The sequence below is a fragment of the Leptonotus elevatus genome, chromosome 17 (genome assembly GCF_054856555.1).
Source record: "Leptonotus elevatus isolate MCC_2025b chromosome 17, RoL_Lele_1.0, whole genome shotgun sequence".
Taxonomy (NCBI): domain Eukaryota; kingdom Metazoa; phylum Chordata; class Actinopteri; order Syngnathiformes; family Syngnathidae; genus Leptonotus; species Leptonotus elevatus.
In genome coordinates this window covers 15818117-15939722 of record NC_141255.1, presented here as the reverse complement: position 1 = coordinate 15939722, position 121606 = coordinate 15818117, and the positions used below count along the sequence as shown (strand labels likewise).

Below are 121606 nucleotides of genomic sequence, written 5' to 3'. Positions count from 1 at the left end.
TATTTCAATAAAAAAGACCCCCTCCCCCCTATTACTGGCGTCAATAAACCATTCAGCCCTTGATGCATTTATGCCATTTGTATTGTACGTGGGTATAAAATATATAAAATAAAAAATATTTGTATCCAGACTGCCCACCACCAGTAATCCAGAACACTTGTTTTAAAAGTAACGTATGCCCAGATTTCAATGACATTCAAATGACTGAACCAAACGTAATCTGTCAAATCTCAATGCCTTTATTCCGTTGTTGCGTCAGTGGTACAATGCTTTGAAAACATGCATCCACTTGGAAGCGTGCATGACATTGGGAATGTTCTTCACAGAGACTAACAATATGACAATGTGTGTTGTGTTGCATCGCTTACACAAAGTTTCTGGTTAAACATGGAAATAATAAAGAAACATGAACAAAAGGTAAAAAACAAAACAAAAAATGCATTGAAACACATTCATAAAATAGAAAATGTTTTGGTCGAGCCTCTCCTGCTCTTTTCAGAGGCCGTGGAATGTGATTGTCTGACGTTGAAGCAGGAACAGAAATCAATTTTAAGACTGAGAAATCCTCATTAAAAAATCTTCACGTAAACTCTTCCTTCTTTCCTGTGAGGCGTTCGTGTACGCTGCCTCAGCGCTCGTTTAGCTTCTCATTGCAATCATAAGGCCTGATCAAAGTACACAGCGGCTCGTCCTAAGCCTGGCGGAGGCACCCTGATTTCTACTTGAGCGTGCGTGCATAAAAGCAATAACATTTGTAGTTTTAAAATCAAAGGTAAAATGGCGGCTTTGCCTTTTTCCTACCATTTATATATATATAAAAATTTGAAGGCATCACGTGCACCTGCTTTAAAGAGGAATGTCTGAAGCTATAAAAACAAACATAAATAAGAGAATAAAAAGTCATAATGGCCTTTTGTATAGTCGACACTGCCTGTTGGCGGAATGTTCATGAATCCAACAAACACAAAAAAAGCAAAAAAAATCGTTTTTGTGGTGAGTATAAGGACGTTAGATAAGATACTGTATGATGACCATATATGTGTTAACATACATTTACCCAGACCATTGCTGTGCTATTGTAAGACATAATAAATGTGACTTGAGCTAAATTCTACAAGTGCTTATATTTCTATCTGGAAGTGGTTGGAATAAAAATAATTATATGTGAAGCTTTTGCTTTAAATATAAATTAGAAAAGAGATGGATGGAATTTCATGAAGGGTTGAAGGATGTCACCCCGGCAAAACTTGTCATTAATCTACTCTTTCAACTCCACTGCAATTACTTTTGGAGATTTCAGTCATAATATCCAATTTTCACAGCATTTGGTTTCTTTTAGAAAGCAAATAGAAACGTGCAAAGGCACCAATTGGCCACCGTCAAAACAAAGCAAAACAAAAAAACAGTGATGTTTGTGTACTAAGCTTTTTTGTTTTTGCCTCTTCTTGTGTCAAAATCAAAATCATTTTTTTTTTTTTTTGGTCTTCAAGCCAAAGTCTTGGATTGTCGTGGCCCTGGCTTTAAAAGGCTCCTTGTGGACATTAGTAGCCCATACCTGAAGGACAGAACAAAGACCTGGTTATGATGAAAAAGAAAAGCATTTTGAAAAATAGCATGCATGGCATTTAAGAAAATGTTAATGCTACTCACCGTTGGTGACTGATTTGGTCTCGCCTCTTCCTGCCGCCTGTCACACACAAACACAAGCAATTATCATATGGGCAGGCGTCCCCTCCAAAATATCGGCAAGTGAACCAAGGAAGGAAGGAAATGTAACTCAAACGTGTACGCGGGGTGGGAGGGGCATTCATTTTGAAACAGTACAAGCACAGTGTGAGCGTGCGGACATTAGACCCATGTCAGCTGACATGTTTGCAAACACGAGGTGATGAAAGTGCAGGAGTGCAAATTGCCCCCATTGGAAGCAGATGTCGTAAAGAATGGCTCCATTAAGGCAATAAAAAAAGCGAAAGCGGAGTGCAAGTGGAGCAGATTTGTGCTTCCTGGAAGCGAAAAGGCCAACGTGTGAAACAGCCAATCGGTGGGTGGGTGGAAAAAAGCTCACAGTCGACAATCTAAATGATATAGACTGTACTTTATAATTTAATTTTTTATGAGATACAATTTACATTCAGCTGGCATCTTGTTGGTTTTGTGGGGCGTAAACGAGTTATGCTAATGGGTTAACATCTTAAGAAAATCTTCATGAGGGTCATTCATTATAGATTAGCTGTCGCAATGTTATATTGGATTACACATATTTAATTGTAATTTTGCCAACACACTTTAAAGTACGATAACAACAATATGGTGATATGAAAACTGCCACAATATCGTCGCCGTCATGTCACAATATTAAAAGCAGCAAATCCGGTTGATTTCCATTTGTGCAGTTTTAGCACCCTCTGGTGGCTAGGTTTTTTAGTGCATTTTAATTTTTCATAAGACATGTTTTGGCCCTTTTATGTTTAAAATTCACGGTAATAGTCAGATGAAAGGGAAGGACGTAATATCCTTGTAAAGCGAGTCAATATGTCGAGGAACTCAATGTGCATGCATTAGCAAGTGCCTCAATATTAACTCATTCAGTGGCAGCCATTTTCACTGAAGCAACCCCCTTTTCTCCCAGCCGTTTTACTGGATTTTGACTGATTTTGCAAGGCCCACAGAATATTGCTCTAAAACCATGGAACCTACCAAAAGAAAGATTAGTCTCTTCTTTCGTCAGGAAAAAAAGTACATTTGTATTTGTTTTTTTTTTTTAGAATATAGCTAAGCTTCATTATTATTCACAAACCTGTTAAAAACACTGGGGAACAAAGCTTTTTGCAACATGGCCCTGGCTGATCTCTTATACTCTGCTGATACCTTCTTGTCTTTTTTTGTAATAACTACCGATGCTTTAAGCGAACTCTTCAGGTCAGAGGCTGCATCAAAGCCTTCTGTATGCTCTAGCACAAAAAAAACCCACACATTAAAAATGTATGCATGTTCTTTTGGGAGTGAATGGTATTAAAAACATATTTATACGTTTTTGGGTTTGAATGAGTTTTAATTTGGGTTTGAATGAGTTTTAAGTGTTTAATTAGAGATTGTAGGTGGTTTATGCTGTTATGTACAAAAGCACAGTATTGTGTGTGTTTTTTAGTATGAGCTCTTTAAAAAAAAATTACAAAAACACAATATTTTATATTTTTATATACCACAATATCGTGATAATATCCTGTTGTGATGTTTGGATATGGTTACATCCCTACTTTAAAGTCAACCAATAAGAAGTAACTCTGCCCAACTGGTGAAGATAAAAAAATAAATAAAAGAGCAAACAGGTGATAGCGTGGCAGTAAAGTGCAAGACATTTTTTGTTAATTAAAAAAAAAAGAAGTTTAGTTTTAGTTTTTACCTCTGCAGGCTTTCTCCAGATTGTAATGAACGTATCAACTAGCTATGAGAGTTCTTTTAGGAGAAAAACAAACAAAATTCACTTAAGGAAGAGAAAACGAAAGGATGGATATGACTGCGCATGAAAAGGAGCTGTTGCGGTTGGGACATTTCTCGTACCTTGGCTGGAGAGGAACCTTTGTTTTCCCATAAACTCCTCTTGTTGGTGACATCCACGGGCTTCAGGTCCTGGAAAAGAAGCACATGTCAAAGCTGCACAGCACTCCGTCAATTGCTCACTACTCATCGCTTGGCTTTGGGAAGACAAGAGGAGGGAAGGTTTTGCTTCATAACTCCTATTCCAATAATACAACATCAACCAGAATACCACATTTAGACTAGTTGGGCAACACAGTACATTTCATTGTCAAAATTTTTTGGGGGGGTTGACTTCCCCTTTAACTCATTCACTGCCATCGACGGCTATAGACGTCAAAAATTAATTTAAACTATTTCGATTAGTTTAACATTTTTCCCACTTATGAATACCGAGAATTTTTTTGTATTGTATAACAGATATAAAATTTGTGATTAATCGTGAGTTAACTAGTGCAGTCATGCGATTAATTACAATAAAAAAAATTAACCGCCTGACACCCCTAATTTTTAATAATCTTTTAATTTTTTTTTTTAAATAAATAAAATATTACAAATTAGGGGCATCAGCTGATTAAAATTTGTAATCGTAATTAATCGCATGACTTTACTAGTTAACTCACGATTAATCACAAATTTTATATCTGTTCTAAATGTACCCCAAAAAATTCTAGGCTTTCATATTCTTGTTAATGTCACGGTGGGTAAAGTTTGGTGGAGAACCCAAACGCAGGGAAGCAGGGCAAGGACGCATAGGTAATGTAAAAAAAAAAAAAAAAGGAATTTAATTATACAAAACAAAAGCGAACTCCAAATGGCAAGTGAAAACAAAACGCGGGGAGGACAACAAGACAAAAACTGGCAAACGACAATGAATCGACGCAGACAGAGGGGAGACAGGAGACTAAATACACACACTAACGACACAACAAGACACACTTGGGGCAAGACACAAATGGCTGAGGGCACTGATTGGTTGACACGAGGAAGGGCAGGATTACACTTAACAAGACCAACGGACACACACAAGGAAACACAGAACCCAAACATGACAGTTAACAAAAATGGAAAACATTTTTACTAATAGAAATAGTTCAAATACATTTTTGACGTCTATTGCTGTCAATGGCAGTGAATGAGTTAAAGGGATACTGGACTCATTGAGCCATTTCCAGCAGTAAAAAGTAAATATTTTGTCTCTAATGAATTTGGTATAATTATTTTTAATTTACTATGAATATCTTTAAAAACTCATTTTTACACATAAAATATTTTTTTTTCCACTTGCTGTTGATTGAAGATGACATCACCTGTGCTGAGGAAGTAGGCAACGACCAGAGGTGGGTAGAGTAGCTAAAAATTGTACTCAAGTAAGAGTAGCGTTACTTCAAAATAATATTACTCAAGTAAAAGTAAAAAGTAATCATCAAAAAAATCACTCAAGTACAAGTAAAAAAGTATTCGGTGAAAAGAATACTCAAGTACTGAGTAACTGCTTGAACATAAAGTCTGATTTAATTTTAAAAACAATGTCATCAGACAGACAAAAACATGCAATTATGTGCAAATGTTGGCTTCTTCAAATTATCAAATGAAAAAAACAACAACAGTGCAAGCAGACACGTTAGCCCAAGTGTTTGAACATTTTTATTTTAGCCCTCCGGAAAGGCTCAGCAGGACACACACATTGTTATGGCTCGTGTTTGTCTTTGTTTATTAAACATAAGACACAGGTCATAAAAATAATATCACAACGATATGCTAATATTACATGTATTATTATACAATTACATGCACTGTATACATTTTGTTATTTATTGTTGAAATGTATGGTCTATGTTGTTTCATTTGATTTCAAATAACATCTATTTTTTATTACAACAAATTTGATGCACAATATTCGCTATTGAATTAATCAACTACATAACCCACAATGCTTTGCAAAGTTGGCTCATGCGCACAACTGCTCTCTTCTGCCCGAGTCAAACAAACGCGTGACTGTTTGTTTACTCAAACTTCACATAGAACTCTTTTTAGTGCCACTTCACGCGATAGTCACAGTCTCAGTAGCGATTCATTCACAAATTGTGACGCAACTTAGGTGGCACTTTCTTAAAGCGAAAGCACCAATACGTCATCTTTTAGTTGATTCTTTCGGTTTCTCGTCATGCCTGCCAGTCTTCAACTGGGGCCACATTTCCTGTATATAAGCGATGACACAGAGCACAGAAATGCTCCCACACAGTCTGTCAAGCGGAGCACTTAGTAAAAAGTATTGTGTGGTAAAACTACTCTTAGAAGTAATTTTTTTTCAAAAAGTTACTCAAGTAAATGTAACGGAGTAAATGTAGCTCGTTACTACCCACCTCTGGCAACGACCAATCATGGCTCACCTGTTTTCTGGGTTTGGTCAGCAAACTGAGCCATAATTGGTCGTTACCTACTTCCTCAGCACAGGTGACGTCATCTTCAGTCGACAGCAAGTGGAAAAATTATTATTTTAAGATATTAATTGCACATGAAAAATAATGAAGTTATCAAATTCATTCTGGAAAAATAATTAAAATGAAAATTAAAGAATTCACCTTTTACTGCTGAAAATGGCTCAGTGAGTCAAGTATCCATTTAACAATGTTCTGTGCAGGTGTGTTTCTGAGTGGGCTTTATTTACTAATGACTTGTGAAGGCAATTTGAATCTGCTGCATGCTATTTTCACAGCAGCCAGCAGATGTCACCAAAAGAACACGCAAGTTTTTATTGGCAAGGCGTGCCTAATAATTTGACCTTCACATGCAGCTCTATAAGCATGAACACATAATGGATGTCATTAAACTCAGCAAAATAATAATACGGCATTTTACAAAAGTGTATACTTAAATAAAAGGATGATCTGATTTCTTATTTTTCAATTTTTTTTTTAAAACCAAAAACAATGAGTTTTGTGGCACCTGCAGGTTGACAGATTGAATTGCTGCGCTATGAAGAAAAACGCCCATTTAGGGTTCTGACAGGCGTTACCATGGAAACGACATACCGTTGGCCTCGCTCCCGACGACGCCCTGCCACTCTCGGGGGCTTTATTCAGCCAGTCGTTGATGCGGCCCGCCACGCCCGGCTTGATCACAGTGGCTTCCTGTTTGGACAGAGGCGGAAAGGTGATGACACGGCGCCGAAAACGCCAATCCGCCTCCGTTACCTTGAAGGTGCTGCCGCTGCTTCCCGGCGAGCTGAACACGCTGCCTTTCTCCCACATGCTCTTGATGTTCCGTATGCTGTCGGTCACCGGCGGGATATCCACGGCTCCCGAGCGAGGGATTCGCGATTCCTTGTTCTCCCGCTGCAGGGACAAAGTCGGCGGGGATTAATACGGTGTGCCGGCAGCCGTGACAAATTCCCGCCTTCAAAGTGCACCGCTTCGCAAAGCAACGGCAAAATATGTTAAGCGGGGCCAAAAATGAATGTCAATTGAGGGAGTCGCTGAATCGCGGGCTGGGGTGGAGGACAGGTGGGATATGTCAGGTCAGGTCATGGAATGCACCGTCAACACTAGGATGGAATCAAAAAGTGGAACCAAGCTACACATTTTTGGAGGGATAAAACACAAAATCATAATCCTGGCAGCATATATAGGAGAGATAGACCGATATGTTTTTTTCAGGGCTGATACTGATATTTTGAAGCAGATTTTTTTGGGGGGATATACAAATGCCAATCTTGACTTTACGGAAGAAATTAGGGCCAGTGAAGAGAAAAAAAATAAGGTTGGCAAGATTCTGACTTTATTCTCAGAATTCTGACTAAATCTGAATTATGACTTGAATCTATTCTGACTTTATTCTATTCTGAGAATAAAGTGAGAATCCTGGCAAACTTTTTTTTCTCTCTTCACTGGCCCTAATGCTCTTCCCGATTTTTATGTCTTAAAGCATTCATGCTTATTTAACAATTTTCCCGACTTTTCAAAAAATGTATAAGTTTTTTTTAGTTTTTATCTTAGACAATATACTTCATTTAAAATTTCTGGAAAAAAAATTCAGGGAGCTCCGATGGTTATCAGTACATCTTAATAAATTAAATGGAAACTGGAAACACATTTCGGTTTGAATGTCGAACACAAACAAAATGTTCAGAAGGTTCCCAAGGTCAGCAGCATCTCTTATGAAGTTAACTGAAAATTTAAATAAATAGTTCCCTGAAATTAAAATGGTTTGACGTTCACCTTTTATCGGCTGTCAGATTTTGAAAAAAGGCCAATACCGATATTCGTTAAATTGCCCGATATCGGCGCCAATAATCGGCCTGGTCTATCCCTAATATATAGAAAAAAACTCACAAAATCTTGACAACCTTAGATTGGATTCTTCTAAAAAGTTTCAACAAATTTGAAAAATTATCTGTGCAATCTCTACATGTTCATTCAAATTCAAAGACATAACGTCATTATCGAGTATTTGATGTATTTGGTATGAGGGAAAAAATCTTACCTGAACGGCTGAGGTGTACTGCTCCAGCCTGTTGTCGATCTTGGACACCATAGGAGATGGGGACGCCTTCACTGTGCTGTTGTAGTGGAAAATAATAACTTATTTGAACATTTGACACCTTGCCACCAGCGAGCATTTACATTCCTCTCTGGCCAAATAGCAGCGCTGGGTTTACAAGCTCAAATAAAAGCTTGTTGATTGATCGGAGGTGTGTTATTCGCTTTACCTTTTCTGTGCTGACTTGTTGAGAAACTCGGCGCGCTCTCCGATCTGTGAAAAAACACAGAAAAAACGCCACCAATGAATATTTGAGTAATGTTTTACACAATAACAACGCATTTTGTGTGAGAGATTCCCATTCTCAAAACTTTTTTTATGGAGAAGACATCAGGAATCAGTCACGTGTTTGCCCATAAATATCTTTACATATCGAACTAATGACCTTTCAACACACATCCTCCTTTTTCTAAGTGCAGTCTGCTGACCTGCAGTGCACAACGCAACTGATTGTTCCCACAGAGTACGCCAATGCCATGACACACCAGACAAACATACACACAGAGAAAAAACACTGCAAGCATTTCTCGATTGCTGCCTGTGGGAATCTTACTGTTTGTCATCTATCATTCAAATAACACAAATTTGTTCTCTTCTTTGGCTCACAATGGGCGACCAACGAATGTGGGAGTTCCCAAAATACTCCCCGACAGGAAATTCCCCATTCTCCGGCGCATTTTCAACAGCTGCGGCCATGCGAATGACGTTGGAGTAATCCCGTTAACCCTAATCGCGTTCCTGCATCCTCGCAGTCGGGCGCTCCTCGTGGCCCCACAATGCGCGGCTGCGCGTTATCTGCCGCACATGGAGCACGTCAGCCAGCCAGCCTTGTGCTGTTTAAAGGCTGATAATGTGGACTAACGCTCCCGGGACTGTGTTTTACTCCTCTGGGAGCTGACGGCAGATAGCGATACATATTCTTTATAGTGGCCACACAGAAACAATGTACAGGATGAAATTGTACTTAAAAACAACACTTTTAAAATCAGTTCGATTCAGGATGTTTGATACCTTCGCCCATCCCTAAATTTGATGGTTTATTGGCTTATGAAACGGCTGGCATTGATGTTATGGAAGCACGAGATTAGTGCCTTCAAACATCGGTCAATTGGGTCAAATGGCCGATTATTTCCCCCTAAAACGTTATCGAAGAAAACCAAAATTTCCGACACTGTGAAAGTACCCTGAATGCACCATTTTGCTTGCGTAGCATTAGCAGCTAGCAAGTGTGTAGCGTATGTTATTCTGGTTATTCTGTTGTCCCTAAAATAAGATAAGATACACCTTTATTTATCCCACAGTGAAGAAATTCACAGCGTTACCAGCAGCACATATATGAATAATATGTATCACAAAAAATAATTATGTAGCCTATAGTTAAATAAAAACAGTCCTATAAGCTGTTTAACGACACCGTAGTAGGAGTTAACTGTAAAACTGAGCACACTACTTTAAGAATTACATCCACTGTATATTGAAATACAAAACATGCTTCGTTTTTAAAACATCGCTAGCCTAGCACTAATACTAAAAGCGAAGGAAGGATCCCATTCAAATGCTGACAGGAAGTTAGCATCGACTTTGGGTGTTTTTTTTCCTTCAAATAACGAATATCCACACACAAATGTTGTGGGAATACATACCCACGGGTGAGATAAGACTACGCAAAGGCACACATTCTTCCCAACGTGTGAAAAACTAGTTATTTTAATAGAATTCAATTGCAACTTTCTTCTGTACTCACTTCAAGTGTGTACACCATGGATACATGGCACCACACTGCCCCCAAGTGGCCACAACGCACAGGAACAGTCAGTCAGTATTTGTTCTTAATGTTTTTTCAGTTGCTATTATTTTTGATAATTCTATTCTTGTTACATTTTCTTATTGTTTTATTTTATTTCATTTAAAGTTGATATTTCAAGGATTCAAAGATGTTCTTTTCTCAAAATTGCTTCAAGATTTATTTGTCACTCCCAGATGAAGAATACTGTAAAACTGACAGAATTAAACATGATATATATTTTTAAAAAAAGGTTCCATCAAATCGGAGACGGAAGTCTGTTAGCTTAATGCTAATATGATGTAAAACGCCATAGATGGGCTCTCGGAAATTAGCATAGACGCGACAGCAACAGCTGGATATTTCTTTCTAATGACAGCTAGTGGAAGAGCTTATGATTTTTCTTTCTCATATTAGATGTTGATGGTATGATAACCGTGAGCAAAAGTATCACGGTACTAATATTTCAGCTCAAAAGGTTTTAGGTATTTGACAGCATTTTTTTCTTTGAACACCATCTTATTTTTTTAACTAAATATATATTTGTAGCATGCTGAGATTAAATCAATGTTAGTTATAGTGTCCCATCACAAGTTAGCTATTTTTAGTTAACTTCTACCAACACTCCGAATAAACTCAAACATGAAATTATATATGCAATATGGTATATTCTGCTCTCAGAAAATGTATCTTATTGAGCCATGTACGGACATTTTAAGTGTTTTGACACACCAAACACACTCCGCTGTACGTACAGTGAACATGATGACAAAGTAAAGCTGCGTCTGGGGCGTCCAATAAGAAAAAAATAAAACAAAACATGAGTGATGTGGCGTGTGCATACGGATTGACACAGGCGGGAACCCAACTGACCTTGAGAGAGGAGCCGCGAGGGCTGACGCACTTGAAGGGTTTTTCTTCGCCGTCCATCGGGTCCTCCACCTTTTGCCTCTTGTCGGCCGCCTCGGCCCTCCTCCTCTCAATATCCTCCTTCATCTTCCTCTTCTCCTCCTGAACAACACACACAAGCAAAAGTGTACTGTACAGTCCTAATTTCATAATAATGTCTCAGACTGTAATGTTATATTGTGTGTCTCCATGTTTTGTTTTCCCAATCTGTTGCTTAACTCATTCACTGCCATTGACGGCTATAGACGTCAAAAATTCATTTGAACTATTTCTATTAGTTTAACATTTATTTCCACTTTTTGTTAACAAGAGTATGAAAACCTAAAAAAAAACAATTTTATTGTACATTTAGAACAGATCTAAAATGTGTGATTAATCGTGAGTTAACTATTGAAGTATGCGATTAATTACAATTAAAAATTTTAATTGCCTGACGAGACTTAAAAATAATAAAAAATTCGGGGCGTCAGGCGATTAAAAATTTTCATCGTAATTAATCCCATGACTTTACTAGTAATCTCACAAATTTTATATCTGTTCTAAATGTACAATAAAAAATATTCTTGTTAACAAAAGTAGAAAAAAATGTTAAACTAATAGAAATAGTTCAAATGAATTTTTGACGTCTATAGCCATCAATGGAAGTGAATGAGTTAAAAGGTTAAATGCATAGCAACATAGATGCTAATTTGCGTTAGCATTAAGCTAGCAGGGCTTTTTTCGACAGCTCTTTGGCTGTTTGAAATAAACTAGGTGTACTATAGTTCTGTGTTTTTTGTTTAGCTTGATGGCTTTTAGCTGGGAGTTGCTTGAAGTCTCTTTTCTGTTGTTTACTGTTAAGTGTGTAGAGTTGAGTTTACTGCCACCATGAGACAAAATTATTTGGTTTGGTTTGGTTCAACATTTTGATTTGGAAGTGTATCGTCTTTACCTGTCTTTTGTGTGTGTCAGTTTTACAGTAAACTTCAACGGGTCAAATAAACAGCAAGCTTGACAAAGTACTTTCTAAAGTGCGTTGTAGTAACTTGGAATGTGTTGAAGGGAGCAGAGTCTGGAACACTGCGATGAACGGCGGTTGACTGTAAAGCGACTGAACTGCCCTTTCAAACTATTAACGTATGGACCATTTTGTATAGAAATATAGAAAGGATGGCGCTTGGTGGCACGTCGCCCGTCTCAAAAGCCGCCTCGTCTTGCTTAATTAGACTCCCTCTATCCTCGGGCCCTCTTTTAATTACAAATCAAAAAGCCTCATTAACACGACACAAGACTAAGAGGATAGGGGGTTGGAGGAAGAAGGGAAAAAATAGCCAGCATATATGCAGCCAAGACCGACAGTCGAGTTGTGTGAGTGGGAGACTGATGGTGGAAGTGAACAACAACATTGCATTAAAAGGCCAGCAAAAAGAAATGTTAATTGATGGCAAACATCCCAAAAAATAAATAAATCATTAACTGCAGTTCAAGTTCACATTAAGTGCACCTGCATAGTAAAGTGACAACACGTTATTGTAACGCTGTAACTTGACTTGGTCACCATATTTGGCTACAAGCGGATGAGGTGGTGAATGAGCAAAGTGGCTAGCGTTACTTTGTTAAATTTGCCGAATCCAATCACTGCTTCTCATAAAACATTCACTAGTACTAGTAGTAAATTTTCCATAATGACCTTAATTGTTCAGTAAATAACGCATGGGCTGTAAAAGAATGGAAAAACAATCAAGGATGTTAACAAATTGGGATTTTGTTTTTAAAAGTTACTGTAGTGAGTGAGTTAGAGAGCAAATGCATGAATGGATGGCCGGCATTCCTGATTATGGAAGTGGCAAATACCAGTTAATGTCAAATATGAACTCATTTGCTCCCAAACACGTATAAAAACGTTCTGTTTTAAACATGGCTATGGTCCCAAAAACGCATTTATATGTTTTTATGCTAGAGCATACAGAAGGCTTTGATGCAGCCTCTGAACTGAAGAGAATGCTTAAATCAACGGTAGTTATTAGAAAAAACGGCCAGCAGGTGGCAGCAGAGTATACGAGATCAACCAGGGTCCTTTTGCAAAAAGCTCTTTTTGCCAGTGTTTTAAACAGACTCGTGAATAATGATGAAACTTATTTATATTCTAATGCAAATTGCTGTAAAATGGAAGCAGATAGAAATATCATTTTTTCCCTGATGAAATAAAAACTCTAACCTTTCTTTTGGTAGGTTCCATGTTTTTAATAGCAATAGAACACAATATTCTGTGGGCCGTGCAAAATCAGTTAAAATCCAGTAAAACTTGAGTAAAAATGGCTGCGAGTGAATGAGTTAATATTGAGGCACTCCATAAAAGTGGAGCAAAAAAAGCACTTGTCCAAATAAGGGCAGCGCTCTTCTGTCACCATGGTAACTGACCAGCTTGTCTACAAATGTCCACGTAACGTGACAAATGTGTGCTGTGCATGTCTTACATCCTCTTTGGCTTTCCTCTCCGCCTCCTCCTGCTTCCTCTGCATCTCCTCCTCCTCCAGCACCTTCCTCCTCTCCTCCCGCTTCCTCTTCAACTCCTCCAGCTGGGCCTCGGCCTCCTGCTGCTTCTGCCGCATGCGCTCAAACTCCTCGCTCTCGGCGTCTTCGCGGCGGCGCTTCAGCTCCTCCAGCTTGCGCTCGGCCTCCAGACGGATGGCGGCGGCGTCGTCGTCGTCGTCCCGCCCCTCGTCGGCCAACGTCTCGGGGGAGCGCACGCTGCCTCGACTGCGGAGGTGGGACGGCGGATACAATCTGAATATTTCAACGCGGGTTTGACAATTCAACAGCAGGTGCGCACAAAACAAGGGCAGCAAACACCTTTCGAGATAACGTGACTGCACATCTCAGCTTTCACGCTCGAGGCTCGGTGACCAAAAGCAGCTTTTCTCAACAACTTCTTTGCTTAGAAACGGATTATTTTGTTGATGCCCGAAGCAACACTTGCATTCTTGAAAAGCAAAAAAAATAATCTGATTAAAGAGCTTTTGTAGCATGCAAGCATCTTGTTTTTGTTTTATTTTGGAAGGTAACAGTGGTTTTAGCCATCAGGTGGTCTGACCTTTCTCACAACTGATATGAGGCGCATTAATCATAGACTGAATCTAATTTTCACCATCCCAATTTCTCACTGCATTTAAGATCACCGTTGTTTTTCCGTGCACTGGGGCCACTTACATGTTCTGCATATTTAATCGGGAGCCGTATTTGGTTGCGTGCCATGGTGGATTTCAAACAAAACAAGACGTATATTATGCTCTTAGAAATGCAGGGTTGAAAATAATCCCAAATGGTTTATTTATAATATCAATATGGGTTATTTTATTTGTATTTATTTTTTAACCCATATTGGGCTTTTGTTAGGGATGGGCGAGTATCGATGCCAGGCATAGATATTGGGCTTATTTCAAGGAATCGGTTCTCGCTAGTGATGGGAAAATTAAGCTTCATGAAGCACTTGTGATATTTTTTGACTCCCCTAGATGGTGCTCTTGGTTTTAATATAAAGGCTAGTGCAAAGGAAATTGATTACATTTCCACTGCAACTTTCAACCAAGAGTGGCATCTAGAGGAGTCAAAAAATATTACAAGTGCTTCATGAAGCTTCATTTTCCCATCACTAGTTCTCGCAACAGTGATCGATACCAGCATCAGTCTCTCTCTTATGGTCGTTTTACGATTAGGAACTAGGAATGTGAAATTAGAAGAATAGAAATTTGCCTTTAATTTCATGTTATTTTAAGAAGAAAAAATATACTTTGGGATATATTATTCATTTTTTTTGGAAGGAGTGGGTATATTATTCTTTTTTTTTGTATTAAAAGTACTAGTGGTCTCGGTACTTGGTATCGGTGACTACTCTAGAGTTGAGTATTTGTACTGGTATCAGTATGGAAAAAAGTGTTATCGAACATCTGTGTATATATATATATATATATATATATAATTTTATTTTACCAATTTATCTTAATTTTAGGGCGTAATACAGGTGCACCAAAAAGAGAATGTAAAAAATGCTCCCCCCCCAAAAAAAACCAGCAACAACAACAACTTGAAAATGTAAAATCAAATCAAATAATTTTGTAGTCTTATAACAAACTATATACATAAAAAATTATAAGCTGTGTAAAATATGTCCGTCTTTAATATTGAATTTAATTTAAGTTTAATGTTGAAGAATATTCATTAAATAAAAAGTTGTTTTGTGTGTATTGAAAAAAACAAAAAAAAACAGGCACGTGTTTGATAATAAGCTACCCAAACATTTTTTGCATTGCTTGTTTGTTGTTAGGGCCATTCGAATTTCTTAACATTGTAGTATTTTTCTTTTCTCCACGAACACTAAATTTACTCAATCACATACCTGAGCATCCTCTCGGGGCTCGAGTACTGTTTTGGAGTGGCCTCCTCCTCCTCCTGTTCCTCCTGCTCTTCATCCTCCTCCTCCTCATCATCATGCAGACCTCCATTCTGCTTCCTCTGCTCCTCCCTGCTCTGGCTTCTTTCACACAGCTGCACCCGCACACACAAACAGGCACCCAGTAGGTGAGGTCAAAGTATTAGAGGACACTTACAGGTAATAAAGTGAAACATAACATCATCACAATACATGCTGGAAGCTCCAGAGCACTTGCAGGTGTTGAGTGCAGATGTAATATTAGCAACATCATTTGGCTGTGTGCAGAAGGCCATTATCTAGGAAGGTGTTGGTGCTGAGCTAAATTAAGGTAGCTACGCCTTGCTGGTGGCTTGGGCTAGGACTGGCGCCATCAAATCTTTTTAAAATTGAAAACGTTTATCGATTATTCCATTAAAAAAATCCACCCCCCGCTTTCCCTGGCGATAATCATTCGTTCTTTTTTTTGTTAATTCACTAAGTAGGGCTGGGTGATATGACCAAAAAATAAAATCCTTAAGGATTTGAATCCATTTTAATCTAATAAACCCAACAAACATTTATTTAAAGGTTTCATTTATTCAAAAATGTTTCCTGTGCAAAATGTTCAGACAACAATAATGCAATGATTTTAAATCAGTTTTAACATAAACTTAAGATTTGTTTGTGTTTAAATGCCACATTTAAGTAGTTGGTAGCTATTGTAAACATAACACAATAACATCTGGATGTAACCGAACATAAGAACAACAGTTTTTAATAATCCAGAAGACAAAATTAAATTTCACAATTTAGCAAATTTTCAATGATTCGATTTTCAAAATTACTTCGATTTATTGTCCAGCCCTACTATTAAGGTAAAACATGAGTTGAATTGAGTGGAGAAACTACTCATTATTTATTATCTTCTGTGCATGAGCACCATTAAACACCAACAAAATTAGCCAATGCTAAACGGTTAGCAATTGCGATTAGCATTAGCGCGCTAGTGATTACCATTTAAGGCAAACACTAACCACCATTTAGTTTACACATACATGATCTACATAAATTGAATTTAGTTGATATAACTACTAATTATTTAATATTTTTTATGCCTCAGCATTATTAAACACCAACAAAATTAGCCAATGCTAAATGGTTAGCAATTGCGCTTAGTATTAGCGGGCTAGCGATTGCTATTTAAGGTAAACAAACACGAACTACCATTTAGTTCACACATACATCATGTGGCAAATGAGAGTATTTGGAGAAAAAGTCATTGTAATGTAATAGAGCTCGCTGGAGAGGAAGACATGCAAAAAAAAAAAAAAAAGTGTCCACTCTGTGAAGCAAAGCATTAACCTTAGACTGTGGCTGCATGGCCGCAGCCGCAATTCACAACACACAGGCTCACTTTTCAGTGTTGCAGACCACACGGTGACGACGCGAGGCATCTGGCTAATTTCGGCATGTGGTTCCAGCGTTCAACAAAAATACAGTGAACCCCCGTTTATCGCGGGGCTTACGTTCATATCATCTGGTGGAGCAAGAGGCCGCAGGATTATGTCATCTTCAAGTTGCTAGCAAGATTTGAACGTTGTCTCACTTCACATCACTGCCCACAAATAACACCCCCAGCTCACTAATGAGCATGCTAAGGCAGCTGCAATGCTAGCATGACTTATTCATGCTGGAGTATTGCCAAAAATGAAATGTAACCGGTTTGAGGTTGTATTTTTTTTTGTAATGTACAATCAATTAAAACAAGGAAGAAGTTAAAGAACCAGCCCAAAAACTTTAATAGTGAGCTTGACAACAACTTTTTCACTTCTGATATGATGACAATATTGCATCCGAGAGTACTGTCCGATACCAATCCGATATTGGTATGAATGATACATGCTTTTATTCAACTTGATCAAGTGATACTATTCATGCTGACTTTTGGTCAGCAACAGTAAGTAGTATGAGAAAATATGACCCCCTTATTCCAAATATTTGGGTAACTTAAATTCCACCTCAGACATGAGAATGTACTGCACTTGAATATATAAACATACAAAAAAAACAGTCAACAAATTATACTCATGTTAAATCCAGACACTAAGAACAGGAGTGGAGTATGGAATTGACTGCTTGTATATGAGTGCTAGTATCATAGATTTTGGATGTAGACCGATATAATCTGATACTGTTTTCTTTTTTTTTCCTTTTCTTTTTTTTTCTGATTTCTGATTGGTGATTTTGATGCTGGTGGTTGCAGCAACAGCATCTTTTGACATGAAGGAGAGCGCTTTCCAATTTCTTCTTTTCAACTTTTGATACTAAGTGCAGTTAAATAACCAGCCAAGGGAGAGATGATTTTCCACAAATAAACACTTTTGTCAGGTCACACAGTTTTAACATACAACCAACAATATCTTAAACATCGGCGCTACATCGGTGGATCATTTGCGGTATCGCGAGGGTTCACTGTATTTTTACGTGTGGAAATATCTGTTCACAGATGCCACTGAAATTTCCCAGAGTGAGCGCGTGCTTGCGTTGGACACGTCTAGTCAAACTGGTCTTACCACGTGTCAGATACCTGATCGTCCTGCGAGTGCAGCATTTGCCACAGCCCATTGTTGCGATTTTTCTCTTCTAAGTGCGTTCTGATGTCTATAAAAGCGCCCCAGGGTGCCTCTTCAGCCACTACGTCTGCTGACTCGGCCTGATTTGTACTGACTACTGAACGACTTCCTTCCTCTGCATGCTCCTATGAAAAAGGGGCATTACAAACTCAAGCTCGTACGGAACACACAGGAACTCGATTGCGTGTGCATACCTGCTTTTCTATGTTAGCTTGGTCAGTTGATTCCTAGCAGAACATCATCAAATGGCCTGTTATTGAGTCAAACCCTTACAAAAGAGCTAATAAACAGATGACGCACCTCTTCTCTTAAGTAAGATCTCCTTGGCTTCTCCTCCATCACTTTCTCCTCCTCCTCCTCCTCGGGAGCAGCGTCCTCTTCATCTCTGGCCACCTCCGGCTGCTTCTCCTCCACCCTCCAGCTGTACATCTTCTCCCGACGCCAGGAGGAAGATCTCTGCTCCTCCTCCTCCTCCTCCTCCTGCGCCGTTTTGATCTTGTCCACGCTGCCGCCGTCGTGGCCCTCCGACTCGTCCGGCTGCCTCTGTCGCTCCAGCGCCTCCTTCAGGCGACGCTGCCTGCGCTCCTCGCGCCTGGCCACTCGTTCCACCAGCGCTTGGTCCTCGTCCTCGCCACCGAAGGAGCTGCTCAATGGCATGCTTTCTGTCACACTGGCGGGGGACAAAATACAAACATTTGAGTCAAGAAGACAGCAGTTATTTTCAAAGTTAAGAATGACCGGAACATCTAGTACTAATTTACGTCAGCCCTCCTATGACAGTTCGCATTGTTTGTTAGCATTAAGCTAACATACCTTCTCGAGCTGGTTGATACCACTTTTTTTTTCAGTTCTGATACCAGTAGTACTTTTGATACATACAAGGAAATTAATGGAATTTTTCTATTCTGGTAATTTCTAGTTCCTGGTCAGAATACGATCACCAGTATCCGTCGCGAGTAAGACTGGGTATCGGGCCCAACCCTCATACCTCCTTGTTTGGGAACACTTCCGTGTTTGAATACACATGTTTACTAGGTTACAATTAGGTTTCTGGCCGATCTCCAATCTTTAAAAAAAGTCTGACCTGCCAATCCCGATGTTACTGATCTCGATTTTTTTTTATTGGAAAACATTGAACAATATCTGTGAAATAATACAAACGGGTTGTTTCAACTGCAATTTAAGTAGTTCTCTGAAATAAAAATGAAAAGCTTGTCCTCTGAGGAGGGAGATGAAATCTGTGGAAAAGATCGGTTTATATTTAAGGGATCGGCCAATCACATTCCCCAAAACTAAGATCAGCCGGCCGATCGATCAGCGCACCCCTAGTTACAATACTACGATATTATCACAATATGAACCTCATGATACGATAATTATCATATTGTGATGGTGTTGACAGTTAAAAAAAAAGAAGAAGCTCAAAATAGCTCTAAGTTTTCTGCTATATTCATGCCACAATGCCAGTATGGTCGCCGCCCTCCGCCATCTTGAATTACTTTGTAAACAATGCACAGTGTATGTTACTATTGGCTCAGCAGCGTAAAGTGTCATAGTCTATGTAGTTCATAATGCTGTGCTTGGCTGAAGCAGGAGAAAAGTACAGTTTTTAGATGGAGATGTGGTGCTTTAAATATCGTAGCATGACGACGATGATATTGTGGCAATTTTAGTATGGCAATATCACGATATTATGGTTATTGTTACATCCCTAATGTTTAGCAGGTATTGGTATCTGGAAGATACCAGGCCTGGGGACAACAGATGGAAACTAGCATAGTGCTGTATCTGGTGCAGCCTTTGTAATGTTGTTTTAATGTCACATTTCCCTTGAGATAAACTAAACTCAATTCAGCTCAACTCAACTCAACTACCAGTATTAAATTAACAAGTTAGAAATTGGAAGTTGTTAAAATGCTACATTGTGAAATAAAGGTCTTTCTTTAGAATAATCTGTCATTGTTTTCTTTTGAAAATTTCATGTATCAAACACACTAGTGGTATTGGTTCTTGTATCGGTATCAGTGACTACTAAATAATTGAGTACTTGTTAAAAGTACAGTGTAATAAAGTGACAGCCCTCATTTTTACATACATGAATTGACATATTTGATGTCTAAATAAATGTGTTTAATGTATGTGGGTGGGGTAAAACCATTTTAAAATATATTTTATATAGTCTCTTTATATTGCAACGTTTCATCTTTTGTAGGTCTGTCAGGTCAAATCCACCACGCTTCCTGGTATGAAACCCAACAAAAAAAAAGTTACACTTCCTCATGGTCTTTAACTCTTTGACCGCCATAAACGTTATAAAACGTTTAGCATAAACCTAGGGAAGGGCGCCGAGGACGTTAAAAGACGTCCCCTATGTTTGTTTTTTTTGTTTTTGAAAACGGGTGCAGGAAAGCCTTGGGCAGCTGTGCTGAAAGTATCAGGCAGATCTGATTAGTAAAAGACTCGTTTTGGCCCCTAGAGGGCAGCGAAGACTCTCTTTGCACAAGGTTGGATGGGCCGCCCACCGTGGGCGTCAGTAGAAGACGTCAGGCGGAGCTAGAGTGTTGAGGAGACAATGGCTGATGAAGCCCACAATGGCTGACCAATCAACCGGTTGCAAGCAGCTCACGCTTGAGCATTTTTTTCAAAGACGGAAAGCATCAATCAATACTAAAAAGCGCATTGATGTCGACGATGATGATGACTCCGAGCTTGACGCCAAAGTTGGAAGCCTTGACGCGACTGTTATGATCACGTAGTAAGCCTCACCGGCTAAGCACGGCTAGCGCGGCTAGCGCTGCTAAGGCCGGAAAACGCGCACAATAGCCGACCGGGTACTTCTACACAATCGGACATTCGATCGGGCGATGGAGAGTTGGCATCGACCAATGCAGATTGATGATGATGATGATGATGACTCCGAGCTTGACGCCAAAGTTGGAAGCCTTGACGCGACTGTTATGATCACGTAGTAAGCCTCACCGGCTAAGCGCGGCTAGCGCTGCTAAGGCCGGAAAACGCGCACAATAGCCGACCGGGTACTTCTACACAATCGGACATTCGATCGGGCGATGGAGAGTTGGCATCGACCAATGCAGATTGATGATGATGATGATGATGACTCCGAGCTTGACGCCAAAGTTGGAAGCCTTGACGCGACTGTTATGATCACGTAGTAAGCCTCACCGGCTAAGCGCGGCTACCGCTGCTAACGCCGGAGCTTTCACATGTGGACATTTTGTCGGACAATGAAGAGTACCCCGAGTCCAATGCATATTCATCGGAGGAGCGGGTACAGTCTGATCACGGAGAAGACACTGTTTCTGGACTACGATGCCACCATGAATGGAGTGGATAAAATGGATCAAAACATCTCTTACAACCCGGTGTAGCAACTGAAGGACACGAGGAAGCGAGACGTAACGAAACCGTAGCATGATCCTGATATTAGACTTGATGGCAACACACACTGCAGTATATACTTGCTATTCCCCGGAAAAAACGGCCTGCAAGAAAGTGGAGCACGCGAAGAGGCAATCTGTTGTGCAAATGCTGTTGCGTCTTCTTGCACGCAGGAGAGTGTTACAAAAAGAAAAACTGTCGTTGAAACATCCACATATTTGTAAATAGCACCACAGTTGCACACATTTGTAAATAGTTTGCCAAATTGTTGTCAAATTGTTACACTGTTGAATGTAAATAAACATATTTTGCTATCAAAAAACACTTTTTCATTCTTGGTGGTAGTGTTTTATAGAAGTAAAGCACTATTTAGGTGTTTGTGGCATCATTCATGGACAAAAAGAAGTGTAAAATTCACTAGAATGCATGAAATAATATCGTTTCACTAAAAGCTTGATTTCTCCGTATTTTGGTCCAAAACAGGCGAAATTGGGTCAAACTAACCATTTTCTATTGTTGATTACTAAAGAACGGAATAAGGTAGAAACAAACTTTTTTTTTCTGATGAAAGATGAAAGTCCAATCTTTCATTTGGTAGTACGTGTGTTTCCATAGTCCAAACAGAACATTTTCTGTGGACCTTGAAAGATCAGTCAAAATGCTTAAATCGGCTGGCACTGACGGCATCCCTTTTCTGAAAACGTCTGGCAGTCAAAGAGTTAAAGTCTTTTAACTCATTCACTGCCATTGACGGCTATAGACGTAAAAAATTCATGAATGAAAACCTAGAATTTTTGGGGGGGATATTTAGAACAGATATCAAATCGTGAGTTAACTAGTGAAGTCATGTGATTAATTACGATTATGAAAAATTGTAATCACCTCACACCCCTAATTTTTAATAATCTTTTCTTTTTTAATTTAATTTTTTTAAAGAAGAAAAGCTTATTAAAAATTAGAGGCGTCAGGTGATAATTTTTTTTAATTGTAATTTTTTTTTCTTTTTTTTTTTCTTTTTAAGAGCTCAGTATTGTTCATTCGGAAATGTCATCATCATTGCTCTTTTTTTTATTTTATTTTTTTTATAAATATATATATATATATATATTTATTTTTTTTTGTGTGTGTGTGTGTGCGTGCGTGCGTGCGTGCGTGCGTGTATTTGTTAGCTCACCAGAAAACCTATTAGAAAAAATCTCATACCGTTCACCTAAACCGAACACCAGGAGACCCGAGGGGACCAAAGAAAACCAAGGAAGGTGAAATCCAGCACCGACCAGACACCCCCCACCAGAACTCCTCCCCAGCCCAATTGTTAATTGTAATTAACCGCATGACTTTACTAGTTAACTCATGATTAACAAATTTTATATCTGTTCTAAATGTGCAATATTTTTTTTTCTAGGTTTTCATACTCTGTTAAATTAATTAGTTAAAATGAATTTTTGACGTCTATAGGCGTCAATGGCAGAGAATGAGTTAAGATGAAATAAGTAAATTGATCCTTCCTGAATTGCATAAAATGGACTTCTATTTCTTCAACTATTCGTTTTATATTTACAGGCTGTCTGGACCCTCTGTGGCACTATGCTGCCCCTCACAGGTTCATTTTGTTACTACACTCCATATTTGGGAGTTGGGGGGAGGACGATTGTCGCTAGAGATGTCTCTGTGTGTGTGTGTGTGTGTGTGTGTGTGTGTGTGTGTGTAGTGCCTTGTCAAGTACACTTGCCTCGTCATGTGTGGGGTCTCGGTAAAGACATTGAAAATGTGTGCACCTCGCTCTAGTGCCTCAAATAACAGCTTTTAAAAGAAATAACAATACTTGGTTGATATGAAAACAAGTGCTGCTAAAGAAATCAAAGTCCGGAGAGCCAGGAGCAGACATTTCTGTGGTGTGGACCAAACGCTGACAATTTGGCTCCATTGACAGGTCCTCGCCACAGAAATGTTTGAAAATAAAACTACGGGTCAGGCCGAAAATACTTTTAAAGTAGAAATGTTGGATTTAAGAAACGGCAGGATGAATAGCGCTTTTCTGGAAGATAGCAGTCGACTGGCCCAATAACTAGCCACCGTATCTTTTGAGAAAAAGGCCGCAACAGCTGGCCATGGCGAGGCTTTCGCTCTACGTCCTGCTCTCGTCCTCCTATGGCTGCGTCAGCACATGGCAACTTCAAATAAAAATAGGACTGTTCATCGTCAAATTGAGGTCAGAGATAGCCAGTCCTCCAAATAAACCACACATGAACAAAAAGGCAGTAAAACCATGTACAAATGTGATCTGTGTTCTTAATCTCACACATGAGGGACTCTCTTGCATTATTTAGAGGTGAGCTAAAACCTCAGTAGCTGCACAGGATGCCAAGAGTGACAGCTCCTATTTCTGCTGGAAAAAAAAAATCCACCAGGCCATCTGTTTCGACTGCTCACTGTCGTCTGAAGTCTTTTTTTTTTGGCAGTACTTGGTCACCTGTGGCAATTGGTCACGACCAGACTGTCGGGCTGCCCGCTGGACTCTTCCATTTCCCTGGCCCTCAGCCGATCCTGGCGGGCCCGGCGCCTTCTCTCGCGGGCCGCCTCCTCCTCGTCATCGTCGTTCCTAGACAACCTGGCAGAGGACAGGTGGAGGAATCAAGAGACCAGAAGCTGAAACGTCAAAATGGTTCAACTCCTCATTTGGACTGTAAATTTCACTTTTGGACTGTACACAGCAAATTGGTCAGTGTTAAATTTCCAGTCTTCGATCAAATATGCTGTCAGCAGTGTTATTTTAACACTGTTTTTGCCATTAATTTCATACAATCTTAGGAAAAATGCCATATTGGGATATACCGTATGTCCTTCTTTAAAAGTATCTGTCATTGTTTTTTGAGGGAAGTGTTATGCATCAAAAGTACTAATGGAATCGGTACTTGGTATCGGTCTGAAAAAAGTGGTATCGTACGTCTCTAGTTTTTAGGCTGCTGCACTTCCAAAGATGGTTAAGGACACCAAGAAAACCAAGTGCAGTGTGAATAGGTTGATTGCTTTGTTGCCAATTATAAACCTTTTAACTCATACGTTTTTTTTCAAATGTTTGTTTTATGCTAGAGCCTACAGAAGGCTTTGATGCAGCCTCTTAACTGAAGAGAATGGTTGATGCAATGGTATGTATCACAAAAACGGTAGCAGGTGGCAGCAGAGTATAGGAGATCAACCAGGGCCATGTTGCAAAAAAAGCTCTTTTCCCCACTGTTACAGATAAGTGAATCATGATGAAACAGATAGAAATATACTTTTCAATTCAATTACTCATCCCTTATAAATGTAACATTTTCTTCTGTAAAATCTGTTTTAAAAACCCTTACAGAAATGAGTACAGGGTTCAATGTTGACAATGTTCAATGTTACTTGATGTTAGATATCAGCCACCCTCAACATCCTAAAACATTCAACAGCCAAGTGTTGTTTTTCCGGCCACCTGACACGGGCCAAGTTGGCTCCATGCTTGATCTGCGTCGGCCCGCCTGACCTTTACACTCCCTCCGCTGAGCACACGGCTACCTAACATCACACGAGCGCCTTTGAGCTGGGGCGGCCGAGCGTGCCGTTACATGTTAATTGCAACATGTGTGGTGAGCCGCACCAAAGCCGCTTTTGGCTTGATGTGAGCTTTTGCAGCTCGTCAGCTAGCGCTTCCCCTCCATCTCTTTACCTCATGATGAGGAATGTTGTCAAAACAGAGCAGACCAGTCCGTTAACACAAGCGCGACAGTCACGTCAGCCGGCCAATGATTAACCTACAAGGAAATTGTAGCGGTATCCAAACATCACAATTGGATCATTTTCACGATATTGTGGGGAAGTTGGCAATATTAAAAAAAAGGTCACAATATTGTAAAAAAATAGCTCATACTAAAAAAAAAGCACAATATTATGCTTTTGTACATGGCAGCAATGCATATAAACAACCTACAATATCTAATAACACTTAATATTGATGGAATGAAAAACTAATGCATGCACACATTGAGTTCCTCCACATATTGACTTGGTTCCCAAGACAATGACAATTCCCTTCATCTGACCATTAGCGTGGATTTTAAACATAAAAGGGCCAAAACATCCCTTTTAAAAATTAAACTGCACAAAAAATTGCCACTAAAGGGTGCTAGAACTGCACAAATGGAAATCAACCTGGCTTTTTTTAAATTGTATTTTTATTTTTTATTTACAGATGTGCTGCTTTTAATATCGTGACATGACGACGACGATATTGTGGCAGTTTTAATATCGCGATATCATGATATTGTTATCGATCCCTACTATATTGTGGCTCAATGTTTGCTAAACTTTTTTTTTTTTTACAGGATACACACGTCAGAATTTTAAGTTGTGTGCCTTCGGTTCATTATTTTCGACCCAGCAGATTGAGTTGAAGATTGGATTTGGGTGGGCTGAACAACTAAAGCTGGTTGCCATTTGGACAGTTTTGTTGGGGAATAAGTTGAAGTAATTTTCATGGAACAATTCTTAGAAAATGGTGGTGGTGGTTGGACAACTTAGTGGGTAACACTAAAGACTTTGGGTTACTTTTTACCCAGCAGTTTTAAGCCCGAGTTGTTTAACCACCTTAGCATCAATGCTAGTTTCAGTTAGCTCGTCTATGGTTTTTCTCATTGCATGTTAGCATTAAGCTAGCATACATTCGTTAGACGGAAGTATAGGGTTTGGTGGAAAATGTTGGTGTTTAAGGGAAACTAAAGTCAACCAAAACATTTCCTTAGTAATATGTTCTATGCAGCCCCACTAGCCTACTGTGATGTCATGAAGATGAGTAGAGGAGTAAAATCATAAGAAGATTCACTATACAATAAAAGAAGCACAAAAAACTTCCAACTGTGCTTTGTGTACTGGGGCAAAAGCTGTAATCTCAAATCCACTTCAACTACCCCTCAATGTACAAATAACCTAATTAAAATGTGACTTGTGCATGTCATATCCACACGCGCACGCACGCACACACACAAAACATGGCAAACATGACTTTCTAAACTCCCGCAGGACTGTGCTGTCCCAGAAAACGGCAGCAAATGTCATGAGAAAGAGGAGGCAACAGCTAAAAATGGAATAAAAGAGTCCTTGGCGGCAGGCGGCGACAAACCCAGGGTTCAAGATTCCTCGGTAGGAGAACAAACTTCTAAAAGCTGAATTAGCATTCCTGTCAATCAGGGCGCTCACACAATGAGAGCCCCGCTTTAATATCCCATTTTCCTTACTTAGGCCCCAAACTCCATCAGCGTTCTGCTGCAGAGCCTCTTGGAAGGGGGAGGAGAGAAGAAAAAGACAGAATGGGAGAGAAATGAAAAATGAGAAAGGTTAAGAGGTGAGCATGATAATAACGGAAAAGGGAATATTCTGCTGATGTCATCACAGGCGGTCGACACCCTTTCCTGCACAGCGTCATTCGTTTAAGCCCAAACTGTTAATAAAACGACACGTCCTGTACAGGCAAAATATACGATTCCCCCCCCAAAAAGGGGGGGAGGGATGTGCTCCTTCTAATAGGCACAAGTATGTCTAAATATTTTCCTTGCGGCATAGCATCGCAGTTATGCGAGCAAAACCCATTTAGGGGGGAAAGCCCGGGAGAAAAGACTTTTTCACCCCTACTTGGTAGGAGAGGAAAAAGTAAAAATGCAAGCGGCTACAGAGCAGGAGGGAGGAACCATGAGGGGAAGGGAGGCGGGGCTTGGGCTGTCAGAAATGCTGACCCATTCCCACGCTGGACTCCCTGGACGATTTCCTATCCGAAGAACCGCAACCACGCTGCCGACTGGCTCGCTCATTCTGCTCTCTGGTAGAAATCCCCTAAATCCTCTTATTGAATTCATTACCTCCACCAGGGTTTGATTTTATCACCGCTTGTAATGACAATGACTTCCAATGACAAAATGGAGGCACATCCATGAAGGTGGTTTGGCCTTGGTGGAGGTCTGCAGTTATTACAACTCACATCCTGCCCTTCCCATGTCATTTTCACTTCCTGTCAGAACTAAACCAGACCATATTTGGAAGCGGCACACATAGTCAGGGTCATTCACGGAGGATGGGTGTTATTTCCTCAGCCCTTCCTGGATCGCACAGGTGGAAGGGCAGCAGCGGTGTGTTGCGAACAAAGAGGAAAAGGACGAGGAGAAGGGGTAGAGGAAGAGGAAAGGAGTGGTGTGACATGGGTGTGTGTGAGAGAGAATGAGAGAAAGGGAAGGGCTAGAGATTAAAATGGAAGCATGAGATCACAAACTAAAGGGGGAGTTGAGGTGATGCGCAAGGGGAGGGGCTATAAGACTGAGTGGGAAAAGGAGATGAAGCGGATGAGGACATGACAATGAGAGTGGGAGATGCACAAGTGGAACAGCTTGCAAAAAGAGCAGGACAGCGTCGTGGGATGGAGTGGAGATGAACGAAAGGAAACGCTTCCAGAAAGTTCCAAAAAAGGAAAGTGACAGACTCCATATCTCTATCTATAAGCAGTACGTCAATATTTAGATAAATCCAAGTGCTGCAGCTGCATTGCGTCCTTTCTTCCATAAGTCCGCAAGGCATTCTCCGCAGGCCTAAACACTTTCAGCACTGACCTACATTTACAACTTCATCCACAAAATTGTTTTCATTTATCCCCAACAGTCCATTCTCTTCATTTTGTAGCATTTCCCTTGACAGCACTGCTTCCACTACAAGGGGATGTTTTGTTTTTTTGGTCAAATTAAAAAAAAAATGGACCAATCAAATTTCAGCATCCAGCATTATGTCAATATAATCTGCCATAATAAGTAGTACCGGCCAATGTAATTGACTGCAAAACTATTACAGCAATGTGACTGTGACTGTAGCCAATCAGATTTCAGATTGGTCTCCACGCGTGTCAACATTTCAATGTCCTCTGATTGGTTAGTCAGTACAAGTTGAAGAGAACTTTGGCAAGCAAAACCCACATTTAACAATCAACATCTGTTCTGTGGCGAGTATAGTTAAAAAAAATTTAAGTGCAATTCATGTTTTCAGATTAATTACTAACTTAACTCATTCACTCCCAGTTGTTTTACTGGATTTTGACTAATTTTGCAAGCACAGAATATTGTGTTCTATTGCTATAAAAAAACATGGAACCTACCAAAAGAAAGATTAGTTTCTCCCTTTCATCAGGAAAAAAAAGTTTCCGTTTTGCAACAATTAGCATTAGAATATAGCTATGTTTAATCATTATTCACAAATCTGTTTAAAACAGTAGGGGAAAAGGCTTTTTGCAACATGGCCCTGGTTGATCTCTTATACTATGCTGCCATCTGCTGGCCGTTTTTGTAATAACTACCATTGCTTCAAGCATTCAGTTCAGTTCAGAAGCTGCATCAAAGCCTTGTATGCTCTAGCATAAAAAACAAACAAACATATGAATACATCTTTGGGAGCATGGTAATATTTAAAATAGAACGTATTTATATTTCATTTAGCATTGTTGCTCTGAATCAACAGGTGAAATCAAAATATGACAAAGTACATGAACGCAACACGCTGCCACAAACTGGACTAAGTGCTCCCTTCTACTTCCTGTAGCTTTGTTCAAGCAAGGGAGGGCAGGTGTGCCGTTTCCTGGTTTGACCTTGATAATTTCACCTCCTAAAAGACGCAGAAGTTCCACGAGACAAGGGAAAAGGCATTCGCCGCAACCGATGCTCGCATGCTTTTCGCGGCGACCCTGAGAACGACATCATAGGTATGACGCGCCTCCGCGGAGCTGGATTCCTCTTGGCCGTGATTGGTGGGCTGCTGCTTTTTTTGCACAGAAAGTCTCAACAGCAGACTGATGGCTCGTCTAAGGCGCTGTGAAGCATGATGGCTTTTCACTGAGGTTGAAAATGACTTGGATCAATTGACAGGCTGGGACTGGACTTTGGAGTTGAGTGACTAGCCATGGCTTTCTTACAACTGGGCCTTGATAGAAGACAGCAGAGCAAAAACTTGGCTGCATAAAAGGGAATGGGCTTCGTCAAAACTTCGGCATCGGTTCCAAACACACTCAACGGTTAATTGAATGGGTGGACTCAAATGTTGCATACAAAGCTTTCCAACACAACAACATGTGGTTTTGACTAGTCCAACCGAGGGAGGTTGTGTAAATACATGCTTCGATATCTTGGCAGAAATGGAAGAAATGTGGAGATGTAATCTTTTTTTTTTTTTATATATATATATTTTTTTATCAATAACAGGAACAGCTTGTCACCTGCCATTTCAGTTATTACTGAAGCATAGCCCGCCAAGTCAACATTTGATGTTTACTACTATCCAAGCCATCCAATTTTGGTCTCTGAAAATGTTCCCAACCTCAACTTCAATCATCTCAGCAAATACAGCTCTGATATATAATATCCATATGCTATAATAAATACACATGATAGCAATGCATGTTGCGTTACAAGGGAGAATGTTCCACTTTAAAGGGGAAGTTACCCCATTTTTTTTGTTTTTGTATGTTCTATGCAGCATAAATGTGGTATTCTGGTTAATATTGCGTTAGTAGAATATGAGTTAAGCAGCAAAATGCAGCCCTTTTTATCCATCTCAGGGGGCGGCCATTTTGTTACTTATTGTCGACTGAAGATGACATCACAGTTACTCAGGTTTCAGGTAATGACCAATCACAGTGCAGCTTCAGAAAACAGGTGAGCTGTGATTGGTCGTTGCCTGAGCCCTCAGCAACTGTGATGTCATCTTCAAGTGGCAAAATGGCCGCCCCCTGAAAGGGATAGAAACAGATGGATTTATTTATTTCCCAAATGTATTATTAATCAGAATGTTATGTTTAGACTAGTGAGGTCACATATAACATATTATTGTCCAGAAATGTTGAAGGTTGACTTCCACTTTAAAGGTGTTTTTATACTTTGGCCAATTCGACGGATGACCTTGGCTGTTATCTACATCCTTATCAAACTTTTCCCAAGTGGCCTAAGGCTGCGGAACTGATGAGGAAACTTTCGTTAAAAGAAAAAAAAAACTATAAAATACCTTTGCACATTGTTCTCACGATTTTAAGAAAAATTTAGAATCTTATGCCCGCGTTTGGCACATTACCGCTCAATCACTTGTTGGAATGGGCTTTAGTCTAATCAATTTTGCCCATTGAATCAAAGAGAGGGCCTCCATATCTGGGAGAGAAAACTGGAAGACGAGCGGGAGGGCATGATTGAGCGTTCCCACTTAAAGGTCATCACATTGCTTATCTGATTGCTTATCAACCTTTTTTTTTCTCCTTCTACAACCCAGGCTGCGGGGAGACAATGTTTGCCAAACTATGCTTTTAAAAAGACTTCAAGGAGGCCTTGAGCTTTTAAAACAACACTGGCGCCGTTCTTGTCCAAATTGGCACCAACATCAGAAGAGGTACTCTGACAAGCAGCTTCGCTCCGCAACACGGCCTGAGGAATTTTTCCCTAAGTAGGAAGATCCTAAATGACAGCGGCCTGTGAGCTGGCTCTCATCCAGCCAAGGACATCATCGGAACACATTTTGAGACAACATCAAAATCAGGAGTCTTACCGTTCAGCCTCCAGGCGCATCTCCTCCCGCTTCTGCCTCCTCAACTCCCGGCGCCGCTCAAAGTCCATTTCATCCATGGTTGTATCCTGGGAAGTGACCAAAAAAAGTGTTTTTATATTTGTGCGAGAGTTATTATCGGCAATTATCGACCAATTTGACGTCAAACAGATAAACCAGATAATAAAGAAATCCGCCAATAATTATCAACAATTATTGACCAATTTTATGTCTCCTCAAAGTGTTACCCTTAGTTTTTTGTTGCATTTTTTAAACATCTCTTTTTGGCAAACTCAAGATGAGTTACTGGTTGTCTTTGAAGCAGAGATATCAACAAAATTCAGCTTCATGTTCCTTCACACAATGTTTCAATGTATTTGTACATGTTAAAGATTTATAGAAAGACTCAAAACTATATTTGTATTCAAGTTAATTGTGCAATCAATTATCAGCTTACTACCGGTTATCGACATTATCGACATCGGCACTTTCTAAACTATCGGTTTATCGTATCCGTTGAAAATAGCATTATCGTGCATCCCTAATGGAAGGGAGAGAAAAGTGTCCAATCCACTCAAAACGCCCCATCTAAGAGAGCTGTTTAAGTCTGTTCTGGAATTGGCCGCAATTCATCATGGTGCCAGTAAACGGTGCTGTGGTGCCGTCAACAGACACAGACTGATCACGTTTTCCACTTTGCGCTGCTCTTGTCGTAAACAGTGGACTGGAGCAGGCTACAGCGTGTTATTGTGGCACTGGCAGCCATGTTGGGAGTGGAGATGCTCCCATCATAAGTAATTGACATGGATATTAGCTTAGCATTGTCGTATCTACCTGACCAATTCCCCCAATCAGTGTTAAACTGAGGTTCCACTGTACATCGTCTGGGCATCACAGTGAGAAGGAAAAGAATGGAGGACATTGGACAGAAATGGCGGAAGGTCGCCACAGGATGTTAAACGCATTCTCCCTAAAAAATACCCACAAGGGGTACATGTGCGGCTGGGCGGGGAGACCACCCAGGATCTGCCAGGCCGAGCGTCATCCGTCTATGATGTCTGCTCAACCACCATGCACATCCAGCGCACGGCTGAGCAGAATAAAACAAACTCGAATTAAGCACTTGAGGTGCATTTGGAGTAACAGTGGGGAGCGGAGTCACGTAAATACAAGATTTAGGTACAGCATGTTGATGCAGAACGAAAAGGATCCGACAGTACCTTCAAGAAATGAGCCAACGAGTTTTTTTTTTCCTCTCACACCAGTTGCATCTCATCAGCTATGTCTTCTCCAACAGTGCCGCCGACAAATTCCTGCCCCTTCCCCTTCTTGTCCCCCCTCCTATCCCTCAATGACCTCCTTCCGTCTCCCCCTCAAGCCTCTCGTTTGCCCAGCCTCAACCTCCCCCCACCCCCTCTATCGCCAAAGCTAACACTTCCTGTGTTGTTTACACAGAAAAACGCTCTCCTAGGACATGACTCGGCTCCTGAGCCTCACTTCCGGTCTTGTTGTCGTCTTCTTCTGTCTGCCTGTTCTCTACGCACTGCATACACGCATCCGTATTAAGGACAGGCAGGATTTATCAGTTGGCTCATTGTTATGGTATCAACAACGTCATGCTGCATTGCGGCTCAGTGTTGAAGCAATTCATTCACGACACGCCAGCTATTCATTTTGTGGGATATGAACTAAAAAGACAATCCGCTTGTTTTACAATTTGGTGGGTAAGCATGAAAGTGTCTCAGAGATATATACCTGACGTGACAATTTAAAATAAATATAAATAAATACGTTCTATTATAAATATTGTCATGCTCCCAAAGACATATTTATACGTTTTTAATGCTAGAGCATACAGAAGGCTTTGATGCAGCCTCTGACATGAAGAGAATGGTTGATGCAATGGTAGTTATTACAAAAACGGCCAGCAGGTAGCAGCAGAGTATAAGAGATCAACTAGGGCCATCTTGCAACAAGCTCTTTTCCCCACTGTTTTCAACAGGTTTGTGTATAATGATGACAATTAGCTATATTTTAATGCTAATTGCTGCAAAATGGAAACTGATACAAATATACTTTTTGCTTAATGTATTATCATCAGCTAGAAAGTATATTTACAATCAAAGACTGCTTTCTTTGATCCTCGGGTAGAATTAACTCCTGTAAAATACAGCTGTTAAAACAATCAAAATGGACTCAGCTTTACAGGCCATCTTTTTCTCATAGCAACAATTCTCAGAATTTCTCACTCTCAGGTAGTTGTGCCCACAAGCAGCACACTTCAGAAGGGTTGATTTGCAAATTTGAATAATCGATAGATTAATTTATTCTAAGAATATTCGATAGTGATGGCACTAATCAAATATATATATTTTTAATACCCTTATCCAGTATTGTTGTGACGAAAGCCTTTTTGGGCACACAACATAAGCATTTTCGAATGTCGCTGGTATATACGTAAGAAGTGAGACTTTTTTTTGTTATGTCTTCACGAGTTTTTCGAGCTAATCGATTCTAAAATAATTCGATAGTAACTAGGGGTGTTAGAGAAAAAAAAATCGATTCGCAATTCTCGAATCGATTCAATAAGCGGCCGAATCGATTTTTAAACATCAATTTTTTATGGGAATATTCAACAAAAGTTTTACTTAGGGTTAGGATTTACACATTAAGCATGGAAAAATTTTATATTAATGGAACATTAAGCCTTATTATTTTATTTCAGTGCTGTTCTAACATGAAACAGACTGCAACCTGAATTTTCAGATAAATACATTTTCATACAAATCTCACAGTGTACATGTACAAGTTTACTGATGAGTATTTTCTAAATTTGAGTAAAAAAACGCAATAATCAATTTAGAGATGTGTATCGGGATTAATCGGTATCGAATCGAATCGTGACCGACGAATCGTGATACGAATCGAATCGCCAGGTACTAGGCAATTCACACCCCTAGTGACAACACTACCGATGTGCTTTCGCCATGTTGAGATTCGAGTGCACATTTAAAGGGGAGTGAAAGGAAGTGCTTTGATTGGCTATGACTCAAGCCGGCTGCGACCATTCCCACAGCGGTGCAGTCCCCTCTACATTTTGACGGTAAATTAAAAAGATTCTTTTTACCGAAGCGCCTCACTACTCAGTACAGTAAGCACTCGCCTCCTCACTATTACACACAACAGCCGTGACTGAAAACAAGGAGATAGATTTCACAACGCTGCAGTAAATCACTCTATATTTGGATGTTAAGATAGCGTCGTCTGTGACTGTGGGCAAGGGCCAATTAGCGCTGGCCACGCATGCAACCGTAATTAAAACGAGAGCAGAACACTAAGTACAAGTGACAAGGCCTCCAGAACAGCACCGGTCTAATCACACCCTTCTACATATAGGGGACGCCAAGGGAGACACAGCACATTAGTTACTCCAGAATGTCTCCAAATGAAATACGGTTATGAATTGAATGACTCAAGATAAGGTTGATCAACACAAATGAATCGTATAGTAAGACTTAACACGAATATGAAATGTGTATTTCAGCTGCGACTGTAACTAATGATACGCTTAATACATTTATTGAATAAATGCAGTATCATAAGAATCTCAGGCTTTTAAATGGAAAGCACTAAGCAAAGGACCCAGGGGGAAGCCTCTGGCTTGCATCAAAAGGGCCTCAGCGAAACTGTGTATGCGTGTAAAATGGTGTATAGAACTGGAGGGACCACCCACACTTTTTACAAAAGCTAACAGAGGCAGAATGAGAGGACGAAAAGGGGAAGACGGCGTTCCACACAGTTGAGCAACCTGCAGTGCAGTGCTTGTGACATATTTTAATTTTCAACTTCAGACTGACCTCTCACTTCCTTTCTGCTCGCACTTTATCACAGCACTGACCTGAGATAACCGTCCGTCCGTCCGTCCATCCATCCATCTGTATTCTCCAAAAGTCACAGATTGACCACAGTATGACTAACTATGGAGAGCAGGTGTCCAGGTGGAGACAGGCATTCCAGTTATGTGAAATGGGAGTCAACACCATGGCACAAAAGCCGCCTTCTCCGTCCGTGAAGACATTTCAAAGTGGCAAGTAATGACAGCCGTCGTGACCTGCTCCCGGCCTTCAATAAGTAAGTACACAGTAAATTCTCTATTTAGAGTGGGACCAAATAGACTCAGTTTTAAAGTCATATTTATACTTGGAAGAGAGTAAAATAAAGAATTTAAAAAAAAGTCACTCAAGGGTTGAAGAACAAACTCACAACATTCAACTTGGGAGACTGCTACACTACCACCTGAGCTGTGCCCCTCCTACAAGAGGAGACCAAAAACATCGACCAAAAAAATACATTGTTTTTGGTCTTGGAGTTAAGAAGATTCCAGCTGACACGCGCGATATATGAACAAACAGCAGGAGCTGCGTGGCTCAGGGAGTAGATCGGCTGTCTCCCAAGCTGAAGGTCGTGAGTTCGAGTGACTTATTGTTTCCTCTCAATTCTTTATTTTACTCTCTTTCAAGTGTAAATATGACTCTAAAACGGAGTCTATTTGGTCCCACTCTAAATAGAGTCAAATTTACTTTACAGAATTTACTGCGCACAACAACCAAGTGTCGACAAGCTTCCATTGGGCTAAGATACAGTGGTAATTGCACAGTATTTTGTCATTGGGTCGTTCTAATAAGACGATGGCACAGCAGATAAGGCTAGTGGAGCCGGAGAGGGAGCAAGCGGAGGGAAGAAAGGCAGCGATCGGCCTATTGCATGCCTGTCGGCGCTTAGGATGAACAGCTGTTTTGGCAGAGGCTCCTGAGACAGTTTGAGTTGTGCAAACGTTTTCTGCAGGCATAGTCGTACTGTTGTCTCCTGACAGTGGAGCATAGAAAGCTAACAACATAACAAAACTGTACTTGAGGGTGTCTCTGCGCGTCACTTTCTAACAAATATTAGTCACAAATTCACTTTTTTTTTTAAACAGAGATAGCGTGATGAACTCTGACTTCAATTGATGATTGTTTAGTAAGTAATGTATAAGATAAAATGCAAAAAAAATGATAAGTTATGTAATATTTAATACAGACAGCTTCAACCTTAACTAGTTTGGCGTACTGCCAATAGCATAACATAAGCCAAAGAGCTGTCAAAATTAATCCATTAATCGACAAGTGAGCGATTGCGAAAATTAATCGACAACTATTTTTTTATAGAGTAATCGTTTGGAGCCTTGTTTTTTTTCCCTTCAAAATCCTCTGATTTCAGCATATCAACAGTAATTGTTGACTGATTTCTGTAGTCCATCATGAAAGAAGACTGATTACTGAAGACTGAAAACATTTGCAATCATCTCATTACATTAAAACGATGACCGAATGAATAGTACAACATCAATCCCCCCTTTATTTAATCACAATACAAAATGCGAAATAACCACCAATCGCTGGTTAACAGTCATCAGGGGAAAAAATGCGTTTGTAATACACTTTAAATAGATATTTCAATCATTGAGCTATTTTCAGCAGTAAAAAGTTGAAAATGGCTTAATGAGTCAAGCATCCTTTAATGCAAAATTCAAATGAATCTGATAAGCCTATTAATCGAATAATCAATAGATTAATCAATTCTAAAAATATTCGATAGTGACAGCACTAATTAGCCGTGACGGCCTCTAGCCAGAGGCTGAGCAGCACTGTATTTGTTAACACAGTAGTTGTCTATAACATACCTAGGAAGGTAGGTCAAGGCAAGCAAACGTCACATGACCAGGAGGGCCAGATCTGGTCTGCGTGCCTTGCATTTAACACCTGTGCTGTAGACTTGTGAGCTTCGTATGGAACAAGAACGTGCATACATGTGATTTCCATCAGTGCCCACAGTGGTGAGCTTGGAACGCGGGCCGAGTGGTTGCGGTCGTCTCTGCTATGCACCTTCACTCTCGCATGCAGCACTCGGCAAGCATGCGAGCGGAGCTGCCGCAGATGAGCATTCATGAACTCACTGGAGGTTTTGGGACGGCGCGGCCAGAATATTTCCTTCTTTCCATATCGGCCTGCGCCTCGAAGGCCTTCATTTGTCATCGGGCTCTCTCCGCCCTCCACTTAAAAGGATGACATACACATGGGCTGCATGATGTATTGGCTAATCTTGAGTGTGTCTTGTCAGATACATGGCCTATGTGCGTGTTGGCCAGTGCCTGAAGGAATAAATATTGATTTTGGCAGCGCGCCAGCTTGTCGCAATTTGCCGTTAAATTTTAATTGAGGTCAGAGAAATTTTCTATCTACTTGCGCATGTGTAACTAGTAACTTTAAAGGGATACTTCGCTCATTGAGCTCTTTTTAATAGGAAGATAATATTTTGTCTATAATTAACTCATTTGCTCCCAAAAACTTATAAATACATTGTAATTTAAATGTTTTAAATTTCCCAAAGACGTATTTATACGTTTATGTCTTTTCATGCTAGATCATACATTAGGCATTGATGCAGCCTCTGAACTGCAGAGAACGAGTGAAGCAATGATAGTAATTACAAAAACGGCGAGCAGGTGGCAGCAGAGTATAAGAGATCAACCAGGGCCATGTTGCAACAAGCTCTTTTTCCCAGTGTTTTTAACAGATTAGTGAATAATGATGAAATTTAGCTATATTCTAATGGTAATTGCCGCAAAACAGAAACAGATACAAATATAAAAAAAAATCCTGATGAAAGAAGAGACAATAATCTTTTTTGTGTTAGGTTCCATGTTTTTATAGCAATAGAACACAATATTCTGTGGGCCTTGCAAAATCAGTCAAAATCCAGTAAAACAGCCAGGAGTGAAGGGAGTTGCTTCTGGAAAAATGGCTGCGAGTGAATGAGTTCATGCGATAACTTCAGTATTGTAACTATTATTTCATTAATACCTTTAAAAAACAAAATTTCCACTTCTTGTCGACTGAAAATGACATCAACTGTGCTGAGGAAATAGGTAACGATTAATCATGGCTCAAACAAGTGAGCGTTCGTGGAATATGAATTAAGCAGGAAATTCTACCCATTTTTATCCATCTCATGGGGCGGCCATTTTGCCACTTGCTGTCGACTGAATATTAAATCACAGTTGCTCAGAACTCAGGGAACAACCAATCATGGCTCATCTTCAGGAAACAGTGAGCTGTGATTGGTCGTTAACGGAGATGATGCATTTATAGCCAATGAGGAAATGTCAATATTTGCTTTGTGGATTTACAGGACGTGGCCCTAAATGGGCCCCTAAAATTTCATGTTAAAGGGACACTGCTTTTACAGTCTGAGGCTTGAGCAATTTTGGGTGATTTAGACAAGAGGTGGCAAATCCAAGTCCAGAAAGTAAAAACCCTGCCACAGTTTGGCTTTAGCCCCTTGTGCTAGCTAGGAGCTCCCTCGCTAGCTCCCCAGTTGCTCATTTACCTGCTAGCTAGCTAGCACAAGGGGCTAAAGCCAAACTGTGGCAGGGTTTTTACTTTCTGGACCTTGCCACCTCTGGATTTAGAGAAGTGGGCCCTGCCAAATTGACATTCCTAAACGTTTCATTTTCATCCAAAAGTTTGTCATCTATTTACATAGTATGACAAAACAGTAAAACTAACACACTCATAAAAATCCAGACTATACGGTCAGGCCCATTTTTTTTCCACCCAATCTGTCTTGGCACTGACAACGGAGGCTTATCCAGTGACTGCATACTATTATGCAGATAAAATATGAAAAGACACTTGAATTTTTTTTATGATAGCCCGGATAATATTGCACGTATAAGGGAGTACGCACATTCTTTCTTCTTCAACCGTCTACATATGAACGCGGCGGCGTGAAAATCAACCACAATGTCTTCTGTTGTCAACGCCGCACGGAGGCAGCCAAACTCAACACGGCTCGGCTCGATCTCAATACCATCTGCTTCCTGCTCACGCTTTCTTCCAAGCGTCCCAAAAAGCGAGACTTCAACCCCAACGAGGACTCGTCTAGTCGCCGCTGGTGTCGCTAACATCACGTGAAATCAAATGCCAAGGGAAAGAAATGCTTGGAATGGGGTGTCATGTGGGATTTGCTGGGAGCTGACCACACACCCAAAACTACCCCGATTAATCCGACAGCGGAGAAAAAAGAGGAGGTGGAGAGATGTAAAGTTTCCATTCGCTGAGGAAAAATGAGGCTCCTGCATTCCCAGACTGTGTTTCATATTGTATAAGGTCTGGCTGTGTGAAAGTGAATCACAAACACACACACACTTAAGAGCATGAAAATCTCAATGGAATACCTTGGATGCATTGTACTTTGACGACTGCAGGCTGCATGATGCGCTGGGGGATTAACAGTGCGTGCACGTGTCATCGCTGAATCAGTCAGGCGAAAGATTACATTTCAAAAATCAAAGTGGCATCCAAACAGCAGCTCTTTACGCTCAACACTTCAATATTTTGTTGATAATTCATTGTCAAATGAATGTGACGTACAAATGATTTTAGATTTTAGAAGTTTCATGCATACGCTTCAATACAGTAACAGTATAAGCATTAGTGATGGGAAAATGAAGCTTCATGAAGCACTTGTGATATTTTTTGACTCCCCTAGATGGTGCTCTTGGTTTTAATATAAAGGCTAGTGCAAAGGAAATTGATTACATTTCCACTGCAACTTTCAACCAAGAGTGGCATCTAGAGGAGTCAAAAAATATTACAAGTGCTTCATGAAGCTTCATTTTCCCATCACTAGTGGTGGGCTTTCAGAATGTGATTTGATGACTTTGTTACTGTTTAACAAAGCAATTTCTGTTTCCGTCCTCTCTTTCCAAACCAGCTCCTTTGGATTACAGTACAATTCATTCAAACTGCAGGTGGTAGGCTATATTCAATTAGCAAGTGATGTTTACTTTACCGGAGATAATGTACTGGAAAAAAAAAGTCAATAAAAATAAGGCAACCTTGCTATAGTGAGGGCTAACTTTCTATAGACTATAAATGTCTCTTTGTGGTCTACTTTATTAAGATTGTCATAGCATTTGAACAGAAACTCCACCTGAGGACACATCATTGGCACTTTTGTAGTTTAGTTAACCAAACTGTTGGCTCAATTCAGTCACACAAATTTACTTAACAGCCTTTGAAACATTTAGATAAACTGCACACATAGGCCAATACTGAATTAAGTGTGAGAATTTAATGCACGCATTTAATTAGAAAATCTCTGGAAATAAACTAAACAAATGAAACTTGCTTTCCATAAATTTAATTAGGAAACAATTATATAGAAACCAGCTTGGGGGAAAAAAAACTATTCTGCAAGCTTATATTCTTCTACACTTGATGCACTGAATTTGTCAAAATTATTAACTAGCATGTTGGCTTGTTTGCAACCAAGTGATTGATGGCCAAAAGTTTGAAAAATAAAACTCAAAAGATTTTTTCATGTACTCTGTAACACAACTACAACTGCCTTCATTAGTACTAATTAACTTCCCAATGACAAATCCTTGTTTTTGGAACGCAAACTACAATTTGATTGATACCAAAAGAATGTTGAGACATCATTTTTGCAACGTTTGTTTGATTTTCCACTAATCTCACTGCACGCTGTCACTCGTCACTCAGTCCGACGTTTTTCTTGTCAAATCGTTCAGTGGGTGAGTGAGGAGCTGCTCTTGTTAATAAACACGTGAAGGCAGCTAAAAACACCTGCGCCGGCTTGGACCGACTGTTTATATGTTCTCCAACAGCAGGCTTGGAGCAAAGTCACACTTAAATTGCAGTAAAAACAGCGCGCCAACACACCATATCCATCATCCCCCATCAAGCAGCTCTCGAACAGAACATTTAAAATGCAAATATTTGGTCCCACCAAAAAAATAAAAAAATATAATTAATTCCAGCTGCAGCTTGTCTCACAATGAAGCGCTACAGTAAAGCAGCCAGGATGATAAATCCCAAAGGTCAACTGCTAATCCAATTCCCCAAAATAAAGAGCAGCCAAAAAGAGCCTTAATTTAAAATCCTATTTCATTTTAAGAGTGACATTTGCATTACAAGTTGAATCTCTGTTGCTGATATCCAGAGGTGGGTAGAGTAGCCAAAAATTGTACTCAAGTAAGAGTACCGCTACTTCAAAATAATATTACTCAAGTAAAAGGTAGTTATCAAAAAAGTCCCTCAAGTACTAGTAAAAAAGTATTTGCTGAAAAGAACTGAGTAACTGCTTGAACATAAAGTCTGATTTAAAAAAAATAAACAATGTCATCAGACAGACAAATATTGTATGTGCAAATTCTGGCATCTTCAAAAAAAAACGTTAGCCCAAGCATGCACAATCCATTCACAAAATGTGGCGTAACTCTTAAAGCAAAAGCACCAAGATATAATCTTTCAGTTGACTCTTTCTCACCCTGCCTGCCAGTCCTGAACCATGGCCACAATTCATGTATATAAGCAATGTGTCCCCGGTAATGCTCCCACACAACAAAATTTACAGATTTTAGAATTCGGTGCACACAAAAGGCGCATTTCATTATTAGGCCCGCCGTCGATTATTAAGAAAATTTCAGACTTTTAAGTACGCCTTATGGCCATAAAAATAGGGTAAATTTAATGTATGAAATGGGGGTAACGACTCTAGTGTAGTCCAATATAAATCTACATCTACTCAAGTAAAAGTAAAAATTATTGTATGGTAAAACTACTTAGAAGTATTTTTTTTCAAAAAGTTGCTCAAGTAAATGTAACTTGTACCCACCTCTGCTCATATCATAAATTGTCAACTTTTATAAGGATGCTGCATCCTGCTAAACTGGAAAGCTAAAAGGCATCCAAATCCCTCACAAACTCGGCATGTTTGTAGTGCATCAAAAGACGACTGCTCACTGCTGGTGCTGCTCCATATGACCAAATATGGAAGGAAAACATGCGGCCTTTCCCGTAACCAAACTTGGAAAAAGGAGGGGGGAAAAAAGAAAAGGTTTTCTTGCATGCTGTGTGCATAGCGCGATAGCAGCGCTCTCACACTAACGTCACAGTGGCTGGAGTTGGCGCCCACTCAATACTGCGTGACTGATGGCCACGCTGGACCCACTGACACACACACATGCATGTACACGCTACCACTAACACACCCATTATTTCACCGCGCAGACGTTTCACCCTTAGCCGCACTCTGGTAAGCTACATTCCACTCAGTCCAAAAAAAAAAAAAAGCCCTCCATTTAAATGAAACTGCGCTTCGTGCCCTCTACATGTTTTGACGTTCTCATGTCACTGCAAACATGTCTGTGGACGCTTCACAAGAAGCTTGGATGCAATGAGCTGCGATGCCAGTGGTGCAACCACATAACAAAGCGATCAAGTTAAATGTTTTCCACGTTCCGATATTGGTTCTCGTCTTGTGCCTCACAGCTTGCGTTAGCTTGACGGCTAGCGAAAAATGCCTGTCAACACTCTGAGAATCAATCTATTGTTCATATAATGGGCACATAAAGATGCACGTTGAAAAAGTACAAGTTGTTTATAGCAGTAGCCATCTGTTGGCCAGGAGGTTACAAAGCCTCATGCTGAGCTAAGATGCACTATGCTTGAAATAGGGACTCACAAAAATACATTGTTTGTGCTAACAGTAGTGAAACCGTATTTTCATCACCATTGTGATATCACTAAATGGAATCATTCATCAAGTTTAATCTAACAAACTAGCTATGATTTCATTAATTTGATCTCAACTTTTGAAAGTACATGTCAACCTGTTCACTGTTTCAGTACTTTTCGTACAACTTGCTGAACAGGCGCTAAATCCATGAAAATGTCCACTTCTATACCTTTATGTGGCTTGTCCAGGCTTGCTGTGTCTCTGTTGCAACCGCTTGTTGACACTTGAAGCTCAGCGGCCACCACCCTCTAAGAACATCATGTTTGAAGCATCACAATGGCGAGGTATGTACTGTTAATCAATTGTGGCGTCATCTTGGTCTCGTGATGTCACAAAGTCAACAGTATGATGAGGAGGACTGTTTGAAATACCAATTTAATCAGGACTATATATATATATATATATATATATATATATATATATATATATATATATATATATATATATATATATATATATATATATATATATATATATATATATATATGTATATATATATGTATATATATGTATGTATGTATGTATTTTTTTCCCATTTTATATTATGCAAGTAATTACCTGATTAGAAAAAGAGGATGAGAGTGTGAAGTTGATCAAATAAATGTTGAAGACGTCCTCATAACATTAAATGTTGAAAGAATTAACACATAACAAGTGCTCTTCATATTTGTATAAATTGGTAAAATTCTAACGTGATTAATCTGATTTAAAAATGTTTGTAGTTTGACACCTCTAATATATATATATATATGTATACATATATATATTAAGGGTGTGCCCAAAAATAGATTCTCATAAGAATCGCGATTCTCATTTAGTATGATTCAGAATCGATTTTAAATGTCCCAAAATCAATTTTATTTAAATTATTATTTTTTCTTGCCTTTATCTGTGTGTGCCTTTATTTGGAGCGCTGTTCATGTTGTACCCGATTTGGCCACTTAGGGGCAGTGTGGTTCCACGCGGCCTAATACACTGTTAAGTTGTAGCCACATTAGAGAGTAGAAGGAAAAAGTCACGATCAAGTTATTCCAATAAAAGTTGTTTTTTTGCAGTGTGGAGCCGTTCTTTTGAGTGATAAAAGTGCCGTGAGTAGCGCGGTAATAAACATTAGTGAGTCAGACTGGAGTAGATCATTACAATTCCTTGCACATCTATAGATTGAAGCAAAAATCATTGTCAATCAAATAATTTTGAATCAAAATCGAAAATCGATTCTGAATCCAATCGCAGACCCAAAAATGGGAATCGAATTGTGAGACATTCAAAGATTCCCACCCCTAAAATATATATATATATATATATAGCAAATTTCATGTTTTTCAAAAATCAGTACTTTTAGGCCAGTCTCAAGTATTGAAAACAGGCTTCCTCTCTTTGATGTTGCAACGTTAACGCATGACAAAACATGATATTTTGACGTGTGTGAAGTTGGCCCACCACCCCACGCAAAATTTGATGGAAATTGTCTTTCGTTTGTGCTGCGTTTGTGCTGGTTTGTGCCATAAAAAGTTTAGTTTGTGCTATTACTGTTTTGCAGTTATTATAAATTATTTTTTAGGTCATCCGGAGTTCACCCAGCCCCCCATCTATTGAGAAACGGACCCGAAATAGGTCCATTTGTTTGTGCTACGTTTGTGCTGGATTGTGCAGTTAAAATGTTCGTTTGTGCTGAAACGGTTTTATTGATATTAAACATTTTAGTTTCGTGTGATGACGTCATCCAGCCCCCACGTTTAGTTCAGATTGGAGCCGAAATGGTGCCAATCGTTTGTGCTGCGTTAGTGCTGGTTTGTGCAGTCAAAATTTTCGTTTGTGCTGCGACGGTTTTATAGATATGGCACATTTTAGCATTGGTGGTGACGCCGGCTGTCTTTATTTGTTTTGGATGCGGTCTATCAAGAAAGTTTGTCCCATGGTACCGCGCTCGGTGAATCGCTCGTTTATTAATTCCATGTAATAACGCATGTTTCTGCGTACTCTTCAAGATCCTGGAATGCCACCAGTTAGTTGCAGGACGAACTTCGGGTTAACATTTTACTCTTTTGTAGCTTTTTTGCTAGCTAGGCTACATAAAAACATATTTTCTCAACCGCTTATCTCGCAATTGTGTGCTGGAGCCAATCCCAGCTGTCTTCGGGCAGTAGTCTCCAATAACCGTATCATGTATGCATATTTTTGTAAAACTTTTTTCCTATGCTCATTCTTGATTAGCATGCATTAAGCCCATGTGATTATTTGATGAAAGATGCTCACAATAACATCTTGCGTGACCATATCGTCAGAGACAAAGCACCTAATTTATACAACAAATTGATACATGTATTAGAAGTTTGACATGACAGCCTGCAGAAGAAATTGATGTTGGAACAACGATTTAATGTGTCAAAACACACACACACACACACACACACACACAAAATATCAAACAATATGTGTTAATCATTGCTTTGTACAAAACACAGCATGTGGGTAGATCTTTGTGTTATCTGATGCTGCTTTCACTCCACTTCCCAGGTCATCATACATCTCCCAGGTGCATGCAGCCCTCCTGCAATATGCCACGTAATGACCAAGGGAATCCTGGCTCAAGCCTCTTTGAAATGCGATGACTGCTCTCAAAGTGAAGGTCTTCTCTTGCAGCACCAGACTGGATGGCAACTCAAGCAAGGCAACTTGTGCACAACTGCTCCCAAGGTCAGCGTCAATCCACACAACTTCTCCCAAACTGTAGCTGTGGGAAACCGTCCCTGAACATACAGCTTTTCCCGTACTGTCTTGCTGTTGAAATGCGTCAGGACACTGAGATGGATTTTGGATTGGTCTGAGGCAGGTAGAGTCAGGAAGGTTGAGTCCTTCTTCAGCTGCGACCTGAAGATGAGCCATGCCATAGGTCTGCAGTGTATCAATTTTGGTACACACAAGTGGAACTTCCCTCGTTACAAGTGTGCTTAAACTGCAGTACTGTGAGGAACATTGTTTCTTTAAATAAACACTTGGAAGGTTCCTCATGGCTCTCTCAATCACAGTCGAGATGTGGCAATGTGCATCAATTTGGAGAGCACCACAGGTCAGGTTGACAGGTGTGAATATTTCCCTCAGCAGTTCTGCCCTCTGTGAGTACACCTGTTGGTTCACTCCCCATGTAGTCATTGTTTTCACCAGGTGGAGGAACTGGTTCTCACGTTTGTTGCTACTGACAGCTTTTTCAAATGAAAAGCTGTCACAGAAAGAACAACACAAGCTCTGAAAAACAGCATCAAATGCACACGTGTTCAGCACGGAGACTTTCAATTTGCCAAGTTTGACAGGCTGCTGATGGTTTCCATTTTTTAATAACTGCACCTTGGCTTTTTTACGTCCCACAAATGGATCAACATGCAGCCATTCGGGACAAGGAGAGAGATTTGAAGTCATCTTCCTTTTTTTGGGCGGAACCACTAAGCTTCTCCAGTTTTCCACTTCATTGTTCCGACGTATTGCAGCGGCATCAGACTCCTCACCAGGTTGAGCATCATTTTTTATTTTGTGCTCATCAGTCCGAGTAGTAGTGAAGACATTGTCAGGCCCTGTGACAGTCGTAGCGTCAACATCATCTGCCTTATTACTTTTTTGTTTTGCATAACAAATCCGCATGTTTGCCTCAATGAAGAAAAGGTGACGAGCAACAAAGCGGTCAACGCGAATGGGTAGGCTGTCATGCTTGAAAAGTCCATTTTTGAGGATGTTGAACTCCGCTTCAACAGCAGCGGACCTTGCAGTGATGCTGGGGCTTCTGAAGAGAGGGACCATTATTCCTGTCCAGAGTGGTAAGTAACTTCCAAGTCCTATTATGTGGGGAATGATCTCAGGGAGGAAGTGGATGTTATTTCTATCCCCATTAGCCATGGCAAGTGACTTGCTCTCCTCACAGATTTCTGTCACCCACTGTCGGGCGTTAGTCTGGATCTGCTGATTGGACGCATCCGCTGGTTCTTGCGCCTCAACCTCTTCATCTGGAATGCTGACAATTTCTTCAGCAATTTTAGCATTCAGGTACTTCTTGCACTTTTCTGATGGGAGCGGTGCTCCAGAACTGTCATTACCTTCTGATTCACTAAGTGCCACAACAGTGATGGCCCGTAGAAGTTCTTTTGATTGTTCCACACATTGTGACTTCAGAAGCTGTGCTAATGACCTCACAAAGAAATGTTTAACGCAATATCTTTTGTTTTTCAGGCAGTCCCACTGGCAGATCATCTTGAGGCAGTGTGCAACATCTACCCTGACAAAACATGGGGGCAGGTTTGCATGTTCATCCCCAAGTAAGACTTTAAAACATTCATTGACGTAGCTCTTCAAGTCGGGATGAGGGGTAAAAGCTTTGACTAGAGCTCCAAGAATGGCCAGCGAAAAATCACTCACGGCTTCTTTTGGAACAGGTGCACCTGCATGAATCCATTCCTTCAGCCACTGCGTGATAGCACAAATATCATGTTTCTCTGACAGCATCTGCACCACGGGTATACTAGAGCTGTTATGCCCCGTCATAACACCCTGATAAAGGAAGATATGGCCTGATGAGCCATTCGGTCTCACTAGCTTTTTAACTACTGAGCCAGTTGCATCAAAACATACTGTTGGTTTACATTTTTGGGATAATGTCTTGTACACACGCATCTGCGTTTGGCTCCAGTAGTGACAGAAAAACTTGTCCAGTCCAATGTCTTTAATGCTACCTCTGTGAGGTGCACTGTACTTCAGCAGCTGCAATGACAAAATGGGGTTTTTGTCACCTAATGCCATGTTATTTTTCTCCTGTTTTGCCTTGCGCAGGGTGGCCAAATTTGGGAGATGGCTTGGCTCAGGATCTCCGAAGTCCATCAGTTTCTCTGCATGTGATGCCCGCCACACATGTGGTTCCATCCTGCCCTCAACGTGTTCTTGAGCTATCTGCGCACGCAAATGACCTGACATGAAGCGCTTTGAGCTGCCGGTGTGCAGGGAGTCATCACTGTTCTTAATGTAACAATTGAGCATCATTGGACTATTGATTTGGGGTTCTTTGTCACAATTAATGCTGAGAAGGCCGTGACACTCCTTGCAGTAGCCTCTGATTTCGATATAATTATTTGTGGCTAATGGAAAGACCTTGGCTCGTTTAAAAACAAATGTGCAAGGAACTTTAACTGCTTTCCAGATTTGCTCATTTATGATGTGGCTCCAGGTGCCAGGCTTCAAAATTTTATATTTTCTTTCTTGGGTTTGACAGTACTTATCTTTGTATATAGCCTTTTCTGGAATACATTTTCTCCACTTGTCAAAAGGCACTTGAATCTGAAAGGACCGTTCAGGGAAAAGGGGCTCTGATTCTGAGCCCGTGTGATCGCTAGTTTCAGGATCAGTTTCAGCTTCAAACCCCAAAGCTGACCAGACGTTATGTCTGTTTGTCTTAACAAAGCTGTATATAGCCTTTGCAGACATCTTTTTCCCCAACTTCTCACTCAGATCCATCCACACAGTGTCTTTTGGAGTGGCTATGTTGCCGTTTTGGTGTATGGCCTCTTTTGATGAGCAGAGAACAGCAAAAATTGAGTCCTTGTCTACTGCTGGTTGTTTGGGCATCTAGTTTAAGGATAAATAAATATAATTAGGATTCATTACTTGAATAATTTTGCCCTTGGCGGAAATAAAATCATAATACACTCCCAGGACTCCAGACTTCTCCTAAATGGTGGCATTTTGCCCCTAAAATTTGAGACAGTACAACTAAATAGATTATTTTTAATGGTTGAATATTAGATTATTTAAAATTCTTAAATATTTTTGTTGCTGACAAATGTATGCTCCACACTTCCACCTAATATCAGTAATATAGAAATGGATGGATGTGACAATGAGTAGAGAAGTGAAATGTCAATTTGTGGGGGGGGGGGGGGGGTACATCTGGAGCCCTGACTGTGTACTATACTTCAGGTGCTTGGCTTTCAATCAAGTGTTTTTGGAAATGGTCTAGAGTCTACACCAGCTGTTAGAAATCCAATGCAATGAGGTGCTCGTAGACAAAAATATAAATATAAAATAATATGCATCATAAAGCTGCATTATGAATTATTATTAAAAATTACGTTTTCCCTACGAGGTCAATGCAGTTGCTAAATTACAAGGGTCTACATGTGAATAATGTCATCTAACTAGCTAGTGGGTATAAACATTTTCAGTGGTTTTGCACTGTAGACATTACTCTGAGACTATCAGTGATGCCTTTCATTATTTACATGAACTCATTTTGTACACATTTTACTTACATTGGTGGATAGATGAAGTAAAGCTTGAAACTTGAAGTTAGCAGGCAGAGTTTCAAAAATGGACCAAAAAGACGAATACCAACCATCTGCGTGAATACACTGTTTATTATTTGTACACGTGCCCATGGTGGGGGTTGGGGGTACACTGAAAAAAGTGTGTTGGATTTGTTTTTGTTTTTTAAAGAAGAAAAAACGGACATTGGTTGCACACATTAAAGTTATGTTTTACCAACATGAATATTGTGCAAAATAAAATCATATTTATCTTGTTAGCATAACTTCTCAAGGTCGACTGTTGTGTCCATTTGGAGTTTTTTTTCTTCTTCTACGTGCTAACAGCATAGAAAATAAAGGAATGACTTTTTGTTTATTATGTACTCGTGATTAAATTAACATGGACAAAATTGTCGGTATGAAAGAAAAAGCATATGTAGTAAGTTAATGAGTAATCTGACTTCTGAATAGTGTTTCAACAGAATTATTTTAGTAAAACAAATTCACGAGAAAGGCATGGACAAAAATGAAGGTATTTGTTGCACAACGTTTTGAGGCAATCACGGCATACAAATGATATTTTGTATGCCGATATAACTTTAATTTAGACTTTGATCTGCACCTCTCAGCAGTTGGGCCGACTCTTGTTCCACAGATTTGAAGGTTGCTTTCTCCAGACGGCGTGTTGGTGGTGACGTCATCAGACTAAATGTACCATATCTATAAAACCGTCGCACCACAAACAAAAATTTTAACTGCACAGACCAGCACTAACGCAGCACAAACGATTGGCACCATTTTGGGTGCATTTCAAAGGAAATGGGGGGCTGGAAGACGTCATCATAAATTAAATATGCCATATCTATAAAACCGTCACAGCACAAACGCAAATTTTAACTGCACAAACAAACACTAACACAGCACAAACAATTGGACCCATTTCGTGTCCGTTTCTTAACTCTTTGACTGCCATAAATGTTATAAAACGTTTAGCATAAACCTAGGGAAGGGCGGCGAGGACGTTAAAAGACGTCCCCTATGTTTTTTGTTTTTTTTTCAAAAACGGGTGCAGGAAAGCCTTGGGCAGCTGTGCTGAAAGTATCAGGCAGATCTGATTAGTAAAAGACTCGTTTTGGCCCCTAGAGGGCAGCGATGACTCTCTTTGCACAAGGTTGGATGGGCCGCCCACCGTGGGCGTCAGTAGAAGACGTGAGGCGGAGCTAGAGTGTTGAGGAGACAATGGCTGGTTCAAGCCATTGTGGCTTGACCAAGCAACCGGTTGCAAGCAACTCACGCTTGAGCATTTTTTTCAAAGACGGAAAGCATCAATCAATACTAAAAAGCGCATTGATGTCGACGATGATGATGACTCCGAGCTTGACGCCAAAGTTGGAAGCCTTGACGCGACTGTTTATGATTACGTAGTAAGCCTCACCGGCTAAGCGCGGCTAGCGCGGCTAGCGCTGCTAAGGCCGGAAAACGCGCACAATAGCCGGCCGGGTACTTCTACACAATCGGACATTCGATCGGGCGATGGAGAGTTGGCATCGACCAATGCAGATTGATGATGATGATGATGATGATGATGATGATGACTCCGAGCTTGACGCCAAAGTTGGAAGCCTTGACGCGACTGTTTATGATTACGTAGTAAGCCTCACCGGCTAAGCGCGGCTAGCGCTGCTAAGGCCGGAAAACGCGCACAATAGCCGGCCGGGTACTTCTACACAATCGGACATTCGATGGGGCGATGGAGAGTTGGCATCGACTAATGCAGATTGATGATGATGATGATGATGATGATGACTCCGAGCTTGACGCCAAAGTTGGAAGCCTTGACGCGACTGTTTATGATTACGTAGTAAGCCTCACCGGCTAAGCGCGGCTACCGCTGCTAACGCCGGAGCTGCACAAGCGGACATTCGATCGGACAATGAAGAGTACCCCGAGTCCAATGCATATTCATCGGAGGAGCGGGTACAGTCTGATCACGGAGAAGACACTGTTTCTGGACTACGATGCCACCATGAATGGAGTGGATAAAATGGATCAAAACATCTCCTACCACCCGGTATAGCAACTGAAGGACACGAGGAAGCGAGACGTAACGTAACCGTAGCATGATCCTGATATTAGACTTGATGGCAACACACACTGCTGTGTATACTTGCTATTCCCCGGAAAAAACGGCCTGCAAGAAAGTGGAGCACGCGAAGAGGCAATCTTGTGCAAATGCTGTTGCGTCTCCTTGCACGCAGGAGAGTTACAAAAAGAAAAACTGTCGTTGAAACATCCACATATTTGTAAATAGCACCACAGTTGCACATATTTGTAAATAGTTTGCCAAATTGTTGTCAAATTGTTACACTGTTGAATGTAAATAAACGTATTTTGCTATCAAAAAACACTTTTTCATTCTTGGTGGTAGTGTTTTATAGAAGTAAAGCACTATTTAGGTGTTTGTGGCATCATTCATGGACAAAAAGAAGTGTCAAATTCACTAGAATGCATGAAATAATATCGTTTCACTAAAAGCTTGATTTCTCCGTATTTTGGTCCAAAACAGGCGAAATTGGGTCAAACTAACTATTTTCTATTGTTGATTACTAAAGAACGGAATAAGGTAGAAACAAACTTTTTTTTTCTGATGAAAGATGAAAGTCCAATCTTTCATTTGGTAGTACGTGTGTTTCCATAGTCCAAACAGAACATTTTCTGTGGACCTTGAAAGATCAGTCAAAATGCTTAAATCGGCTGGCACTGACGGCATCCCTTTTCTGAAAACGTCTGGCAGTCAAAGAGTTAATAGATGGGGGGCTGGGTGAACTCTGGATGACCTAAAAAATAATTTATATTAACTGCAAAACAGTAATAGCACAAACCAAACTTTTTACGGCACAAACCAGCACAAACGAAAGAGACTATTTCCAGCAAATTTTGCATGGTGACAATTTTGGAGGTACAAGGTTTTGGCCCAAAGCCAGTGATATATAGTTAAAAATGTCAAAATCTATATTTAGAAAAAACAAAACAGGAAGATCAACATTGGTGGGGTTGAAGACAAACATACAATGACATCAACAACCTCCTTGGGGCGTTAATGTGATGTCTTTAAGCGTCTTGCAAACAGCATCATAAATAAGTAACAAGGACAAACAGAGGCTTGTCTTAATACACTAACATTAAAACCAAATTCCAAACTGCTGCTAATACAGTGAGAAAATCATCAGTAAGAGTACAAAACTACACTTTAAAGCTATTGTGGCTTTTGTTGGCTTCCTTTCGACACCTGCCTTGTGTCAGAATAAATGGGACCCTGCCAGGAGTCTTCGTCTGCTCAATGGGACATTAATCTGCTACTAGTGAGTGGGCCGCGAATGCTGGAGTAACCAGGCACTGATATATGGTGGGTTTTAAACCAAGCACTGCTACTGCCAATGGACGATGGAGTTTATTCAGCTGACGACAGTATAAAACCGAGTCCAATGGAAAAAGATTCAAAGCGAATGGAACACAAACAAACTCCGCTAAGAACGAAAAATTTAACTCTGAGGGCTGTATGTTTTTGTCTCATAACCAGGCAACAAAAAGTATCCGAAGAATGCACAGAAGCCACCTAGATGGCAAAAAGGGCTCAAATGAATATGAGGTCATTCCAAGACATGTTGGAAAAGTGAAAATTCTGACAACATTCGCAACGTACTTCCTGTAAAAGCCACCTTTCAGACACAGTGGATGGGAAGAAAAAGAGACACAAGCGGCCGGATGATTTATGTCGCCGCAGAGTCAAACCACACAGGAAGAACATCTTCCCATCATACCTTACATGGAAACATGCATAAGACTGAAGCATGATGCAATGAGTCACACACACTGGAAGAAACCGTAAACATGACAGCTGAGTGCAAACCTGCAAAAGAAGAAAGTCATTTGCACGGAGGACATATTTGTTTAAATGTCCCCAAAATGTCATAAATCTTCATCTCTTCTTGTCTTGTTATAACACACGTCACTAAATCACATGGTGGAATGCCATTTTTTCCCCTTTTTTGTGCTGCGAGGCTGCTTTTCAAGGGTATTACGTGACAAGGTATTTTTCAAAATAAGGGGCTGCATTCCTTGAGAGAGATAGGAGGGGATTAAGGGGCGGTTTGGACCCAGGGTGGGGTGTTGGGGGAGAGCAAGATGACTGGACCGAGAGGCGCTATTGCTCACAGTGGGCGTAGCGAATGATCCCAAGACGCTGTTTGGAGTTTGCTTGGATTGACAATAGTGACATCATTCTATAGAATTACACACAAAAATCCAGTTTGTCACACTTTCTCCGTCAATGTATATTGCGCTGCTCATTCTGGTGTACACCTTGGCCACCTGGGGGCAGTATGGAGACACAGCTCCTCTCGATTCTCAGTCTCATGTCAGTAATATTTGTCATTATGCACAATGCATAGAGAATAAAGAATATATGCCTGTGAATATTATTATCAGGGGTGTCAATATTAGTGCGTTAAATTTAGTTAATTTAATGTTCCTTTAACAGCACTGATTTTTTTAACGTGCGATTAATAACCGGCCCTTACATGGAAAGCCTGTAATGTAATTCCAGTCGCAATGCAACACGTCCACGTCAAAATTTAGCAGTAATAAATGTAATAATAATGCATATATTTGTGGAGACTGGGGTTATGTTGTATTTTACAATTTTAAAAATGTGCAGAATTTCACAAATTACTTTATGTTAGAGATTAGATAGCTCTAGGGAAAGAAAAATGCACTGAGCTGTCATCAATGTCTTACAAATGCAATTATGCCATCTAGTGGTAGAAATATGACCTCAACACAAATCAATGTTTTTTTTACAGTACAGTACATCTTTTTAATTTGAACTATTAGTCTATCAATGACTAAAAGATGAAGCCATATTTCTATTAGTTCAATATTATTTTCCACTTTTATGTTAACAAGAATATGAAAACTTTAACTTTATTGTACATTTAGAACAGATAGAAAATTTGTGATTAATCGTGAGTTAAATATTGAAGTCATGTGATTGATTACGATTGAAAATGTCAATAGTCTGACACCCTTAAGTATTATATAATCTGCCAACATGTGTTCCTGCATTGTTTGTGGTCACACAATCATCTATACAGTACATTCATCTGTACATACATACGTGTATATATATACATATATAATGTATATAGATACAAAAAAATATGTATAATTACAGTGCAATCATTAGGAATCTTGCACGATAACGAATGAATACAAATACCACAACACTTCTCGGCCGCATCCCTCGTTTGTGTCCTGCCCCGTGATGCATGCCATTCCCATCTATTCCCGTCATAGCACAATAGACACTATCTAGTGAAAACAGAGTGCAGCCCAAAATGAATTGAATGGGCCGATAAGTTCTTTGAATGACATTGAACTGCATTGAACTACGTGACTTGTGTGCTGCATAAGAGCGAGCCAGTAAAACTGGCAGCGACACACTTGGGCCAGAAGGAATGTAATAGGAAAGTGACGCTTTTAATGGCAATACTGCACAAGTCAGCAGAAAATTCTGGGGTGTAAACCCATCAAATTCCAAGTAGAGCTCAGCCACCCCGCTTGACAGCGAGAAGCAAAAATGACACACCTTTGTTGAAACAGCTCATCCATTTTGTCTTAGTGAGAAGAGAGCTCACTTCTTCATCCAGAAAACACATTCCAGTCGTGTCATAGCTAAGGTTCCTTCCTGGGCGAATCTTTATTAGCTCCACAGAAAGCTTGAGTGCATGGCTGTGCCGCTTGTTATTAGAATGGCAGGTAGCCAACAAATGTCCTAACAGTGGTCAATGATAACGGTCCTTCTTTAATTGCAGAGTATTCAGATGTCACCCTATTCCCACAGGTGTTTTTTCTACTCATTGTTCCAGACAGTTTTGTGGACAAAGTGACCAGCAGTGCAAGGACTGGATACCCCCATATTCACATTTATGGGTGAAATTCCATTAGAAATAACAAAGCTCTCTTTCTCTGCCTTTTGTATCTTTCACAACGCTGTCTGCCCGAAAACTCAGAGGCCAGTGAGTTCATGTCATTCAACGGCCAACTGCGGCGCGTCACACAATTTCGCTGGTGCCATTTCATCACTAATATGTGTGTGCTAATTTTAGACTACAGCCTATTAAGACCATGGAATGCCCAATCATCTTTAAATTCCATTAGCATGATGTGGTATTTACCATTAAATTGAGGATAAAATTCAGCTTTAGAGGTTAATATATGTACGGTATTTAAGCCTACTAATTCCTAAATTTATTGGAATAACACGTATCTCAGACAGCCGTGAAATTGTAAATAATTGAGCGGCGCTCTTCGGAGGCTGCTCGCTCCGCCGAGGTTGTTGCTGGCACTTTTTTAGCTGATGGCATAACTGGAAATGAGATTTGGTTCACAAAGCAGCACAGCTAAATGGTAAGAAAACCAAAAGTGCAGTTCTGCCCTCCTCCGAGCTGAATCCACGGGGGGGTTAGTCCATCTCTTCTCACAACAAAGTGCCGTCTCCGTCTGGGTTAATTTGGCTCTCAAACGCACGCGGGTGCATGCCTGAACTGTCTTAAACACATACACAGGCACCTTGATGCATACATATTCCTCTCCAACCACCACCCACCTTGTGTTTATGTTGACTGACTGCTATTTCATTTCAGGCCAATTCGGATCCTCAGTGCCCAGTTTGGCTTGGCCGGTGTACCATTACTGGTCATTATTATGTCTAACCTGGACTAATAAGGCTCCATTTTCCAAGCTGCTCTCCCAGGTGGCTGTCAAAGGGCTGAGTGGCGATGTGGGAATCACAATCTAACTCAGGCACACTCAGAAAATAAATGGGATGCAAGCCAGATAGAGGAAACATTGTTGAGTTGTGGGTGCGAGTGCATTGGGGAATAAAAAAAAAAATCTAATTACTTTTAATGAGGCTACTAATTTCCCACCATTGCGCTCTATTGTATGTGTGCCCTCTTCAACATGCAATCCAATGAACCTTGAATAAAAAACTGAAAGCAACCTCCATTATCCAAGCTGAGTCCAAAAACAACAATATGCTAATGAGTATTTTTCAATCAAGCCAATAAAGAAGTAGAGTACCGATAAACTAGTCAAACTGCAGTGTCCGTATTTGCTTTGGGCTGATGCTGGGACCTTTTGAGCTGATACCAAATATTTTAGGTCGTTAAAAAAGACAGAGCAACTACATGGCGATTTGGATGGAGGTCATACACAACCTCTCTTGACTTCAACCCGTTTATATGTTTTAAATCTCCTTTGCGTGACATGTGCCATCTTTAATCTGAAGAGAAGAAGCCATTAGTCTAAATGCGGCGGCTAATTAATCCTTGCTGCTGTTCTGTTAAGACGTCATGCTCAATTTGTGTACAAGCGATGTGTACCGGGTAAACACACTCTGACCTCGTTATTCCTGAAGAGCACACTGTTGATGGGAGCCACAAATGAGGGACAAGGTCTGTATTGGATTTGTTAATTACAGAATTCATTTGTTTTTTTTGGGTGCTTCTGGCTTGTTGAAAATCTGAGTGGACAGAAGCCTTAAAGCCGAAGCGTGAGCCACCAAGAGGGTTAAACTACATTAGGGCACATCATATGAATCAGCCCTTCGTTTAATAAGTACCATTTGGCTGTCACCTCAGTGGCTATAGAGCCGCTCTATTACAGTAAAGCCCCTCCGGTCCAGGGCTTGGGTTATTCAATAAAACCTGACAGAGTGTTTCTTCCAATCACCACTGGCAGGCCTCTGATGAGGTAAAGAGATCTCCCACGTCAACCTCGGCCTTTGCACAGCACCGTCTGATTAAAATGGTTTTCTGAAACCATATTTTTGTTCTCCCTGCGCCCTTGCCAGACATGAGAATAGAATGCAGAGAGACCAAATACAAATGATCCAATAGACGGTGAAATTAATCCACAAAAGCCACAAGATCTTATCTGAACAGGACAGAATACATCCTGAATTTCTTAGAAGCTGAATCCTAAATTTAACAGTCCAATGCCCATCATCTGATACATGATGGGCAACCGTAGCTCATTCCATCTATTTTTCAACAGTGTGCCTACCTTCACCATATCATCTAGCATTTTTGATAGCAACTTTGACATATGTATGCAAAAATGCATGACCAGAACGGACTGTGCTGTAATGCAAGTCTTTATCACAGTCTGGTTTGGTGCTGCCACAAAAAGGACAAAACCCGACTGCAACAGACAATTGGTACCCCCAGACTCACTCTTTTGGGCTTGCACGCTGCAAGGACCGAGATAAGGGCAGGCACAATTCTCTCTGACCCTCCACATCCTGGTCACCACCTCTTTCAGCTCCTTCCGTCTCGTAGATGCTATCTAACTATACACACTAAAACCAGCAGAAGTTCAAATAGCTTCTTCCTCTCTTGCCATCAATTTCCTGAACAGCTGACTCGACATATAGAAGGATTTTCTGCATCATTGCACATTCAAAATTGAGCAACTGGTCACTTTCAATGGTGCAACAATTGTTATTAGAGCACCAATGGTCACTATCTTTGTTGATGACTCTCCGCATCATTTGCACAACTGTTATTGGTAGAAACTCTCTGTACATTCATGTCAGGTCTTTGCTTGTTACTGTTACTACGAGTGTCGCTCATATTGAGCGGAGACAAATTCTTTATGTGTTTTCACAATCACATACTTGGCCAATAAATATGATTCGGACTGCAACATTGAAATGCGGCGCTGGTATCCATGACTACATTTACATGCAGGCAATAACCTGAATATTGGTTTTAAAGGCCATGTAAACACGCACAATAACCCAAATATGCGATCCCTGGGTTACCCCTTCCAAAACTCGAATTCTTGCTCATATAAACGCATTCGGAATTCCTCAATTGAACGGCGCATTGTTTTTCGCTGTGCGCATGCTCTCTATCTTCTTTACTTTTTTTTTTGTTTATTTGAATTCGCAATGAATCTCGGTCTTTCTAGTAACGACTTGTATGCGCAGCTCTGTCCCACTCACTAAAGGAGCTTCACTTGAATACATTGATTTCTCTGCGGCGTTTTAACGTTATTTTGTGACTCTACGGCTTGTGCCTATTATACAAGTATATAAGTTCGTTCTTCTGGCGTGTAACCCGCCGGAAATACTCAAGGCGGTTGTAAACAAACACGACGCTCGCAGCAAAGAACCACACTTATGGAGCGAGGAGGAAAACGACTACTTTAATTAGCGTGGTGAGTGACATAAATATGTCTTTTATTGATCGTAGAATATTAAAAGCGCAAAAGACGTTGATTTACATAATTACGTTGTCCGTGCGTCACGATCTGAACGGGATATTCCAATCGAACACGAATGAGCATGTAAACGAGAGTCGCTCTCTCCGTCACGCATGTAAACAGGTTATCGCCAATGTTTCAGAAACCGGAATTCTGGCCTTAACCCGAATGTTGACTGCATGTAAACATAGTCCATGTCTGAAAATCTAAGGAAGGGCTCACTGGGGATTTGCCTGAACACACTCTCCATTTGTTTGGGGTGTTGATGGAAGAATGGCTCTGCTTTTGATCTTCACTCTTAATCACTTTCACCGACCCCCCCCGTCCTCGTCTCAACAGGGCAGTGACACGTGAAGTGGAAACTAATGGCAACAGCGGAGTGTCTCCGCCGCCAGCCCTGTCGGTAAAGCATTCCTGAGCGATCCTCGGAGGCTCATATGCAAATCTATGTGAGTATGCTTTTGATTAGGAGGTACAAAAGACTACACTCTATAAATGTGCTCTTAAAACAATTACCGCTACTCGGCATGGGCCCCAGCTGCTTTACGTATTGGAGACGTACAATACATGCATTGACACCACAAAGTCTGTCCATTCCTTGAATCCTTCTGGTCTAAGCCCTTACACCGTCAGGACTGACAATTTTACATTCAGACATTCACATTCCGGATTTGTGCTGAACTAATAATAGGAATGTCATCAATATGCCCAGCGGCTTGCCTCAAACTCTCTGGAATAACAACAACAACCTACAGTATATGCAAACTTGGGCTGAGTCAAACTTTGCACAGACTTCCCACTCAAGTCAGGTTTCTCTGTTGTTAGTACAGTTAAGCAGGAAATGAGGATGCCTTGGTTTGTACCAATGTTTTCCGGTAAACAAAGAATAGTATTTCTTGTGGCTGGGCAATGAACCGACAAAAGTAACACCAAAAGTCACCCAAGACCCTCTTACCATCCTAATTGCACTAATCGGCTCTTCCTGAGTGTTTAAGAAAATATGATAACGTTTGCAAATCCATCATGATAGCGTCATATTTGTTTCGGTTGGTTAAAGCGCAAAAGAGAATTCAAAATGCTCTCATTTTTGAAGTTCTTCCAAGGTACACACGCAGACGTAGAAGTCTGCTTCATGTGCATATCCATTTAAGGACAGGGTGATTGTTTTTATGTGTATGATGTCACTCCTCGCCGCCGTTGGACAAATCTCATGCGTTATGGCGGCCGTCCAACATGTAGTTCACACTAGCCAAGCAAACACACACACACATAACCTCCGTAAGCCACCAGCACAAATCCAGCAAGCCTATTAGTGACCCACACAGTGGCCTGTCTGTCCCTAACCCCTCCAGCGCTCTTTTTTTTCCTTGTGCGACTCAGAGCAGTTAACCTTGCTCGCTGTGTAAACACATGACCTCACTGATCATGTGTTTATACTCAAAGGTATTTTTCACACACACATCGCTGACATTTACCTCATCCTATTACAATCCACACTCTTTAAATTCCCCATCATTCCTAAAATATGGGGTTTAAAACATTAATGACAGTAATGTTACTTTCGTTAACAAAAAATAAACAAAAAATATTTTCGTCAACACACATTTTTCACCCGACGAAAACTAGACTAGACTAGGCTAGACCTAATTACTAAACAATAACTGGGACTAAATCAGTATGCAGTTTCATCAACTAATGAAGACGAGATGAAAATGTACTTCGTTCAATAAAAACGGGACTAAAATCTATGGACATATTAGTTCATAAACAAAGACGAGAGGAAAATATGATTTTGTAAAATCCTGTCCCTGCTAATCTGTCGCTGTGACACTGTCATGTGACACACACCCTTTCAAATTTGCAGCTAGCTAACACATGGGACAGACAAGGAAGTGGATTCACGTGAAGGGTTAAAAAAGGAAGTAAATTATAATTATGACGTAACATTAATCCAACGGCTTTAACGTCCCAACAATAATGTTAATCCGACCGCTAACTAATGCTGGCTAACTTACTAGCTCATAGCATGAAGCCATCGTAACCACTTGATGATATACTGCAATTGTGTCAAGTTTTTGATCAAAAAGATGTGAGAATTTTTTGTGTAAAATAGTTTTAGATCTGAAATGTTCACCACGTGCCTCTACCATTGAATGTGATTGAAACTGGACTAAAAAAGACTAAATTTGAAAACGGAGGACAAAATTAACACGAAATGACAGATTGGCCAAACTTGTTTGGTTATGGGAGGCTGGAGGGAGAATGATTGTAAAATACAAGGAAATATCCATGTACAGAATGAGTTATGTATAGCATTTGTTCTTAAGCGGAGTATGAGAGTTTCAAAAACAAAGGTTGTAATGGTGGGGAAGGAGAGGAATGGCGGGAGTAAGTTGCTTCCACAAAGTAGAGTCGTGCACGTCTGCGGTCCCGCTGGGAGGATGCAAAAGGAAAGCACAAGGCCAATCAGCTAACAGAGACATTTCCTGTGCTCGTTTTATCAGATGAGAAGAAGCCCAAAGGCTAACTGTTCCTGTCGAAAGCACTGTACATTTCTCCCAATAACCTGCTTTGGGGAATGAATATGCATCATTGCGGGATGACATCAGAAGCGGCGCTTTGGAGAACTGACCTCACTCTCAATCAATCATCCACAAAAATGCCATGAAATGTGAGGAAGAAAGTATTTTATCTTTAAAGATACAAAGCAACGCTGCCTTGCTAAGATTAAAAACCATCACCTAGTAAAAAAACTAAACAAAGAAAAGGATTACAAATGTCTTGTTTCACATCTTTGAAACTTGGCATCTGGCGGCGAATAGATGGTGGGCCAACCAATGCCGACATGCCATGCTGCTTATTAGGCAATCTGGCTCGGAGTGATAGCGCTTTAAAGGCAGAAAAACGACATGGATGAAAGGTCGCTGGCATTTTCAGTGTGGCTAAAGCCTACGGAAAGTCAAGCCTGTCAGGCCTACCTGATGGTTGGTTCAGGCCTAAGAACAAAAGTGTTAGTCTATTCCAAAATAATTGTCTTCAAAATGTAGTTCGATTAAATGATAAATGGTACTTCATTATAGTGCTTTTCCACCTTACAAGGCGCTTTATATTCGACTACTTATTCACCTACGGATGACGCAGCGTCAGGAGCAACTAGGGGCTCATTATTTTACTCATGTGGTCACAGTGGCATGAGATCGAATTTACACGACCACTCTACCACTGAGCCACGCCGCCTCCAAATGGTTAGTTGTGCACTAACAGGCCAGACTCAGCTTGACTAAACATGGGGACTGAAATGATTCAGCATTCTCCTTCACCCAAGAGACAGCACAAGTCCAATTGCAGAAACATATCAGATGATGCAACGGCGGCGTGGATGCTCACCAATGGAATTGCCCCACGTCAGCTTGGCTGCGTTATGACGAAAAACAAATACAACGCTAAATTACGCTAAAGGAAATGTCATGGCAAGGGAGGGGCGACAGCGGTCTCAAATCTCAAATTTCTATATCACAAACATCTGCAGAGCACTTACGGTGTATTTTCCACGACCTAACTAAACGCGGTCTAGTGTTTTATGCCCTCGTGTGATTTCACTAGCAATTAGGCAGTGCGGCCGCTTTCACTTGTTACCCAGCGAAGAGTTAAGATTTCTTTTTCCTATTCCAGATCTGTCTGTGGGTCCAAACAGTGTGGTTCTGGTTGCAGAGCATTCAAATGACATGCTATCCAATTTTGAGGGTGTGTGTATGTGTGTGAGGGGGGGGCCGCAGACCCCATAAGCTTCTTGTCAAATCTCAATCACACTCACAAACCTCGCCTAAAGTGCATCTGGCTGGATGATTTTGAAAATAATCTAATTCTGATCGTTTTTCCCCTCAATACAGTAATGTGATCTAATATCCAATTATTTTTTTAAAGGTCCTCTCCCTGTTTTTTTCTTCTTCTAACAAACAAGCAACAAATGAATCAGTATTGCAAAAAATAATAGGTTAGCCTGATGCTAAAATAAAGACAAATGAACCATCAATTAATATGAGAGACATTTTGTAAATTCCGTAACGTATTCAGCGATGGCTTTGTGTCCTTAATTGTATTTTTCGCGCTTATTACTTTTTTTAAATAATATATTTATTCATAATAATAACTATATTACTATATTACATATTATATTTGTGTTTATAATTATTATTATTATCATGAAAACCTAATGTGTTTGAGAAAAAAAGGTCAAATTTCAAATCAGCGCAAAAAAAAAGTATCTCGAAAACTTTAATTGCATCTCTGATGAAAGATTCAGTAAAAAAAAGTTAACAAGTGTAATTTAACTCATTCCCTCGCAGCCATTTTCACTGAAGCAACCCACTTTGCACCCAGCTGTTTAACTGGATTTTGACTACCAAAAGAAAGATTATAGTCTCTTCTTTCATCAGGAAAAAAAAGTATATTTGTATCTGTTTGCAGCAGTTAGCATTAGAATATAGCTAAGTTTAGTCATTATTCACAAACCTGTTCAAAACAGTGGGGAAAGGAGCTTGTTGCAACATGGCCCTGGTTGATCTCTTATACTCTGTTGCCACCTGCAGGCCGTTTTTGTAAAAACTACCATTGCTCCAAGCGACCTCTTCAGGTCAGAGGTTGCATCAAAGCCTTCGATATGCTCTAGCATAAAAAACGTATACAAACATTTTGGGACCATGGCAATATTTAAAATAGAACGTTTTTATACGATTTTCAGAGCAAATGAGTTAAACACTTCTGTGGCTGAATCATTTTGACATTTCATGTTTCATGAAACAATGACATGTAAACATTCTTCAACCTCACTTTTTAACACTGAACATAGGGCTGCTCGATTATGAAGAAAATATTAATCACAATTAATTTTGTAATAATTAATCATTTGTTATACAAAACAAGAAAATGTTTAAACGTAAAAAAAAATATTAAGACAAATAAATTTCTTTGAAACACTAAAATTTTTGGACCAAATCAAGATTTATTAAATTAGTCAATTTAAAATTAAAAACAGGTGCAAATATATACATTTAAACAACTCAAAATTTGTATCAATAATCTTTCATTTTTGTTAACAATTATGCCGATGGAGTGTAATAATTGAAATTGTAATTGAATTTGATTAATTGCACATCCCTAACTGAACATATACACTACATATAAAACCTACCAATCGACCAAAATGAAACTCAGTTGTTGTTTTTTCCAAATTGCATTCTACTACATAGTGATTTGAATTTGATTAATTGTTCAGTCCTACATTTATCACAAAGCATGACGATTCTCAAGACAAACATTCTGCATTGAAAGTAGGTGAAAGGTTAAAAAGGGTAAAAGAGACAGGAAACAAAGTTGACAGTTTCATAATGAGAAGAAACTGGTATAATAGAGCTGGCACCTGCTGCCAGGAATCAACGTATGTTTGGCCACTACATCTGCATGCAGTGACTGGAAGCTGGATTTGGGAAGAACATATTGTACATTAAAAATCTATTTTCCAGCCTATTCCACTTGAGTTGGCAGCTGCTGCTCAGTGGTGGTAAGAAACGGCAGATTCCTTCTTTGGAACTCGACACACTGCTGTATTAAGGGGCTCTGGTATCAAACTTGCATGCACGCACTGCACGTGTGGACGCATGTTGATGATGACGTTAATGAGGCGGACGGGGGTCACCGGATCCGTATTGTTTTTTGTTCTTTTTTTTTTAAACTTTAATCAGAGTGAGCATGCTTTCGAGCGAGGGAGTGAGCGTACAGTAACCGGAGGCCTTCAACCACACATTGCAAGTCCAGACTCCGGAAATGCATGGCAATGTTCCCTACATCCTGCCTGCCCGGTCCAAACGCCAACACAGCCAAAGCCCTGTTATCACCCTGTGCAATTACCTCCGCACTGACAATTACACAATCCTGCTGTGCACGCCTCATTATACTGTAAAACATTATGGGCAAAGGGACCCCAAATTTTACTAGATTTTTCCTTGTGCACCTGGTTGATGATGTAATGTCGGAAGGTAGAGCCAAGCAAGGTGCCAAGAGTTCAACTCAAGTCCATTCTCAATGGCCGGACTGGTCTGTTTGACAGCGGCATCCTTTAGTTTGGAATCCAAACACATTTCCTATCTTCAGACACTTCATTAGGTACACCTACACAAACCAATGAGATCCAATGCAAGAGCTGCATTAACAATTCCGCTCTGACAAAAGATGATGCACTGTCAGAGAGATATTAATTAGATTTATTTTTGTGGTTGGAGTTTGCAGCGGTGGCAAAATATTAGAAACAGCTGCCAGTATGATGCAATGCAGTTCTTCGTCACTGCAATCCAATAATAAATACATAATTGTACGACGTGCTCCTGTTGGCATTTTTTTGAGTGGATTGAGGTAGTAAAACTACGAAAGAAACACAACACTATAATTTTAGAATAGTTTCTGCAATGATACCGATTTACTAATTCATTAACTTTACCTTTGTTTTACCATTGCCTACCCTGTAAGAACAGTAAATTACATAAATTACATGTGATATTGTTTACTGTAGGGCGGGGTTTAAAAAATTTAATAATCAATTTTGAATAGATTTTCCTTTTCAAACCTGAATCGATTATTTTAATCTCTCTTTTCCCCATAAATTTATAAGAAAATATAATGAAATCGCCAAGTGTTTTTTGTATTTTATTGTTTTCTTGACATTTACTTTGAAGTGAATCTGAAAAATAATTTGAAATTGAATTGAACTGACAACTCATATTAAATTGAAATATTGTGCGGCGGAGGGGAGGTCACTGACTTGCTTTGGAGTGTGCAAGTGTACCTAATCTAATGTTGGGTTATATCATCCTCAAGAAATTTGGCAATGTCTGAAATCACACAACTGCATCGTCAGCTCCTCCCTCTCATCAGATACTTTCATTTTCAATCACTGTCCCGCCTATGGCCTAAAAAGCAAAAAAAGAGACAAAGGCACTATGCAAGCTCCCCTCCTCCCCTCTCCATCCATGCATACATTTCACACATATTAGTGTGTGACAAAGCTGCGATCAAAGACTTGAAGGCCAACTCAAGTTCAGTATGAGTAGGGGGACCAGTTTTGCTTCAGGGGGCGAGGAGATCACAAAAAAAGGTGTTACCTTGAAAACAGATAGTATGCGGGTTTATCTGCTTTTAAATATTATGGTATTTGCATGTTAGTACCGCATTCTTAAGAGAAAACTGTTTTCAGGATAGCATAATGCTGTAAAAAAAAAAACACACACAAAAAAAACATTAAGTGACTTTATTGTCCTGACTTCAAAAGTGCGATCAAAACTCCAAACCACGTCACCATTGTTTATTTTTGTATAAATCGGGTGTGAAAATACAATTCTCAAGCTTCCGTCGTGACTGACAACGTTATGCATAAGCTCATGAAAAGTTAGGAGAGCGCACAAAGGAGGGAGCGGCTAACGGGCCAAACATGCTCCACAAAAATACGCGTAGCACACCGATCCCCTTTGTTTCAAAAAGACATGTTTGAATGCGTCACAGTAAGTCGGCAATGACATGGCCGGGCTCGTTTTGCGTGCGCTTACCTGTGGATCGTAACGGGACATGATCTCTTCAGTCGAGTGTGAGGAGAAGAAGGAGAAGCAGAGAGTAGAGGCAGCCAGACTGATGTTGCTCCACCGCTCCACGCAGCACCGATAGAAGCCCAACTTAAGCCCCGCCCCCTAAAAATATATAAATAAAGAATACAATGCCAAGTTGGTCAAGTCCGGCGCTGAACTATTTAGCAAATGACACACTTTGTTTCATTCAAATTATTGCGAAACTTTTATTCTGCAGAAGGAAATGGACTTTAAGCAGTCCTTTACTGCTGCACTTTTTTTTTTTTTACTTCCAGTTTTGTAACTACATAATATTAACTTTACTAATATAACAGCTTTAACGACACGTGTTTAGCAAGTGCTTTGACAGACAGAATTACGTAAACAAAACACAGGAAGATCGTCATCCTCATAGAACGTTTAAAGCAGTAACAAAAAGTACATTTACAGCCATGTGAAAAAAATTAAGAGACCACCATGTCATCTTCAATTTCTTGTTCATTTTAATGTCTAGTAACACGAAAAGTGTATCAAGTGACTGACACAAAAGAAAACATGGCATGCGTAAAAGCACTGTTTTGGCAGTACAATGTATATTTATGTAAGAATTTGTTAAGTGATTTTGGTTATGAATGAGAAAACCATTGGAAAATGTCTCGATCAGCTCTTGAATTCAACTCTTATGAGCTGTTATTGTTGTCTTTGTGCCGGTTCTCACTCTCTGTTAAGAAATAGGAGATTAACATATACTTTCAAGAAACAAAAAGACAAAGACTCACTCGCTAGCACAGTTCTGCAAATTGACAATTCAGAACATCCGGCCATTACTGATATTTCCACAATGCAACGTAGGCTAATGCAAATACACGATGAAAACAAACTGCATATTGTATTGCTTTTGCCTGTGACTAGCATACAAACCATGCAGATTGTTTCAGTAGTCAAATTACATTTCTTCACAATTTGAAATCAAAATAATCCTCACAAATCAAATTACAACGATCCAAAATCCAATGCTCTTCAATGAGCGGAGAGCTTCCTTTCGCCAAGTTGACCGCCATTTTGACTTGTGTAAGCACAAAATTGACTACAGAAGGCAAACGTGTGCTTGCGTCAAACTGTTTATTACTCATTCACAGATTCCTGTGATTTTCCTTTCACATATAAAACAAAAAAAAACAATATAAAACCAAAGATAATAACTTCTGATAAGAAGCAAATTGTACATAAAAAAAACTGTATAATGTCGTCCACTAGCCTAATGCTAACTTAATGCTAAACTATTAGATGCTCTTGTAAACAACTGCTGCTTTAGCACTCTGGGATCAGAAGCACATACTAACAGAGCCTTTATGCTCTGTGCTCCGTGAAAAAAAAAAACATTTTAAAACTGGTTTGATACGTACATTGCTTTTAATCACACTGCATCTCTTTTAGTAGACCTCAGTGCTGTCCCCAAAACCCATACAAAATGTTATCTTAAAAATCGACACTATAACAGAGGCACAATATGATGAAACGCAATATAGTGTGGATTCACTGTACTGTATGCTGAAATAATTATGATATTGTCTTAATGTATTCACAAATGTACTCAATATTGTGCAAATGTAAGTGCCGTGAGTCTGAAAGCTAACTGGTTAGAATCTCACAGAGAGAAAAAAAAAAAAGCCATATGACATCAGCTCAAAATAGCATATGGGGATCTATTCTGTTGTGAATGAATGAATGTTTTGTTGTATTCTTTTACTTCAAACATCCATCATTTTGAATGATGACGCTGTAGAATTGAAATCTTCACAGTCGAAAAAACAGTCCACAGCTTCCCGCTATTTGTTACCTGTCAGTCATTTTTCTCAAAGGTGACAAAAACAATAGCTGCACTGTTCTTTTATTCCCTCCCTGTGAATTAACAGCAGCACAGCTTTGTCTTTCCATTAAAAACAACGATGCACTGAACAAAGCCTTGAACTTAAGAGCATTAAGCCACTGGTGCAGAAATGAGCACCATATGCGCCGCCGACGCTCTTTTGCATGTGTCTATTTCAGATAAAGGGAAAAAAATATGAATGTGGCATGTTGATTGCGTGCATGTGCGGATGTAATTGCGTGCGCGGTAAAATCCAAAGCCGACGTGCATGAGAAAGAAGAGAAACAAAGACAAGTGGGTTGGGCAATTCATAGCTCTTCTCATTCCTGAGTAAAATGATGAATTTCAAGATAAACCCGCCATCCATTGTGCAAGTTCTTTCATGACTTTCATCCCAGATCATGTTTGCAAAACTTGGCTCCGAAAACCTTTGTTAGCCTGTTGCCAAATCACCTCATGGTATAATGTGATTGCCAGAAATGATTCTCAGGGTGAGACAAGTTAATGTAAACGTACTATTTAGGAGGGCTGGGTATCGGTTCTAATTTCCTCAATCCATTCGATTTCGGTTCACAAGAGTTCAGTTTGATCTGATTTGGATTTTTTCCAGATTCGATTCACTTCAGTTCAATCCAATATAGAAAAGGAAAATTGATTCAATATCAACTATTCCATGTTTATTTAGTACATCCAGAACTCAGGTTTTCGGATACAGAATCGTGCAACTTGATGACTGAAAACAGCCCCCATAGTCCATGGAATGTCCAGATTTCTGGACATACACCAAACAGAAACATGACAGTCTGAAGTGTTTTTCCACGGTTTTCTCACCATTGTCTGAGTCCCCAGATCAACAAAGGAGTAGTGCTCACTATCACACATTTATACTGTTTTGTGAGCAATATTTGAGAGAAATTGTGATATTGTGTATGTGGAAAAAGTTTTAGATCTTTGAGTTCATCTCGTGAAAAATGGGAGCAAAAGTAGTGTTGCTTTGTGTGTAGATCACTGCATTGGCCCAACAGCAGTGATGACAAACTTTACTACAAATTAGAGTTTGAGGCAGTTTTAAATCAAAGTTTACATGAGATCAACTTTGCACAATTGTTGACACCTGCGCGAGTACCAGCTGTTCCGAATTAGCCCTGGTTAGCGCCATGTAGCTCCTGAGGTGACAGGGTGCGCAAACACAACTTGTTGAAACAAATTCAAATACAAATAAAAGTGAAAGTCAATCGTGTAAAAAAAAAACACACAAAAAATACGATTTGAATCATTTTGTAGCTTCAGTATTGTGAAGTAAATCATGGTTTAATTAGTCTAGAACCGAAAAATAATAAAGAAATGCTTTAAAAAAATTGTGCATAATTGTTGGTGATTAACGCCCACTGTATTGATAATGTAAACAATTTCTACAGTAGTAGTTAAAACAGAGCACATACATCACATTCACATAATACTGAACTTAAAATCTGTTAATGCAGATGTTGAAGCCAGAGTTGAATCCCCCTCTCTGCACACGAAGCCATCTATGACCTCTTCCATGGCCAATTTCCACAATGTCAAATGATTGAGTGATTACTTTTACGCATGGATTAAAAGCCACGCTGTGACCCACTTGGCCGTGGTTGAACTCTTTGACATTTTTTGGGGGGCCCGAGATGGATCCCTGAGGGTCGCCATTGCAACAGCGCAGACTGCATGTCCAAGCAAAGCAAAGACAGAATCCGTTGATTGTTGATATTAACAAAATGTTAAATCCGGTCGGGGAGAATATCAGTCCAAATACGTTAGCTTGATACATTTCATTAAAAAGTGCTTCTTTAAAGGGGAAGTCATATTTTTGACAATAATATGCTCTATGCAGGCCCCCTAGTCTAAATATGGTACAGTATTAATATTGTGTTAGTGGAATATGAGTTAAGCAGCAAAATCCAGCAGTTTTTCCCCATCTCAGGGGGCAGCCATTTTGTCACTTGCTGTCGACTGAAGATGACATCAATGTTGCTCAGGTCTCAGGTAGCAACCAATCACAGCACAGCTTCAGAAAACAGGTGAGCTCTGATTGATGTCATCTGTCAAAATACGGCTGGATTTTGCTTAATAAGTCATATTCCAAAAATGTAATATTAATCAGAATGCCATGTTTAGAATAGTGAGGTCACACTTTAAGGTAAAACAGAAAATTTAGTGGCATAAAACTTAAGATGTCTTCTTCTGCCCTTATTGCTTCAACAATAATGATCCATTTCCTAACCATAACAACAGAACACATTCATTTCCCCCATTTTTTTTTCTCAACTGGCAGCAGCATAATGCCCATGTATGGATCGTTACCACATCCTCAATAACATACAGTATGTATCTCTACCCGACCTAACAGGACTGTTTATGTTGACTTGATGAAATCTGTATATTGCAACCACCGATGATTGGAAGCAGATGCATGTCAAAGCATTTCTGATTTTGCAGCGCACCGGATGCAATATGCTGCGAGTCGCCCCGATGAAAAAGATTAGCGCAAATGCAGGGAGCTGCCTTTGATACGCAGGGAGTCTTGGAAAGTGGGCTAAGTGAGAGAGGAGACGTCCCCAAGGTTATTAGGTGGGCACCTCCCATTACAGATGTGAAACAAAATTGCCCCAGTGACACCTGCACCCGCAAAAGCTCCTCTTAATCACGGCGTTGCCACATCGACAAGCAGTGAGGGTCTCTCTGGATGGATCTCCGTGGCAAAACTGCTGATATTCGAGAGGCCCATTTAGTGAGCCGAGCCATTTGGACGGTAATATTAGCAGTTTGCGGTCCATTCGTTGCTCGCTTCAGCTGAGCGACATGCACAAAAGACAGTCGACTGCAATCCTTTGAAATGATTTCGACTTGGGAAGGGAAACTGGGGAACTTCAAATATCGAGCGTGCGATGTTTGATATTACCCCTGAAGCCCCATCTGTGTCCAATCAGAGTAAGGTCATTTGTTCAACATGAAGACAAAAAGTAACAGGACACAACAAGATTAGGGAAGATTGGGACATCACATATTGTTTCGTATTCACATGTCTGCCAGAAGGCCTCAACTCAATTTTGTGCTTCTTTTTTTTTGTGGACACTTCTTGAACGTCCCACTAAGTAAAGGGAGATTGGCCTGGTGAAGGGTGATGCTTGGACATCCCCTAGTGGAGACAAAAGTGAACGTTGTAAGTCAGACACCTTGTTGAGTCATCATCTTGACATAGCAGAACTGGGATGTGCACTAATGTACTCCATAGAGCTCAAGATTGTATTCCATATTCCAAGCGACCTTTTATACCATTTCCAAGACTGGAAGGGTCACAGATGTGTTCACAACCTACCTTAGCTTGTGATTTTGCCCACATATGGCCATGGGGAGAAAGTACGGCCTCCATTGTAATTGTTTGCAACATGATCAGAATTTGCCGACATTTTTGTTGACACCGTCTCAGCCTAATAGGTATGATGTCAAATGGCAGAGAAGCATGTAAGGTTTAGAACAGCCTGGAGTAATGTAACTTCTGTGGGCGCTGCCGTGTTTTGCAATCATGAAATTGTCACTACTTGTATGTTCTTATTGTATGTGTTGCTGTTTTGTGTGTAAAGTAGCAGTTGTTTGAAGTTAAAGGCCTAATAATTACAGTACTGTAATGTCTATGCTAATGTCTCTTAGCCCGTCTACATTAGTATAAAGACGGTGGACTTAAAAAAAAAAAAAATACTATACAAATATGAAGCACAAAATAACCACCAATCACGGGTTAGTATTGGGGGTTAAATGCTTTTGTAATACACTTTAACTCATTCACTGCCATTGACATCTATAGACGTCAAAAATTCATTTGAACTATTTCTTATTAGTTTAACATATTTTTCCATTTTTGTTAAGAGTATGAAAACCTAGATTTTTTTTGTACATTCAGAACAGATATAAAATTTGTGATTAATCATGAGTGAAGTCATGCAATTAATTACGATTACAAATCGTAATTGCCTGATGCCCCTAATTTTTAATAATCTTTTCTTTTTCTTTTTTTATAAATTTTTTAATTTTTAATAATCTTTTCTTTTTATTTTTTTTTATAAATTTTTAAATTTTTAATAATCTTCATTTTTTTATAAGGAAAAGATTATAAAAATTTGGGGTGTCAGGCGAATACAATTTTTAATCGTATGACTTCAATAGTTAACTCACGATTAATCACAGATTTTATATCTGTTCTAATAAAATTTTAAAAAATCGAGGTTTTCATACTCTTGTTAACAAAAGTGGGAAAAAATGTTAAACTAATAGAAATTGTTTAAAAAAATTTTTAAAATTATAGCCGTCAATGGCAGTGAATGAGTTAAGATAGGATTTAATGTTCAACTCACTTTTGTTTTATGTGACAGTTTTACAGTAAACTTCAACTGCAAGCACACTTTGCCTCATAATTGGAGAACTATTAGTATATACGCTACTGTCATGCCGTATAATTATTGTAGAATTGCTGCAATATGCAAAGTGGAAAGGTGAGAATAGTCGCTATAAAGAATACTTATATAGTATTTTACTAGATTTAAATGTGTTTAGAGCATGTGGTAGAGGAAAACAAAATATATACCGTACAGGCCAAAAGTTTGGACCCCCCCCCCCACACACACCCACACCCACACCCACACCACACACACACACACACACACACACACACACACACACACACACACACACACACACACACACACACACACACACACACACACACACACACACACACACGCGTGCACACACACACACTGGTTTTGGTTGAGGGTCCCGATTGGTCCTGAGTGGGTTCCAGCCCTTCCGCGGGTTGACCAATCCGGGCCCTCAGCCACTTGTGCCTGGCCCCAGGTGTGGCTAGTTACCCAATTAGTGTGTGTGTATTTAGTTCCCGGGTGGTGATCAGTCGGCGTGGGATCATTGCCGCTTGTCACGGTCACACCCGGAGTTCTGTCTGTCATTTTGATTTGGTATCGTTTCAGTTTGTTGTTTAGTTAGCATTAACCAGTACCCTGGTTAGTGTTTTCTGTAAAATAAAGCACGCCAGTCTCGCCCGCACTCCTGCTGTGGTTCTCCTGCCTCCCTGCATTTTGGGTCCTCCACTTCACACGCGGACAGACACCACGCCGCTCCGTGACCACACCGTAACACGCACACGCACACACACACACACGCACACACGCACCGAAATTAATTTTTTTGTCCGAAACCGAAAATGAGAAATGCTTATCCTTAAAAGTTAACCAAAACAGCAAAAACAATTATGCCAATTTTTACTATCATTGAATTTATTATAATTAATAAAAATTATAATATTATTATAAATGGTTTATTTAACATTGGCATTTTAACAAAGCACAATTTAAATTGAAATGCACACCGCAGACATGTTGGCTAATGGTACATTAAACACCAAACGAGTGGTGAGCATTTTCTGGTGGTGCCATTACACTTTATAGTCAATGTATTTCGCACGGGCGGGCACAGATGTGTCCGGTGCAGATGATGCGTTTGTATTTGTTAACAGGACATGGTGCTGCACGCCGCTCACTTAAAATCCACACATTCACATATTCACACACATATATATATATATATATATATATATATATATATATATATTAGGGGTGTGAATTGCCTAGTACCTGGCGATTCGATTTCTTATCACGATTCATAGGTCACAATTCGATTCGATACCGATTAATCCCGATACAAATCTATAAATTGATTATTGCAAAAAGAAAATTTAGAAAATACTAATCAGTAAACGTGTACATGTACACTGTAAGATTTGTATGAAAATGTATTTATTTATCGGAAAATTCAGGCTTATAACTGAGCCACTGCATTTAACAAACAGATTGCAATCTGTTTCATGTTTGAACAGCACTGAAATAAAATTTTAAGGCTTAATGTTCCATATATCATAACATTCTTCCATGCTTAATGTGTGAATCCTAACCCTAAGTAAGACGTTTTGTTGAATATTCCCAGAAAAAATTGATGTTTAAAAATCGATTCGGACGCATATCGAATCGATTCGAGAATTGCGCGCTGTATTATTGCGATATATTGCCAAATCGAGTTTTTCTAACACCCCTAATATATATATATATATATATATCTACTGCTGCGACAATCTACTACTACGGATATACTCAGACCAGTCCAGAATTGATCACCCCTTTTTGTGGAGCTTTTTATTGGCTTTTTGTATAATTCAGAATTCGTTCCAATACCTGAAGGCACTGGATAAACTCACAGCCAGTAAATTCACTTTTACATGCCCGTCAGTCAGCTTGTTATCTGCCGCCCACATCAACTAATTACATGAACGTGTCATAACAAACTCAACCCGATCCGATAGTTTAGAACCGTGTCCGTCAACAGCCACAGATGATAATGATGCTCAGTTTTCAATGCCACTGTCAGAGGTATCCATGAGCTCAATTTTGTATTTGCAGTTTGCAGCGGTGTACAACTGAACCGCATCATTACCATTATTGAAGTTCAGCGCTCCCACTAGAGTGCCGACAAAGAGGAGAGCGGTTCAAAAATGTTGTTTGTTTTTACATCATAAATCATGACTTTTATTGCAAGAAAGCACGGTCACATCATCTTTTTGAATATGAAATGTGTTTTCTAGCTTCACTTAATCTTGTGTTTGGCAGGTTGAAAACCTACCGAATTCTAATTCAATAGTAGGTGAGCCGTGTATTGTCCTCGGATCGCTGCAATTTTTCTTTTGCAAACATCCAAACTGCTGCTGACGAATTGCAAAACGGAATGCTTTTCATTCTTCATCCTGCTGGCTTAGAGCGGCTCACGGCAGCCGTTGGAGTACGCGTGTGAATACCATGTGACACCGCACGTGGATTTTAATAGAAATCTCGGCGATTCCCTTTGAGATCAGACATCGGAGATAATCATTTCACTTTGGGTGTGCTTAGAAACGTAAACAGATCTTATCGCTTGCTGAGGAGGATTAAGACGCGAGCGCAGGGTTTGATTTTCAAAGTACACACAAACGTGCACTTTGCAGAGTTCTGTTCATTTCCATTACAAAGACAAGTGAAGCTTTCTCCTACTCAAACTTGCAGTAAAAAACAGGGGAAAGTAGACTACATTATGTCATGTACCGAACTGTGTCATTGTGGGAATGCTGAAAAGCATTTTTCCCGTCACTTTTTATTCTCCACACTTTTTTGCCATGCAATAACTCCCACATAATACTTCCGATTCGCTTCAAAGATTTACTCCTCCCGGGCATATATCGTCTGATTCCACATTACTTACGGTATTGCCACAATTTAACGTTTAATATGAACTTTTCCCTATTCATTTTCAATGGGACTGACATTCCACTTTCCACGCCCACTTCCATACATACAACTGATCATCATCATTACCAGCTGCCTCATACTGCTCAGTGGCGCAGTTGGTAAAGTGTATTGTCCAGTAACCAGAAGGATGCGGGTTCGAATCCCCCCTCTGATTGTATATTGCACATATCTCCATGGCCATTATACTAAGTGATATACACGTTAGTGATGGGAAAATGAAGCTTCATGAAGCACTTGTGGTACTTTTTGACTCCCCTCGATCGTGCTCTTGGTTTAAATATAAAGGCTAGTGCAAAGGAAATTGATTACATTTCCACTGCATCTTTCAACCAACAGTGGCATCTAGAGGAGTCAAAAATATTACAAGTGCTTCATGAAGCTTCATTTTCCCATCGCTACAATTCACTATCATATCAGGAAATGCATATTAAATGCATGATAGCTTTTAAGCATCAGATGGCCATTTTCAATATAAATACGCCATTATCCATAAACTTGAACATGTCGCTTAGCTCACTGGTAAAACATCAGCAACAACAATTAATAATTTGTCCTTTTCACATAATTGATCTTTTCTTTTACTTTATAAGCATTCTTCAAGCATTCAAATTTCTGCAGAAATTGCACTTTGTCTAGTTTTCAAGTGGACTCTGTAGTATTTCTCCACTTGTGTACCATTTCCGAGAGTCTTCCAGAGAGCTTTGTATGTCGATTATGCATGTTAAGTATTTTTGCACTGCAGTGACAGTTGAAGGCTGATTCAATTCCACGCACACAAACTTCATTTGGCTTTTAAAGTAAAAACGTCCATTAGGCTTTGGGAACCAGCGGATGCATACCAGATTACCCCTCAGTGACAGCCAGCAGAGATGCAAACCAGCACAGTTAACTTATTTGGATAAGAACAAATAACGCCCTCGAAACAGGCATCTGAGCCTGAGCCGTGATCTTTTTATTTATTTATTTTTGTCCCCCCTCGTAGCGTGGAACTGTCACAACACAGCAGCTAATTTCTAGCAAGGATCCCTTTGGATTTAAGCCGCTGCAAGGGCCTATTTATCCCTGGAACCTCGAAGCAGAAGGCAGTGTGTCAGAGCCTATTGCCAGACCTGCTGGCAGGGGAAGTGCGAGTGGTGACACAAGCACAACTTGCTGATGTGTTTTTTTATTTTTTTGAGCCCTTAAACTGGTAATGCTCTCATGTGCCACATAAAGGCTTGAAAAGGGTCAAGTGCCGTTGCTCTTATTAGTTGTTTCAAAAATGTTATGCTGCTGAAATATTTTAGAAGAGCAAGCGAGCAACGTCCTTAATGAATTAATCATCAAGACCTTAGTATTTGGGTGAATACTGAGACAGGAATTCAGACTCATATTCGTTTAACTCATTGTAGCCTATTATTTATTACGAGGGCTGTTCGATACCACTTTTATTTTAGGCCGATACCAGTCGGGGCATTCAAATACTTTAGGAAGAGCAATCCATTTTAGATGCACAGATCTTCTTTTCATCCACCTTTGTTTTTGAGCACATGACAAGGTTCTCTGGAAAAATCTTAATTTTCTCTGAAAACTTTCTTTAACCTTTGTGGTATAAGTTATCGGGTTATAGGGGGAAGAAAAGGGGCTTCCTCTTTCAAATATAGGAAAGGACGGTACATTTTTAAGCAACATATCACAACAAAGTCCCATAGTCTCGATTTTTTTAGTTTGTTTTGTCCATCCATCCATCCATTTTCTGTACCGCTTGTCCTCACAAGGGTCGCGGGGGTTGCTGGAGCCTATCCCAGCTGGCTTCGGGCAGTAGGCGGGGTACACCCTGAACTGGTTGCCAGCCAATCGCAGAAGGAGCCGGAGTTTGTTTTGTGAAGTTCACAAACGGAGCCATGATTGGTCGCCACCGGAGCCCTGAGCAACTGTGATGTTATTTTCAGTAAGTGGCTAAATGGCCGCCCCCTGTGGTGGACAACAACAGGTGGATTTGGTACTTTATTCCTATTCCACAAATGCAAGATTAATCAGAACAATGTGTTTAGACTTACGGGGCTGCATGGAACATAATATTGGGTTGACTTCCTCTTTTATTTGTCTTGCAATTTAGATAACAGACGGTTATAAAAAAAAACAAAATAATTCAAGGCAGACGATTCAAGAAAAGAATGGTCAATCAGATCAAGTTAAGTTTTTCTTGGCTGCTATCACAAAACAAAATACAGCACAATGTCTTGAACAAGAAGAGAATCAAAGTGTAAAAAGAAAAGAAAAAAGCGAGAAAAGTATGTCCCAGGACTTTCATCGAGTGCGTTGTTCCTGAAATACGATGCATCAAATTCCTGAATATGATACTGTGACCAGTTTTTCATTAGAGCCTGCAAAACACAGAGCATCGACTGTACACACGCTGGGCGCGAGCGGCCGCTATCAATACACGTTCGACCCGTAAAACGGTTCCAAGGCGTCTCTAATTCAACATGCATTGATTGGAGGAGCCGTTGGCTGAGGCGGCACTGATTACCAGGATGTAATTGTATGGCCGTCCCAAGGCTCGTCTCCTGTATGCTGACCTAAACCCCGACTGGATTGCCTTTCCAGACGTCCCTCCGGGGAGCCGCTTGACAAGATAGTCGAGCTGACCCCGTCTCCCTAATCAACGCGCAGAATTGAGGCGACCTGAAGGGAGGACCGAGGGTCGTCCCGCAGGTTAATAGGGTCCCGTATGAGGAAACACTGGACAGGAGAAATAAAACTGACGTTTTGAAAGATATCCCCTGCCTCTATAGACAGTATTTGCTGACGTCACGGGATCGCGAGTCCGCCCCTTCTGGTGGGTTTCTATTGTATTTACACCGAATGTCTTTTTGTTATTGATGAATGTCACCCCCAGCTTCTTCTGACGTTACTCGTGAAGCAAGACGTATGCGGAAGGTTTAGCTCAACACTCCTTGCTAGCGGTACACGTTGAAACGTTTGATGAGTGGAATCGATTGGATTACAAACATTTGCCGATGTTACTGCCCGAACCGGACGACATGGCAACATCGCGTATGCTCTGAGGTAGGATGGTTCACAAAACACAGACATTTTTGCGTCTTCTGTACTTTCGGCTTTTATTGGTTGCTATGTGCATTTCTCATTTGTGAATTCAAGGTGAAGAATCTCAGGTTATTTTTAAACCAAGTTAGCTAGTTTCCCGACCGCGCTAGCTACTAGCGCTAGCATGTTACAACAAAAACAACATTGTTGAGTCATCATTTTATTTCCGTGCACTTTAACAACAATTTCAACTTGTGGGCTGCTGGCAAAGGAAAATAAGAGACCTTAAAAGAAGCTATTTGAAGAGATCTCAAACATCTTGACCACTAGATCTATTTTTAGCCACGGCTAGCGACTCACATATATCACGTTCACATTATGTACATTTTACCATCTTATCATGACACTTACCTTAATCAAAATGTCCGAACACATTTAGTTGGTTGGAAATCTTTTTGATTTATCTTTGCAATTCCGGACACTTCTTTGTCCGTACCCATTTGACATTCCATGGACACAATGTGGGTCACATGACATCATGTATTGTAAATACTATCTATTGATTTCTTCTCATGCGTCCGACAGGCCTTCTGATGTTTTGAGGACGAGAACTAACGTGACTTCCTGCTCTAATTGGGGCTCGGGGACGGCGATGGTGTTGCATTAGGAATGTCACAGTGGTGACATTAAAGCAAGCGGTGAACTTATCGACCTTCATCGTGACACGCCGTTGTTGGCGTCCTGGTGGCCTTATTAGCTCCTGTGAGTTGAAACGATGAAGTGAGCCCCCAGTTTGAATTGCATGGCATGTGGGAAGATCTTTTTTGAGAAGGTCACAACGCCATACATACACCTTTTTAACAGAAACACATTTCCCAGTCATTTTTACACATGTAAGAAATACACGCACACACAAAGGAGGAAAATAAAGTCAATGCAGAATTTCACAGATAAGCAACCCAGGATATAAAAAAAAATAAGAAATTTTTATTAGGACAATTTCTTGCTTGAAATAAGATGAAAATGTAGGCACATACACACACACACACACACACACACACACACAAACAAGCAGGAAATGAGTCAAGTAAAAAGACTTGACCTATTTGTATTCATTATCCCTCGCACAACGTTATTAAAGGAGATACGCGCCAGACAATTAACGCCGAACAACATCAACCAAATTATGTTCAGCTGTTGATTATTATTAAACCACTTGAAAATAGGAAAACAAGACTCTCCTCAAATAATATGTCGAGATTAATTACGCTTCATTACCCCTTAAAGTTGCTCTAAAGAGGCGCGCGCTGCGAAAGGATGAGGCTGCAAAGCTGTGATAAATATTTCATGTAAATGTTACTACGTTTGGACAAGCAATTTGAGGGCAGAGGACGATTTGCAATTACAGAAAAAAGTTAACTATTGGGCAGGAAACACACATCAAGAGATTTGACGATCCAACAACAACCCAAAAAAAGTCTTACTTATATACTTATACTGCTTACGCACAGGGCTGGACTACTGACACAAATAAATAAATAAATGACACTGGCATTTTGACTGGCACCGACCTGTCAAACTTAACCGATTAATCGACGAGTAATCGATTATCAAATTAATCGACAACTATTTTAATAATCGAGTAATCGTTTGGAGCCATTTTTTTAATATTTAAAATGGTCCAAATCCTATCTGATTTCAGCATATCAACAGTAATTGTTCACTGATTTCTGTCATCCTTGCGCAAAAAGAAAATGGAGAAAAACAAGAATTGAATGGGCCTCAAACGATGCCCGGCCCAGCACATAAAATACACCACTACTCCAAGCATCCTAAAAAAAAACCTCATCAGAAAGGTCTTCCCACCAACAACACCCACCACCGCCAAAGACAACTGTGACTGTCACTTACGGTCAGGTGGCGTCGTTATGAAGCCTCATAATTGTTTAGTGGAGCATTTTATGAGGCCGCACTGTGAGTCAGTGCCGCGTTGAATTCCAGACGATACCACGCCGGCTTGGATAATGCAAGGTTAATCATTGTGGATATTGGATCATCGTTGACTGTGGGCTGCAGCTGGAGGTGAAGCGCAGCCTTAGGGGGAGAAGAGATGCATTCAGGGCCCCCCCCCCCCACCTCTTTTTTCTGTATCTAAGTCAGGTTGACCCTGCCGCATGAGCATAAACACACATCAGAGGCGAGTGGGAAACGCTGTTCCTCCTGCAAACACAACACACATTGTGAGGATGCTGTGAAGGCGACTCCAGCGGTGTAGAGGAGACAAGAACAATATTGTGGGTTGGGTAGACACACAAAAGGTTTGCTAAACTGCAGAAATGGTCAGAAATGCTGCAGAAAGACAATTATGCATTCAAAAAGTCAACATTATTCCACGCTGGGATTTGCACGCTCAGCTTGGGCTACGGAAGACAGCGAGAGGGAGCAACCATGAATAATTCTTGAAATGTAAACAAGGAACAACAAGTGGAACAACACGCTTGCTCGGCGAGTTTTTCTGCAGGTGCCTAGATGCTGCCTGCATGGTGAGACAAAAACAACAGGCCAGCAAAAAGGACCAAAGTGAACAAAAAGCACACGGTGAAGCGAGCTGCCTGCTGCCTGAAAGCACATAAAACAGAAAAGTCCAAGGTAGTAAATTTGGTGAGGCTAACACTCATGAGACAACCTGAGTGCAGCTTGAGGAGGGTCATTATAAAGCCAGCCATGGGGAGCTTTTCAAACGGCTCCAAAGAGGAAAGGAGGACACGATCTTCGTCGTAAAATGGAAAAGAGCAACAAAATGGCCAAATCTCACTGAACAGCTCAGTTCTGTATGCAGGTTTTGAAGGGGAACAAAATAACAGATTTGTACCGGAGCTGTCAAAATTAATTGATTCATTGACAATTATTTTAATAATCGAGTAATTTTTGGAGCCATTTTTTATTTTTAAATTGCCCAAATACTCTGATTGCAGCATATCAACATCATATAATTGTTGACTGATTTCTGTAGTCCTTCTTCTCTGTTTCATCAAAATAAGACATTTTCAAACATCTGTTTTTATTTCGGAAAATAATGACCGAACCGCTAACATAGCAACCACCCCCCCCCCTTTTTTTTAAATCACTATACAAATACAAAATACCCACCAATCACTAGTTAATAAACAGTAATCAGGGGAAAAATGCTTTTGTAATACACTTTTATGCAAAATTAAACTGAATCTGATTAGTTGATTAATCGATAAAATAATCGATAGATTAATCGATTCTAAAAAATTCAATAGTGTCAGCACTAATTTGGACCATTTTTTGCACCATTTCCAAGTACGCGCATACCGAAAAATGCTGGCTAGCTGTGGATTTTCAGCAAATTGGGTTACTTTTACCAAAGGTTCGGTTACTTAGTTTGACCCAGCAAGTCAGGACGAAGATTCAATTTGGGCTGAAGAGCTGAAACTGGTCGCCATTTTATAGTTGAGGTCAATTTAATGTCGCATTCAATTAAATTCTCTGAGAAAATGTTGTTAATGAAATCAGTTTTATTTGTAAACACAGCTGTATTGATTACCCTGTAAACCATTTCTTGGTAGCTTTGGCTCATCAGTATGTTTGACTCCTTGCTGGATGGAAATCTTGACCCAACATGCATGAGTCAAATCCTCAATCCATTGCAGTGGGTATAAATAAGCCAGCATTGGCTCGCTCCCTTTTGGACCCAGCACCAAATTTGGGTTACTTTAACCCAGCAGTTTTAAGAATATAAAGGGCATTGATTGACCAACAGAAAATCCTCGCTTCGTTCCAACTTGAAGCACCAAAAATATAGACTCAAATGTTTTTCAGGAAGAAAACCCCCCACAACATTCTTAGAAAAGTCTCTGGATCAAGCTTGTGAGCAGAAAATCCCGGTTAATGGAAAATTGGGAAGAGAAGTCTGCTCTCTTGGACTACAAGTAGCTGGCCGGGTACACGAAAAGCTTATTAATAGCACTGTTAAAGACATTTCTTGTCACTTGGAAGCCTTTGCGTGCATCAAGAAGACCCTCAAGAAGCAAAAGGCAGCAAGCGATGACTTGATGGGCCAACTGCAAAGCCAAAGACGTCCTTTGTTGAAAGAAATGTTGCCTGTGATGATCATAACGGGCTGGAATCACTCCGCGTCCAACGATCTTTTCAGCATAAAAAAGCCACTTTTTCAAATGATGCAGCACCTTGAGGGTCTTAAAAATTAGACTTTGGTGACTCTTGCTCCAGTAAAACACATTCTTTCTATGTCAGCACCTACGCCTTGAGAAGAAAAAAAGATGCGAGAGGAACAGATTGAAAAGTGCATTCTGAAAAAGAACGTTTTCACGGCTTCACTTCAAAGGCTATTTCAATGTGAGCGCACGCTACTACTTTTGACGCCTCCGTTGATTGCAGAAGGCTGGGGGGGGTACAGAAGAAAAATCTGCTTTGAAGGTTGTGATTTTAAGCAGAAATGCTGTACATTCATTCTCTTCTCTTTATAATGCTGCCTCTCGGCCAGAGGAACAGAAATTGCTTCCTTCAGAGGATTTTGACTGTTCTTAAAAACTTCTAAGTGGTGTATTGTCAAGAGACGACTTCTGTTTTATGGCAGAATGTTGCATTCAGGGGACTGGAGGAAACAAAATGGCCTCCAAAACAAGACTTGACTAAAAGGCTTTCTGACCCAGCGTGACGCAGTTAATTAGATATCTACACTATTGCTGACGTTAGCATTAGGGATGAAACGATGACGGCAATGTCGTGATATTGCGATATGAAAACTGCCACAATTTCGTTGTCGTCATGTCACCATATTAAAAGCAGCACATCTGTTAAAAAAGTCAGGTTGATTTTCATTTGTGCAGTTCTAGCACCTTCTGGTGGCTAGTTTTTTTTAGTGCAGTTTAATTTTCACAAGGCATGTTTTGGCCCTTGTATGTTTAAAATTCACGCTAATGGTCAGATGACGTAAAATGCTTGTGAAGCAAGTCAATATGTGGAGGAACTCAATGTGTGCGTGCATTAGCAAGTAAGTGCCTCAATATTAACTCATTTGCTCCTGTATAGAAACGTTCTATATTAAATATTGCCATGGTCTCCAAAAAGTATTTATACTTTTTTTTATACGAGAGCATACAGAAGGCTTTGATGCCTCTGAACTGAAGAGAACGTTTGAAGCAATGGTAATTATTACAAAAACGGTCAACAGATGGCAGCAGAGTATAAGAGATCAACCAGGGCCATGTTGCAAAAAGCTCTTTCCCCCACAGTTTTAAACAGATTTGTGAATAATGATGAAACTGAGCTATATTCTAATAATAATTGCTGCAAAACGGAAACCTTCTTTTCCTTGATGAAAAAAAGAGACTTGAATCTTTCTTTTGGTAGGTTGCATGTTTTTATAGCAATAGAACACAGTATTCTGTGGGCCTTGCAAAATCAATCAAAAATCCAGTAAAACAGCTGGGAGCGAAGGGGGTTGCTTCAGTGAAAATGGCTGTGAGTGAATAAGTTAATAATCTGAATGCTTTAACCAATTTTATTTGGAATTTAATGTTTTGGGAGTTTTTATTATGTCATTGATAGTTAATAAGAATTGATGTTCCATAATTAATCAATATCGGTTGAAATGAAGTGAATCGAATCAGAAAAAATCCAATTCGATTCAAACTGAACACTTCAAACACAATCAAAATCGAATCTGCTGAGTATTTTATTCTGAAAAGTAACCAGAATTGTTTTATTTTGAAACTGCGTCAGTCTTCCTGTCCCGCTCGACATGTTCTGTGTTAGTTTGCCGTTTGACGGATGCCGACCGATGCGTCGTCCGGCAAAAATAGAAGGTTTATCCGTGCGGTGGGCTCCGGCACGCCGTAGCTGGTCCGCAGTCGAGCCGCAGCGCACACGCAGCCGGTGTAATTTGAACAAGCTGATAGAATGGAAACGAATCGGCTGCGCCATCGGAGAGGAGCGGAGACGCAACGCACACACATGCGGTGTCATCCCGGGGGGGGATATTGTAGGTTGTTTATATGCATTACTGTTATGTACAAAAGCACAATATTGTGTGTTATTTTTTAGTATGAGCTCTTTTTTAAATATATTTTTTTACAATATTTATATTGCCAAACTCCCCACAATATCGTGATAATTATCGTATCGTGATGTTTGGAAATCGTTACATTCCTAATTAGCATCATAACCCAACCACAAAGTTGAAATTGGTACCAATGAAGTTACTGTGATTCAGACGCCACGCGATTTGCTGTGAATTCAGGTGCACGCTGCACCCTTAAAGCTGCTGGGTCAAAAGTAACCGAAATTGGGTGAAATAGCTAACCCAGCACTGGCTTCAAAAGCGACAGAGCCAATGCTGGGTTAGCGCATTGGGTTGAGGATTTGACCCAGCATGTTGGGTCAAGATTCTGATCCAACAAGGGAGTACTCAAGAGTTAAAGATAATCATAAATAATACAAATTTCACGAGTGACATTCTCTCAGAGGAAGAAGCAACTTTCCGCTGTCACAGATCGCCATAGCGAGTCATTTGCATGATATGTTTGCCACAGTTTTTACACTGGATGTCCTTTCTGACACACACAACCCACCTTCTACCTGAGTGGGCCATGCAGGCAACACCAACCTTTTCTACAAATGTTACATTCAATTTATTTCAGTGCACAAAACTGTCCAAAAAAAAAGGCAACCTGCTTCAGATCTTCCGCCCGCCCAAACCTAAACTTCAACTGTCTGCAGCTACCCAGTGAGTGGGTTAGGAAAACAATCTAGCTTTTTTTTCTCTTTTTTTTTTTTACTGTGTAAGAATGATCAAGTTTGAGATTTGTTGAAAATGGCAGCGCAACCTATACAATAACATGCAAAGTACATGCAATCAGACAATCTCATGCAGACATAAATTATCTAATTTAAATAGATTAAGAAGTTTCCCCTCCGTGTCTTCCAAACATAAGCATAACCAACATACTGTACATACTACCCCCCAACACACGCACGCACGCACGCACGCACGCACGCACGCACGCACGCACTTTCTGAATAAAAGAGTTAAGCCTCCTAATCAGTCCCCCTGCATGCATCAATGAGAAGCATGCTAATTGCTGGTCATAAATAAGGAGCAATTAGGCTATACCTAGCAGGGGGTGGGGGGGGGGGGCTTCTAGTGCTGGTCAGTTGTTGTACGCATTCAAATACGTTTACATTGTGTTGAAAATGTGTGTTTTAAGACGGTTTAATTGTGTTTAAATAATGTGGAAAGGGTCAAACTAGATCAAAACTGATGATTTTGACACCATTGGTATAAACATGCAAACATGATCAGGACAGATAAAGGAGGAAGTCGTAGAAAACACAGATTACTTGCAGCGCAATAACCTTGTGTGTTATACATGAGCCCAACATCTCCAGGTTATTTGTTTCGATTTATCCTGTAATATGGCCCGATATGAGCTCAACACTGAGACGAGGTATTGGGTTATGCAGATGAGCCCAGTATTAATGCGCATTAATATCCCCTTCTCCCCAACCATACCTTGCGAGTACAGCTCACTTTTAATTAGATTGGATTTACATAACGATTTCCTATTAAGTGGTTCCCTTGTGACCGTCGCCGCTGATGGCTCCAACTGGTTCGCTCCGACTTTTTCCCTCTGCGCTACTTTGAAGACAGGTTTCGTGGGCGTAGGTGCTATGCAGGTTTAGCGTTAGCGTGCCAAACATGACTGACAGCGTCTGGTGTAACGACATAATCACTTTTGAGTTAACGGCTTGTATCGAATAATGAAATAATGGAGTCTTGGAAGACATTGTAAGCGAACTTGAGTATTTTTGATAACCGCTTTTTGTCATTTTCACATAAATTCACAAGAAAATTACGAATTTTAAAGGCTTTAAAAAAAATTTAAATGTTAAATTTCCCCCCAATTTTTTTTTTTGTATGTTAGGGTTTTCCTGAAATGTACTGTTCACATTAATTTAAAAGTATTTTCTTACATTTATGAAAGACCTGACTTATTGCGCTTTTAAACAATTCAGAATCTTTTAAATGTATATTTATAATTATTGAATTTGAATTATGAACATATTTTCGTCTCATCCTTGCTGACGATAATCTTTGTGTAACACTTAAGTGATTATATAACACGTGTTACTTTCATGAACTCATTTGCTCCCAAAAACATATAACAAACGTGCTATTTTAAATGTTTTAAGTGTCCCAAAGACATATTTATATGTTATTTTATTTTTTTCATGCTAGAGCATACAGAAGGCTTTGATACAGCCTCTGAACTACAGAGAACGGGTGAAGCAATGGCAGTAATTACAAAAATGGCCAGCAGGTGGCAGCAGAGTATAAGAGATCAACCAGGGCCATGTTGCAGAAAGCTCTTTCCCCCACAGTTTTAAACAGATTTGTAAATAATGATGAAACTGAGCTATATTCTAATAATAATTGCTACAAAACGGAAACCTTTTTGAGACTCTAATCTTTCTTTTGGTAGGTTCCATGTTTTTGTAGCAATCGAACACAATATTCTGTGGGCCTTGCAAAATCAATCAAAATCCAGTAAAATGACTGTGAATGAATAAATTAATAAACTAAAGGATTTAACCAGTTACTGCCTCCGCAAATTTGTATTTGGAATGTAGTTTGAGTTTTTATTATGTCATTGATAGTTAATAAGAATTGATGTTCCATAATTAATCAATATCGGTTGAAGTGAAGTGAATCGAATCAGAAAAAAATCAAATTTGATTCAAACTGAACTCTTGTGAATCAAAATCGAATCGATTGAAGAAATCAGAATTGATACCCAGCCCTACAAATTTTCCTGTCTGCATGATGCTAGCTGTACGCGTTAATGCTAATGCTAATATGGCAGGCCGGTCTCCGTCAAAGCTGAGCAAGAGTGCTGAATTTGGTGGTTTCATTCATAAATATTGTCATTGTGTTATATTCTTTAAATGGACTCTTTGGGCGATGATTCACCGGCCGACAGCTAGAGATGGCACATGAACGATTGGGCGCGCGGTCTCCAAATGGCCAGTAAATGGTGCAGATGTGCTTGCGCCTATGTCAAGACTCGGACGCTGCATTTAAGAATAATGAAAGGAGCTGCTTTGATTGAACATGATTCAAGTCCTCCCTCTTGCAGATCCTCCGGCCTAAGCTCATCTGTGAAATTACCAACATCGGGTCTAACCTGCCTATGTGCAGTTACGCTACGTGCCGTAATCTTTAAAAAAAAAAATTTTTTAGGATACAATACATTATATTTGGACAACAATGTTTTCAACTTTGTGTGGATGGGTGAGTTTGGTATGGAAGAACTTCAGAGCCCTGACTTTACCCCCATCAAACACATTTGGAATGAACTTGAATAGAGATTGAGAGTTTGGCCCAACTTTTTATTTTCTTCCATTTTTACTTGCCCCAGGTGCCTCAGTTCTATTTTCTGCCACCCAGAATATGTCTTTATTTTTCCATCATAATAGTAAACATATGATTTGTACCCTGTGGGAGCACATAAAGTAAAGCCTCCCTTTTTATATTTCTTGATACTGTGACACCGATTCTTGATGTGTTTTGCTCTCAACTGCTGCATATTGAAAAGAAGAACTACATTGATGATGTTCCCTCCTTTGCTGTTTACATGGAGAGCACACGAGGAGGAGACAAGTAATCCTTAAGATGACCTAAAAACAACTCCTTCAGGATATTCTTCATGTCTCTCGACAAACGCAGCTACACCATCAAATATTTACCAAAAACCTGAACCCCAACAACGGTTGTGTATTTGGGATATATATATATATAAAAAAAAGTTATTTGAAAGTGATCCAAAAGCATCTGCAGTACATCGGAGTATGCTCTCTCTCTTTCTCTCTCTGAATGGCGATACAGAGGCAAAGAAAAAAACTTCCTTTCTTTGGCTGGTGCCCTCAATTCAGATGAGTGATTATATGGGCCAGTATAGAGTCTTTCAGTGTGACGGATGCTCGCTGTAATTCTGTTCAATTCGGTGGAATCATGAGAACGTATTTGCATATGTATGATCGGGGTGGCACAATTACTAATCTTGCCAACACATGCATGGATTTACTTCACACCGGTGACTTAAGCCCTCAAACCCAATTTCACATCTTTCCTGCAATTAGGATGCCTTTTTGTCATGTTTTGCTATTTTGGAATTTGATTACTCAGCGTGTGTTGCCAACCGGATGACGGGAACTCCAACACGTTATCATTCACATAAATATGTAATACATTATGAAGTCAAAGCACTTTCGTAGGGAACACTTTTTTTTTCTCACTTGGAGTACAGCGTTCCCTCGCTATAACGCGGCTCACTTTTCGCGGCCTCACTGTGCAATTTAGTGCAATTTTGCATTATTTTCTTCTTCTTTTTTTTTTACAGTAATGTACCTATTTTATCAAATTTATAAAGATTTGAACATTGAGTATGTTAGTAAGTATAAGAGTAAGAGTAAGTATATATTTACTTTGGACTATCTTAATTCAATTGTGTGTTAACAATTGAAGTGATTAAAAATATTCAATTCATAATCTTAAATTGGTTCAACAATTCTCGTTTTAGAGTGTACTAGTGAGTTGTTTATCCGTACTAGTAAGACAATTTACTAGTAGAACCACTGTGGATAAGATAGAAGATGTTACTAGTAAGACAGAAGTGTGCACTAGTGTGCTTTTATATTACTACTAGTCACAGTAATACTTAGTAATATGTAGTTGTCATGGATGGATAGATAGATAGATAGATAGATAGATAGATAGATAGATAGATAGATAGATAGATAGATAGATAGATAGATAGATAGATAGATAGATAGATAGATAGATAGATAGATAGATAGATAGATAGATGTCTGACTTGATTTTTAATATAAAATTAATGTCCAAACAGCTTTCATTGTGCAGTGAGTACAATCCCACTTGCATTCCACAGGTTGGCCACTAGGGGGTAGAGGTCCTCTGTTGAGAGCAAAATGTGCTGCTGGGAGAATAAGCCAACACGCGCGCGCGCACACAGACACATCCACACACTCTGCTCTTAGAGAGAACCCAAACAAAGTGTCAGGGTGATCATGACAACAGTATCATTTAGAGAATGCATTAAGGGGACAAAATGAGATCTCTTTTAGCTAACATTTTGAGGTTACACCTTCAAGTAGCCGCCTTTGAATGTAGCTGTCCTCTATCCGTCACGTTCTTGACAGTGTAATAGCCTGGCTTGTTTCTGCTAGGCAATTATTGTGCTCCTAATTGGATTGTTGTGCAAAGCGCCGTCTCTGCTACTCCATTGTGTACACTGGCTTGGGATGGTGTGTGTGTGTGTGTGTGTGTGTGTGTGTGTGTGTGTGTGTGTGTGTGTGTGTGTGTGTGTGTGTGTTTGTGTGTGTGTGTGTGTGTGTGTGTGTGTGTGTGTGTGTGTGTGTGTGTGTGTGTGTGTGTGTGTGTGTGTGTGTGTGTGTGTGTGTGTGTGTGTGTGTGTGTGTGTGTGTGTGTGTGTGTGTGTGACTGGGGCAGCAATGACACATTAAATCAAGCAGTGCGCGTGGGTGACGGTGTCAGGGAGGTGCCCACCGGCTTGACACAGAGGGCTCATTTGCCTTTTCTGCAGGTGACACACACTCTCGTTCGTCACCCACTGAGCGTGCGTCACTGTTGTTGACGGACACTTTCAAGTCCTTCCTCCTCTGTCAGTATTTTGTCGGGAACTCTTGATAAGACGCCCGTGGGCTGTCACATGCAGGAAAGGCGCCAAATGAAGGTCACTGTCTGTATTGGGCTGGTGGGTGCATAGCGTGCCTGACCTCTGGAGAACACCTCAATCCTCTGCTGTGTGGGAGATGCACGCACGTAGAAGACGTACATACAGGCTGCCCTGAGGCCAAACGAGACAAGATAGCGGATGGAGGCTGAGGGTTAAGCTATGAAAGATGGGTAAAGTGATGGAGTAAAGGGAGGGGGTGTTTGGACAGAGCTTAGGTAGCACTCCTGGGAGAACGCTCGAAGTTGATGGATAGAGATGGAGTAAAGATAGGGAGCGGCAGAGAGAAGCGTTGATTGGCTCTGGGAAGATCATTTCATATGACATGATAAGGAGAAGGAAGCTGGTATGGACAGAAGACAACCGGGACTTGGTCTTATCGTCTTGGCTGGAGGGGCAATAGCAATATGAACGGGGACGAAACAGTAATGCGGGCATTCAAACAAAGAAAGTGCACCCAGTGATGTAATTAAATTCCTTATTATAGAATGATATTTATCATTGCTAAATCGTCAGACTTGTTAGTTCAGTCTGTAGTGTGGGAACAGGAAGTACGGTAGATCAGTGGTCCCCAAACCCCTGGCAAACCATGCCTGTAAAACCTATGGGTGACTTTTGAGTCACCCCTGAAAACCTGAAGTTTTCCTGGAAATTCAACAATATTAAAAAAATAATTGATATCTCAGCTCCTGAAGCAGATAGAAACATAATTCCAAAACATTTCAGAACTTACACCTGTGGTGTTTACACAAACATAAGTTTATTACTATAAACATTCAATATATTTTTAAAAAATCCAACAAACAACGGTGTCGCATCTACGGCTATATTTACCGTCAACACTGGAGCACAACTTGTAATAACTCAACAAAGCCATTGACATTTTTGACATCCTCATTGTCGATAAACATGTTTTTTTAACAATATGTCAATGTCAACTAGTTCTACTGATTCAAAGTACCCCCGCGCTGTCGTCAATTGCCAATTTATTTCAAACCAGAAAGTGTGTACGGGAAGTCGGGGGGAAAAAAAGGACCCAGACACCGACGGACTTCAATGTGACGTCACTCTACAATGGCGACCCTTTTGGAAACAGATCGTGAATTTTATAACACAATTTATTGGAGTATAAAACTAGATAGCTTTCTTCATTCAAATTGCGAGAAGGAAAGTTTGCTGGAGGTCAACATGAGTTTTGAGGACCAAAATATAAAACACTTTATCACTATACGGCGACCGCCATTTTGGTTGTTCACTTCGCCTCAAACGCTTTCAGGTCGGAACTGGGAAAAAACAACTCGCACTTCCGACCAAGAATTGGTCAAAACAAAACAAAATGATGTATCAGCTCTCCCAGCTTTAAGGGTAGAAGAGTGCTAGAGCTCACCCAGCTCTAGCACGGTAATGCACTCCCGGCTGTAATGGGTTAAACAGCATTTCCTAATCAATCAGGACAATTAGGATACTTTAGAACAGTTTGGACTATTTGAAATTGTTAAAATTTTTGGATTTTCCCATCGACTTAGACAGTTTGCATAGGGTATAAATAATTTTGGACGTGCCACTTTTTGTTTCAAATGTATATAAAAGCTGAGAAATAGTTTTTTTCCACAGTGATGCCTCTTGTACAACTTTCTACTATCTTTTGGGAGACAAGCAACTTTAAATCAAAATTTGCGGGCGTATGAATCATTTCTGGTTTGGCTGTACACATACACACGCACACACACGTTTGTTTTACTATCGTTGTGGGGCCATCTCATTGACATAATGCATTTCCTAACCCCTTCCCCAAACCCCAACCATCAAAAATGATTGCCTACCCCTATTCCTTACCCTAACCTCAACCATAACCCAATTCAAACCTAAACTCTAAAACCAAGTATTGACCCTCAAAATGAGGTCTAAACTTGTGGAGCCCAGCAAAATGGCCCCACATGGGCGGGTGGCACAACTCCACAACTCTGTAAAATCCCGAAATGTTGGCCCCACTATGTAACAAAAACAAGACCATACACACACACACACACACACACACACACACATTTGCTTTACTATCTTTGTGGGGCCATCTCATTGACATGCATGAATGCATTTCCTAACCTCGTCCCCTAACCCCAATCATCAAAAATGATTGCCTACCCCTATTCCTTACCCTAACCTCAACCATAACCCAATTCAAACCTAAATTCTAAAACCAAGCATTGACCCTCAAAATGAGGTGGAGCCCAGCAAAATGGCCCCACATGGGCGGGTGGCACAACTCCACAACTCTGTAAAATCCCGAAATGTTGGCCCCACTATGTCACAAAAACAAGACCACACACACACACAAGACGAACAAGAAATGATAGCGAGTATCTACAGCAGTTTCCTACATGATGTGATGTTGTGTCTGTGGGAGCACAAATGAGTTTTTGCCGTTTTTTTGCAGTTTTCTGTCATGCGCTTACTCCCATCGCTCTCATTGAAAGCTGCATTTAAAAAGCCATTCAAGTCATCATGTGTTGCATTGTCACTGACAGGTGTTGCCCGGGAAAAGCACTTAGTCATGTGCCACATTTCCAATCTTCCCGTCAACATTTTTCTTTCATTCTGGCAGTTGCATTGGTGGCATGTCTCAAGATGGACACTATTGTTGAACAAGTCCCTGCTCACTCCGCTCGGTGTGTTCAGTGCCAAGTTAAGTTGATATGTCCTGTTTTTTAATTTATGCTGCTTTTTTCCCCAAAATGCTAAATAGAACACATAATTAGCACTAATGTGGCATAATCCCCCCCCCCCAGTGTAAATGGAAATGCATTATGAAATAACTTCAAAGTTACATATAAGAACAAAGCATACGGCACAAGCTAATTAACTTATAACCCCGAACAAATTGCTTTCCGTCTGCTCCAGATCCGCCAGATTAAAATACTGCTTTTGTTTAAATTTAATGGCGATGGAGGTAGACCACACATTCCCTCGTCCCCCCCAACGATGAGCCTTATCAATCCAAGCACACACGGCCCATTAGACGCGAGGACTTAGTAGGTGATTAATTGATTTTTAATTGGCTAAAGCAGCATGGTGGCCAACGGACCCGCGTTATGCCCTGCCGCTACGCAAAAACATGCAGGCCGACTGTAACGTTGTTAAGAGAGCGGTGCCAATGCCATGCTCCTCACGCCATGTGGCGGGCAGGCGGGGAGGAGGATAATCATCAGGACCATGCTCAGGCTTCTGCGCCCTGCCTCGTTGCCCTCTCAAGGGCTTAGCCAGAGTCAGAAGCCCATTTCATCCTCCGGCTGTGCTCTGATAGAGCAGCCTATTAAACCAGTCTTTATCATACCAAGGCTTGATATACACTCAAATAGCCTGCAAAGACTATCATAGATGCTGTTGGTTTTATTTCCCCTTTTTTTTTTTGGGAATCATTTTTTTTAATATGCAGCCTTGAGGGCTGCTCACACACTACTGCCGTTCTAACATTGTTATCCAAATATCACATGCAAATGCACAAGGGAATTGTGCACAAAATGGGCATATGCGGGGGAACAATACGACCGTGTGATTTGGCACAAAATGCAATCACTGCAAGGAGACGCCCGCTTTGGTAAACATGGCTGTCACACGCGGCAGTGAGAAATATGATTGGTCAAAGGGCGCGGGATGCAATATGCAGCATGCAGAAAATGGCTGAGGTGCACTTTACAATGGCGAGTTCATTAGCATTTAGTAGCAGAAGTGACAATGTCAAAAGGTGCTCAAAAAACAATGCTTGAAATAGAAATACTGCAAGTCATGTTGAAGGACGTCAGGTTAATCATTTGGTCTTTTTTTCTATTTAGTGTGTCTGTTTAGTCGGGATGGAATGAAAACCGATTTGAGTGGTAAAATCCGGTTTCATTAATGAAATGCGAGTGCACCCAATCGAATCCCAGGTATTAAGATACATATCGAAGCGGAGATGCACACCCCTAATATATATATATGTGTGTGTGTGTGTGTGTGTGTGTGTGTGTGTGTGTGTGTGTGTGTGTGTGTGTGTGTGTGTGTGTGTGTGTGTGTGTGTGTGTGTGTGTGTGTGTGTGTGTGTCCGTAAGATGTCAGAACATTGGCAATACAATTGATTATCATATATAGAGTTTTTATTTCATTTCGGCTTTTGAGTGGCAGATAGAGTGGAAGAAACCTTTTATCATTGTGGAACTTGTTGTCCATTAGTTTTATGACCTAATTGTGTGCGTTTTCACACACAATTGAAAATATTAAAAAACCCAATAAAGAGCATGACATTGCCGATAAAGTGGTGGCCTGAGACTTTTGCACAGTCAGTAAATTGTATGTAAACTGCAAAGTGTTAATCATGAATACAGTCTGAACAATAATTACTGTTATGTTGAGCTGAGCGAGGCTACAGTTGTGGAGGTGATGTCTCTCAGCATTAGTTCGCGGTGAAATTGTGCAAATGAGGAAGGATTTCAGCGAAGGCTCAAACTAAAAAGTGGTTGAAAGTAAATCACGGCGGTCAATAATCCTGACCTAATGCGGTGAGTAAAGCCATCTGTGGCCTCTCATGCACAATGAGTTCACTCTCAAGCTTGTGGGAGACAAGTGAGACATAAATTCTCCTTTTTGGGATTATTATGCTCTATGTTCTTATTTTTATCAAACAGAGGTCACAAGATCAATTCTGCTTATGATGGCAAAGCTGTCTTTGAATTAATCACTCGCACACATTTGCAAGTTTAATTCAGTCTCCCGAAATCCCGACTGCACACCAGAGTGCTGATTGTCTCGACGCACTCAGTGAAAAAGCAGTGATTTTGAGCGTTCCTAATGGCTTATTGTCTAAATTTGTCAAGTGTTAAGAGTTGTTTTGTTGCTGTCTGGTGCACTAATTAGCTAAGTGCATTGTCTCCTCAAAGGCCATAACGGTGTCTCGGCTATTTTTACACAATTAATCTGCTGTCACAACAGTGGTGGCTAATAAAGAAAATCACAAATGTCTGAAAGATATATATATATATACTGTATGTTTAGCAAAAGAGTTCTATAGCTAAAATCACAGATTAAAAAGTGATATTTCTGCTCTCACATAAACAAGGTGAGCCACATTCCCCATGCTGAGAAGCACCGCTAAGTAGCAAATTGAAGCTAGTTGTTTGCAAAATGAAAAGCCCAAAGACGTAAATGGATTAGAAGCCATTCAAAGACAGAGTGAAAACAAATGGGGCCATTCTTTATGTAATCTGATATTGACTTAAATAAATTGCACTGCCATTGTCAGAGAAAAGGGAATGGAACAGCTACTCCAAATTCAATAAAAAAAATAAAAATAAATCTTTTGTGGCATGAAAAATATATTTTCAAAGAAATTAGAGTTTTGTCAGTGATTCCAAGAGGCAACCTCCTAAATATAGAATCAGTTCAACTGAGTTGACAGGTTTTTTTCTGCACAAATTTGTGCAAGTAGGCACCATCAACTACTTTGTGAAGTCGCATTGTCAAGCAAAGCTCCACATGAATATGCAAGAGCTGACACCTTGCTGCATGAGACGCTCGATTACAGCAAGGCGCTCGGCCTCCGATCTGCGAGTGCAGATATTGGCACTGACAGCTGGATGCCGATGTCGACTGCCGAGCTTCCTGGAGTCGCAAGCATTTAGCAGATGCTCCATCCCGGAAGCTTCAACGGCATCAATAATCAAATATCACATCAGGGTGCAAGAATTATTTTAACGAGCTGCTGTTCTGGTCTTTCTGAGTAAATACATTCATGCACAGAACTTTCTAACAATCTTTCAAAGGAACTCCTAATGAACCCTCACAACAAAACGAATGAACTCAAGTCATTAAACGTGAATACATTAACAAAAACACTGTTCATTGTTGCAACACGGCTCAACAGCGTCTTTCTTTACAATGGAAATACTGGAATAATCCATCAGCACACTCCTTTGGGTAATCAAACAGCCATGTCATACCTAAATATAGACAATGACCTTAAAAATGATGGGTTGCTGGGAGATGCTCTCAAAAAACAGTTGGGTCAAAAAAATACGGGTGCCAAACAAACGTTTTGGGATATTCATAAAATAAAAAAATAAAAAAAGGTCAAAATGAAAAACCCACAAAACAATCCCAAAATTGGGTTAACAACCCCCAACATTGTTTATTTTTATTTTATTATTATTATTATTATTATTATTATTATTATTATTTTAACAAAATCCCCCAAATTACATTTTAGAACATAAGCGTTGTTAATTTTAAAGATGGTACAATACAAGAAAAATTAATAAATAAATACAAGACTTTTCACATGAAAACAGGTCAACCAAATTGGATATCACACAAATGAAGCATCATAGGAGAAAAAAGAGATTCGACAATTTACTGCTTTTCTTATTGTTGATTAATTTTATAGCTTTGAAAATGGATTTCAATTCCAAAAGGAAACACACAAATCTGGGGTAGGACTTGGAATTTTTTTGTTTGTGAACAAAATAAAATATTCAAAATTGTTGTCTTCTGAATTACTATAATAGCAAACTACATCTTTTAGATTTAGATTCTAAGGGGTTTAGAGGCTTTAAAGAAAAAAAGCCACTAAATCACGGCAAAATTCTTTAGTGATCACACAGTCAAGAAATAAGTGAGAAACTGTTTCAACTTTCTTTCTTTTTTTCAGAACAAAGGTTGCTAATATTGGCAAATTTGGATATCAAATAATTTGTAGTGTATATATTATGCAAAATATTAAGATGTATATACTTTGGCTTCATTAGTAATACTAATACAATATTTTTAAGGTAAAAGCCGCACCCTTTTTCAATTTATATCTGTCATTTTAGAAAAACTTTCCTCTTGGCACAATTTTGTTCTTTTTTTTGGTAGAATCTGGCGTATATGTTTATTATTACATATTACAATTTTGAGATGCTGTCATTCATGATGTTATATCCGCAACGTGACTTCCAATTTGGTTGTCTTCCGGTTTGATCGCGTCGGCATCAGAGAAGCAATGCCGTAAGTTTTATAATATCATTTTAGAGACGTTTGAAATCCTTAATTGTATACATTTGGTGAAATGTATTGAAGTGATTGATTAGCGCCCTATGCTGGCTATTCGATGACAATTTTCTTTAAATAGTGATTTGCTTAGTAGCAGATTGTTTACTACTTTTTGTACATATTATAAAGTTGATTATGTTTCTCAAGTAAGTGATTATTTTGTATTGTTATTTTCCATTTTCACCGGCATGTCCGAAGAATTGTGTAAGTAAATGTTCAACTTCAACTTACATCAACTTTGTCTTCATTGGCTCTGGTTTACGTTGGTGTTAAGTCACTGTTAAAGAACACACTGCATGAGAACACGCTAGGTTGGTTTGTTGGTTATTCACTTGACCCAACTTTTTCTGTTAAAAGAATAACCCAAAAGGCTGTGACTGCCCATTTTTGACCCATATTGGGTTATTTATTCACTAAAAAGTTTTCAGAGTTTGAGTAGATGACTTTTACCCAGGGTTGGGTTATTTATTTTAACCCAGCAGATTGTGTTTGGGTCGGCTAAAGCAGTGGTCCTCGGGGACCCCTATCCAGCCTATTTTCCATGTCTCCCTCAGGAAACACAGGTGAGGATTGTTATCAGGCTTTTCCAGAGCTTGCTGATTAGCTGATCATTTGAATCACTGTGGTCCCCGAGGACCGGGGTTGAGAATCCCTGGGCTGAAGGTAGGGCTGGGCGATATATCGATATAAAAATTATATTGATATATTTTTAAACGGGATATGGAATTAGACTATTTCGTCTATATCGATATAGTTCAAACTTGCGCTCTGATCCTTGCTCTGCAGCGCTTCTGCTGTGCTCCGTCCGAGTCTCACTCCCCTCCTCTTGCACGGGGGGGGGTCACTTAGTACTTGTGAAGCACTTGTCTCTCCTCTCCGCCAACACGCAAAGCACGGCGGAAGAATTAATTTGTTAAAAAAAATAATAAGAAGAAGAAATCACAATATGTAGGGAGGGAGCGAGCAACAGCGAGTGTGCCAGCGAGCAGCCTGACAACAAGGAGTTGGTGAGCATGAATGTGGCTAGCAACCAGCTAGCAAGAACTCACTACACTAAGAGGAGTACGATAGACAAGTTCTAGGGAGGGGTGGAAGCAATACAAATACTTTTCACCGTCCAAACAGTGCCACAAACTTAAGTATAAAGTGTGTGAAGCTGTGCGCTACAAGAATCTTTGGTTTGTCATATTTTGTTCTTTTGTAATGATCCTTATTTGCATCTGTGAATTTGTCAGAAAGGGGAAGAAAGTAGTCGTTTTATTTCAGTAAACCATTTATATTCAAGTTTTCCAGTGCTACCCACACTGGAGTATGGAAGGTGCAAATGTTTGGTGGTGGTCGGAGGGGCCATAGGCGTACACTGGCAGCCACGCTTCCGTCAGCCGGCCCCAGGGCAGCTGTGGTTACTTAAGTAGCTTACTGCCACCACAGCGTGAATGTGTGAGCGCATGAATAATGCAACCGCTGTGAAGCGTGTTTGAGTGTCCAAAAAAGCGCTATATAAATCGAATGCATTATTATTATTATTATTTTCTCGTGAATAGAGCTCAGAAAAAGATTGGCTGATTATAGTTTATAGGCAATTTTTATTTAAGATATATTTTTATTTAACTGTGGCCCTTGCAGAGATTTAGTTTGAAAATGGTTATGCAGCGTTTATATTTACATTTTATTATTTGAACAACTGAGCATTTTCATGAAGCAGGTGAAGAAACACGTTTATTATTTATTCATTTGATTTAGCCACTATTCAGTGGAATATTCGGTTTCAATGAAACTACTTGTGTCATGTCATATTTGGCTTTGACTGAAAAATTTCATGCGGGGGGGAAAAATAACAAATATATATATATATATATATATATATATATATATATATATATATATATATATATATATATATATTATAAAAATAATAATAATAATTAAAAAAAATATATATATATATATATATTGACACCATATGAATTATTGGGAAACTTTCATCAGAACCTTCAATCACATTGTATATAATTGACCCAAAAACTCAATGAATTATTTGTGATTGGTTCACCGCTGTAGGCAAAAACCTCTCATAAAAGCTTTTATCTCATCATTACTCGGCAGAAATGTTTATATTTAGATTATGCACAGTTCATCTCACTTGTGCTTGGAAAAACAAAACAATGTAGCCAAAGCTATTAAAACAACAGGGTTACATTTTTTCGTGAATGTGAAGAAGGCAATTATGTTGTTGTCATTATTGTAAATGTCTCACGGGGGCATTCAACCAAATGTGGGAATGAACGAGGCGGTTTTAAACTCGGGTATCTTAAACATACAGAGCCATACTTGCAGGATTTGCAAGTCTGAAACCGTTTTGGCAAGGATGAGCGCTGCCATTAAAATGGATTGGCGTTGCCGTGTGTGTGGCCTATTTTACAGGCGATGCTGAGCGACTCCTCCGACGTGCAGGTCCTGCATTTGCCTTTTAAGAGGCCCTTATCGCTGTCACACTGTCTTTGTGAGTGCATGCAGATAGACTGTAGTGCGAGTCAGATGTGACAGCTGCTGATAAAAACACACGCACACACAAAGCGACATCCTCCATGAAAGTGTCAAGAATGAAATGCTCCGAAAGCGCTCTGCATCTCGGGGTATATTTCTGTCATGAAAACATAACAAATAGAGTATCACTTTTTACGTGTATATATATATACATTCGAAAATGCCCAAAAAGTCTTTCGTCACAACAACACTGCATAATTGATATTTAAAAAAAATATATATATAGAAATTAGTGCTGTCACTATAACAATATTTTTTTTAATTATTATTCAATCGATTAATTGACTTATCTGATTTATTTTATTTTTGTATTTAAGTGTAATGTATTACAAACGCAATTTTTTTTCCCATGGTTGCTGTTTATTAACCAGTGATTGGTGTTTATTTTGTACTCCGTATTCATATAGTGATTAAAAAACGGGGGATTGATGTTACCGGTGTGGCCATTGTTTTCCAAAGTAACAACAGATGTTTGCAAATGTCAAACACAGAAGATAATCAGTCTTCTTTCACGAAGGACTCCAGAAGTCAGTGAACAATTGCTGTTGATGTGCTGAAATCAGAGGATTTGGACCATTTTAAATTGAAAAATGTCTCCAAATGATTAATCGATTATAAAAATAGCTGTAGATTAATTTGATAATTGATTACTTGTCAATTAATCAATTAATTTTGACAGCTCTCTAAGAGAGATAAAAGGGAGATTTGACACAGACGTATAATTGGAAAGACTCTCAGGGTGGAGGTTGGGTCTTTTTAGCAAAGGTTAAAAAAGTAACATTAGAGAGGCAGCGTTTATATTCATTCAGCAGCGGTGCGGCACCGCTTCTTAATTCAACCCGCCGCTCCTTCGAGCAAGAAATAATTTTTTTGTGTGTGCGCTGAGTTCCGAAGACGTTTTCCTGTTAGACAAGCCTCTGGGCAAATTTTGCGGTACCAACGCAAGTTTCTGATTGGTGGGCGGGTTTCACGCTCGTTCCTGGTTGGCTGCGTATGACCTGTGACCTAGCAGTGCACATGCAGGGAGATGAGGCTGTATGTACTCAAATGTGGAGAATAAACGAGAAAGTGAATACAAAGAGAAATAAAATAAAACACCGGACAGCAGTGTGACCTCCTGTCACCTGCAGTTCATTTCGTCTACCCCGTTTGCGGAGGCGACCCGTACTCCGGCCTCGAGTCCGAGCAGGAACGGATAACAAAATGCTGCCGGTGTTGTGCCAAAGTAGTTACCCCCGAAAAAAACACAGACATCATTGCTAAAAAGCTGCAGGCAACGAGACTGATGAGGGGGATGTATATGTAGAGACCCCCGTCCTTTAGCTGACAGCGGATGGTTACGTTTAAGGTAGCACAGGTTGTTTGAGCAATAATCGTAACTACATGCATTAAAGTAAAGCATTTAATAAATGTTTGTGTATCACATTCAGAATATTTCTTCATGTCAAACTATTGGGGCCTTTTTTTTTTTTCATTTTGAAGTAATTAACTAATTAGAAAAAGAGGAGGATGAATGTGTGCAGTGGATCAAAAAATGTTGAGGACGTTTTCATAACATTAAATGTCAAAAGAATTAACACGCAACTGGTGCTCTTTAAATCTGGCGGGCAAAAAATGTTGATAAAAAAGCCTTTTTAATAAAGCGATTAATCGTGATTAATCAAAATTCTAAAATGTGATTAATTTGACAAAAAATGTAATCGTTTGACAGCTCTAATTAATTGATACGTGTCGAGTGATCAGCAAGATGAAGACGACAAATTCTGATTAAACCAGTGTACAGGGAGTCCTTGAGTTACGATATACGCGACCTACGGTGTTTCGACTTTACGGCGCCCGTGTCTCGTCCGTACCACCTTTTTTTATTAATTTCCCACAGTAATTACGGCATTTTTAATTTATTTTAAATTGTGTTGTTCATCTAACAGGTCGGCTCGCCATCAGGCGCGTCACATTTCCGTGTTTAAGTTTGAATTAGCTCCGCTCTGCCGTCCGTCAGCAATGAATGTCCGTGCTGAAACATGAAATATTGGTTCCGACATCTTCCGGGTGGCGCAAATATGTTTTTTTTTTAATTACTGTACAAAGCATTTTGATGTAAATATCGACTTAAACGGTGAAATCCAAATTAAGTCGAAATTCGGATTGCATCGTCAGCGTAGGAATGGAACTCGTCTGTAACTTGAGGACTCTCTGTATGTATTATTCGATTTAAGGATCAAATCGTTCAGCTCCTTGATAGAAAACAGCAAGTTCTGCAAAACAAAAAAACACAGAAACAAGAACAGGCAGCGTTGAGAGGAGGTCAAATTTCACCCGAAAGCCAAATATCGGTGACTTTTTGTGAATATCCTTCATTTTAGAGCATTGACGCGAGTTGCGTTTCTGCTAGCATTATATTCTTTTTAGGATTAATGTTGAAAAGAAGACACCAAAATGAGGTTATTTACTTTCCACATCCACTTCTGAAAAAAAGTCTCTGCCATCTATCTTAAGAGGATAAGAGAAGATTGTGGAGGTTAACTGATTGTTGATTGACAGGATGCGGACGCCGAGGACGGCAGTCTTTCAAAGAGAGGAAGGCGCGGGTGACGGTTGGCGGCGGCAGAAGAAAGGCAACTTAAGAGGAAGAGACAGGCTGCTGGTTCCAGCACAGTGCATGCTGTAGCTTCCCATCAACTCTGAGCTGGATGAGACTACGGAATGTATTAATACCTGTTGAAAATATCCCAGCGCCTGATGGACTCCCACAGGAGATGTGAAGGGCCATACCTCCATATCAGCTTCTCATCTAATTTGACAAATGGATGGCTATTATACCATTTTCTATGATAGGCGAGCTCGGCACCGGGGTGGCGGGGCGCTGCCACTTTAGATTTAGAAATAAAAGCTCCCCTTCTAAAGTCCTCCACCTTGTCTGTACCACTTTCTGCACATCTGCCTGGATTGCTGCGCTATCTTCACAACGTCTTCTGATTGAATTCCAGCGAAAAGCATTTTCAATGCATCCTCATCAAGCTGAGAAGCACTTTATCCTTCCAAGATGGTGTTTGGGCGTTTGAATTGACATCGTGCAAAACACATATCTCCTCTAGAGTACAGTAAAAAATAAAATCACTTCTTTGTTGCCTAGGGCTACTGAACAACTAAATCGAATTCAAATCAACATCACAATGTGGTAGAATGCAATTTATAAATTGCAGATGCTGAAATTTGGAAAAACAAAACAAAAGGCTGATTCATTTTGCTCAGTCGACCAAACATAGGATTTGTGTTTATGTCTAATTCATTTGTTGGAATTTTATGAACTTATTGTAGTGGATGCTTAAAAGACTGCAGGTCAAAGTGTTTAGTAAGTCAACAACTTGAATTGAAGTAGATAATAAACTGGCTTTATTTTAGCTTAAGCCTTACTTGCAAGACTAAAACATGCACATATAAATTAATTTGTTGCTTGTGTGTGTTTTTGGGAGGGGTGTTTTTTATAAAATATTTGTATATTTAGTCACAATTTTGAGAGGAGGGGGTGTCACAATTAGATTATTTTTGTTTATATTTATGTTCTGGCACGCTGTATCTCACAGAAGTTAGCACACCCCTCATATTTGTGTAGCTATTTTACTGTATCTTTTCTGTAGTCAGGTTTCCATCCAAATGTTTTGAAATTTTTAAGCACATTTTGTGAAAACGTTTCCAACCGTTCTTTTTTTGCGAATATTGAGAGAGGACTCCGCCGCTGTAGGTGGCAGTATACACCATAGAGATGTGATTTAAAAGAAGAACAGGACGAGACTGCGCCGTGCGATGACGTCGTATGAGTTTGCTTTTGTAATTTTTGATAAATCGTAGCATTTCTTTGCTGGTTTCCATCTAAAATTGCATTAATATTCGCTTCTTTAATTAATTCCAAAAATATTTCAGTTTCGTTGTCCCCCCCCAAACATACCTTACTATATCATCCGCCATTGCTTTCACACGGAAGCAAAGCCGGCTTCGTTCCTCCTCGTTTTGAAATCTTTCCACTCTGGAGCTCGGTTCCAAAAGTGATCGGTTTCAAGCTCCGAAATGGCGCCGCCGTGTGGATGAACTGCCCAAATGGTAAGAAACTTGTGCGGATACATTGAAACGGGCTTTTGTGTGGACGGGCCTCATACTCGTCAATGAAAGTTCAGTATAGCACCTTATGGAAAAATGAACTCTATCAGGATTTGAGAAAAAACAAATTGTTGCGCTACATAAACTTGGTCAAAACTATAATAAGAATACCAACACGCAAAGACCATACAGCAGTTCAACAGGAGAGGGAAAATATCTGAGTGCACTCACTTTTGTTGCGAGGGATACAGTGAATGTTAAATATCATTTTTTTCAGTGTTGTTTCATGAAAATATATACTTTAATGAAATCTATTTAAACAAATGTAAGGTGTGTACTGTATCCTTTGCACCACAATCGTTGTGAATGACCCTAAAGAGAAATCGATTTCAGAATTGCATGAAAGACAAAGCACGTCCAAGTGTCTAACAATTACTCTCTGGAAATACCCATTGACATCTGAGCACAACTATATTCTATTTACATCCTCAGTTGCATTACACATTTCCCCTCCAGCTGATGTTGACTATTAGGAGCATATAAATGTATCTGCTATCTCCGGCGCGACAAATTGTCAGTTAAGGAGTGTGTATTTGCAAATATGGCACACGTTTGACATGATCTCACTGTAAAGAGCAAGAAGGAAGCAAATTAATTCTTTGGAGTCAATAGTGAGAGATATAGGGAGAATGATGTCATTAGCATATATGTTAGGCAGTCTCAACATGCAGAGGGACAGATATGCGAAGACAAATTTCTTCCTATAATAATAAGAAAAGGTCATGAAGAATAATAAGACAAGCTTGTCAGGAAGCTTCCAGAAATTGCAATACAGAAGAACCACCTGCAACAGAAGCAATCATCGCTCAAACGCTGATCATTCACACACATTTTAGCATTTTGCATTATTCAACGAGAAATAAATCGTGTTCAGTACATTGTATGTTCTTTTGTCTCACAAAGCCCAGTTTCAACATTCTTGACTAAAGTGTTGGGTAATGATGAAAGCGTCGTAAAAAGTGCCGGAAACATGAAAGCCAGGCTCGTCTTCTAGAGGCGATTAATCAGTGATGAGCCTGCTGGCTTGAGTTCCACTTGAGGCTTTCTCAAAGATCTGGCTCGCCGCTGTCATTCTGGAGAATCTTAAGTTTGGCTGCGGATTTGGAATGTGACACTTCTCGTCAAAGGTTAAAAAGTTTCAGATCATAGACAATGAAAATGCTTTAGTAATACACTTTAATGCTAAATTTTAATGAATCCGATGGGTCGATTAATTGAAAGATCAATAGATTAATCAATTCTAAAAAAAAAATCGATAGTGACAATTGGTGAAGATGTTCTTCTGAGATTGCAGCACAGGTGAGCCCTCAGCCCAGTGCTTTCCCCCCACATGTTCACACCCCATATGTTGACCCAGGACCATCCGAGCAACTTCCCTTCAAAAAAACAAAACACAACCTACTTTGACCCTCAAAGATGTTAATCCATCTGACATGCAAAATGTTGTTATTGAGCATATAGCTAAACATGAAGACTCTGCAGCACTAGCACATGTTTTATTGAGACTCAGTCCCTTTTCTGAACGCAGCCCCTGTCCGAACAATGAAGTGGATTATGAAACATGGCGCTCTAATACAGATTTCTTGCTGGAAGACATACATCATTCAGATGAATACAAATCAAGAAAAAAATATATATACAGCCTCTTGTCACCTGCTGTTGACATAGTCATTTGACACCAAATTCATCACCATCAATGTATTTGGCCATTCTAGATTCAGCATATGGTACAGTCAAAGATGGAGATGACCTCTATGCCACATTTTTGAACACACTACAAAACCAAGGCGAGAAGTCCTCAGCCTCTCTTCAGAGATTACAAGTGATGTTGAACACCACCCTCAGGAAAGGCGGTGTAAAAGCAAGTGACATGGACAGCCAGCTCCTGAAGCAATTTTGCGGAGGCTGTTGGAATAACACCCTTATATCTGAGCTGGAAAAAAAAACAGTCCACCTACCTTTGCAGAGCTTCTTTTGCTGCTTCGCACTCAAGAAGACAAACGTGACTCCAAGTATTTTTGTGCTTCAAAACAGAAAGTGTCTTCACACTTCCAGGGTGCTTGTGTCCAGTGAGTGGAAGAATGTATAGCATCAGATCAAACAGACAATGAACCAAAATCTGAAATACAAGACCTCAAAAGTCAAATAGCTGCAGTCCCAGCTTCTACCAATCACACAAAAAGGCAAGAAAGCTCGCTCGAAGAAACCATTTTCCCAAAAAGCTGCTGTCAAGCCCTCAGCTGAGAATGATAGCACACAACAAACAAAGCCAGCCAACAGTCGCGATGCAAGCAACCGTAATGAAACAAATCAAAACACTGGTGTTGTTTCTGATGTGGTGAAGATGACACATAAGGCCACAATGTGAAGCTGACCCTAATCCTTCTCTTGTTGCTTCAAAAAGGAAACTGCTCACTGAGAAACAGCTGGAATGGGAAGCGAAAAAGGCCTCCTCATCATCTGATCCTTTAAACTAGTACCAGTCACCACTGAGGGAAAAATGGCGGCTGAGATCTGCCCGCTTGGGTTCTTTGAATTTAACAGGATGCCACAACGGGTAACCAATGCCCCTAGTACATTCCAAAGAATTATTGAACGCTGCATGGGAGAGCTAAACCTTAAGCTTACGCTTGTTTTTATTTATGATCTGATCGTTTTCTCCTCGACACTGGAGCAACATGAAGAACGACTCCTGAATGTGCTCAACAGACTGTAAGAATACGGCCTGAAGTTGTCCCCAGACAAATGTAGGTTAAATACTTAGGCCATGTTGTTTCCGAAAAAGGAATCCATACAGACCCTGACAAGATTGCTGCGTTGTTGTCACCGGCAGTAACCCATTGAATAACATCCTCACCTCCGCTAAGCTTGATGCTACAAGCTACCGGTGGCTAGCTGCTTTGTCAACATTTGACTTTCAATTGCAATACAGAGCAGGGAAGCAAAACCAGGATGCGGATGGACTGTCCAGGCGGCCACACAATACTCTGACGAACGACTACACATCACAGAAGGAGATAGAAAGAATACAGCAGTTTGCACAAAGACACCTGTCCGAGTCCGACCAGTCAAATTTGATGGTTCTGAGCACAGTCAAAGCCATCTGCGAGAAATACTTGGTCCATTACCTGTTTGACGGCGAACCGTCAGAGACATTTCCCGACACCACCCTCATCATGTCACTTGCTCACCATCCAAAGGCAATACCAACCATTTTTTAAGAAGAAGACCATCTTGAAGGTTCCTCTGTCATCCTCCACCTCACAGCTGCACAACTGATGGAAAAGCAAAGAGCTCAACCATGCATCTGGGAAGTAATAACCCAGATGGGAACCTGTGAAAAAAAACACCTTCTTTGAGGAAGGAACTCCCTAATCTCTGCCTAATATTAAGAGAATGGAATCGGCTGGAATTCCTGGATAATGTACTGTACAGAAAGCGTCAGGAATGTGCAAAGCTGTCCTAGCAACTTGTACTGCCACAGGAACTCAGACCCATGGTCCTGCATGATGGCATTGGCCATATGGGAGTGGAGCGGACTATGGACGTAGTCACAGCACAGTTCTATTGGCCCAAAATGTCAGTCGATGTCAGAACCTGCAAACGCTGCATACGCCGTAAGTTCTTAGCTGAGAAAGGTGTATGCATGGACTTTCTCACAGTTGAACCAGACTCGAGCAACACAAAGGACATTCTGGTAATCACTGACCATTTCACAAAGTATGCAATGGCCATCCCAACCCCGAACCAAGAAGCTTGGACAGTAGCTAAGTGCTTGTAGGATCATTTCATTGCACATTATGGCATCCCAGAGAGGCTACCTAGTGACCAAGGTCCCGACTTTGAATCCAGAACAATAAAAGAGCTATGTGAAGTGATTGGTACTCAGAAGATAAACACCACTCCTTATCATCCAAGAGGGAACGTTTCCACAGGACTCTACTCAACATGTTGGGGACCCTTTAGAATCACAAAAAAAGTCAATACCGTGATTATGTCAAGCCATTAGTACATGCCTACAACTGTAAACCTAAACCTAAAAATGAAGTAACTGGTTACGCCCCGTACTAGTTGATGTTTGGGCGATGGCCCAGGCTACCAGTTCACCACCAACCAGGATCACATTCGCAGTACGTCCAGAACCTGAAATCCCATTCGGAAGCAAGTTACCAAGTTGCTGCAGAAAATGCAAAGAAAGTAGCAGATCGCAACAAAGCACACTTTGATAAGCATGTGGTTGACTCAACCTTGAGAGAAGGTGACAGGATCTTGGTCAGGAATGTCCGTCTTAGAGGCAAGCATAAGTTGGCTTATCAATGGGAGTCAGACGTATATGTTGTCATGAAAAAGTGTGGGGATATTCCGGTGTGCATTGTGAAACCTGCAACTGGAGAAGGTCCGCAAACAACCCTTCATCGTGACCTTCTGCTACCATGTGGTTTCCTGCCTTTAGTCCCACCTGAAAGCGAAACCAACAAAACTGAGGGGGTTAGGCGACCAAGAACCCGGCAACATCCACAAAACAACAGCTTTTATGAAGCTGAAGAGGACGATCCCCAATCAGACGCTGAGGGATATGGTCATGGTGGCTACAGGAATCTATGAGTCCAGACCTCAGGCTTCACCCACATTCCTGAGCCCATGGAACATTTTCCCGGACAGAACTGAACCAACATCTCTCTCGATGTTACCTGCTGCAGAACAAGATAATTCAGATATAGGTGAAACTTCCCCTGAAGTTGCTCCCACAGAGAGTTGTGACTCCACTTACCTATTGAATGTCCTGCAAGAGATAACTTACCCAAAGAGAGAACAGCTCACCCAACAGTCAACTACCTGAACACCTACCTGAAGAGGACATGAGTGACAACCCACCTTCTACTCAAACTGCCCTTGGGAAAAATAAGTATGCACCTGCTGTTAACCAGACGGAAGCTGCAGTGAAGACAGAATGCCTAAGAAGATCCAACAGAGAAAGACAGGCAACCAAACAAATGACCTACCCTAAGCTAGGGAACTCGTTAGTTACAGTAATCCAGTCTTTTTACTTTTTCAGAATTTGACTGAAGTGTTCACTGACTCACTCACAGAATCTAGCGAACCAGAACGACATGAAATTCTGACCGTATAGGCTATTTAAACAATACACTGGGGAGGATGTAACCCAAATTAAGATGAAGACACATCCTAACAGCTATCTAAAAAGACCATTTGAACAGACTCGTGTCCCTTTAAGAAACTGCCGTTACCTCACGAGAGCTCTGGCATCAGACAGACACGCACAGAGCAGAGAGCAGACGAGACCAGCAAGGAGATAAATACGAACGACTACGTAAACACTTTTCAAGACTTGGAAAAGGTTCGGCGTGGTTGGTGACTAACAAAAGTCATATTTAATCAACCTACAAGCGTTTTGGTAGTTGTGCAGGTCTTCTTTTATTTTTTGCTTACCATCCTTCCTTTTGGAAGTTTGGATTGAAGAGGAGTTTGTGTGTGCGTGAGGAAACATTCAAGATGGCGAGCCAGACCCGCGAACTTCGTTTGTTAAGACGCAGCTTCATCTTTATTGTGCTGGAGGAAGTGCCGCACAAGAATTGAATGTTCATGAATATTCTGTTAAAGCGGTAGGAGTGTTGGAACATATCGAACTCTGAATACAACTATTTGGACAAACTGAACTCTGAAAATAACTATTGGAGCTTTATTGAACTCTGAACAGAAGTGTTATATTTTGTGTATTTTGATAATTGTCATTGTTGTGATGCATAATGCACTTTATCTTGGGTTTTCAATAGGGAGGCACGATAATGGTATTTTCAATCAATACCGATAAACCAATAATTTAGAACGTGCCGATGTCGATAACCGATAAGCAAGCCGATAATTGTTTGCAAAATTAACTTGATTACAAATATACTTTTGAGTCCTACTATAAGTACAAATACATCGAAACATTTGTAACGCACCATGAAGCAGAATTTTATTGATATCTCTGCTTCAAAGACAACCAGTAACTAATTTTGAGTTTGCCATGTTTTAAAAATTCAACAAAAAAACTGTAAGGGTAACATTTTGGGGAGACACATCTTGAGCCACAACCACAACCACAACAGATGGACCAACGCGGCAAGTCTATTTTATTGGCTGATTTCTTTATTATCTGGTTTATCAGTTGACGTCAAATTGGTCGATAATTGCCGATAATTATCGGCTACCGATATGATCGTGCATCCCTAGTTTTCAATAATATAATTACAAAATCAAAGAGTTAACTCAAGATATCTGAACTTAGGTGAATTAACCTCCAAATTTAGGTCGTTGAAGACCGGTCTAACAAAACTAAACTATCTGAACTAAATAGATCATCATAACTAGGGTGAAATAGAATTAAATAAATTATTACCTCAAATCTTGAAATGAACTGAGGTGAGAGCAAAATAAGTCGAACTAAAAGAGATTATTGTTATTACCTGCAGGCTGTTGTATTTTAAATGTTTTTTTTCCCCTTGTTAACTTCAAATAAATGTTTTCGCAGCAAGACTACCTGGTCTCTGACTCAACTTTATATGTTACCCCGCTCATTTAAAGCCTAGAACTAACCCAGTTACAAGATAGTGAGTGTGCACTATTGAAATAATTGTTACATTTACACTGGCTTCCAGTCAGCTGTAGAATCGATTTCAAAATTATACTAATGGTCAATAAATCACTGAATGGTTTGGATCCTGAATATATTCAAGAAATGCTGATTGAATACAAACCCAGCAGGGCTCTGAGATCTACAGACTTGGGCCGACTAGTGGAACCCAGAGTTCGAAGTAAACATGGTGAAGCTGCATTTGGCTGTTGTGCTGCACACAAATGGAATAAGCTGCCAACAGAAGTGAAGTCAGCCCCGAGTGTAAATGCTTTTAAATCCAGGTTGAAAACTTTGCTTTTTTTCCACATACCTTTGATTAAGGTCTTTTAAACAGTTTTAAATCATGTTTTTTCCCCTTTTAATTATTATTATTATTATAATTTTTAAACCTCTTTACGCTAAATGTTTTTAAAGTTTGCTGCTTTGTGTAAAGCACATTGAGCTGCCTTGTATATAAAATGTGCTATACAAATAAACTTGCCTTGCCTAAAATGTGTCTTCTAAAATAATAATGCAATAATAATAATAATTCATTACATTTGGAAGTGCCTTTCAAAAAGACACTCAAGGACACTGTACAACTGTTAAAAACTAAAACAAATTCTACAGATAAAATAGAATTATGACTAAAAAACGAATGAAATAAAGGAGTACTGTGTTTACAGTGTGTAGGCAATCTTGAATAGCTGGGTTTTTAATTTTGGATTTGAAAATGGTCAAAATGTGCATAAAAAAAAAAAAGATAACACAACAATACCTGCAAATGCCAAAGCGTTCACATGTCCACGTATCTCCAGTAAATCCATCGCTTATTCCATTGTGGTTCGGTTAAGCTCGCATGGCGCAGAGCACGAGAAGATTCGCCGCTTCCTAACCTTTCCTCACATATTGCATGAAAAGAAGCAATTATAGATTGGAACAATACATGAGAGAGAGCCATCAGCACATTGCAGTTGGCCCTTGTTTCTCAATAATGGAAGAGATAATCCCATCAAAAGTAAAATGCACTAACATTTGCGGGGTCAAACTTGAGTTATTAAATTTTTTTCATGGCTGGCTGGTGGCTTCACAAAATTCCACTCCATTCCTTACACAACAAGAAGACTCAGTGTGACCACCTTGAAAGAATTGTGCTTAAAGCAATTCTGCAGATGAGAAATGCAGATCAAAAACGCACATGACGGCTGTCAGGCAGCGATCACAACCCCCACCAAAGATTTTCCCCATCTGCCGAGCAGCCATCTGTGGCGGAATCTGTTTTACCATTTAAAATAAGACTCCAAAAATTATGTAATCTTCCGTCACAGTCACATTACACAACATGCAGGGAAGATGCACCGTTGAGGGGGAGGTCATTTTATTTCATTTTCAATGCTCTACTTGCTCTAATACTTCCCTGAGACAATATTTCATCGTTAATATTAGTTGTTTTTTTGTTTTGTTTTTTTCTCCGCCTGTCTGGCCGTGACTGTGATCCCAGCTCATTTTCTATATTAGCATTATCCGCATATCTCTTTTGCGAGCATTAGTGAAGTTGCTAGAATGAATACTTTATTTATTTATTTAAAGAAGTAATCGCCTCCAGAGAATGAAATGTCACGACTCCCTGGATACATGACTAATGTCTCCTGCTTTGTTATGAACTGCTTCCCGTAAATTGTGCCGATAATGAAAGACTGATTAGGTCGTGGAGACTTTTGAACGTACAGTGGACGAGCGTCTGCAGGCACTCTGCGGGGTGTGAAGTCTAATTAGTCATGCTCATAGGCGACAATGGACTGTCAATAAAATGCAGCGACAAGAAGCAGGCCATGTAACCTCTGGCTACACACACAAAAAAGTGGGTGGGCACTGCATTAGTCATCAACAACCAATAGGAGGGGAGCATTGATAGATGAGTGAATTGGGACAGCGTTACCTTGGTAACAGGAGCCTAGCATGTCAGTACTATCAACTGCCAAGCTGGAGGCGACAAGTGAATTCCTTTTTAACCCATTTCTCATAGGTACGGCTTTGCACATGAAGGGACTCGCGCAGTATTGCACCAACCATGCCCACAATGTTTTAGTCCTCTATAGCTGGTTTCTGACAGACGCTGTATTTCATGACAGGCACATGATCCAAATAAGCCAGAGGGTGTGTGTTATTCCATCTTATTACTAAAATAAGATCACTTCAGCCTCATTGATCTGACCTAGCAGCCGTTGCGCTGTTGACTAGTGTATACAGAATACAGATTCTCTACAAGAATCTATATTAGCATTAGTGTTACACCACTCACCGGACACAGTAGGGTGTAGAATGAGCTTGTACTTTATTGCTCTTAACTCATTTGCTCGCAGAAAAGTATAAAAAAAAAACATTCTATTTTAAATATTGCCATGGTCCCAAAAATTTATTTATATGTTTGTTTGTTTTTTGGCTAGAGCATACAGAAGGCTTTGATGCAGCCTCTGACCTGAAGAGGTCGCTTAAAGCAATGGTAGTTATTACAAAAAACGGCCAGCAGGTGGCAGCAGAGTATAAGAGATCAACCAGGGCCATGTTGAAAAAAAATTCCCCCAGTGTTTTGAACAGGTTTGTGAATATTGATGAAACTTAGTAGCTATATTCTAATGCTAATTGCTGCAAAACGGAAACAGATACAACTATATATTTTTTTCTTGATGAAAGAAGAGACTGTAATCTTTCTTTTTGGTAGGCTTCATGTTTCGTTCTTATAGCAATAGAACATACTATTCTGTGCGCCTTGCAAAATCAGTAAAAATCCAGTGAGAGATCTCCAGCCCCCCCCCCCCCCCCCCGCCACAAAAAAACGGGTGATTCTTCTTCTCTTCCAAAACCAAAGCTCAACACTGCCCTCTAGGGTAGTGTGTTAAATTACATATTATAATAAACTAAATGTGCATACGTGTCATTAAACAGATACAATATCATACAAATGAAAATATACCATTTCAAGTGCTACATTAGCAAACAGTGAACCTGCTCTTATAGTGGTGTACACGTTCTAAAGCCAACCCTGTATATGGTCCCTTAAAAGGGCTACATGCGTAAACCATGTATAGTGTATCTCATCAAAGTGAACGTATAAAACAGGCACCAGTGAGCGACTTCCTGGATTTAGTGCGAGTCTCCCGCCCAACACTGATGATTCACATCCTGAGATCCAATTACCAGCGTGACATTTCCTTTTAATTGGGTTACCAATGACTCTTTTGAGCGGCAAAGGTCGTTCCCCGGCACAATTCTGTCTTCTTCCGTTTGTATATTTCAAAATAGAACTGACGACTGACAGAAAAATAATGTGTGCAGTGGGATGTTTTTTGATTTACAAGGACCTTGGTAGCACATTTCATCCACTTCCTGTCGATCCAACATGAGTTGAACTGTTGTTACTGGACTGGAGCTGCCAGCTCAGGCGCCAACATGCCGCCATGACTTCATCGTGCCATTGATTTAGCTCAGCACAGTAAACGCTGCCACTAATCAGTCACCTCAGGATTAGCGCATACAGAAAAGTATCGTTGGTCACGACACCAACAGGAAATTTAGCACGAAGGAACAACTCAAACTCCAAATTTGGGGCATTAGCAAATTCGCCTATTTGTGATTTTTTTTGTTGTTGTTGTGAACCTATCCTGTGTTTTTCAATTTTGTTGTGCTCTGGACAAAGCCATGTCTAATTTGAAACTCTGTTGAACTGAGGTTTAGTTATGCCATAACTTTGTCTAATAGAAAAAAAGTTGGTCCAGACCTTCTGCAAATAGTACATAAACTCTTAAAACGGCTGGATTTTTAAAAAATCGGGTGAAAGAGCTAATCTTGTGCTGGTTACAAAAGCTAGAGTTCACCCAATGCTGGGTTATTTTCACCCAGCAGAACATTGGGTTGAGGATTTGACCCAGCACGTTGGGTCGAGATTTTGATCCATGCACCCATATTGATGAGTTAGGTTATCAAAATAGCTATAATTAGAAATAATACAAATTTTATTACCAATATATATATTTTTTAAGAAGCTACTTGCCACAACCAGTCATTCACATGACATGTTTGACACAGTTTTTACAATGGATGCCCTTCGTGATGGGCAGTGGCTGGGAATCAGCCTATGGTGTCAAGTGCCTGTAGACCCACCTGGATGTTTGAACCCCAACCACCGTGTTCAAAGTCAGCGTGAGTCATAGACTGCGTTCACACTGCAGTTTAATTCCGATTTTTTCACAAGTATCGGATTTTTTTCATGCAGGGTGAACGATACAATTCCAATTTTTTTCACACCCAACCTGGGCCTCTTTCGTATGTGGATATAAATCGGATATTAATGCGATGCGTCTGCGCTGTGAACGCTCATCCACACGCCTCCGATGCATACGTTATCAAAAGCCTGATATGCGTTCTGTGCGGGCGGGAGAGCGTGCTTGGAAGGGAGACTACTGACACGTCTGTGAATATATACAAAGCTGTTTTGAGTAACAGTGTTATATTTTTATTTGTCTTTAATTGAATTACACTTGAAACATGAAGCATAAAGTTGACATGTGTGGCGATTCATCACGAACAGCGATGACGCGACGTCATCTTCGGTAAGACTTCTCGATGAAATGAGGAGGTCGAGGAGTGTCAACCATTTCCCCCAAATATTTCTATGACCTCTTCCAACCTCGTTACCCTGGCGACATGAGATGAAAAAATAAGTCGGACGGATTTCTGTGGCTGCTTGGAAACAGCATATTCAAAACTGATAGCAGCCTACCAGGAGCAAGTGTGAAAACAGTCCACCAACCAGGAGCGCGGGCGTTCGCACAGCGGAATTTGCATAATGTATGCAGACAAGACAAATGAACCAAACTCCTAACACGTCCGCAAAACGAGTCCACCAATCTGTAGCGTGCGTAGGCACAGCTAAATTTGCATATGACACTGATAAAAGTCGCTTGCCTCATTGGCTTGGCTGGCGGTAAAACGTTGCGAGTCGGGACGATATTTACTTCCGTGAACACCGCAACATGTCGTCGTTGTTTTGGGTGCCACATCACTCGATGTGTGCTCTTTGCGCATGCGAGTCGCACCACGGGTGCGTTGCGTTCACATTAGATGTCGCATTTGTTTTTGTAATGTGAACGGTACATAAAAACATTGGATTTGACCAAAAATCCGAATTGGGCATCACATCCTGCTGTGTCATAAGTCAGCCGTCAATATTTTCTATAAAATGTTACTTTAAATCGACTTCAACTTCACGACACAAAACAAAACTGTTCAAAGTGGTGACCAACTTCAATCATCAACCCAATCTGCTCGGTCAAAAATTATGGATCCAACCTTGGAAAAATGCAACTCAAAATTCACAGTTATCCTGTGAGTGAGTCAGGAAAACAACAACCTAGCATTTTTTTTTAGACTATAAGGATTGGGAACCAGAGAACATGGTCAATGATATGCAAATCTTGCATAACACTAAAGAGGTACCATAATATTTGCATTATGCTACATTTTAATCGCAGTTGTTAAAAATGCACACTACAACTGCTGCTGCTGGAAATATGCATTGAGATCATAATGTTGGATGAAATGTACACTAATACTTCCCAGTTAACAGTAAAATTATATCATTTTATTTGACAGCACACAAAGACTGCCATTCAACTTTTCGGCATCTAATTGCAGGCATAAAGAGTTGCCAGCGCACAATTTTATTGTTGCATTATATCACAACTTAATCACACATGGCCTATTCTCTCGCTAGTTTTTATGAGCTGTATATGTGGGCTCCATGTCGCTATACGATACGTTTGCTCGCGCTTCCCCTTGGAGCCGCAGAAGGCTTCTTGTAAAGCAAGCTATCAAGCCGTCGTTTCAAATTATGTAGCAACACCACATGCAGCGTTTTGATTGGCCCCCCGCGAGCCCCCTAATGAACGCCGCTCACCGTCAGATTAATGGACAATCACGCTTTTATTGCAAATCACCACGATGGCCAAGTGGACTGCTGCGGCGGCTGCCTGCGGGCTCCGAGACAGAGCGCACGCGGGGAAGAGATTCTTTGAGGTTACTTCCATACGTGAATTTTTTTTTTTCAAATGCTGATGATCATTCACATGCAGCGAGAGCGTTTCCACTGATATCTTCCCAGTAAATTCTGTAGAATAAATTTGACTCCAGAGTGGGACCAAATAGACTCAGCTTTAGAGTAATAATTACAGTTGGAAGTAAAATAAAGAATTGAAAAAAACAAAGTAAAAGTCAGGATTGAGGACCTAATTGACAATCTTCAGCTTGGGAGACAGCCGATTTACTCCCTGGGTCACGCAGCTCCTGCTGTGTGTTAGTATATCTTCGTAACTCCAAGAGACCAAAATCAATGTGTTTGGTCTCCTCTAGGATATAAGCAAACAGTAGGCGTGGCATAGCTCAGGTGGTAGAGTGGCAGTCTCCCAAGCGGAAAGTTAGTTCCTCAACCCTTTAGTGACTTTTATTTTATTTATTTATTTCAATTATTTTGCTCTCTTCCAAATGTAAATATTACTTTAAAACTGAGTCTATTTGGTCCTACTCTAAATGGAGTCAAATTTACTCTACAGACTTGACTGTGTTCTCACTAGTGGACGTTATTCTTGGAACTTTGAAGCAAATTGCGTCAGTTCCATTGGCTGCTTATGACTTCACGAGCCGGAATAAACTCTTCATGAGTTTAGAAAGTTGAAAAGTGATCCTGACTTGGAACAAAGCTTGGCTCTGATCAATTTTAGTCATCCCCCAGAGGAGGCTGGCTCCTTGTCCTTGTGTGATGTCTTGACAACAAACTTTCACGGGCGCGTGTGAAGTTTTGCGTTGAGCATCTGCGTGCGAAAACTCACGTTTGTGAGCCTTTGGGGGGTATGAATGCGCCCGCGTTTGTTTGTGAGTGTTCCTAACGAGGCCTGGGAGCAGCAATGACTTTATTTGTGTGCGCGTGTGTGAAAATGACAAATCCAAAGCTGTCTTGGATCTCCCTTTGGCACTGACTCCCACTATAAACTCTCTGTTGTGTTTTTAGATTACACTGACTGAAGGTAAGGGACTGAGCCATTATTACTTTTCTCCGTGAATGCACAGTGCCCGCCTATTACTCTGCAGCCTGCCTCAAATAAAAACACTGATGTTTGACCTATCAATGTATAGTAAAACCATATTATATTTTTCACTCTCTAGCGAGCATGACCAAAAAATGTGATCAACACTGGAGAAAAAGGCACGACAAACTTCACTAGGAAGCACTGGCTGTTATGACAATCTAGTACCAATATATTTTTTTAATGTCTTTTTTTATACTGGGTTACTTACAAAAAAAAAAATTCCGTGATGACACAGAAAAATGGTTTGAACACTTATAATGTTTATTAGAAAGGATGCTTTCCTCTTAATTTCTTGGTAAGGTTTCGAAAAATTGAATTCAAAGCAGGCTTGTCCACAAAAATACAACAAAGCTGAAGCCATTTAGAGCGAAATAGAGATGAAAATGTGCACACAGGAGTCGGCCTGTTTTGGGAAAATGACATTAATTATGCATCCACTCACTGTATTGTGGAAGCTTTTGAAGTGCTCCCCAGAAATTGTTTCTGTGAAACACTCGAAGCCATTCACTGTTTCAGTCCATTTCCAAGCCTTATTTTTCCATGTGTGATTAGAAAATCACCATTTCTAGAATATCTTTCAATATTTACTTTGGGTTGGAAATAATGCTTTAAGCAAAGTCCAACAAATAACAATAAATAATCTGTTCAAAATTGGATCACTGGAAATCAATTTGTAGTCAACATATGAAGAGAGCAGACAATTTGTGTCAGAATATTGATTTAGAACAGCCACTGACTTCACCACGTATCACATGGCAGTCAGTCAGATACGTCGCTCTATCATGTAATATTTGATGGCTTTATTTTTCATGTTTAAAAATGACAGACAGTGGGTGAACAAACAAACAAAATCAATATGTTCTCTGTCAATAACAAGCTTCAGCTTCTGTTAGGTCATGCCCTTTACAACTATTGAGAAACCCAGCAAGATTATCAAAAGCTTCTCAGTTGCCTGGCAACAGATACTGTAGATTGCAGTATATTGTCCACATTACAGCAAATCATGTACAGTATTTCACAAACACAACACAATGACTACAGGAGACATTCCATTTACATGTAGAATTACAGAAACAACTTTGCTAGAGCAACCAACAAAAATGTAGAGTATAACTGAATATGATTATGAAATACATACTCGAAACTCACGTCCCCCCCCACACACACACAATATCTATATTAATACATAACAGACCAACTGGTGGAGTCCCACAAGTGTCTGGTCTCAGACATCTGGTATTCAAAATTCACGTCTTTTGTTGTGTGTCTTGTGATAATTTCAGAAGTCTTTCCTCATCCACAAACTGGACTCTGACATTTTTTTTGAGCAAATTATTTTACAATAGCCCTTTCATTTGACCATTTATGACATTTTGTAATGAATAGATTTACACCTTAGCTGTTCATAATGGGAACTCTGGCCACTAGTTTTCAGACTGGATTTGGGTTTGAATTTCTCGCCGTCATGTGCACATTGTGTACGTGAAGAAGGGAAAATGCAGTTGAAATTTTCACCCACAGGTAACGGTAGCAATTTGAAAGGCACTTTTCTGCATTCAGTAGGTTTAAACCACATCACAAGACCTTATAGCTCGAAAAGTGCATCTCGTACATTTGCTTCATGACGCAAGAGCTCTCTGCGCACTTAAATAAATAAGAGCCTTTTGGTTCATAAAGCGCTACCTTCATTATTTCAATCTATCTGCTTTTGAAATTAAACTTATGTTTGTAAAATATATATTCATGAATATTAAAATGACTGCTTTTTTATTTCAATTTCTAATTTACTCGTTTTTTTACTAATTTACTTGTCTATTAATATTGCAGTAGGAATACATTTTCCTTCACCGCACAGAAAGGCTTAATGTGTTGTTTTACACCAACTGATTGAATTCAGCCTGGCGCTGATGCGTAATCACACTCATTATTCAAATAATCCTATTGGCCCTCTAGATTACAATCATATTCTTGCGATTAGGCAGATATCAAAGTGAGATTATACTGAAGCTGTATTGAGGAGATTAATGTCTGAAACACTCATTACAATCTAAGAATATCATTTATGTCTCCAACGATTGTTGATAGAGATGAAAACGATTTTTCGAGTGAGATAAATAGATTGGAGTCAAGTGTCAGAGAAGCAATGGGATCAGACAGTCAGTCTGCTTTGAGATTTGATTGATGTCACCTATTGCTCTTCATAGTGGGCCGTGTCTATGACAACATGCCTCAGCACACGTGACATACTTGAAATGTGACAGCCGATTGGTGAGAACATTTGGATTTTCACAGTCCTGGGGCGTCTGCGTGTTATTCTTCACTAGAGGACAATCAGTGATGAGATGATCAGATGGAGTGTGTGTTTTAAAGGATGAGGTCTATAAAACCGAAATTCAAACTACATGACTCCATTTGGTTGCCCTTACTATGTAGCCCACGCTTACATCTCATTTTCTCCAACCCTACAATTATTTCCTCCTGCGCTGTGATCAAATTAGGCTCGAGGACACGGTGTCGAACGTCCCCATCGCGTGTAAAACATGCTTCCCGACCAACGATTAATCATGTGGAAATTAAAGTAAAAAGATCAGCGTTGACCTTGTCCTCAGAAAGTCAGCTGCTGTCCACACGGCACGACTATTTTTACATTACTTTCAATTATGGTGTGAAAGAGGCAGAGAGCCTTGAGGAGAGGAGACTTATTTTTGCCACTGGGGTACATTAGCACATTTTCGAGATGGCAGACGCACCAGATGGTGCTCCTCCATCCCACTGCGAATCCACACTTGCTTTTAAAGCAACGAATACTCTTAAATGTTAGTGCTTACCTGGATGCAATAAAGCACAGTTGCTCTTATCTGTGTTGATTTGTTTGGCCAGTAACAAAATCGATTGTTTTCGATCATGTGATGTTTTTTCTGTATGCAATGTTGGAGGTTGAGATGTGGACAATAAGCGCAGCTTGAAACAGAAAGACAAAGACACTCAATCATGTTCGTTTTCATGCGTTTGTCTTCCCCGTATAATGGTAATGTTATAAATTTGTTGGGATTTTTTTTTTGCAATTTGCATTAGAATATAGTTTCATCCTTATTCACAAATCTGTTGAAAACACTGGGGAAAAGAGCTTGTTGCAACATGGCCCTGGTTGATCTCTTATACTCTGCTGCCACCTGCTAGCCATTTTTGTAATAACTACCATTGCTTTAAGCGCCCTCTTCAAGTCAGAGGCTGCATCAAAGCCTTCTGTATGCTCTAGCATAAAAAACAAAACATAAAAAATGTATAAATACGTTTTTGGGACCATGACAATAATGAAAATTGAACGTTTTATACGTTTTTGTGAGCAAATGAGTTTGACACAGACAGCTTAGCTTAAGCTAGCTAAAACAGATGATTTTGCCAAACATTAGCCTCAACGCTAGCTATCGGTTAGCATTGTAGGGGTCAGCTGACAAAGCCTACATTTCTGACATGTGCTATATGTATGTTTATTAATGAACTGATATCCAACATAAGATATTGTTAGAGTAGACAATATTAAGTATTGTACTCTTTGCGTGTTCAATTAACTGAATGGTGAGATTCTGTTGAAGAAGTTCCTTTGCAAAGGTTTTAATTACCAGAAGCTTCTGGTCCACATAGACAAACCATCCAAGCGATGCTCTGTTCAAATGTGGTGATCTCTCTCCAGCTCACATCGTTATTTATTCACAAAAAGGGTTCAGAAAAAGGTCAGCCCACAACACACCTGGTTACAACTGAATACAAGAGAATCCGTTCCCATGGGTATAAATCAGATTAAAAAGAATACAATAATAATAAGCCTGACTCCCTTCCGACACAGCAAAATCCCCGGAACCTCCCTTTAGATTACGAATGAATAGACAGACCCGTTGCTCTTTCTCATGAAAGTAACACAGATAAGAATATAGGTCTATTCATGCAGCCATACTAAATTAACATAATTATAAACGGCTAAAATATAATTTAAAACTAAAAAACAATGTTAATAACTCATCATTCCCTCATTTGAGCTCTTGAGAGCTCAACACATTAAAACATTTTTTTTTCAATGGTTGTGTGGTAAAAATAATTATCCTTAAAACATCCCTTTAGCAGAAGAGGAGGTAGTTTAGCAATCATATGACATTAAAAAACAATTTGATACATTTAAAAGATTTTTAGTGAAATAAGCATAGCATATGTGAGGCTTAACATAAAATGTTGTTCATTGAAAAGTGTCGCAATATATCGGCAGACGAATATGTGTTCTTTGAAGCCATCTTGTGATGAAGTTCTTTGAAGGTCTTTTTTTTTTTTTAATGAAAAGAGTGTCGCAATAGT

At 40.0% G+C, this 121606-nt stretch overlaps 2 protein-coding genes and 1 long non-coding RNA gene across 6 annotated transcripts; 2 read left to right on the top strand and 1 right to left on the bottom strand.

The window, feature by feature from the left end:
• Nucleotides 1–216: 216 nt before the first annotated feature.
• On the bottom strand, nt 217–65869 carry cald1a (caldesmon 1a). 4 transcript variants are annotated; one of them, XR_015090529.1, is made up of 17 exons: nt 65625–65869; nt 30776–30861; nt 23667–23804; nt 18095–18464; nt 17989–18021; nt 17749–17919; nt 15147–15295; nt 13228–13510; nt 10736–10873; nt 8249–8292; nt 8023–8098; nt 6735–6875; nt 6573–6671; nt 3562–3630; nt 3404–3456; nt 1651–1687; nt 217–1555 (listed from the first exon to the last, which is right to left on the bottom strand). XR_015090529.1 is itself a non-coding variant. In XM_086059647.1 (16 exons), the coding sequence occupies exons 1-16, from the start codon at nt 65643–65645 to the stop codon at nt 1542–1544; spliced, it is 1869 nt and encodes a 622-aa protein (XP_085915773.1). In that variant the 5' UTR covers nt 65646–65868; the 3' UTR covers nt 217–1541. The 4 variants fall into 4 exon arrangements, 3 of the variants coding, with proteins under 3 accessions (XP_085915773.1, XP_085915774.1, XP_085915775.1); XM_086059647.1 differs by lacking the exon at nt 3404–3456 and having other exon boundaries at nt 65625–65868; XM_086059648.1 differs by lacking the exons at nt 3404–3456; nt 65625–65869 and adding an exon at nt 31993–32137.
• On the top strand, nt 46343–47956 carry LOC147160178 (uncharacterized; the record flags this gene model as incomplete). The annotated part of the gene is made up of 3 exons (XM_086059021.1): nt 46343–46453; nt 46637–46722; nt 47234–47956. Coding segments are annotated over 3 exons (309 nt in total), but the record flags the coding sequence as incomplete, so codon positions are not given.
• A 31789-nt stretch (nt 65870–97658) lies between the features above and the next one.
• Nucleotides 97659–102249, top strand: LOC147160176 (uncharacterized). The gene is made up of 2 exons (XR_015090420.1): nt 97659–97803; nt 101885–102249. It is a non-coding gene; the product is annotated as an uncharacterized LOC147160176 (long non-coding RNA).
• The last annotated feature ends 19357 nt before the right edge of the window (nt 102250–121606 follow it).

Coding starts and splice junctions, on each gene's coding strand:
- cald1a (XM_086059647.1), bottom strand. CDS start 65,645: ATGTCCCGTTACGATCCACAG. Junction 30,862..65,624: donor TGTCCCGTTACGATCCACAG/GTAAGCGCACGC, acceptor GTCACTTCCCAG/GATACAACCATGGATGAAAT. Junction 6,672..6,734: donor GCAGCGGCAGCACCTTCAAG/GTAACGGAGGCG, acceptor CTGTCCAAACAG/GAAGCCACTGTGATCAAGCC.